Source organism: Prinia subflava, chromosome 8 (genome assembly GCF_021018805.1).
Source record: "Prinia subflava isolate CZ2003 ecotype Zambia chromosome 8, Cam_Psub_1.2, whole genome shotgun sequence".
Lineage (NCBI taxonomy): Eukaryota > Metazoa > Chordata > Aves > Passeriformes > Cisticolidae > Prinia > Prinia subflava.
In genome coordinates this window covers 3336619-3474563 of record NC_086254.1, presented here as the reverse complement: position 1 = coordinate 3474563, position 137945 = coordinate 3336619, and the positions used below count along the sequence as shown (strand labels likewise).

General features: G+C 54.4%; 9 protein-coding genes and 1 non-coding gene across 11 annotated transcripts; 5 read left to right on the top strand and 5 right to left on the bottom strand.

Moving 5' to 3' along the window:
* Nucleotides 1–1441: 1441 nt before the first annotated feature.
* Nucleotides 1442–4640, bottom strand: LOC134554242 (E3 ubiquitin-protein ligase RBBP6-like). Its single transcript, XM_063404725.1, has 3 exons — nucleotides 4475–4640; nucleotides 4193–4257; nucleotides 1442–1534 (listed from the first exon to the last, which is right to left on the bottom strand). Exons 1-3 carry the CDS (start codon nucleotides 4638–4640, stop codon nucleotides 1442–1444), a joined length of 324 nt encoding a protein of 107 aa, XP_063260795.1.
* A 2050-nt stretch (nucleotides 4641–6690) lies between these two features.
* Nucleotides 6691–11061, top strand: SPACA6 (sperm acrosome associated 6). The gene is made up of 8 exons (XM_063404724.1): nucleotides 6691–6859; nucleotides 7396–7470; nucleotides 7815–7883; nucleotides 8027–8050; nucleotides 8137–8214; nucleotides 8679–8782; nucleotides 10114–10267; nucleotides 10907–11061. The coding sequence occupies exons 1-8, from the start codon at nucleotides 6691–6693 to the stop codon at nucleotides 11059–11061; spliced, it is 828 nt and encodes a 275-aa protein (XP_063260794.1).
* Nucleotides 11062–13942: 2881 nt separating this feature from the next.
* Nucleotides 13943–16181, top strand: LOC134554240 (fibrinogen-like protein 1-like protein). Its single transcript, XM_063404723.1, has 3 exons — nucleotides 13943–13946; nucleotides 14937–14993; nucleotides 15100–16181. The coding sequence occupies exons 1-3, from the start codon at nucleotides 13943–13945 to the stop codon at nucleotides 15726–15728; spliced, it is 690 nt and encodes a 229-aa protein (XP_063260793.1). The 3' UTR covers nucleotides 15729–16181.
* Nucleotides 16182–17949: 1768 nt separating this feature from the next.
* On the bottom strand, nucleotides 17950–20609 carry LOC134554234 (fibrinogen-like protein 1-like protein). The gene is made up of 3 exons (XM_063404717.1): nucleotides 20606–20609; nucleotides 19637–19756; nucleotides 17950–18701 (listed from the first exon to the last, which is right to left on the bottom strand). The coding sequence occupies exons 1-3, from the start codon at nucleotides 20607–20609 to the stop codon at nucleotides 18061–18063; spliced, it is 765 nt and encodes a 254-aa protein (XP_063260787.1). The 3' UTR covers nucleotides 17950–18060.
* Nucleotides 20610–27261: 6652 nt separating this feature from the next.
* VPS37D (VPS37D subunit of ESCRT-I) lies at nucleotides 27262–33806 on the top strand. Its single transcript, XM_063402402.1, has 5 exons — nucleotides 27262–27951; nucleotides 32189–32360; nucleotides 32875–32957; nucleotides 33100–33249; nucleotides 33331–33806. Exons 1-5 carry the CDS (start codon nucleotides 27520–27522, stop codon nucleotides 33595–33597), a joined length of 1104 nt encoding a protein of 367 aa, XP_063258472.1. The 5' UTR covers nucleotides 27262–27519; the 3' UTR covers nucleotides 33598–33806.
* Nucleotides 33807–38501: 4695 nt separating this feature from the next.
* Nucleotides 38502–39588, bottom strand: DNAJC30 (DnaJ heat shock protein family (Hsp40) member C30). The gene has a single exon (XM_063402401.1). It carries the CDS (start codon nucleotides 39579–39581, stop codon nucleotides 38955–38957), a length of 627 nt encoding a protein of 208 aa, XP_063258471.1. The 5' UTR covers nucleotides 39582–39588; the 3' UTR covers nucleotides 38502–38954.
* Nucleotides 39589–39649: 61 nt separating this feature from the next.
* On the top strand, nucleotides 39650–45380 carry BUD23 (BUD23 rRNA methyltransferase and ribosome maturation factor). Its single transcript, XM_063402399.1, has 12 exons — nucleotides 39650–39791; nucleotides 39883–39920; nucleotides 40218–40313; nucleotides 40522–40604; nucleotides 40685–40781; nucleotides 41842–41938; nucleotides 42333–42383; nucleotides 42959–43044; nucleotides 43260–43305; nucleotides 43853–43911; nucleotides 44789–44878; nucleotides 45015–45380. Exons 1-12 carry the CDS (start codon nucleotides 39744–39746, stop codon nucleotides 45067–45069), a joined length of 846 nt encoding a protein of 281 aa, XP_063258469.1. The 5' UTR covers nucleotides 39650–39743; the 3' UTR covers nucleotides 45070–45380.
* On the top strand, nucleotides 44358–44490 carry LOC134554465 (small Cajal body-specific RNA 20). The gene has a single exon (XR_010081259.1). It is a non-coding gene; the product is annotated as a small Cajal body-specific RNA 20 (non-coding RNA).
* A 139-nt stretch (nucleotides 45381–45519) lies between the features above and the next one.
* On the bottom strand, nucleotides 45520–115464 carry STX1A (syntaxin 1A). 2 transcript variants are annotated; one of them, XR_010081029.1, is made up of 10 exons: nucleotides 115390–115464; nucleotides 100644–100721; nucleotides 99378–99477; nucleotides 64132–64206; nucleotides 61455–61528; nucleotides 57190–57298; nucleotides 51600–51673; nucleotides 51176–51313; nucleotides 49411–49622; nucleotides 45520–48826 (listed from the first exon to the last, which is right to left on the bottom strand). XR_010081029.1 is itself a non-coding variant. In XM_063402400.1 (10 exons), the coding sequence occupies exons 1-10, from the start codon at nucleotides 115417–115419 to the stop codon at nucleotides 48749–48751; spliced, it is 867 nt and encodes a 288-aa protein (XP_063258470.1). In that variant the 5' UTR covers nucleotides 115420–115464; the 3' UTR covers nucleotides 45520–48748. The 2 variants fall into 2 exon arrangements, 1 of the variants encoding a protein (XP_063258470.1); XM_063402400.1 differs by having other exon boundaries at nucleotides 49411–49521.
* An 8619-nt stretch (nucleotides 115465–124083) lies between these two features.
* On the bottom strand, nucleotides 124084–136073 carry MKS1 (MKS transition zone complex subunit 1). The gene is made up of 17 exons (XM_063402398.1): nucleotides 135923–136073; nucleotides 135664–135850; nucleotides 134756–134911; nucleotides 134265–134362; nucleotides 133943–134071; nucleotides 133519–133623; nucleotides 132702–132810; nucleotides 131786–131842; nucleotides 130827–130869; nucleotides 130271–130333; nucleotides 129187–129257; nucleotides 128351–128414; nucleotides 126755–126862; nucleotides 126114–126247; nucleotides 125360–125442; nucleotides 125172–125269; nucleotides 124084–124703 (listed from the first exon to the last, which is right to left on the bottom strand). Exons 1-17 carry the CDS (start codon nucleotides 136018–136020, stop codon nucleotides 124597–124599), a joined length of 1710 nt encoding a protein of 569 aa, XP_063258468.1. The 5' UTR covers nucleotides 136021–136073; the 3' UTR covers nucleotides 124084–124596.
* Nucleotides 136074–137945: the final 1872 nt, after the last annotated feature.

The window sequence follows — 137945 nt, the reverse complement described above, 5'->3', positions numbered from 1 at the left end:
CCTGACCTTGTCAGCCACCTTCTGCTGTTTCTTTGCCAGAAGTGTGAATATGGGAGACTCCTGCAACTCCTCTGGGGCACATCTTCTTAGCTTTAGTGTCTTTAATCACTATTGCCTCTCTTTGGTTTTTTCTCCTTTCAAGACTTTTTCTTATCCCTAATTTCCTGAGATTTTTGTTGCATACAGCGTGAGAAGGAAAACCAGTGCCAAAGTCAGCTGTCTGCAGTGGTGACCAATCAAGTTAATTTCCAGTGACATGACAAGGCTTGTAATATGCAGCACACGTAGGGAAAAGTAAAGCAAAATAAGCTCCTTTAAATGCTGTATTGTTTATTGTCCAAATATCTATTGTCTTGCAAGAGATTGTAGAAGATGAGATAAGAAGAATGAAGAAGAACTAAAACAATGAGTGAACAATTAATTACGAACATGAAATAAGAAGAATGAATAAAGAACAATGAGATAAGAATAGGAAGGTAGAACAAGAAAGAAGAACAGATAATTAGGAACATTAATAAAGAACATGAATGAAGAATGAAGAACGTGAATTAAACTGGCTTCTCTGCTTTCTTCACTTTTTTCATTGGAGGCTCCATTCCAGCTGGAGACCTTGGCTGTGCATGTTGTCTTCTGTATGGGGTGAAAGAAGGACATGATGAAGTTAATTCAAAACAGTTCCTCTCCCCACTTATTTTCCTCCAAAATTTGGTTTGGGTGTTTTCTTTCTTCTCCATCTGCTCATGCCAAAGCCTCTCTCAGCTGCTGCTGTAACGCTGCTGCCCCGGAAGAACTGGGTACCCTGGAAAAGTTCCTGCTGCCAAGACAGAAGAGCAGCTACAGTGTGAGTGCAAAAGCATCCAGGAGGGTCCATCTGTCTCCACTCTCCTGTGCCCAGTGGACTTCCAGAGCTATGGATGGATTTTGGAGTGCCTGCATTGCTGCCTCAGGACAATGGAATGTCCTTTCTTGTCCTGCATTTGTTATTTCCTTGCTGGAATTTTTAGATGACCTCTGGGATGGATCAGCTAGAGTAGCAACACTCCCTGCCCCACAGGGACAGGTGGTGGCCAGTGTGGTGGCTTTGCCACTCAGGTGTTTTCTCATGGCTTTTCTTGGTCACTTTTGGTTAGTGCAATTAATTCCATACTTACAAATTAATAATTGGGATGGCATATTTCCCACTGGGTGTAAGCATTGCTCCCTTTGTGTTGGGGTCCTTCACCTCCACCATAAAACTCATGGGAATTCCTGAACTCCTTTTAAGCCTGGGAACAGGGCTGGTAGGTGATGATGGAACAGGAGCCAAGGGTGGCTTCAGGTCACTGCAAGTTTTGGGGGGTAAAAAAAGAGGAAAGTAGGAATTGTGTGTCCCTTGTTAAAACAAGGGATTAACATGTGATTTTCCATGTTCTTCCAAGACCAGATTTGACCTTTCCAACACTTACTTGAGGGGCTCATAGTAACAGCAGGACTGGATCATCATGGCTTTGATCTTGTCCTCTTCTGCAGCATTGGCCTCAGCCAGATTGGGGGTCTGTGTGACAGGGGAGGGTTGGACAGACACATGAGGAACACGTTTGAGCCTCCCCAGCAAAGACAAAGCTGGCCAAAGACAACAGCCCAGGAGGGGTCAACCTCTTGAGGTTTTGCTTTCACAGATATCCCTTCACAAAAGCAACCGATTTGGAGATTTAATAAATGGGTGTTTCATTGACAGAGTGTTTTTCTGTACAGGAACATGATCCAGATCCACCGCTCTGGAATCATTCCCATCAACATTTACAGAGAAATTTACAGACACTTGACCAATGTGTTTAAACCCAAATGGTTTACAAAACACAACCAAGCCCCAACAAAACATGTCTAGGAATAGACCCAAATTCAAATATGGCACTTTTTACAAGGTAGTAATAATAACAAAAACATTTACACTGTCTGCAGTCAAACAAAGGAGATTGTGTTGTCCACTGTCCCTGGACCCCAATTTGTGAACAAGTGCAGCAACCAAGGAATGGATGTATAGTTGTCATGGCCAGAAATTCAAACTTTGAGCCTCCTAAGTGTTGTTGCAGAAATGTTTGTTTTGGCTGCTGCAAACCTCCCTGAAATGTCCAAAACTTACAGCCAGTTCAGTTCTTCTGTACACATTTGAACAACACAAACTGTTAGTTTCCAGTGCAAAACTGGTGATACAAAATAGGAAACAGGTACTGAAGTGATGCTGCTTGGGGTCTTGAAGAGGAGTAGTGCAGACACATTACCTTGGGGCTGATGAGGTGCTCCCCTTCCCTCTTCCCAACCTGGGAACTTCTCTTTCCGGGATGGCATCACAACTTACACACAGTTTAAACTTACAATAAACACCTTAAATTACTAAAAATACACTTTAGATCACATTACCACAACTACCCAGCTGTAGATCACAGTATAAGTTTTAAATAGACTAAGCAAAGGATTTTTTTAAAAGTATTTGATAAAGAACATCTCTATACCTTAATGAGCTGGGCCAGAGAAAGAGGGGCAGAGGAGTCAGCAATCTGTTCACAAAAGAAATAAACCATATTCAAGTTCAATGTCCAAAAAATTAATACAAGGCTGCACTGTACAGAATGAAGTGCAATGTGTAGAAAGAAGTGTGAGGCTGGGGTTTTACGTACTGCCTTGGGTGTTCCCCTCACTGGCTCATTTTGGTTCCTGGCAGAAGAAATAGAGGCTTATAGAGCTAATTCTCTAATTCTCTAACCTCTAACAGAAATTTTAAATTGAACTTAAAATGAAGCATCGAGCTATGAAAACTGACAGGAACACCTGAGCATCAAACCATTATGTTCTGATAGTTGAGTGAATGTGGAAATTTGTCTTCATAAACTCTTCTCTCTTGGTACCTTCAATGCAACTAAAACAAGGCCCCAGAATCTCATTTCTACTGTGTCACCAGTTACACAGGGGTGTAGATTCTTAGCCAGAACAGTGGCAGTGTCGACGCTCAGAAGTGCAGGTTTCTTTCAGTGAAAAATAATCCCTCCTCTGCCGAAGCAGTACCAGAAGTGTCAGCAGCTCCATCTCCACAATGGTGTTTCTCTGTGGTAGGGCCAAAGTGCCCAGTGTGCTACAGATGCTAGAGTGACTACAAATAGTGGTAGTAAGGTCACCTGCAAGCCTTTCCTAGGGGCTGGTGGAACTTAGGAACTCTGTGGGGAAGAAAAAAAGAGTCTTAATTGGCAGAATTTCTTTTTAGGTGATCTTGAGAATGCAACAACATTTTGGGAGCTATTTATTACATTTGCAAACTTGCTGAGATTCCCCATACTCAGTGATCTGTGTCTGATTCAGGTCCTCAAGAATCAGACACACAACGCCCATGACAGCAGATCCTCATCCCTCCCACACATCAGCCACTCTGCCAGGCATTTCTGTGTTTCCAGCTGGAGGGACAGAAAGCTGCAGCTGCAGAGCCATTGTCTCGTGATCCTCACTCACAGGAACTGATGGGATCTGGGACCTGCCATTGCAGGGCAGCACCACAACACCAGGTGAGGTATATCCAGCCCAAAAGGGAGGAATGCTGTGACAGGACAGCGTGAAGCACCCATATTTCCATTAACCCCAAACCAAAGCCATGTTTAGAAGCACAGCACTGAGGCATCCAGAATTCTTGGTCTCTCTTCTACAGACAGTGTGTCAAAGCCTCAAATTTGGGGTGCAAGATATCTGCCAGATACCCCACAGTCCCCAAACCCACCTTCCCCAGTACAAGAACTAGTCCAATACTGACAGCCAGACCCTTTTCAGATGGGAACACATTAAAAGTTTATTTCTAATAATATGCAATTGTTACAGTATGTACATGTCATTACTATAAAGCAAATAAAAGCAAACACATGTGATCTGGAATCTCCTCATGTGGAGGAAACAGGATCTGTGACTTGGCTCTCAGCCCAATCATCCCAAGAACAAAACCAAGAGAATCACCTTAGGATTTACAGTGTTGGAGTTTGTGTCCCCACAAACCTAACAACGTGAGTCTGCTTTGGAGCAGCTACATTAAAATCTACCCCATGAAAAAAGAAATTAACAGCACCTTTGACCAGATACAAGTCCAATTGCCTCTGTAAACCCATATCCATAAAAGAAGTTCACACCCTGACATCCCTCACAAGGAGTCCAAGTGCCCCATGGATACTCACGTCACTCGAGCTGGGACTCTCTTCACGATCACTGAGACATTCTTTGGGATCTGTGCATCATCGGGGTATTCTGAAAGCAACACAAAAGCAAAAAAACACCAGACAGTTGGGAAGAACGGACATTGACATGGAATTATGTGGCACATCATGTAAAAGCCAGTTTTAGATGCACCACTGTGATTTCTTGCCCCGGCTTTTGTCCCCAGGGCAGAGCATGGCTCCCACAGCTCGTGGCACTGCACGGCTGCCCCTGGGTGGCCCCGGGGCCGGGCCTGAACCCCGCTCACCTTCACTGGTCTCAGCTTTGAGGATCTGCAGGTCGCAGTTGGCCACCTTCAGCCTCTCGCGGGCCATGATCTTGCGCTTGAGCTCACGCAGGGAGATGTTGTGGCCGTGAAATGTGATCACATCGTAGCTCAGCCTGGAGGAGAACTTGTAGTGGACACTCGACATGGCCCCACAGTCACAGCTCAGCCTCTGCTCCCTGGGCACACGCTGGCTCCCAGGCCTGACTGGCTGGGGGGACTCTGGCAGCTCTGCCTCGGTGTGCTGTCCAGGGGGACAAGGACAAACCCGCCCCAGCCACCGCGAGGGCTGACAGAGCGCTGGGCACACACCCACTGCACTGTGACCTCATGCCGTGATGCCATGGAGCCACGGAACTCCTGGAGCTCCTCTCAAAAGCACCATCTGAAAACTCCACACCCACCTGGCAAGAGAGGCTGCACGGGGACTATGTGATGGAGAAGGAGCTCGAACAGTGCTCCAGGCAAACACCTGGGGGATAGAGCCAACCACAGCTCTGGAAGTCCAAAGCAGCTGTTTCTACCCACTCTGTGAATAGGAAGCATGGTACAGAGCATTCTTTCTGCTCCAGATGACAAATAACTGGATTAAGACCAGTTCAGAGACCCATTTGGGGGAGTTTGGTGTTTTCCTTTGAGTTTTTGTTGGTTTGGTTGGGTTTTTCCCCTGCTAAACAGACTAGCTCATTGTCCAAGAGTCAGAGTGTTACAGGGAAATAAACACTCAAGAAAGTGAGTTCTTCCACAATGTTGTGAGAACATCTGTTATAAAAGTTAGGTCAAGAAATTAATATCAAATAAAAGCATGCAAGTTTCAATTCTGAATTACTGGATTTTTGAAGAGAATTCTTCCTGTGCAGAAGGTGCCTCTCTAGTAAGTACAGAAGAGGACACACTTTTCCCCTTTCTAGAATAGGTCCCAACCATCCAGTTTGCCTTCCCAGCATCATTAAAAAATACCATGACATCATTTTCTTTCTCTGATAGTTCAAATCAGAGCCTGGAGTGCTGTGGGGCAGTGCAGCCCGTGCTGCCTGCTCTGCCTCAGCACTCAGGGCTCTGTTTCTGCCTGCAGCTCAACAGCCTCACTCCTCCTTTGGACTCTGGTGCCCCTCGCTCAGGGCCATCGAGCAGGGCTGGTTTTCCACCTGCTGGTTTGCTCAGCAGTGCTGCACTGCTGCCTGCTGGGGCAGCTGGGAAGGGCAGAGGCTTTAGGAAATCCCTTCCCAAGCGCAGCTGAAGCTCGTGAAGTTCTCTGCTAGTGGAGGTGTTGTGGCATCTACAGCACCTGGCAAGGTCTCCAACATTTCCTGCTTAGTTTCTGCTGTGCAGGAGGGAGTTGGCAAGCGTTGGGTTTGAACAGCCTGGGCTGTTGGGCCATCTTGTCATTTTTGTCACCGTGTGCTTTGTCAGACACCTGCACAGTGACCGTGGCTGGTGGTGGTGTCACTATCTCAGCGCTCATTAAAAGGAGAGGGATGAGGGTGAACATTTGCAAGCTGGATGGAAATAGCAACTAGCATTTATTAAATGTTTTGGCATGTGCAGCTCTTACAGCATCTTCAGTCTTCAGTGAAACTGGGGTTTTGCATGAATCTTCAGTCTCATGCTTGTTTTTCACCTGCAAACACTTTCACCTGTTGCTTCCTGCATCAGGAGCTGTTGCCCCTGTAAATCCAGCAGCTGCTTTCTGAGTCTTTTGCTTTGTAGCTAATGATAACATTTTGTAGTTTCTTTCTCTCCCTCTCTGGTTTGGAGAGCTGAATGATCTAATACCTGTGCATTGCTCTCCTCAAGAATACAATAATGCCAAAAGAGAGGCAGAGGGATCTCCTCAGGACACACATACAAACACCGTGTCCCACACAGTCCGAGCCACGTTTGGCAGCCGTGCTGCTGGAGCCTTGGGCTGGCTCACTCTTCCTGCTCAAACACGAGCCTTACACATTCCCTGCTGGGCTCTGCCCTCACCTTTGGCTGGTGTGAGGTTGGTGTGGCTGGCTAGAGTGTGGCCTCCCACCTTGTCTGGTTCCCTGGCAACCCAGGTGCCCAGGTTCTGCCTCAGAACCCTGCCTTTGTCTGGGGAGCTCAGGCACTTGGGTGCTAGGTTTGGGGTCATGGGGTGGTGGTTTGTGGCCCTGTTGTTGGTGTTAGTCCCCTGGCACCCTAGGAGCCCTGGCTTGTGGCTGTGGGTGCTGATGTCCTGCCTCCCTGAGGTGCACCCCTGCCTGCTCTGCTTTGGGCCCCCCCTTCAGCGGGCACGGCTTTGCCGTGACATTACTGGGGTCTCTGTCAATCACCCCAGTCATAGACAATGCCATGAGGCCCTTGTTGGGGCTGCTAAACAACTTGCCTCTGTCACTGTAGGTACGTCCTGAGTCCCTAGGGACACCAAACCCAACAGGGATCCTGCCCGAGGAGCTCTGTCCTGACTGGTCCCTCCTTTCTACCAGGGACATCCATCCCAAAGGGGATCCCCACCCTGAACAGCATCCCAGAGCCTCTGGGGTTTCCCATTTCAACCAAGGCCCTCCCACTGACACTGAGCAGGATCCCAGGAAGTTGGGGACCCTAGGGACCCACCCCACACAAGCATCCTTGGGACTCACAACAATGCCAAGGTCTTCTCAGTCCTGATTTGGCCCCCAGGGACCTTTGGGAATCCCAAACCTGCCTGGAACCCTAAGAATCACCCAACTGTGACCAAGGACACACTGGGGACCCCTTGGCCCTACCTAGGACCTTAAGAATCTACAGGGACACCTGACCTTTCCCAGTATCCCTTAAATCTCGCTCAGGACTCCAGGAAACCCCAGAAAGCCCCAGACATTATTGGACCTTCCCATTCCTGAAACTCCAACCCTAGCCCTGTACTGATTCCTGTGTCCCTGTGCTGGTTCCAGGGCCAGGACAGGTTGAGGAGCTTCGGGAAATCGTCATGGATGCCATGGATTATATAGAGGACCACAAGAGAATGAGTGAGCAGAAGGAGGGATGTGAGACACAGGACATGGGACATGAGACATGGGCCAGGGGGGTGGGATGTGGAAGCCTTGAAAGGGGATGGGGGGGAGGTGAAATATTTGGTATATGAAGGTCTGGGAGCTGTAAAGGGATATTTGGGGAATCCCGAGGGTATGTGGGTTTCAAGGTATACAGCTGCTTGGGGAGTTTGAAGGGGATATTTGGGAATATATCTGACTCCAGGAGGGATTTATGGAGTCAAAGTGAGTTGTGTAAAGGATCTGTGGAGTCTGGGAAAGGTTTATGGGGACCAGGGGGAGGGACACATTGTCTTACCTGTGCATTTGGGACATGCCAGAGCCCCTGAACGAGTCTCTGCGAAAAGCTGTCAACACAATCTGGGCAAAGCTGAACCAGCTGGAGAAAGGTATGGGGTCACTCTGGGAACCCCTATCCTAGAGAAACTCCCAGGGACCCCATCCGGGCTGGACAAGGCCGAGTCCTGACAGCTCATTACAAGGATGTGGGTCCCCAGTGATGCCCAGGCTAACACTGCTTCCTCCCCACCAGCTCCAGCCTGCATCCCCCCGTGTGGTGAGTGCCTGTCCCTCTGTCTTGCCCTCCCCTGACTCCTAGTACATCTCCCACTTCCCTGGGACCACCAAGCCTCTCTTTCCCAGGGTTCCAGCCAGCTGCCCGCGTTTTCCGCTGTGCTAGCTGCAGCCTCGGGGACTGCCAGTTCAGCCTGGACTGCCCAGGTAGGGGGCCATGGAGACTGTTGTGTTAAGGGTAAGGAAATCTTCCTCCACTTCTCCCCATCCTTAGGCTGTTTTTTTGCTATTTTTTTATGTTTGGTGGCACTTGAGTGACTCCAGTCACGCTTCTGGTGCTGATTGAGGTCAAATGGTCTAACTTTGCTTTTAAAGGTCTAGGCTAGAAAAATGCAGAATGTGTGCTCAGCAAGGGTGCTCGTACATTGGGGGCAGGTAGCTTTGGGGATGGAGGTGTGTTCAGTATTATAATGAGATTACAGTGAGCAAGGTTGATCCAAAAGACAGGATGCCACCACAAAAACCTCTGGGGACTCCCCACATTTCTCACCCATGGTCTCACGCTGAGCACTCCTGCCCAAGTGCAGCTCTGCCCACCCCTGCAGCCAGCACGGGAGCACCGTCCCCTGTGCCAGTGCAGGTGTGAGCTCCTGAGCCTGCCAATGCTCCAGTGCAGGACCTGTGGACCTACACAGACGAGACCATCGTGCTGCGCTGCAGTGTGCCCTTCCCCATCCCCGCCGGCCTGCCCGTCACCTGGATGTTTGTCCCAAATGTGAGTTGCACCAGGGTGTGGGAGGATTCTGAGGGGACTGCTGCAGGTTTGGTGAGTGCTGCCACAGCAGCTTCCTGTGCTAGAAGCAGCAGCTGTACAAGCACGCACAGGGCGCTTGCTCATGGGAAGGGTGCAGTGGCAGGCAGATGCGTGCTCGCAGATCCGTGTGTGCACAGCAGAATCATAAAATCATGGGGTGGTTTGGGTTGAAAAGGACCTTAAAGCTCATCTCATTCCAATCCCCTGAAGGTGTGCAGGGACACCTTCCACTAAACCAGGCTGCTCCAAGCCCCAACCAACCTGGCTTGGACACTTCCAGGGATGGGGCAGCCACATCTTACCTGTGCAGCCTGTGCCAGGGTGCTGTGGGGAGAGTGAAGTTTCAGACAAATTTTATTAAAGAAGCCCTGCTGCTGATTCAGAGGGTCAGAAAGGAGTCCTTTGTGTATTTGAACTCTTTCAGAGAGATGGCTTCAGATGAAGGTAAATCCTTCCTTAGCCTCAGAATTTGGCAGCAGCTTAAATCTTAGGAATTATTTTGGCCAACAAGTCCTAATGATGGCAAATCAGATATATTTATAAAGATGAGTTATTTAGTAAAGAATTGAACAGGAAAAACAGATTAAAGATCTTAATCAGAATTACTTACTACATAGTATAAAATTAAAAGAACTACTAGCAGATTACGGCATAACATAGAACAGTGCACTATATCAAGGTATCTATATTAAAGCTAGCAAAAGAAATATTATTGAATAGGAGCCAAATGTAACTTACCATCAAAATGACAATAATGTACACAGATTGCTTCACTCAACCCCTGGGGGATTAACTGGGGAAATAGGTGTCCCTATTCATGGGAGATACTCCACACATTTCCAGGAAAATATATGGAGGCTTTCTGCTTTGCAGAAGTTTGCTGTGGCTTTCCCAGTTGCTGTCAGTCAGAAATCGAGCTGTCTTCCAGGTCTCACTTTGACAGTGAGAGGTTTATTGACACCTGGGAGATGCCAGACTGGTGCTGCACCCAGTGGTGCAAAAATAACTCATTCCAAGACAGATTGTCCTGTTTGAGTTCTCTGACTGCCTAACAAACAACAGATGAGCTCCTGTGGGGGATGAGATGCTCTGACCACAGGCCCTCACCACGCTCACAGGGCAAACACTGCATGTGCAGCAAGTGACTTTTGGGTGCACTCTGGTCGTGCATCCCTGGGTAGGTGCCTGTGGGATGGGAGGGGTGTACAGGAAGCACCAAGGGGACATGTCCAGCGTGTGCAGGACAGTGCAAGGTGCTCTGGGCGGTGCTGATGCGTCCCCCCGTGCCCCAGCTGCGCACACAGGACATGACACTGTTCAAGAAGCTCAAGGGGGATCCAGAGAAGCCCTTCAGTCTGACCATTGAGGAACCCGCTCCTGGAACCGTTGCCTGTCGCCTGGGGGAACCTTCCAAGCCCATCATCCGCAAGTTCTTCTACCTCAACGGTGAGCCCAGCCCCCTGAGTGCCCTGGGGGCAGGGAGCAGCCTGGAGCAGAGCCGGTCTTTCCTTCACTTCCCCCCATTCTTAGGCTATTTTTGTGCTATTTTTTATGTTTGGTGGCACTTGAGTGACTACAGCCACACTTCTGGTGCTGATTGAGGTCAAATGGTCTAACTTTGCTTTTAAAGGTCTAGGCCAGAAAAATGCAGAATGTGTGCTCAGCAAGGGTGCTCATACATTGGGAGCAGGTAGCTTTGGGGATGGAGGTGTGTTCAGTATTATAATGAGATTACAGTGAGCAAGGTTGATCCAAAAGACAGGATTCCACCACAAAAACCTCTGGGGACTCCCCACATTTCTCACCCATGGTCCCACGCTGAGCACTCCTGTCCAAGTGCACCCCAGAGCAGGACCTGGCACTCCTGGGTCCATGGGAAGGGGGTGAGCAGGGTGCCTGGCTCCATGGTGGACAGGTGGGTTAGAGCACGTGTTCCTGGTGCCTGACTGCTCTGGGAGCACGTGGGGTGGAGCAGAGACCCCCAGAGGGTCACTGGGGACAGCGAGGGCTGTGGCTGGGGAAATGCAGGGACAGCTGGTCCCTGGGTGCAGGGCCCCATGTCCTGAGGGGCCTGGGTCCCCACAGTGTCAGAGGGAAGCGTGGAGGAAGAGAAAGGACTCCAGGCTATGTTCAGCACTGTGCTGCACTGGGTCGATGACAAGACCGCCCTGCCCCACGTGCCCACCATGGGGCTGGCTCTGGGTGTGGGCTCCATGACATTCATTCTGCTGCTGGTGTGAGTACTCCTGACCTGTGAGCTGCACTCTGAAACCCCCCATGGTTCTGGAGCGCTTCACAGACCAGCATGGGGCTCCTTATCCCCTCTGGATTCTCAGTCCCTTGAGATTCCCTGCAAGTACAAGGGGATGCAGGTATCCAAGGGTGGGCCAAAGACTGCCAGGACTCCTAATTTCACAGGACCCTCCATGTCTCCTGGGACTCCCTTTTCCCCCTGGCCCATTCCAGGATCTCCCCCTTGCACCCAGTAGCACTCCAGCCTGCCTTTACTTCCCCCAGATTCCCTAATTGCCCCTGAAACCCTGCAACTTTTCCCTGTTTTCCCAGAACCCTCACTGTCCCTTTGGGGGCACAGTTACAGTCAGTGACCCCAGCTGCCCCCAGGATACCATAGCTTCACCCTTAGGCCCAGCAGTTGCTGCAAGGACCCCCCAGCTGCCCCTTGAGCCCCCCAAATGCCCCATGTGTCCCTGTCCTCCCCACCCTAATGGGAACAGGGTGTCCTCCCAGCTCCCCATTCCTCCTTCTGTCTCCCAGGGCCATCTGGCAATGCCTCTGTGTCCGTCAGACACGCCACAGAGATGGACAGCAGGATCCTCAAGAGGCTTCCACATCCCTGGATTCACTTTAGCACATGGATCCACCACAGAGGACCAAAATTTCTGCAACTGCATTTCTTGTGCTGGGTGTTTGAATGGGAACAGCCTTAAAACAGAAATACAGAGTTCTGAAAACCTGGATTATGCTTGTGACAGAGATATTGGGTTCTTGGGCTTGCAGACATTAAAACCAGGTGCTGGGCAGCCTTTCCTTTCCCTGGGTGGACATTCCAGCTGCAGCTGGAGCTGCAGAGCTGCCAGTGATGGTGGTGGTACAGGGTGGGGGAGAAGGGGAGGAACCTGTCAGACTTGCTTTAGAGCTGCCTTAAGTTGGTCAAGAATCAACGGGACTGGCTGGGAAATACAAGGGATGGGCCCCTCAGCTGCCCCTGACACCAGCAAGGGCCAACAATGGAACAATGTCCGGAGCAAAGCTCGCCAAAATCATGGTATCAAAGTGGGAACTCAAGGTAAAAAGAGGAGGGTAAAGCACTTCTGCTTGCTTGAGATCAGCAGATGGACAGTGGCTCTCCTTCTCCCCTGAAGGGATGCCTCTGGTTGAGCCTCACACCTCCAACTGCACTGTAGCAGATCTGGGAATAGTTATGTATATATAAGTGGGTCAATATATACTTCTAGCTAATAGGTCCCTGTTACTGTCCCTTCTGTCATAACACATATTAACACTCCATAGTTAGTGCATTTATCACCAACAGTCCTGAATCTGCTTGCCTGTTCCTTCCCTAAACCACTCTGTTTGTGAACCTGGACTGTGTAAGTTCTTGTTCAGCTGGGCCAGACCATGGTGGTAAATTGCACTACAGGGAATCTGTGATCTCACAGCCAGATTTATTGTGGCCAGGGATTGTATCAGATTGACTTCTGTGCACTGCCTGTCTTTCTGAGTGCCTTACATCCAAACTATTCTACCTTTGCATGTTTCCAGATTCCCTCTGTTCCCTCTGAGTGCATCTCTGGATCCCCTCTGATTCATTCTCTTCACTTCCAACCACTCTCCATTCCTATCCAGCTGATTTGATATCCTCTTCATTCCCCTTGTTGTGCACTCTTAGAACCCCTCTGTTCTCCTTGCACACACAGATCATCACAATCCCCTTGTACACTCTTGTGCCCTCCATTTCCCTCTGATGGTCCTTTGCTGAAAGAACCAAAGGACCATCTCCTTTGGTCCTTTCAGCATCTCTTTAGTGCTGACTTTTCTCCCCTGGGCAAGCCCACATCCCTCTGTTTCACAGCAGTGCCCTCAGATTCCCTCTGCTGACCTACATCGATGCTCAGACCCCACTGTCCCTTCTGTGGGTGCTCAGTTCCTGTGGGTTCCACTATGATATCTTTCACTGCTCCTCTGCAGGCTCAGTCCCCTCTGTTTTTCCTCCATGCATGCTTAGATCCCCTCTCTACATGCTCAGATCCCCGTTGCTGCCCTCCATCCACTGTTTTCACCCCACTCCTGGGCAGACACGTGCTTTCCTCTCATCCTGCATGGCCACTCTCCCAAACCCAGTGCCCAGAGGCCACAGCTGTCTCACCTGCCTTGCACAAACCTTTCATCAGGCCCTTCAGCTGCTTTCTTTCAGGTTAGAACTGTGTCCCACTGGGGAGTCAAGACCTCTCCTGCTCCCCCAGGTGCAGACCCCTCCAGCACGACCCTCTGCATGTGTCACATACCCCAGAACACAGCAGCTGCTTCTAACACTGCCCCACAGCAGCTGCTTCAAACACTGCCCCACGGCAGCTGCTTCAAACACTGCCCCACAGCAGCTGCTTCGAACACTGCCCCACAGCAGCTCACCTCCCTGGGGATCCTGGGGCTGCTCTGCTGCCCCATCCAACGCCAGGCTGGGCTGGAGCAGATTAAACAAGAGCCCCTTGACCTGGCAGCACCAGCTGCAGCAGTGGGAGGCAGGGACAGACCTGTGTTTGCTCTCCACCTGGCCATGGCATTCAAGAGTTTACTGAGCAGCACTCTTCAGAGCTCTCAGATGTGCTGTTCCCAGGGGAAATTCCATCCAAGTCACCAAGCACTCGCAGAAGAGACCATTCCAAGGATTCCTGCTGGCAGGGGAATTATTTTCCTTGCAATCCACAACCACAGGCACCTCCACCTCTGCTGGTGTTTTCTGCAGGCACAAAGGAAACCAACCTGATCACTTCCAGCAGCCAAGGGGGTAGGACCCACCCAGCCCGCCCAGTGCAGAGGGCACTACAAATCTAGTGTGCCACTGCAGAGCTCTGCGCTCCAGAGGGCATCTCCACAGCAGCAATGGGTGAGTACAGGGCTGGGCAGGGGGCACCCCTTGCCAGCAGTGGGGAGGGCAGAGGTAGGGCAGCTCAGCAAGAGGGAGAGGCTTTGGTTCTTGCACACTGATGGGGAGCAGTGGCACCGATGCTCTTTAGGGGCACTTGCCACCTCTCTGAGCACCAGCTGCTCATGCCCTGTCTTCTGGCTCACCCCAGCCAGGCCCCTGCTCCAGGGACCAGGGGTGAAAGCGTTGGGTACTTTGCTCTGCCCAAAACTACCCCATGTTTGATCTGTCCACAGCAGATCAAGGAAAGAGCAGGTTGTCTGCCCTTTTGGCAAGCTTTGCAGCTTGCAGGGAGCCTGATGCTGCCCTACATGCTCAGTGCCCTCCTGCACCTCACAGGCTTCTGTTAACTGCAGTGCTGGTGCTGTGGGAGAGACAGTCACATTTCTTCTTTTCTTCTTGTCCCTTTCCACCAGCTCAGTGTCTTCTGCTTCTTGCTTCCCTGCTCATCTTGGCTGTGCCAGGCCATTCTGTGCAAACCCTCAACACCTTCAAGAAATCTCCCTCCAACACATCATCGAGTGTTCTGAAGAGAACCAGTAGGTAGCATCCTGTGGGTATCTGGTGTTGTGTGCACATATTCTGCCAGCTCTGGGTAGGGCAGGACCGTGCACTGCCCCAGCCCTGCTCTGCTCCAGGATGGGGGATGTTGGAGGTGTGCCCAGCAGTGCTCTGTGTGTGTGTGTGTGTGTGTGTGCACTGTGCAGGCTGGGAAGGGTGGCTCTGTGCTTGAAGGGATCATTCTCCCCCATTCCCGTAGTCACAGGCAGGGGCTAGGTCCTCTTCACCTTCCTCCCAGCAGTACTCTGCTGTAGGGGCACAACCCCTTTTTCAGGAGACCCAAAGGAGCCCACTGGTGTGCCCATATTCAGTCTCTTGGACTGGTATCAGCACACCTCAGCCAGTCTGGGGCCTTTCAATGGGGCTGATTCCTTTTGGTCCTCCACACAGAAAAGGAACAGAGGGTTGAGGCCAACCCCCTCTCACCTCCAGACCTCTGTGGGCTGGGTGAGCTGGTGATCCCCCTGTGCTCTGGCCAGATGAATCTCCCTCCTGCCCAAGGTCCTGTCCTGATGCCCAGGCTTTTCTTCTGTCCCCCTCTGCCCTGGCACAGCTTGGCCCAGGGACTGTAGCGAGGTTCCAGCTGGCAGCCCCAGTGGTGTGTACATCATCCAGCCCGTGGGGCTGCACCCCATCACGGTGCCCTGCGAGATGAGCGGGGCGGGCGGGGGCTGGACCGTCCTCCAGAGGAACCGGCACGACACTGACATCTCCTGGGCCGAGTCCTGGAGCACCTACAAGCACGGCTTTGGCAACGTGCACACCGAGTTCTGGCTGGGCACCGAGTACATCCACCAGATCGCCAGGCAGAAGCTCTACCAGGTCAGGTTTGTCATCTGGGACGCTGCAAACAACATGAGGTTCGCAGACTACAACCTGTTCAGCCTGGACGACGAGTCCCAGGGCTACCGGCTGCGGCTGGGGGCACACTCGGGGACAGCAGAGGATGCCATGGATTCAGACAACCCCAGGAAAGTGCACAACAACATGAAGTTCTCCACGAAGGATCGGGATCAGGACACCTACAGAGGGAACTGTGCCTCGCGCTCGGGGGGCGGGTGGTGGTACTCGGCGTGTTACTCCGTGCAGCTCAACGTCAGGGGGGCCCTGACGTGGGGCAGCCTGTGCAAGGGGAACTGCAGAGCCTCGGCCATCCTCATCAAACCAGCTCCACATCACTAGAGCTCCTTCCCCCTGCTGTCCACACGTGGCATATGGCCAGGCCAGTGCCCCGCTGGGCTCTGTTTGATGATGAGGCCTTGGGGGTGAATAGGCTTGTTCCTCTGTATCAAGAACTGCTTTGTTTTCCTCCTGTCCTGAAAAGTAGCAAAGCTCCTGGCTCTGTCTCTGGTCATTCACCTGTGGTAGGTTTGGGAGGGGAATATTATTAGAATGCATCTTTATAAATGCTGCAGTATCCAAGCATGTTCCTTCTGGAGAGAACTCTGTGCTCAGAAACCTAAACCCCTCCTGATCAGCATGGTCTTATGTTCTTTTTGCTTTGTGGGTACAGATGCTTCCAGCAGAAAAATATCCATCATCACCAGCTAACCTAACCTAAGCTATACTGAGCCCAGGGCATGTCCACAACACATCCCTGCTGCAGCCTGTGTTCATCCTGCAGAATAAAATCACTTTCAGACCTGCACAGTGTCCTTCATTTATTTGGGAACTCCTTGCAACTGCTGCCCGCTTCCTGCCAGAAACACACCTGAGGCTTCTGGTGCAGGAAGAAAAAGGTTTCAAAGGAAAATTTTTCATAGAACTTAAGTGAGGAATTAGAGACAAAACTTCCACTTAAAGAAGAGGGCTGCATTCCAAGGTGGGGACCTTCCAAAAAGGGAATGTAGCATCACACAGCCAACAGCAAGCAGAGGATTAGAGGGAAGCATCAGGTCAGTCCAACCCTGCCAGCCATGACCTGGAAAGCCAGGCCAGTGTCATCCTGCCTCATTAACCTCGTGGATGCTGGGAGGGAACTGGGAGAGTGGAAAGGAACAGCAGTGCAAAAGTACAACAGTACTGCAGGGCCACACAGCATCATGTGCTTGGTCTGTCTGGGCTGGTGTGAGAGCTGAGAGAGCCTGACATGGCAGCAATCCCAGAATTGTAAGGTTCTGGATCAACTTGGGTCCATATGGAAGTGCTCCAGGGTGGTGATAACTCTGTGTGAGTATTCACACAGTATTCTGAGTTGGAAGGGGCCCACAAGGACCATCGAGTGCAACAATTCTCTTTCCAACAGAGGCCCAGGAATGCAGCTCAGCATCACTCAAGGCTGAGTGCTGGGTGGAATGCAGTTTACCAGGAGCTCCAAGCCTTTGTCCAGCCTCTCCCCTTCTGCCAGGTTGTGCATCCAGGCTGGTGCACCAATGCCTTTGTAAACCAGCAGACATATCTCTTAGTCCAGAAGTGCTACTCTCAAGTCAGCTCCAGCTGGGAAGCCTTTCTCAGCCAGCAGCACCCTCATATCTCCATTTTCCCATGAAGCAGTCCTGCCCACCTGCAGGTGCCTCCAAGGCTCCAAAGAATGCTCCTTGAGAGCTCAGTAGCTGCTCAGGAACAATGCACTGCCACAGCTCTGCAGGGTGCCCTGGGACCTTGGTCACAGACCCTGGCTCCAGAGCCCCGGGTTGTTCAGCATTCCCAGCCACAAACCTTCCTTGAGCTCAGCTTTCCTTCCACAGAGTGAGGAGAGGAGCTGTGGGCTCCTTCAAGCCCCAAGTTCAAACTTCCCTGCATCTCAAGGGACTTCACAGGCACATTCACAGGCACATTCCCTGTCTGCAGCAGGGAGGGGTGGGACTGACCTACCCACATCACTCACACCCTCAGGGAGCCCACTGCCCTCTCCACACTCCAGGATGTTGTTTCTTCTCTTTCCCAGCACAGAGCAACCACCCAGCCATGAACAAGGGCAAACTGTGAGTGGGGGTTTTGCAGGATCAGGGCTTTGCTGGCTCTCTTGGCTCATTGCAGCCTTACAGCCACAGTGGAGTGGCTGGAACGAGCCATTGAAGGGAATATTGCCTAACACACTTTCCCCCAAGTCTGCCACCCTGAAGACTGGACAGAGTGATCCCCCCACACGTGTGTGCAGCTAGACATGAGGCAGCACAGTCTGGCTCCAGGGTTTATTGCAGCTGATTCCTCCCACCGTGGGTAGCAGAGCTGTGGGGTGTGCGGGGCCCAGGGAGGGAGCGGGGCCTGGGCAAAGCAGGGTTCACCAATGGCAGGGGAAGGGACCCGGCACCGTGTCCCCCTCCCCAGGACGGGAGCGGGTGCACCCACCCCAAACCAGTGCCCCAGTGCCAGCCAGCATCATGGCACTGGACAAAGCTGCCCGTGTGCCCAGCGCTCCGGGCCATGGCTCCTGAGCCCCAGAGCTGCTGTGTTTCGGCTGGTGAGGGAACAGGAGCAGTGGGCAGAGCAGGATGTGCACTGGGACCAGCATGGGAACGGGGCACTGAGCTGGGGACAGTGGCACCCTCCACTCCCGGGGGGCTGGGCACGGTCAACACACGTCTGTGGGCTTGACCAGGATGAGGGAGGATGCGCAGTCACCGCTATCACAGAATCCAGGCCAGACAATGTAGTTTTTGGCGTTGAGCAGGACGTTCTGGCACCTGTTGTACCACCACCCCCCGTAGCTCTTGGCGCAGTTCCCGCTGTACTGGTCCTGGTCCTTGTCCACCGTGCTGAACTTCATGTTGTCGTGAATGCCGCCCTTCTTGGGGTGGTAGAGGGTCAGGTAGTCATCCCCGTCGCCGGAGTGCCGGCCCAGGCGCAGCGGGTACCCGCTGGCCTCGTCCTCCACCCTGAAGATGTCGTACTCGGCGAAGTGGGTGACGTTGCCCTTGTCCCTCACCACGAAGCGCACCTTGTAGGTGCCCTGCTGCGTCAGCAGGTGCAGGTACTCGGTGCCCATCCAGTAATCGCTGTGCACGTTCCCAAAGCCGTACTTGTAGGTGGTCCAGGACTGCTTCCAGTTGAGCTCGGTGTCGTGGGAGTTCCTCTGCACCACGGTCCAGCCCTTGCCCTCGGTGTCCATGTCGCACCAGACCACGCGCGGCGGCGACCGCGCCGGCTGGATGACGTACACGCCGCTGGCGCTGCCCTTGCGGAGGCGGCTGCAGTCGGGGGGGAACCCCGAGGCTGCAGCAGCAAGCACGGGGTGTGGGGGGAGAGAGAAGGTCCGTGAGTCTATCAGGACTGCAAGGAACTTCTGAAGATTAGTGAGGGCTCAGGACAAAAAGCTCTGCCTGTGGGTTTTCCACTGGCTCATCCTCAGGGAACCTGAAGGTGTCTGAGCCAGTGGCCTCTCTAAGAGCTTTGGAACCTATTTCTCGTGATTTACTGTTTCATTTAAAGCCTTCTAATGCATCTTGCCAAGGAAAGAAGGGTGAAAAAATCTCCAGGATTGCCAGTGATGTCCTCAAAGTATGTCTGGCCCATGTACCTTTGATATATTGAGCTCCAGCTCTTACAGGGACCAGAAGTATCCAAAATGCTCCATTGGATGAGGATATATAACAAAAATGTATGTTTTTCCTGGCTTAGTTCTGCCTTGGTCTTTCAGGGGTTTCTTCTCCCAGCTTGTTATCATTTACCTGATCTCTCATGATCTTAGCCAAACTAATTTGCCATCTAATTTGTTTTTCTTGGTCTGTGTCTGATGGGAGACAATTTGCTGTGGGTTATTCCAATTCAACCCATGGAACTCTGGGGTCTTGCAGGTGCTGTAATCCTCCCTTAAAGGGAGGACGGGGATGTTCCTCATCCAACAAGAGCTAAACAAAAAGCCAGATAGCTGGGAGGGTCTCTCCTAGAACTGAGCCTCACGAACATGGCACAGCAATCCTTCCAAGCTGGGGTGTTTTGCCAAAAATCTGTCAGTTCCAGCATGGACCCCCCAAGGGGTTGAAGGTGACCTGGCCAGGGTCAGGCTGTAAAAGCCGTGTGCATGCTGTGCATGAAGATTTCCTGTGCTGTGCATCCCTTTGGGGGTTTGCTCTCCTTCCCTAGCCCAGAGCAGGCCTGAGATCCCTGCTCTGCCCAGCCTGTGCCCCCTCAACCCCTCCAGCACTCACCGCTCCTGGAGCTGGCGGTGGGCGCGGCCGGGCCCGCGCTGGCGCCGAGGAGGAGCATCACCACCACGGCGGGCACCAGGACCAGGGCCTGCTGCAGCCAGGGTGTCCCAGCCTGGAGCCCTGCGGAGGAAGGTGCCCATCACCACGGGTCCTGCTGCACTGCTGCCAAGCAGACAGGAGGAAATTTCCTGGCCCACACAGGGATACAAGCCCAAACCCTGTGTGCTGACCAACAGCACCTCCCTCCCCCCTGTGCTCACTCAGCTCCTGGGGGAGATGCCACCATGCCTGGGGCAGGATTCCTGAGCACCCACACATGCCACGTGCTTTGGTCAAGTAGGGAAAGGACCAGGGTGAAGCTTAGGTCTCCTCATTAACCTCCCTTGACAGGACTTTGGAAGTCCTTGTCTGGTCAAGTCTTGAGCACCTCTAAGGAAAGAAATCCCACAGCCTCTCTCTGGGCACCTGTCCCACGGTTTAAGCTCATGTTAAAGCAAAGCTTTATTTCTAAATTGAATTTCCATGTTCCACCTTAAATCCATTGCTTCTCATCTCACCATCAAGGACCTCCCTGAAAAATCCATGTTCTCTGTGTCCTGCCATAGGATGGCTGCTGTCAGCAATGGGACCCCTTCTGTGCCTGCCCTTCTCTAGGTGGAGCAAGCCCAGTTCTCTCCTGTGGGAAGTGGATTTGTAGAGAATCCCCAAAGCTGACAGAAGGCTCACATAGTCCTGTGCATCTGTATGCCAGCTCTGAGATAAAGCGTGGCACAGGCAGCCTGGGGCAGGCACAGGCTGGCACCGAGCACGTGTGTTTGGTGCCGGTGCTTTGCTCTGGCACCCCTCCTGCTCCCAGGGGAATTCACAGCTGCTGTCCTGCTCATCATCCTCGGTGCCTTTGCATACTCACCCCGTGAGGTCTGAGCCCAGCACCACCCCGGGGTGGGGTGCACTGAGCAGGAAACTCACCCATGCCGAGAGCAGAGCGCGGGATCCCAGCGGTGCACGCTCCACACCGCGCTGTCCCTCTGGCTTTATAGGCACTGCACACACCCACGTGTGGTCACACTCAGCATCTGTAGAGCCACGAGGAGGCACTTGCAGATCGTGACTCGAGCAGTTTCCACATCCCATGACAGCACAGCTGAGGGGAGGGACACATGTCCTTCCAGGCAGAGAGGTACAGAATAACGCCCTCCATCTGAGGAGTTTCAGTCACTGACCGCCCCTACATAAACACTACATGTGAATTGCACACTTGGAGCACAGGCTGGAGAGCTGGGATCAAAGCAAAGTGGAGAGACCCGGCTTTTTAAGGATACACAGAAACTGGCAGAGGAGGAGAGCTCTGTGTGACCAGTCCCAAGCACTACTGTGGGAAGCTGAGGACAGGCCCTCAAGAGAAGTGCTGCTCACTCACTCTCCACTGGCAGGTCTTGGGATCTCTCACTGGGCTGGAGCCAGTGTCCCACAGCCACAGTGTCCCCTGGCACCCCAGTCTGCATGCTCTGGGCAAGGGCTCCAGGTAACAAACAGGACTCTAGGGGTCCCTTTGCCACTCTCCTTCCTGATCCCTGTCATGGGCCTGGTGAGTCCCTGCAGATCCACCTTCAGTCCCAGAAATGTTGACCAGGAGTTTGTCTATCTTTTGAATCAAAACACTCTCCAGACAAATGCTTTGGGAGGGGTGTTTTCCTGCCAGGGGGTCTGGGAAGCTCCATAATATTTTCAAGTCAAATTTAAGGAGATAACTATGTGGCCCTTTTACCTTCTTCTTCTGTGTTGGTTTCTCATCAGACATTTTATTTGTGACACAGTTTCACACCTGTTGTTCACAGCAATCCAGGGTCAAGCTGAGCTTCCCACCAAGCTTTCCATCATTTGGAAATCAAGCAGTGCCACATGCAGGCCCTGAACAGTGGCACCCAGACCTCTCCAAGGTAATGGCTCCCTGGCAAGGGATTCCTGGATTGACAGGACGAGAGAAAATAGCCTCGAGTTGCACCAGGGAAGTTTTAGATTAGACGTTAAAAAAATTTCTTCGTGGAAGAGGTTGTCAAGCTCTGAACAGCCTGGCTAGGGCAGCAGTAGAGTCACCATCCCTGGAAACGTTCAAAAAACATGTGGGTGTGACACTTGAGGACATGGTTTGTTGGTGAACACAGCGATGCTGGGTTGACAGTTGGATTAAAAGATCATAGAGGTATTTTCCAACATTAATAATTCCATGATTCTATGATCAAGTTCCATCAGAACCCTTCAGTGTCACCTCTGATAGACTGGTGAGAGGTTGGGAGCCAAGGGGGAGCTGAGGAGGAGATGTCTGTCCTGCCAGGTGGAGAGATGTCTGTCCTGCCAGGTCCAAGCAGGGTGGAAAGGGCTGAGTGTGGGCTCTGTGTGAGGCAGTCAGCTGCATCCAGGATCCCTGATGAAGGGACACAGGGCAGAGGGCAGGGCTGGAAACATGCCAAGGCAGGGATGGGAGCAGTCCATCCAAGAAATAAACTATCCACAGAGTAAGTCTGAAATCCTTCCAGAAAAAGTGGACTGAGAGGGGACTGGAGTCCCCCACTGTACTCCCAGGGTGGCTCAGGTGAGGACTGGAGGTCTGGGGCTGAGGTTGTGATCTCACAGGCCCAGGGGAAGGTCCTGGGTGGGACAGGCCACCAGGCACGAGGGCCATGAGAGCTGTTAACCCTGAAAGGGCAAATCCCCCCAGCTGGGCTGGCTATGTGGGGCCAGTACTGGATTTTTATGAACTACACTGAACAGGAGCTGGGGCCCAGGATAGAGCTGGGGTTTGGAGAAATCCTTTCTGTGACCTTTCCCCTGCCTGCTTTGCTCATCCCAACCTTCACATGGGCCACAGCCTCCTGTCAAAGCTGTCTGGAAGCTGCTGGAGAAGCCCTGCTGAGGGTCACTGCCTGTCCTTGCACAGGCACAGCAGTGTCCATGACCAGGTGACAAAACTGCAAGGACACAGTGTGTGACAAAAATCGCTGCCTGCCCAGCCCAGGGTGGCTGCTGGGCTCCAGGAGCCCTCAGAACACTGCAGGCATCCATCCCTGGGCACAGGGAGGTCTGGATTTGCTGCAGAAATCCATGGTGCAAGCACTCCTGGAGCAAGAGGGGCTTGAAGTGAGACCATTTTACATCAGAGGCACTTCATGGTGCCCAGAACTCCCTTGTGATTGCTGCAAGGGCCACCACGGTGCCTGTTGCACAAGGGGCATCATGGCAGGGGCAGGGCAGGGGTGTCAGGAGGCACTGGAGTGGGACTTTCTGAAGTTCAGGGCACAGTTTCCCAGGAACACTGGAGTACCTCTTCCCTGAAGGGTCTCTGGGGTTCCCAGGGGCTCTTTTGCTCAATGCCAGCTCTGAAGAGAGTGATTTACGCCTGATGTTTGATTTCCATCCAGGAGGTGAAACTCATCTGGGTGTTTACTTACCAGTTGAGCTCTGTGGAGATGCCCCACGAACGTCATTCCCTGGGGAAACACTGCACAGGGAATTATGGTTATTTTAAGGCATTTGCTTTTTGGCACCAAATTATTTGCTTTGCCTCTGAAGAAAGCTCTTCACCTGTGTGACACATGGGCTTGTCCAAGGACTGATCACTTGATGGTGAAGAGCAAATAAGCCCTAAGCCACTGGTCCTGCTGCCAACCAGATGACAAGTGCCCAGGTTTGGGTCTCATGCCTCCACCCCCTCACCTGCCCAACCCTATAACTTTCAGGCTGGACACCCCTCCAGCCTGGCCAAAACCACCCAGCCTTGTGCTCCACAGGGTGCCCAGAGAGACAGCATGGGTGAGTGCAGGGCTGGCTGGAGGGGAGGGGATGGGATGGGATGGGATGGGATGGCACCTCTGTGAGTGGCTGCAGGTCACAGGGTACCCCAGCACTTTGTCTGCTGTGGGGTCTGTCCTCCCCACCCCCTGGATATCCTGGTGCTGAGCCCATTGCCTTCTCTGTGCCTGCTCTGCCCTGGGCTGGGGGCTGGGGCAGGAGCTTGCAGGCTCTGCTGTTTCCAGGTTGCACCAGTTTAGCCCTGGAGTGCCACATAGACCATTTTACAACTTTTGTATTTACCACTCTTTGCAATTTTCAGTTCTCCAAGGAAAGTGTAAAATACTCTAGACTAGAAAAGGGATTTTTTAGATTTTCCTGCTGAATGTGTGATACTGAACAGGTAGCCAGATTTGGAGGTCAGATGCTTAAAAGCACATTGCTGTCCCCAGCAGAACACCCACAAGAGGCTGATGCTCCTCCTGCATCTCCTTCCTGTGCAGACTTCTCATGCCCAGCCCCAGGGGAAGGGCTGGCAGTGGGGGGAGCATTTCTTCCCTGGGGGCCTCAAGGAAAAATGTCTTTAAATGTGTCCCTAAACACAAGTATATCAGCACACCAAATGTTATGTAGGAACTGAGAAGTGCATCAATTGGACTGGAGGGTGTTTAAAAGTGTGTTTGCTGTAAAACTGTAACCAGTATGAATGGTTGGGACATCTCTGAGCATTCCCAGGAAGGGGTGCTTGTCTCTAGGATGGCTGCAATTCCACACAGTGCTTCCAGGCTGGCATCCACGATCATTTTCCTTCTCAGGCATCCCAGAGAAGGGTGCCAAACCCAGGTACCCCTGGGAGATGCAATGGGTGTTGGCTCTGCGTGGTTTTGAACAGTGACGGGTTCACATTGGTACCCTGCCAGGTGAGCTGGATGTGTCTCATCAGGAACAGAATTCCCCATGGGCAGGCATCTCCACAATGTCCCACTCTTTAGAAATCATGACAAACTTTCTGCTATTTTACTTAGGCTGAATACTGCAAAAAACATGCTGGTTTTTCCTAGTGCTCTGAGCCAGAGCAGATCAGACCAGCTGTCCACACGTGGAAATCTTGTAGCCACAAAACCACAGAAAGGGCACCATTTACCCCAGAGCCACTCTGACTCCTGAGGATGTGTGCTGCCTGTCCTTGTCGTGCTCCTTGCACACACAGGGCCCTGCCTGGGGCTTGTTCCCACCCAGGGTCTCACTGCCCACAGCCCCAGGGCACTCCCAGTTCAACCCACAGGAATGTGCCATGGGAGCAGGGTGGCAGCGGGGCAGGAGGGGATTCCTCCCTCTGTGTCCACCCTGATTGTTACGTCTACTCTTGAGTTTTATAGGGATTTCTGATTATGGATACTTTGGGTTTGGACAAGGTTTTGGTACTTCTTTGTTCTCAAATACCACTACAGCAGGTGCCACCACTAATGACTCCTGCTAATGTGTGTATGGCAGCTCATCTGAATGAACTCGTGGGGCTCATGGCTCGGAGGGAACTCTACACGGTTTTATTTTCCTGTTTTACTCTGAATGGGATGAGTGGCTTTCCAACAGAAGAGTTATGATCTCTTTCTTCCAATCTCTTCCCATTTCAGCTACTCAGTGCCTTTGTCTCCTGCTTTTGAGCTGCCTGCTGGCCCTGGCAGCATCTTTTCCTGATGTTGACATAAGAAACTTGTACCTCCTCAATGGCACGATGGATGACATCATGAATGCTCCCCCAGAGCCCTCCCAGCTGGGTGAGTATGGCCCTGCAACAGGGACAGGCAGACAAGGTCCTGATCAGTTAAAACCTACAAATCCTCAGCAGCCTGCCCACTCCTCTGGCACACCAAGGAAGGGCTAAATAATAATCTGAGGGTGTCTTACTGGAACAAGAGTACCCTTAGGATCCCTCTCTGCTTGTTGCCTGTCTCATGTCCCGCATGGCATGAAGTTCCTCTGTCCATAAGGGACAGAATAGCCCAAAGCTCAGAGCTCACAGGATCCCAGCAGAAAGGACAATTTGGCCTCACTGGCAGCAAGACCAAGCCCAGAGTCTTGTGGGCCATGTGCTCTTCCTTGGAGAAGAAGGGTTAAAGATGCACACAGTGTGTTTTGAGGACATGGAGAGCAGTTCCCTTCTCTGGAAAACACAAGGTCAGGGGAGAACTGAATTCAAGGGAGCCCTCAGCTCACTGCTGTGTCCTGTGTTAATTCAGGTGATGGTGAGGGACACGTGCGGCAGGCCAGAGACATCGCGCACCACGCGCCCGCCAGCCACGGTGAGTCTGCACTGCCCGGGGCTTTCACCTTCACTGGGGGAACCAAGAGCCCTCAGACAGCTCCCCTGTGTCCTACACCTGCACTGGCTCCTCCAGGAGTGTGTGGGTTTTCTGAGGGGCTGCAGAGGGGTCACAGCTCACAACCTCAGGGGGCTCTGCCGCCAGCTGTGTCCTGGGCTCAGGACTCGATGAGGAGCTTTTGCATGGGGAGTTTTCCTGATAAAGGTCCAAACTGGAAGGGGTTCATTACTGGGAAGGGCTGATTAGTCACTGTTCTGTTTTCACTACACAGTTGATGGGAAGACTGGGTCTGTCAGGGTTACTGAACTGGCTGGGTCATCATTAGCCCATAAGGCCAAAGACTGGTCCTACCTGGGTGGGGACAGCTGGTGACAGAGGTACTGGGGGTGGAGCATCCCTTCCCAGCAGTGTGCAGGTACATTCAGCTGTTTGTTGAATGAGGAGCAGACACTCTGGAGCATGGAAAGGCCATAACCAAATCCAACAAGTCAGGAAGTCTCTAAAGAGCTGCTTGGGTAAGCCTAGAGAACAACAATGGCTTTGCCCTGTTGGGATCCCAAGGGCTGATTTAATTATTAGAGGTATGGATGTCATGATCACTCTCTCTCTGGGGCAAGGAGCTAAACCTCTGTGCTGTACCAGCGAGTGACTTTGTCCCCCAGATTTGCATTTGTCTGTGGTGATAAATCACCTGCATGACACAGACAAAACACTGAGACTGAACCCACCCTGCATGAGGGTCCTTGGGTTGTGGGCCTGATATTTTTGGGCCTGAGAGATTTTAGCCTGCTGGTAGCTGCTAACTCCTTTCCCAAGAGAAAAGTTTCTTAGGAAAGCTTCTTCCCAAAACAATCTTGGCAAAACAACTCTCCTTTCCCAAAACAATCTTTCTGCAGGGGGTGTTTTGCCTTTCTTATTCTCAGAGAAAAACATTTTGGCTGTTTCTCTAGTTTAACCAATGGGATGGGGAGGTGTCAGTCCTGTTCAGCAATCTTGTTAAGTCTGTATTGGGGCACCTCATAAAATTAGACAATTAAAGGCTTTTTTATGCCTTTTGCCTTCTGAAATATTTGGAGTCTTTCCTCTTTTGTTTGTGTCTATAGCAACATTGGGTGACTGCCTTGGTCTCACCAGACATTTTCAATGTGTCCCCATCAGTTTGGATCCAGTCTTAGGAAGATGTGAAGCTCAACTCTTACACTGAATGTCAAGATTTTGATTTACTCCCTTGAGGGCATGGCAGGAATACAGCCTAGGAATGTGTGAGAGAAAGGATGTAGACACAAAAGAAATACCCCACTGTGGCAATTAGACATGAAATAAGAGTGCTTGACTCCAGCAGGTAGAAAACATCAGAAGGCTTAAAACTTTATTGCAATTCCTTTCCATCTTTTTATAGCCTGCTGTGCTAAAAATACATGCATTGGTCCACAGGCTGGACACCTCTCTCCATTGGTTAAGTAACACAACACCTGGGAGAGAGGTTGTTATGGGAAAGGAATATTGTTTACCCACAAATGTTACAGGAAGAAAGAGTGTTTACACAAAGCAGCCTGAGAAAGGAGAAACTGCTGAAAACTTGGGAAAACCAGTAATTCTCAGGTCTCAGAAAATCGGGCCCACACCCCACTTTTAGGGAGATTTAACAACCAGCTCCCCTTTCCAGCCCCGGGCTGGCCCAAGGACTGCAGCGAGATCCCCCGCGGGAGCCACAGCGGCGTGTACATCATCCAGCCCAAGGGGCTGCACCACCTCGTGGTGTACTGCGAGATGAACGTCACCCACGGCGGCTGGACCGTCATCCAGAGGAACCAGAGGGACACCCCGGTCACCTGGGCAGAGTCCTGGAGCACCTACAAGTTCGGCTTCGGCAACGTGCGCACCGAGTACTGGCTGGGCACCGAGTACATCCACCAGATCGCCAAGCAGAAGGTGTACCAGGTGAGGTTTGTCATCCAGGACTCGGCAGACGGCCTCAGCTTCGCAGACTACAACCTGTTCAGCGTGGAGGACGAGTCCCAGGGCTACCGCCTGCGGCTGGGCTCCTACAACGGCACGGCCGGGGATGCCATGACCTCGGACAACCCCAACAGCATGCACGACAACATGAAATTCTCCACCAAGGACCGGGACCAGGACACCTACAGTAAGAACTGTGCCTACAGCTACGAGGGCGGGTGGTGGTACTCGTCGTGTTACTCGGTGAGGCTCAATTACAAGGGAGGCATGACATGGGGCAACCTGTGCAAGGGGAACTGCAAATCCTCTCTCATCCTCATTAGACCGGCTTCGTATTGTTAGTGCTGCTTCCTCCTGCTGTCCACAGCGGACGCTCTGTGTGGCCGAAGGGTGTGAGCCTCTCTGGGGCAGAGTGAGGAGCACAAGGGTAGCAGGGCTTTAATGGAATGCCATTTTACAATCCCCCACTCCAATTGCAGGATCCCCTCTGCTCAGCTCCATTCCCCTGTGCTTGCCAATGATTCCTTGTTATTGTGTTCATAATCAAGAATTAAAAAAAAAAAACTTTGAAATCTGTGGATTCCACATGTACCTTCTCAGTAGGAGGAAGACACACGGCCCTGGAGTTGTATCAGAGAGAACTCACAGAAAGCAAAAAAGCTGCATGCCCCAAATTTCCATGTACTCTGAGCCTCTCTGCAGTGTTTGATAAAGCATCCAATAAACATGCTTGCTTGAGCTCACTCTTCAGTAATGACATCTGTTCTGTACCTCTGATCTTCCCCCCTGAGACCCAAGAAATCCCATGCCAGGGGCCAGGACTGGAGTCTTGAGGCTTATCACAGAATCAGAGCCTGGTTTGGGTTGGAAGAGACCTTAAAACCCATCTCATTCCAGACCCCTGTCATGGGTAGGGACACCTTCCACTAAAGCTGGTTACTCAGCCTGGAGAGAGAGAGAGACTGGAGTGTTTCTTTTGGATGTAAGAAAATTAAACCCAGTTACACTGATGAATGAAGGCCCTGTGATCTGCACAGGGGTGTTCAGAAGGGACCTGGCACGGGGGAGAACTGACCCTGCATCATCACCACGCTCAGTCAGGGGCTGAGGCAGTGTCCTGGTGCCAAGGTCCCACTCCTGCTAGGAGGCTGAACCTGTCAGGATGTGTTCTGTGCTGCCTGGCTGTCTGTACTGCCAGGCTTTGCTCCTGCAGAAACAGGATCTCAAAGCCATCAGTGGATCTGTCCACTGTGATCATGGAGCAATGAACTTAAATGGAAGCAAAGGAGAAGCAGGCTAGGTGTTAGAAATGAAGATTTCTCCACTTGAATTAGGAGATACTAATGAGGACAGACCTAACTTCAGGAATGGGACCACCATATCCAAGTTTCTGATGGATTAGATTATGAGCCTTCTCCAGGAAAAGATCAGACAGAGCTAATGCTGTGAAGGTGCAGGACAGGGTCCCCAGCTCTGTTGCCCCATGATTGTTCCAGTGCTGCTTGGACAGAGTGTCAGAGAAGCACTTTGGTATTCACAAACCCTGCAGCAGCACTGTAACAGCCACGAGTTTCACTTCCAGGACCAGTGACTCAGGGAAAACCTATCCCTGGCCCCCCAGCAAGAGGCACTGGGAGCCATCCAGAGAGGTTTGAGAAATTAGAAAATGTTGAGAGAAATGAGCAGTGGGGATAGTCCAGACAGAAAGGGCCTGACTCTGCTCCAGGAATGACTCTGCTCAGCACTGCAGAGTGGGGGCACCTGCACCTGGGGATATCTGAGGAAAAAGGGAGCTCAGGGCTGCTCCTGCTGGAAGCGTCTCTCAGGGCTGAACTTGGCCCACTGAGAGCCTCCAGCATCAGGCACTGAGCCCCCAGAGCAGAGCATGAAGGACTGGAGGGGCCTCCAGCCTGTGCCTGCCTTGGAATGAGCACCACAGCACGGGGAGGGGATCCACGGAGCAGCTCCAGGAGGGATTTGTGTTGGCTGGAAGAGCAGCTCTGCTGTGCCAGGCTCAGAAGCTGGTAGAGCAAGGAGACGTGGCTGTTAGAGGGGTCCTGGAATTTTTCTTTTCGGTTTCTGAATCCCTGCAAACATTTGGTGACCCTGTGGCAGCAGTTCCTGGTCCCAGTGGGGCAGCCTTCCTCAGGGGATGATGGGGACAACACAGACCTGCCATGAGAGGGTGTCCCAATGCCAGGGTGTCCCAGTGACAGGGTGCCCAGTGACGGGGTGTCCCACTGACAGGGTGTCCCAGTGACAGGGTGACCCAGTGACAGGGTGACCCAGTGACAGGGTGTCCCAGTGACAGGTTGTCCCAGTGACATACTTGCATACTGGGATACCAGAGATTAGCTCTGGCTTTAAGATGAGGAGGGCTATTGGGATTATGTGTAGGGCTATAAGAAGATGTTCTCGTGTGGAGGAGTTTTGTCTCGTGTGGAGGAGAGTTTGTCCCAGTGACAGGTTGTCCCAGAGACAGGATGTCCCAGTGACAGGGTGCCCCAGTGACAGGATGTCCCAATGACAGGGTGTCCCAGTGACAGGGTGTCCCAGTGACAGGATGTCCCAGTGACAGGGTGTCACAGTGACAGGGTGTCCCAGAGACAGGGTGTCCCAGTGACAGGGTGCCCCAGTGACAGGATGTCCCAATGACAGGGTGTCCCAGAGACAGGGTGTCCCAGTGACAGGGTGCCCAGTGACGGGGTGCCCCACGGCTCCCAGCTCCCCTGAGCCAGCGGGTGACAGGGCACCGGGCTGTTACAGGGCGGCTCCGGCAGTGACAGTGAGACCGCGGTGGCGGCGGGAGGGGCTCGCACGGCGGCGAGCGGGACGCGCACAGAGGGCTGCGGGTGCACTGCGGGGCGCACAGGGTGCGCACTGAGGGTGCAGGGTGCACAGAGAGGGGTGCAGGGTGCACAGAGAGGGGTGCAGGGTAGGGCAGAGAGGGGTGCAGGGTAGGGCAGAGAGGGGTGCAGGGTGCCCATAGCGGGGAGCAAGGCGTGCACTGAGGGTGCAGGGTGCGCGGAGCGGGTGCAGGGTGCGCACAGAGGGTTTGGGCTGTGCACACAGCGGGGAGCAGGATGGGCACAGCGGGGTGCAGGGTGCGCACAGAGGGTGCAGAGTGGTCACAGAAGGGTTCGGGTTGTGCACAGCGGGTGCAGGATGCGCACAGAGGGTTCGAGTTGTGCGCGCAGCAGGTGCAGGATGGGCACAGCGGGTGCAGGGGGGCCACAGCGGGTGCAGAGTGCGCACAGAGGGTTCGGGTTGTGCGCACAGCGGGTTCGGGTTGTGCGCACAGCGGGCGCAGGGTGCGCAGGGTGCTCGGAGCTGGAGCAGGAGCAGGAGCAGGAGCAGGAGCAGGAGCAGGAGCAGGAGCAGGAGCAGGAGCAGGAGCAGCGTGTGTCCCCTGCCAGGGCGGCGCGGGGCGGACACGGAGCGCTCCGTGCTCCGCTGCGGCTCCTTTAAGACCGGCGGGGGCGGCGGGCGCGGGGCGGCGCGCGCGGCTCCCGGCGGCGGGGGCGGGGGTCCCGGTCCCGGTCCCGATCCCAGCCCCGGACCCGGCCCATGTCCCGGCCCGCGGCGCCGCCCGGCTCCCCGGGCCGGCTCGGGGCGCTCAGCACGGCGCAGCTCCGGGCTCTGCTGCAGGACGAGTCGCGGCTGCAGCGCGCCGCCCGCCTCAGCAGGAAGGTACGGCCGGGGGAGCGGGGGGCCGGGGCCGCTGTCCCGCTGCCGGCACGGTCGAGCCGGGCAGCGCTCGCTGCTCCGGGGCCGTCCCGGTGCGCAAGGTGGAGCCGCCCGCGGGCCAGGAACCCGCACTGCCGGGCCGGGTATCTCCGGCTCCGTCTCCCGCTGCCCTTATCTCGATGCCCGGAATCCCGAGGGCTCCGGAGGAGCCGCAGAATCCCCCGGCGGGGCGGGGGAGCCTCCGCTCGGGGTCCCGACCGTGGCTGCGCGAGGCTCTCGGTGCTGAAGCCTCGGGCCACCAAACCCACGGTCACCAAAGCCTTTCGCTGGTCCCGCATCCCCGGGATGCGGTGAGGCCCCGGCCCTCCGGCCGCCTCCAGCCTGCGCTCGCTCTCCGCAGCCGCGATGAGCCCCGCGCCCCCGGCTCCGCTGCGGAAACGGGCGCGGGTATTGCGGAATCGCTCCCGGCCCGATTTCAGCACCTTCCCCTGGTGGCCCCGAGTGTGTGCGCAGCGAGGGGAGGGTGCGTGTCCCTTCCGTGGCACCCGTGTCCTCTGCCGAGCCCTTTCCCCGCGCGGGGCTGGGCAGCCGGCGCTGAGCTGTGCTCCAGCCGCTGCATTCCCCCGGGATGCATTCCCCCTTTCCTGGCAAAACAGAGGGATGGAGACAGTGCAGAAAAAGAGGGTTCACCCCCGGATCGACAGGGACCCCGCCCAGCAAGGTGCTGGATATGGCTGGTTCTGCCCATTTCTCTCACTGCTGACACACACGGCTCCCAATCCTCTTCCCACAGTTCCAGAGTCTGCAGCTGGAGCGGGAAACGTGTTTGGCTTCAAACTGCACCCAGGCCAGGGTGAATCTGTCCCTGCGCCCTCGGCTGGAGGATGGGAAGGCTTCCCTGGCCATCAAGTACCAGGAGCTGCAGGAGCTCCGAGAGGCGTGTTGGGACAAGCAGCAGCGGCTGGGTGAGTGGGGTGCAGCCTGCGGGCTGAGGCACAGCCACAGCAACCCCTGTGGGTATGAGGGTCCAGGTGGGCTCAGCATCCTTGAACCTACCCCAGGGAAATGGTTCAGCCAGCATCAGGAGTGGTGGGGGATGATGCTCCCTGTGACACAGCAAATCCTTAGCTGGGAGCAGTCATAGAATCACAGAATCATTTGGGTTGAAAGGCACCTTAAAGATCATCACATTCCACCCTGTGCTATGGGCAGGGACACCTTCCACTCGACCAGGTTGCTCCAAGCCCAGTCCAGCCTGGCCCTGAACAATTACAAGGATGGGGCATCCACAGGTTCTCTGGGCAACCTGTGCCAGGGTGGGATGGAAGCCGTGGTGTGCGTGTGGCTCCAGAGATGTGTTTGGGGGCGTTTCAGTGCCAGGAGGGGGGAAGCTGATGCCTGGGGATGTGAAAGACAGGAACCCCAGCAGTGGGGGTATGCAGGGGAAGGTAGGCAGCCCCATCCCCTTCTGACACACAGAGGCTTACCTGGAGAAGTGGGGCCCACAGAGCGCCCTGAGCCAGCTCCAAGCCAAGCTTGATGCCTCTGAAGCAGAGTCAGAGGTGAGTTAGCTGAGAGCCCTGTGCTGTTGTCCCTTCCTTACCAAGGCCACGGAATGCTCTGCATGCCCTGCCATACACCAGGGCCTGCAGAAGACTCCAGGGTCTAGGGGTGCCCCTTCTAGTCCCCCTGCCCATCCCACAGGCACAGATAAAGCAGTTCCTGGCCCAGGACCTGCCCCTCGAGTCCTTTCTGGAGTCCTTTTGCCAGAGCCGCACTCGCTCCCACGTCTGCCGGACGCAGCTGGAGAAGCTGCAGGAGCTGCTGCAGAAGGACCGGCTGCAGAAGGACCAGGTGGGCAAGGACCCTGCGGGCCCTGCGGGGTGCCCAGGTGCCCCAGCCAGCATGGCACCAGCCCGCCTTGCCCCGTTGCAGAGCGGAGGAGCCCCCAAAGCCTTCGATCTCTCCTACGGCTTCGTGCCTGCCCTCCTCATCCCCTCGGAGGCCGTTGTGCCCTTTCCCGTGCCGACTGCACCTCCCAAGCACCATCTGCCAGCCCTGGGACAGCAGCCAGCATCTCCCTGCTCCGAAACCCCCAGCCTGGGCTCTCCCCTGCGCCTCGTTGGACACATCCCTGTGCTCAGTCCCCAGCCCGGCCGCGGGCAGCAGCAGCCGCAGAGCCAGGAGCCCCCGCACCGGTAGCGGGGCAGGGCTGGGGCCCGTCCCCGCTCCTGTGCCTGCAGGGGGCTGTGCAGACACACCGTGGGAGCGTCAGGGGTGGGGGGCGGTGCAGGCACAGCTCCAAAGGGCTGCGGGGCCTGTGGGGCAGGAGCACGGGTGGGTGCTCACAGAGGGGTGGAGGCACTTGGGTGGGGCAGGTGCCATGGCCGGGGAGGGGGTCCTGCATTTGGGGAGCTGCCGGGGGGAGGTCTCTGCATCCACAGCAAGAGGAATGTGACAGGAGGTGGGGGTGGGTGGCTTGTAGGGGTGTCAGTGGGCTTAGCTGGGAGGGATAGCAGGGAAAGGGCACAGGAGCACGGGGTGTGCCACATGCTTCCTGAATAAAGCCTCTTTCCATGCTCTGTGTGTGCTCTTTCCATGCTCTGCCCTTCGGCTCTGGCTGTGAACAGCAGGATGGGACAGGCAGGGAGGAGAGGGTTACCAGGAGCACTTGGCAGGCTTGGAAGTGACTGGCAGCCACGGAGGACCCTCCACCCTGAGGAGCTCTCAGACCTTCCATTTGCACTTGGCTCAGGACATCACTTCTGGGATGCTGAGAGCTCCTGCAAGGGCTGCAGAGCCTGCCGTGAGTGTGTTTACCTCAAGAGGTGCCAGGGGCCAGTTTGGCTCTGCACATGGGGAAGGCTTTAGGTGCCGAGATGCCTCGTGCCAGCAGCAAAGCCCTCACCCCATGGAGGGTTATACCCCGTGGAAGGTTATACCCCGTGGCCAGCTGGGTTTGCTCACAGCTTGGCAGCCACTGGTCACATCAGCCTGTGCTTGGGCCCACCTTTCTCACCCCCTCAGGGGCCACTGTGCCCTTTGTCATTCCTTATCCTCCTCCCCCTTTCCACCAGCCCTCACTGGAAAAAGTGTCAGGAGGCCTGAGCTCTCACCCTGTTCCATCCCAGGCTCTTCTGTTCCTTTCCTTAGTGTCACCCAATGGATGGTGAGTCCAGGGTGTTCCCCATGCCCCAGGGGACAGCCTGATTCCTCCAGCTGCAGCCTCCTGGGCATCCTGGGGTGCTTGTTCCCTGCTGTGGCACGTCCATTGTGCTGTTTATAGCTCTTGGGTTGGTTTCAGACTTTTCTTGTGCTCTCAGACCCTGTCTGGCTGTATAATTCTTTTCCTCTTTCCCAACTGCCTGCCCAACCTGCATCTTGCCACTGGTATGTAGACTGTTTGGAAATCATCCCAAGCAGCAGAATGCCCTGGATCAGGCTACAAAACACCCCAAAATACAGGTTATTATCTTGCAGTGCCTGATCATCCTCTGCCCCTCCTGCCTGCACAATGGCTCTCCCTGCCTGTCCCTGCCCTGAAGAATGAAGTCAAGGAGGGTAAAGGTGATTCTGCTCACCCTGGGGAGAAGGAGGAGAGGTTGCCATTGGGTGTGCACCTGCATTTATTTCTGCTGGGCCAGGCAGCAGCCCGGCCCCTCTGCCAGCTGGTGTGCAGCCAAATGTGGGCAGGGAGCTGGGGGTGCCCCATCCCTGGCTCTGTGAAAGCCAGGCTGGATAAGGAGCAGCCCCCAGCCCAGGAGAGCCAGGACAGCTGGGAGAAGAGGGGTGCTCCCCTCTCCCCCGGGAAATGCCCCGAGCCACAACCCCCAGGCAGTGGGGTGCAAAAGGGGTCCAAGGCTGGACTAGGACCAGCCAGGAAGGGGGTACCAGTGTCCCCCAGCTGGGGCCCCCGGAGCAGGAACCGGGGCTGCTGAGGGAGGTTGATTAACAATTAACTCTATTAACCAAGGAGTGGCCGCAGGGGATGCTGCTGATGGGAGGGGGAGCTGCCCGCCCTCCTTGGGTGCTGCCAACCATAACAGCCCTTCCCTGGGAGGGCAGAGCCACCAGGAGCAGGACTGGGGTGGAGAGCTCTGCCCACACAGGTGAGGGTTGGGGCTGGGGCTGTCCCCTCACCCCCATCCCTGCCAGACCAGCCCCTTTTGGGGGGCACAGGCTGATGGCCACCCCTTACTGCTGCTCAGGACTCTGCTCCCCTGTTCCTGCCCCTCATGCCCCCAGCCCAGCCAGCACAAAGGTCTGCCAGCAGCCAGGTTTGACCCCTTCCTTTCCAAAGAGTAGGCCAGCTTCTCCAGGAGGAGGCCCTGCTGAGGCACTGAGACCCCACACTCGCAGGCTGCAGCACCCACCAGCCGAGGGGAGCAGCCCAGCACCCCAAACCTGCAGTTATGGGGACATCAGCACACAAAAAGGGGCTGGCATAGGAGTGGGGTCTGCACTGAGCTTGGGAGGCCTCAGCAGTGGCGCCTTCAGGCTTCATCCAGCCCAAACTTCCCTGGAGCCTTAATTTCATCAGCTTGTGACAGCATCAAATTACCAAGCGGCTGTTAACTACTCAGATCATGGTGCTTCCCTTTGATGCCTGCTGTGATTTAAGGGTGGGAATGAGCAACACCAGAACCCAGAATAACCCTGGGGTGAAGGGGCAGGGCAGAGCAGTGCAGGCCTGGATGGGTCAGCATGGGATGAGGCTGAGGCCCTTGGACAGTTCCCTTTGGTGACACAGCTGGCACAACCTGGTGCCAGGGGTAAGAGGGGCAAGCATCCAGCATGGACACATCACATCACTTGCAGGCAAGTGAAATGTGGAGCCACAGAGCGACGAAGTGAGGGGCAGGATGTGCTAGAGGATGTGTAAAAATGGCCCCAGTGGGCTGAAGATTGAGGAGGAAGAAATCCCTAAACATCACACTCCTCCTTGCCTCAGGATGCTCATGGTGACATCCCCAGCTGAAATTGTCACTCCTCCCTCCGGAGGGCACAGGACTGCTGCTACCACAGTCTGTTACTGGGCTGTTACTGTGTTGTAGGGACTGGATACCTCCTCAAAGGAGGAAAAGGACCTGGGAGTCGGAGCTGTTCCCTGCTGTGACCCCAGCTGCAGGAAGGTGGGCTCCTGTTCTCACAGGAACAACCCTCTGTGTGTCAGTACCCCCAGGGATGCACCCTGCTTCCTGAGACATAACACACTGAAGGCCACAGGGAATCACTGAGCTTTACCCTCTGCTGATCTTCACAGCCCCTGCCACCACCAGCCCCTGCCATCCACACAGGCTGTGCTCACCTGGCTAAAGGAAAGCATCGTGAAACCCGGCTGCTCCTGGCACCTCTCCATCAGGGAAACAACTGGGGAACAGCAAGAATGCAACAACACTGTTGACACAAGGAGAAAAAGGGGCACAGCAGGGGTATGCTGGGAGCTGGCAAGCAGTCTGTGCATTTGGACCAGCTCCAGTCACCTTCTGCCCAAGCTCCTGAAATCCTTCCCAGAGCAGAGGAGCAGTCAGGCCTGACGAGGGTAAAGGTGACACTGGGGAGTTCCAGGGCACTCCTTTGTCCAGGCAGCAGAGCACAGGGGATGTCACCAGTGCACAGCCACCCCCAGGCGTCAGGCAGCACAGAACAGGACCTCCAGCAGCAGCTGGGAAGGCCATGGTGGTCCAGAGAGGCCACCCTGCCCTGCTGACTGCGTGCCCACCCTTCCCAGCAAGAGAAACAGAACCCCCCTCTCTGCCCTCTTCTTCACTGGCTGAAGTCAGGATGTGAAACACCTGCCTGTCCCTCACCCCTGTTTTCTAGCAAGTCCAAGGAATATTTGCCACCCAGGCCCACCAAAAGAAAGATGTGTCATTTTGTCACTGATTTATGGCTGGATGGCTTTAATCTTCAAGATACATCATGGAGAACTGAGGAGGAAGAGGAAGAACCAGAGGAGGAACTGCCCAAACCACCTGTTTGGGTAGGAACTGGACAAGTGCTCCCTGGTGCCCACTGCTTCCCATGGACATCACCAGCTTTTCCAGCCTGGGAAGTAATGTTTCCTGCCAAAAAAAAGCTACCTCTGATCTTCTGAGAGATCTGGTTTACAGAATGAAGATGAGCACGAAAATGCATCAGAAGTGCCAGAGCCACAACTCAAGAGACTCTCCCTCTGCAGCCAGTGAACACTTGTGTCTCCCACGATGACATTTCAGCACTCTAATCCCAGGTAAAGGGAGAGACTGGCAGCCAGAGAGGATCCTGGAAAGCTCACTCTGCCCCTGGGCTGAGTTTACTCCAAGCATGCAGCTGGAAGTGACAAAAGGCTTTTGAGAGCAATCCTGCACAAGCAGCAGCCATGGCACAGCCGATCTGCTGTGCACAGCCTCAGGCTCTGAACAGGATCACAGGAATCCACTTTTAACATTCTTGTGTGGGACAAAACACAACCCAGGGGCTGGGTTATGTCTGGGTTATGAGGTAACAAGGGCTGGGCATCTGCTCACCCCACTGACAGCAAACCCAGTGATGCACACAGTCCTTGGCACACTCAGGTCTCTGCCACGAAGCTTCTCTCCCTCCAGGCAACAGCAGCAGCACAGGTGAATCATCACCCAAGGAGAGAGAAGCTTCTGAGAAACACAATCTTTAGTTCTTAGGACACCTCAGTATTTAAATAGGCAAATAAACATGTGCAAATGATGCTCAGATACTTGTAAAACACAGAGAAAAGTACTCGGTGCTCACAGGTGCACCAAGGGCAAAGCCTCAGAGGGAGGGGCTTGTGCAAAGCTCCTGGCAGGGCCTGGACAGGGCAGAGGGCTTCAGACACCGAAGTGCTTTGCCTGCCCCTCCAGGCAATGTCACTCACTGACCAGGGCGTGAGCCACCATGGGCTCGAGTTTCATTTTTCAAGTCTGACTCTAAGACTTCTGTGCCCACCATTCTGGGCAGGGTGATGCAGTTTGGACATCAGAAGCTCCCCAGAGATGCAGCACCAGTAGGGGTGACAGCACAGAGGTGGCAGGAGTGGCATCAGCAGAAAGCAGAGCCACACCTGAGCACGAGTGAGTGCAGCCCTGAACACACACAGCACACACCACCTCTGACAGCCTTTAATCTCTGCTGCGGCTCACAACGGGCACCTGGGGCACACCGAGGTCATAGAGCTGTGCCAAAGGAGGGGACACATCCCAGCCCAGAGCCCAGGAAGTGCGTGTACTTGTCAGGCACTGTGTCTGCAGCTGGCACTGGCTGAGGGGGCAGAGCTCCTGCACCACCTCCGCAAGGTCACAGGCACAGCACAGCCCTGTCTGTGGAGCTGAGCACACAGAGGGCACCCAGAGGTCACACCCCGTGCCAGCCAGGGGCACTGTGTGTCTGAAGGTCACCCTGGCAGAGGGGCAAGGTCACAGCCCGTGCAGCCTGCTGGTCACGCACCGTCCCTGAAGGTCACACTGGCAGGTGAAATGTCACAGGGTGACAGACACAGGGACAGCCCCGGCCCGCTGCCGAGCCCCGGTGACGCTGTGGAGCCGGGTGGGCGCCGGGGGCCGTCACTTGAGGCCGTAGAGGATGGCAACACCCAGGAAGAAGACGAGCCCGATCGAGAGGTCCGAGAGCACCCTAAGGCGTCCCTGTGTCGCCGCCTCCTCCCGCCGGAGGCGCAGCTGCTCCCGCCGCGCCCGCAGCAGCTGCTCCCGCTGCAGCTGCTCCCCGTAGTGCGCTCGGTAGAAGGCGTCGAAGTCGAAGGGCGGCGGGCCGGGCCCCGCGCGGGCGGCGGGGGCGCGGGGCGGCGGCGGCGCGGCGGCGGGGGCGCGGCCCGAGGGCCGGGGTGCGTGGCGCAGCTCCTCGGCGCTCAGCAGCCCGCGGTCGTACTTGCGGCGCAGCGCGGCGCTGCCCAGCACCCGGTAGGCCTCGCTGACGGCAGCGAAGCGCGCGGCCGCGGCCGCGCTGCCGGCGTTGCGGTCGGGGTGGTACCGGAACGACTGCTCGTAGTACGCCGTCTTGATCTGCGCCGCCGTCGCCGTGGACGGGACGCCCAGCACCTCGTAGAGGTCGGAGCGCGGCCGCGGGGCCCCGGCGCCGCCCGTCTGCGCGGCGCGGGAGGGCGGCGGGGCGCAGCCGGGCAGCGGGGCCGCGGGGAGGAGCCGCCGCAGCCGCCCGAGCACTAGAGGCTCCATCGCGGCCTCAGCGCCCGGGCGCCGCCATGCTGTACGGAAGTGACGCCGCCATGCTGTACGGAAGTGACGCCACGCAGCGGGAGGAGCTGAGGCGCGGAAAGTGACGTCACATACACGTGCCGGCGGCGCGGTCGGCGTGCAGTGACGTCACGCAGGCGCGGCATGGCGGGCAGCGGCCGCCGGCCCGAGCACCGCGGGCCGCCCGAGCTGGTGAGCGCGGCACGGAGCGGGACCGGCTCCTCCGGGGCGGGCCCTGCCGCGGGCCCCGCGCCTCACCGGCCCCGCCGCTCTCTCGTTACAGTTCTACGATGAGGCCGAGGCGCGGAAGTACACCCAGAAGTACGCCGGGAGCAGCGCTGCGGGACTGCGGGGCGGGCACGGTCTGCCGCGGGGCGGGGAGCGGTCTCGTCATGGGGCGGACATCGGGGGGACCCAGCGGGGATGGGGGGTGGTCCTGGGTCCTGCCGGGAGGGGTTGAGGGGTCCGGCGTGTGGCAGCGGCGGGTGTGTGGGGAGGGGAGCGGTCAGATCCCGGCGTGAGGGGAAGGGGCGCCCCGGTGTCGCCGTGAGGCGGGGTGGGTCACACCTAGCGGTGTGGGGGGTGTCGCCCTTTGCCCACGCTGTGCCTTTGCCTCAGCTCCCGGGTGGTGGAGATCCAGTCGCAGATGTCGGAGCGCGCTGTGGAGCTGCTGGGGCTGCCCGAGGACCGTCCGTGCCTCCTCCTGGACGTGGGGTGAGCGGGGCTCTGCCCGGTTCCGTGGCACGGGGAGCGCCCGGGGCTGGAGGGGTGCACGGGGCAAGGGGGCAGACAGGTCCCACAGCACCCGTGTCTTTTGTGGGCTGAAGAAGAGGGCCAGGCTGCTGGAACGTTGGTTGTGTCTGGCCAGCAGCAGCCTCAGGCCAGCCCCTGATCCCAGCACTTTCCCCCTTCCTCCCTCTAGCTGCGGCTCAGGGCTGAGTGGGGATTACATCTCTGAGGAGGGTCACTACTGGATTGGCATGGACATCAGCCCTGCCATGCTGGGTGAGCACAACCTCCCCTGAGACCCTCCGAGGCCCCAAAGATGGGAGCTGTTTGCCTGAGCTGTGCTGTATTCTGTGCAGATGTGGCCGTGGAGAGGGAGGTGGAAGGAGACCTTCTCCTGGCAGATGTGGGTCATGGCATTCCCTTCAGGCCTGGCATGTTTGATGGCTGTATCAGGTGGGTCTGTGCACGGAGCTGAGCTCTCCTGAGCCCCACAGAACTGCACAGTACAGGGTGCACATCTGGTAAATCACAGGGGACAGGGGCTGGCCTTATCAGCCACTCTCTGCTCTGTGCAACTTGGCTCCATCACTCCAAGACAAACCTCTGAAATTGTGCATGGCAGAAACAGCTTGTGACAGCTGTTTCCTGAGTGATGCTTGTCCTTTTGTGCTGGTGAGCTGGGAATTTTGTTGAAGAAAGTAAAATAAAACTGGGGGTATTGTCAGGGTGGCTGAGACCTGCACCGAGGAGGAGGACAAAGCATGTGGCATTGCTTAGAAAAGTCAGTCCCTGGATCGAGGATTTGATGGTTGGTTTGGGGGTGAAGGGGACAGAAGGACTTATCTGCTTAGATAACAGCTGGGAAGAAGCAGGGACTGTGCATTGCTGAGCCAAATGCTCTGGTTTAGATTGCTCATTGGGAAAATCTGCTTGGCCAGGCCAGGGACAAGAGCTGAGTTCTGGAATGCCCATCAGGAACTGGGATGATTGGACTAGGAGTAACTGGTTCAAGCTGAAAGGGGGGAAATTTAGGGGAGATACACAGAAGAAATTCTTCCCTGTGAGGGTGGGGAGGCCCTGGCACAGGGTCCTCAGAGCAGCTGTGGCTGCCCCATCCCTGGAAGTGTCCAAGACCAGGCTGGTCAGGGCTTGGAGCAACCTGGGATAGTGGGAGGTGTCCCTGCCCTTGGCAGGGGCTGGAACAGGCTGAGCTTTAAGGTCCCTTCCAACCCAAACCCTTCTGTCATTCTTTGATTTGAGCACTCACACTAAAGGGGATGCTTGGTGATGCTTTTGTCCTTTAACTTATGCACCTTGTTAAGTTTTGGCACAATGATCCTCCAGAGGGGTTTGTGTAACTGCAAAACAAAAGGCAAAGCAACACTGAGGAAATGAAATCATTTCCCTGAGGCCCAGCACATGCCTGGTGCAGGAATTCAGCTCAAAGGGAGGTGGCAAGCTCTGTGAAGGAGCCAGTGACTCAGTGTCCTGAGGGTCTTATTTCCCTTCCCAGTATTTCCGCAGTGCAGTGGCTCTGTAACGCTGACAAGAAATCACACAGCCCCCCCAAACGCCTCTACAGGTTCTTCTCCACTCTTTACACTGCCCTGGTAAGTGCCACCCTCTACCAGCCAGATCTCTGCTGCTCTTAGAGCTTTGCTGGGGCTTTTTAGCAAGATATTTCAAGTCAGGTTGCTTTAAGTAAATGCTGCTCTGTAGCAGGACTGGCAGGAGCACCCACTGCTTGCCTTCTTGCCTGGTGCTGCTTCTCATCAGGGTTGGACTTGATGGTCTTGGTGGTGTTTTCCACTCTTAACAGTTCATGATTCTGTGGTACCTGATGTTCCCCCTGTGCCTCACTGGCTCTGTGGGCTGAGCAGCTCTCCTGGGAGCCTTGTCCTGGGGGTTTGGGGAGGAGGGAGCTCCTGTCTGGGGCTGGGATGGGCTGACCCAGAGGGGTTACCTGCACTGAGGCAGGTGTGTGATCAGCTTTATCTCCTGCAGGCCCGAGGATCCCGAGCTGTGCTGCAGCTGTACCCTGAGAACTCAGAGCAGGTACAGCCCCTCCGTCAGTCAGGAACGGGTACAGGCAGAGAAATCTTACACTCTTGGGGGTTATGAGTGCACTTGTGTTCTTCCACATCAACTCTGTGTCTCTGTCCTGCCTGCCACTTTTAAAGCTCTTCAGGAGCCCAAAAATAACCTGTAAGGAGGGTACCTTGTGCAATTTCTGTTGTTTCATAGATTGTCTTGGGCCGAGCCTTAAAATTAAAGTGGTGGGACACTGTGATGTGAATGTGGGTTTGAAGACTGGCTGTAGTCACCAGCACTGCACTTTAACTCAGGTCTGGAAAATCCAGCCCAGTATCCCTCTCCTGGAGACCTGCTGTGCCAGCTAACCCAGGCTGGACTGAGGAGCAGGGAGAACCAACAGAAGCAGGGGATGGGTGTGTGGATGGTGCTGCAGAAGCAGGGGATGGGTGTGTGGATGGTGCTGCAGAAGCAGGGGATGGGTGCACAGCTCAGCAGGAGGAGCAGTCTGTCCTGGGAATGCCCAGCCAGGTGTGCTCCTCCCAGGGCTCTCGGGCTTTCCTGGGGGATGGCTCTCACTGACTGTGCTGCTCTTCCAGCTGGAGCTGATCACAGCCCAGGCCATGAGAGCTGGATTCACAGGGGGAATGGTGGTGGATTACCCCAACAGCGCCAAAGCCAAGAAGTGAGTCCTGGATCTCTGGGTGACTTTGGGGTGAGGCCTGGGTTTACCAGGGATTTTTTTTTTTATCCCCTAAACTGTTCTATCTCCCATTATACAGTCCTGGACAGAGGTTAAAGCTTAGATCTGACTCTGTTATAAACCATCTCAGTCTTGCCTGGGGACTGAGGTTCACATGCTGAATCCCACGTTCATGCTCCTTATTCTTGTTCTTTCAGGTTCTTCCTCTGTCTCTTTGTTGGGACATCTGGCACATTACCAAAGGTGAGGCCCTCAGTGAGGCAGCAGAGCTGCTATCCTGGCTGCTGGGTGATGTGGAAGAGCTGTGGGCTGTGCAGGAGCCAGGCAGCTCTGTGAGTGCAGACGTGACTGCATTTATACGTTTTCTGCCAGTCACCAAGCCCTGCTCTCATGTAATCAGGCTGGTTTGGGTTGAAGGGACCTTAAAGCTGATCTTGTTCCATTCCCCTGCCAAGGGCAGGGACAAATTCCACTGTCCCAGGTTGCTCCAAGCCCCATCCAACCTGGCCTTGGACACTTCCAGGGGTGGTGTATCCACAGCTGCTCTGGGCACCCTGTGCCAGGGCCTCCCCACCCTCCCAGGGGAGAATTTCTTCCAGTATCCAATCTAACCCTTCCCTCTTTAAAGCTGTTCTTCTGACACCTGCTTCTCTTTGCCATGGTTCCTGGAGGACCAGTTTGTTCCTGCTCTGGTCCTCCCCTTGCAGATGCCTGCATTCCCCTTAGTTTGGCTGACTGACAGCTGTGCCTGCTCCAGAGGAGAACACAGCTTCCCGAATTTGCTTTCCAGGGCCTTGGTACTGAGAGTGCCAGTGAAGAGCTGCACCAGGCAAAGTTCACCAATGAGAGGTACCGTGTGGGGCTGAGGCTGCAGGCTCTCCCCAGCAAGGAGTGGGGCCTTTGAGGGCTGAGTTTTACTGGGACCACACTGCTGCTGTGTGGGAAGAATGGGAGGGGAAGGACAGGGAGGACTCACAGCAGCCCAGGAGAGAACTGCTTTATCTTCCAAAAGACCTGGACACAGGGAACAAGACTGGTTAGTTCCAGGGCTGTTCCATGGGGCTGTGGGTGCTTACCCTAGAGCTGTAGCTGAGCAATCAGGTGTGCTTTCTGTCCACCACTGGGCTCCAGCTGAGGCCAGTGGTGTGGGAGAGGCAATGTTTACAGGGCTCACGATGGAGCCATGGAGGCAGGCTGCTGTGCCTGATGGCCTCCTGGCATTCCCTTTTTCCTCCTGTCCAGGCCTTTGCTCAGCTCTGCTTAGCTGTGGCCTGGGGGTTTCTGCTGCTGGCCAAGTCTCTTCCCACAGCAGCGGTGCAGGGAGGAGTCTCTTTTGCAGCCAGTGGGAGAGACAAAACAAAAGCCAGAGGAAAGTCGTCGTGGCTGCCAGGAGCTTGTGGCTGCCATGTTTTCCTGCCTCTTACATCGCTGTCCTCTGCTCACTCATCTAAGGGGTATCTGGTCTTGGAAGGGCAGTAGCAGAGCTGGGAGGTTTGTAGGAAGCCTGACTTTGTCTGCCTTGTTTGGAGTAGAGCAGACAAGGGGAAGGTGGTTGTGCATGAGCCCGCCATCCCCTGAGGTCCCAGAGTGCAGCTTGCTGCTGGTGTGACACGGGGAGGGAACCTCACTACTTTTGTGACCCAGCTGTGGGTGACAATCCCATGGGGCAGAGAAATGTGCCCCCACTCCTCAGTTCCCCTGCAGCTGCTGTCCACTCTCCCCGCAGGACACGGTTCAGAAATGTCAAGGGCAAGTCTGTGAAGAAAAGCCGGGACTGGATCCTGGAGAAGAAGGAGCGAAGACGCCGCCAGGGCAAGTGAGTTCAGCTGAGTCCTGCCTCAGGGGCTGGAGTGGCCTGGTGTCACCTGTCCAAACTCCTGCCACAAGGCTGCTCCCTTCCCCTCCTGGAGTGACCTGCAGGTGGTGCTGAGCTGTTCCTGCTCTCCCCACAGGGAGGTGCGGCCAGACACGAAGTACACGGGTCGGAAGCGCCGTCCTCACTTCTGAACTGCTCTGGACACTGCTGGCACCGATGGTGGCATGTGGGTGCCTCCAGCGAGCCTCCTGTGGATGGCACAGATGGCACCCCGTGCCTGGGGACTTGCTGGGACTGGTCATTGTGGCTCTTAAAGGTACAGCTGGCTCAGGGGCTGCCAAACAGCAAAGCTTCCAGCTCTGTTTCCCTGGTGGAGGTGCAGACAGTGCGCTGGCACTGGGTGTCTGCAGTGCCATCACTCCCAAGTGCAGTGAGCCAGCTGAGCTGCAGGTAAGCCAGGACATGATACTCGGTTCCTCACTAAAGAGTCTGAGAGTTGGAAGTGTTTGCTGGTCTCCTGTGTCCTGACCTTGGTGCTGGGAGTATTGAGGTGGGAATATGGAACCTCATTCCCTGCCAGCTTCCCTTCTGCCTGCAGAGGATCCACACTGCCAAGGAGTAGATCCATGAGGACAAAGTTGCTCCTGGCACAAGTGTTATTCTAGGAGCCATTCACTCCTGTGGGTGCTTGGCACCAAGCCCCACCCTGCTTTAGTGCTTCCAAGGTGCTGGGCCTGACTGGACCCTGCCATCACCCCTTCCCTAAAAACAAGGAGAGGTGCCACCCAGAGCTTTACAGTTACAAATGTTTATTCTACATAAAAATTCCACAAAATGGGAAGCTGTTTTGCACCCAAAGCCTTGGGAGAAGAAAGGAATGCTAGCAGGAAGGGAAAGAGGGGAGAGGAGAAGAGAGGCAACATACAGTGTCATCCAGCCCAGTGAGACAGAGCAAGCCAGGGTCAAGATCCACATAGAAAACAAGGACACTTAGCTCACAGTACAGCAACAGTAGAACTCCACGGGGGGCTCGGAAAGCCTTCAAGTACATTAATTACAAAAAAAAAAAAAAAAACCCAATCCCCAGTTCGAGTGCAAGCTGTGCGTGCCCCACACTGCTCATGGAATACTGCATCAACACGCTCCCGGCATGGGGAGGGCAGGTGGCACTTGGAACAGAGGTGGTGGAACCCAGAGGACAAGCGGGTGCAGGTTGGGGGCTGGAAAGAAAAGGTGAAACATCTTCCCAAAGCACAACCACACTTGGTGATTTGGTCTGTACATGCAACGACAGGTAGGTGAAAAGGAACTCAATGGGGCTTCCCATAGTGCAGGGGTAATTATTGCACCAAAACACCCTCCCCTCACAGCGAGGACAGTGTGAGCCTGCCTGGGGGGCAGCAGTGGCAGCCTGCTCCTCATCTCCTTTGCTTCGGAGCCCAGCACTGCTGCTGCCCACAGGATCCCAGCAAAGTGCCAGCGGCCCTGACTGGCCCCATCCGAGCCCTGCTGCCCTGGGGGCTGCTGGCAGTGGTGGTGCCAACAAGGAGCAAGGGCCAAGAATCCCCCCCCGGAGCAGTTCCTGGCCTTGTGCCTTGCCAGGGGTGCCACAGCCCTGGTGTCAGGTGAGCTTGTGCCACTAAAGCCACTGCCTGGAAGAAAAAAAAGTCACCTTGTGCTAGCAGTGGGCATGGCTGCAGGGCACGAGCATGGCTGCAGGGCAGGAGCCTGGGAGGAGGGTTTTCCTGCCTGTCCAGTGTTATTGCTTCCTGGAGGGGCCCTGGGGCTCTTGCTGGCCTGGCAGAGTAAGCAGGGACGGCAGTGGCAGGGAGCTGCTGAGGGACAGAAGCATGGCCACTCTCTTTTCCTGCAGCCAGACGTGTCCTGGAGCAGAGGCCCTGCCCTTGCCTGCCTCCTGCCCCTGCCTGCATGGTCCTGGTGCCCCAAGCCCTTCAGTGCACGCAGGCTGCAGTGCTGGAGCTCACACGGGTTGGTGCGGGACTGTGAAAGAAGGGGGCTCTGGTCTGGGATGTTCCCATGGCTGCACCCTGAGGGGCTTGGACTGGGCAGTGTGGGGAACCAGGCTGGACCCACCCCCGAGGGCAGCTGCATGCAACAAGGGGCTCTGTGGGGGACCTCGGGTAACAGTGGCAGAGAAGTGCCAGGGCTGCTGCTGGGCAGGGCTGGCCCTGGGGGAGCAGCACTCTGTGGCTCAGCCACTGCCTTTCCCCTGTATCCAGGGGCACCACACAGCCAGTGCCTGAGCCACAGCACCCTGCCAGCTGTGGAGCCACTGCCAGTGGGGCAGCCTTGCCCTGGTGCTGGTGGGAGCTGGGAGGTGACGCTGCCCGAGGCTGGAATAGTGGCTGCCATCAAGAGTCCCTTCTCTGCTACCAGCACCTGGCAGCCAGCCCCTATCCTGGTGTGGCAGTGAGCCCAGCCTAGCTCGGGACTCCTCTGTGGTGCTTTGGCGTGTGCACAGCCAGAGCCCTGGGCTCTCCAGAGGAAGGTGAGGGCACAGCCCTGTCTCTCGCCTTAGGGAAACAGGCAACGGCAGTACTGGACCCCTCTGAGCTGCCTGCCAGTGGGCTTGGACCCCACAGCAGCTGCATCTGTGTCGTGGGCACAGCACAGGGCACCCGGGCTGTCCCACAGCACCCCACTGAGAGCAGGTGCCTCACTGGTGGCTGGGCAGGAGGGCAGGGTGCCAGGAGGTGGCAAACAGGCAGTCAGGCACTGGCCTGTTCAGAACCAGACTGGATATAGGAGGACAAGGCTGCTACTCCTCACTGGCAGGGGCTGGATACAGCAAGGGCTGCTCCTGGGACCACAACAGGAGACAGCCCAAGTGCTTCTAACCCCCATCCATGGGAGTGAAAAAGCAAGGCTGGAGCAGCCCTGCTTGCAGGTGAGTGCTGCCAGGGGCTGTGGACATCAGCAACAGCCCCAAACCCTGCCAGGAGGAGTCCAGGCCTGTGGGCAAGAGGAGCCAGGACCACCGTGCACCAGGGCTGAGAGCACTGTGGTGCAGGATGAGCAGCCAGTGAAGTTCACTGGCCTTGGAATATCTGTGCCATCCTGCCCTGTCAGGCCAGCATCCAGGAGCAGCACTGGCCCCCACACACCCTGTTCCTGTCCCCAGGCAACTGGGATGGCCCCAAGCAGCAACTCCTTATTCCACACTGCTCCATCAGGCACCCACCACCTGCAGTGGCACATCCAGCCTTTGGCACCCTGCTGGGGTGAGGGCTCACGAGGTGAGGGAGGGGACAGCCCTGCCACCGCACGAGTGGCAGGGATGGAGCCCCAGAGCCAGACACAGTCACTGGCCAGGCAGGGCTGGGCAGAGCACACCCCTGGGGAAGGGCCCTGAAGAGAAGCAGCCCAAGGGAAGGTGTTTGCAAGCACAGATGCGGCTGACAGATGTGAGAGTTGGAGGTGATGGGCAAGCTGGGAGGTTGGCTGGGCACCGTACTCCCAAGGACCCCTAACACCCATCACCCGTCCCCCCTCAGCTGTCACTAACACAGACTGCCCATGACAGGCTAAACAGCAGTGCCCAAGGGCACTTCTGTCCCCACCCTGGTCCCAGCCAGCCACCCAGCCTGGAGCAGTGATGAGAGCTCGGGTTCCCCCCCGGGGTCCCCCTTGCGCCCATCACCATCGCCCGCCCCCCGCCTGCGCCCCGGGGCTGGAGCTCCCTCCACACAGACGCACCGCACCGCACACACAGCGTCACAAACAACCATGCATTAGAAACTGAAATGCTGCTGGGAGGCTCCGGGGCTGCGTGGGTTGCTCCGGCGTGGCTGCAGCCCCATGGCACGCGCGGCTCCATCCATCGCACACAAACAGTCCTGTGGGGTGAGTCTAGCCGAAAATGCCGCCGAAGGTGGAGGCGATGACGATGCCCAGGATCACGCAGCAGATTATGATCATGATCTTCTTCTGCTCGGGGGTCCCAGCGGCGGCAGGGAGAGAGGAGAGGGGATGGTGAGTGTAGGGGCAGGATGGGCCCGGCAGTCCGTCCTGTTCCACTCTGCCCCTGGTGGGCTCTGAGCAGCACCTTGGGAGCCAGAAGGGCTCTGGCAGTCCTGGGCAGGGAGGGACACCCCTGCTTCTGCCCTGGGTTGGCAGAGCTCAGCTGGTGACCCATGGTGATACAGGATGAGGTGCTGGGAGCAGGACAGACAGCTGGCACTGCTCAGGGTCTGAGCTGAGCCATGACCTTTCCCTATTTGTTTTTTGCAAGGGATGTGGCTCTCACAGAATGCCTAGTCCAGGGGTCCACCTTGTCCCTTTTCCTCCCCCCAGGCAGCACCCCTGCCCTATGGCTCATAGTCAGCTTTCACACAGTCTGTGCTGGGAGCTCTGCCTCAGCTGTGCAACCCTCAGGACCTGGGCTGCTCCCAGTGGCCCTGGGGCACCTGCAAAGCTGTGCCAGGCTGCCTGTGGCAGCCAAGGTGCCAGGCAGGCCCTGTGCCCGGGACAGAGGTGTCAGCAGTGCAGGCAGGGGCAGGGTCGTGACTCACCCGCCTGGCTTTGCTCTGGTACTTCACCGCCTTCTTGGTGTCGGACACTGCCCGCTCCACGTAGTCCACCGAGTGCTCCACGTTGTACTCGATGCGGTCGATCATCTCTCCCTGCAGGAGGACACAGCCCCCGCGCCCACGGGCGTGCACACCTGAGCCTTCCTGCCCTGCTGCTCCCTGCCTGCGGGTGGATGCTGCCCTGCCCAGCAGCCCTGCAGGGAGAGAAGCACTGTCAGCTGCCTGCGGGCACTGGGTGTTTCCTGGGGTGCAATGGACTGCGTGTCCCATCCCAGAGGATCTCTGTGCACATCCCCGCAGGGAGACAGGCAAGGGGGAGGGACAAGGGAGTTCCCAGCCCAGCCCTGGTCCTGATGTGTCCAATATCTCAGGTGACATCAAAATCACGACAGGGGCTACACCAGCACCACACCACATGCTGCTGAAACAGGAGGCATGGCAGGGAGCAAGGAGAGCACCAGCAGCACCGTGAGGGATGCTCAGGACACCATGCACGTGCAGGGACCAGGGAGCATGGCTCCGATCCTCACAAGCACTGCACCGAGGGCAGGAGGGCCCAGAGCAAGGCCAGCCAGGATGGCAGAGCCCTGCAGGGACCCCTGCCCCACTCTGCCCCGGCTGCAGGGCTAGGCTGGGAGTGGGGGCTCCTGTGGGTGTGGGGACACAGGTTGGGGTGAGCTCCTCCAGCCTTGTTCACCTCCTTTGGCCCCATCCTGACTGGGCAAGCCAAGTCCAGCAGCAACCCTGCTGGACAGGGTTGGCAGGAGTGCGAGGTTTAAAGTCCCGTGTCCTCCTGCATGGCATGGAGGGAACTGAGGCCACAGAGCCATGGGCTCACAGCCAGCAACTCTGCAATGCCCATTTCTCACCCTAATGCTGGAGAGCACAGGGAGGACAAACCTCTGGGCCCAGGGATGCTGAGCCCTGAGCCCCACTAGCTGCTCCCTGTCTTGCATAAAACTGCTGCTGTTTCTTCCCACCTGTGCCATGCCTGGGGCAGAGCAGAGGTGCCAGCCCTGCTGCCTGCCTGGCACCTCTCTGTTCCCAGTGCCAGCAGCTCCGAGCTTCTCACCACAGGACAGGGCTGCTGGCACTGTCCAGCCCTTAGAACGGCGCATGGAATCGTGAATTCCCCACGTGTGACCCCGCCACTGCAGACAAGACAGGCCACCAACCCCTCCGTGCCCTGGTGACCCTTGCTGTCCTGCCACCGGCCATCCCAGCGCCACGCAAGCAGCAGCCATGCAGGAGCAGCCATGCAGAGCAGAGCATGCAGCACCACGGGCTGGGCCTGTGGGCCTTTACCTGCCACCGACGTCTCCTCAGGCCATGGCAGCATGGCGGGCAAGAAGGGGGGTGAGCAAAGACACAGGAGCACGTCCCTGGCTGAAGGGACTGGTGCCACGGGCCAGCAGCTCAGCCCAGGGGCACCCTGAGCTCACCCACCTGGGCCTGGTGCTCCAGGGAAGAGGAAGAAATCTCCCCCTGCATGGCAGCCACCCACTGCCCTCCTCCTGAGCCCTTCACTGAACCCCCCACCCCACACACACAGCAGCCCAGCTCTGGGGTGCCAGGCGGGTGGTCCTGCCCTGGGGAGCCCAGCCTAGGCTGGTCCTACATGTGGTTTTTCCTCTCAGCACCCACCCAGGCAGGGGAGCTCTGCTCTCCAGCCTCCCCACCCTCCACAGGGAGCCCCAACGCCCTCCAACCCCTTCAGGTGAGCCCCTGGGCTGCACCGTTGCCCCACCTGGCTCTCCACCAGCATGGCCATGTCCATGAACATGTCGTGCAGCTCTCGGATGCTGTTCTCCAGTTTGATGATCTCACTGTGCCGTGTCTCAATCTCATTCAGCGCCTGCTTGGTGATGTTTGAATCCATGATGATCTGCAGAGAAAATAAAGCCACTGAGCACCATGTCAGAGCCAGCTCTGATCTGGGACTGGGGGCACCAAGAGAGGGACGAGCAGGAGCTGCAGAGCCCCTCCACCCACCCCGAGCCAGGCAGTTTGCAGCAGGGTGCTGGATTCAGACTCTGCTCCAACAGCCTCCCCAGGCCATGCTGAGCCCCCAGGCCCTGCTCCTTCCTGGGCCACGCTCTGAGGCCACCGTGGCAGCACATCCCCAGCCCATGCTGAGGGGCTGGCTCAGCTGCAGCCCGTGCTCTGCTTACCCCAGAGGAGAAGATGGCCGGGTTGCCGCTCTCCAGCATGTCCTCCAGCTCCTCGCTGGTGGTGGTCCTGCCAGCTGCAACCACATAGCACAGGTCAGCCCAGAGCCCCCTGTCCCCAGCACAGCCCCACAGCCCCAGCACAGGGTCCTGCTGGCTCCATGGCATTTTTCCCACGAGTGGAGCAGAGCAAAGCTTTCAGCCCCAAGAGCATCCAGGGCAGTTTGGGGGGCTGCCCTCTCACAGCCTGCCTCTGACAGCCCTTGTTTTAAGGGCACTGAGCTGCCAGCTTGGCTCAGATCACACAGGAACGCCCACCCATCCCTCCTGGACACACCAACCACTCCCATGGGGCAGGGAGCAGTGCTAAGGGACCAGCAGCCACCAGCACCCATGGTGTCTGTGGAGGAGGGATGGGGAGGAAGCCACAAGCACTACGTTCTTGACAAACCCTGTCCCAGCCAGTTCAACCCAGCCATGAGGACGCTGGGCTCAGCTGGACTGCCCAAGTTTTGGCCCAGCTGCTGTGGGGCAGGAGCCAGGCTCTGTCCTTCCCCTGTGGCAAACCCCTCCATGTCTCTGGGGACCTCCAGCCCCATGGCTCCTCTAAAAAGGAGGAATTTTTATTATTAATTCACCCACACCAGGTGGTTCCTTTCCCTCCCTCCCTCACCCCGTACAGCAGAGGGAGATGCTGATCCCTCCAAGGGTGGCACTGACCCCTGCACTCATTACCTGCAGTGCATTTCTTGGGCTAGCAGCCATGTGGGACACAGGGAATCCCAGCCAAACAGATGGAGATGCTGGGCAGGGCACTGGGGCTGCCCAGTGGGGTGGGGAGGGTGAACAGGTCACCTGAGAGAGGGCAGGGGACACCCCATGGTGCCAACAGGGCAGGAACAGCTGCTGGAGTGACTCCACCAAGCTTGATGGAACCCAAACCTGCCCAGCAGGGCTGGGGGCTGTAGATGTCCCCTGTGACATCCTTCTGCACGCAGTGGTACTGAAAAGGACAGCAGCATCCTCCAGGATGAGTCCAGGGCACCTCAGAGTGGGGGAAATGGGGCAGAGTGGAGCCCAGCTCTCAGTGTGGGCAGAGGCTGGAGCTCTGTGTGAGGCTGGTCTAGACAACTCCGACCTGGGAGTGACCCCAGAGCCCTGAGAAGCTGCTGGTTTGAGCCACAAAAACAACCTGAGGGGGTTCACAGCTGCATGTGAGGCCTAAGCTTTGCCACCTGTGTACTCACGGATGTCAGGATCAGTCAAGGTCTCCACCTTGCCCAGTTCTGAGAAGGGCCCACAGCCCATTTCCAGACATGTTTTGGAGTGACAGCATCACTCTCACCAAGGGTGACCCATGACACCCCTTGCCAGCTTTTCTTGCCTGTTGGCTCCTCGCTCTGGGCTGACACTGCTCTGCTCCCAGAACAAGGGTCCAAGCAGCACAAATTTACAAACCCTCCTGTCGATGTGCCCAGCTCTGGGCAGTCACTGGCCCAGCGACAAGGAGCAGCATGCCAGGTGCTGTCCATGGAGAGCTCCTTGCTCTGCCAAATGCTGGCCCTCAAGGCAGCCCTGAAGGACAAGCAGTGGGATCAGCTCCAGGAGATGCCACATCTCTCATGGGCAGAGGTGGGATGGGATGTGGGATCTGTGCTCTCGTCCTGTCCTTGCTGCCTCCTTCCCCTGATGCAGAGCACAGAGGTGGTAAAAGCTGCATCAAGGATGGGAGCAGAGGCATGGCATGGGTTAACAGCAGGCACAGCTGGCCTGGCCAAGGGCACAGCTGCCCAGGAGGAATTTGCTTTAATGCTGAGCCAAAGCTTGGGGCATGGAGGCTGCATCCCACCCACGCTGCCCAGTGCAGCACCTGCCAAACAACACAACCAACCTGCAGGGCCTCGAGGACTTCCCAGGAAGGCCACAAGGTTTGGCTTCCCAGTCTGTCACTGGCTCCTCCACAGCAGTAAAATAGCCCCAGCTGTCCTGGGCACCTGCCTGATCTGCTGCCCACATTCCCACGGGGCCGTGGCACAGCCAAAAATGGGGGTGAAGGATGGAGCCACTGCAAGGTGGCACCAAGAGAGGAGAGGCTGAGGGAACACTCCTGCCCCAAAATTCAGTGAAACACTGGAAAATCCTGAGAACTGGACCTGTGCCCCCCCAGAGAGCTCCAGAGTACATCTGCCTCTTACTTGGCATCTCTAGCAATAGAGTTTCTTGGGAAGAAGCAGCTCTGCCAATGGAACAAGAAGCCCAGAGCATGAAGGAAGCTGGAGAAGCAACCTCAGCCCTAAGCTGGCAGGGAGAGAACAGCGAGAGACAGTGCCCAGGTCCCGCTGCTGCAGAGCCCTTGGGAACTCTGGGACACACAAACAAGAACCCACTGAGGAGACTTCCCACCTCAAGGCACAGTCCTTGGCCCTGCAATGCCCAGCTGGACAGAGTGACCATCCCCAGGGACCAGCTCCCGGGGCTGGGGCAGCAGCAGCCCTGTTAGGGTGTGGGGGAAGCCCCTGGTGCCACAGCTCAGTCCCACAGCCCAGCTGACCCTGGATGCCAGCTTGTCCAGTTCTGCATGCAGATGGTCTGTAAATAGGGAAGGCAGCTCAGGGCTGAAGGAGTCCAGCAAGCCATGGCCAAACAAGGGCTCAGCTGGGCTCTTCAGGCTGGCAGCATCCCCCGGGCTGCACCAGCACCTGCAGAGCACAGCTGGGGCTCACACTGAGGACAAGGCACTCTTCCAAGGCTGGGATCCTCTGCCTGGAATGGCTCTTAAGCTCTTTTTAGACACAAATCCATACAGCTCTGGAGAGGTGGATAACGCTGTCCTGTCCACCTGTGTGCCAGGTAACAGGTACCAGTGACTGTCACTTGGCTGTCACCCAGCTCAGGCAGGTCTGGCATTGCCCATGTGGTACCAGGATGAGAAGGATTGACCTGCAAAACCCTGCCCAGCACATCACAAAGTGCCACCCACCTCCTTGTCCCTCAGCATCTGCACTCAAGACAAATCCCATGGTCATTCCTGAGATGAAAGTGTCAGGGAATCCTGAATAAGCTCTGGGGTGGCCCAGATGAGCTGCCAGGGCCAGAGCAGCCCCAGACTCTCTTGGCTCAGGGTGGGATGCACACACAGCTCACTGTTCTGCACACCAGTTCACCTGTCTGGCACAGCAGGGCCTGATGAAATCTCTAGTGCCCTCAAACACAGAAGATACTTTATTTTCGTCTCCTTGGTTTTGCACATAACAAAATAACTGTCCCTAAAAACAAGCAGCATCTGTGCAGCACCTCCACAGCTCCAGCTGCACACCCACCACGGTGAGCAGCTCCTCCAAGCTCTGAACCCAATTTCTCTGGGAGCAAAACCTAAATACATTTCATCCCCTCAGAGATGCTCCTGGGTGTGCAGCGTGGTGCTGATGGTTACTGAGGCACAGCCTCTGGCACACACAGACACAGCAGTGCCTGCACAGGGAGCAGGGAACAGACCCTGAGAGGGCTCTGGGGACCCCCACGGGGTGGCTACAGCCCGGGGCAGTGACTCTACATCACAACTCTGCCACTGTCCTGCTTGCAGAGCCAGATGTGGTGAGGATGGAGAGACTTGCTGGGTGCTGGGGAGCCTGCCCAGAGCAGCTGAGGAGTTCCTGCTCTCATACTCTGAAAACCTCAGTGATTCACTGGCTTTGCTGTCAGAGCTCCCAGCACTTTCTATCTTTGGACTCCTCAGCAGGAAGGGAGAGCTGAGGATGCTGTGGAGATCTGTGCAGTCACCACATCCCAGCTGAGCTCTGCTCCTGTGCAGGAGCCCCTGCAGCAGCTGGGGCTGAAGGTGCTGCCTGGGACCCTCCAGGCCAAGCAGAGCCCCTGTCCAGCAGCACTCCTGGAAAAACACCCTTGAGCTGTTCCTTTTGATGAGTCCTTCAGCCTGGAAATATTTTCCACTGTCCTGGTGGGGGAATCCAGCTTTGGCAAAGGGCTGTGCAGAGGGCTGTGTCCCTCCCCAGCACAGCCCCATCCCTCCTCTGCACCTCTTCCATAGCAATGAGAAATGCACTGGTCTCCCCCAGTCCTCCACACCTCCATCCTGAGGGGAACAGGATGTCAGGAACTGGGACACCTCCCCTACAGCACACACTGCTCCATGGGGACTCCTGAGCAGCCCCTTCCCTGCACCCTGACAGCCTGGCAGGATGGACAGAGCAGACACAAGAATAACAGCAGACCCTCGGAATTTAGGCAGAGCCCTCCCAAAATCCAGTAGGAAGACAAGAGGAAGGTTTCTTTCAGGTCTGCATCCAGTCAAGGACATGGCTGAGTCCTTCCAAACCTCCTGTCTCAGAGGGAGGCACAGGGATACCTTAAATTCCTGCTCACATGACAAGGCACTCCTCAGCTGTCAGCTGCAGTGTGGTGCTGGCTGAGGGATGAGTCAGGCAGCTGGAGCAGTGACACATCCTGCTTTACAGCAAACTGGCAAGCTCTTGTTGAGCCTCGTGTCACTCAGCCTTCCCATCCAGCCCTGCCAGCATTAGACATCACAAAGACTAATCTGAACAAAGATTAAGGCCTGTGTCTCCTTCCAGCCCTCCACAGAAATTCCCAAACCCCACAGCAATGAGATTGCCAGACCAACAAAGCACATTCCCACCTTGGTAGTAGGTGACTACCAAGGACACCAGAGTGATTCACAGAGCTCCTGTCATTATTCACAGTCAGTTGTTGCAGGAAAGAAAAACTTCAATTTGGTTGTTAGGAAAAGAAAAGGACTAAGTTCAAAGCCTTCCATTCTGAGCACAAACCCCACAACATGTCTGACAGTGAGATTATTTGCAAAAATCTCCTTTAATCTCTGCATGCCCTGACTTCCCCCTTGATTACTCCCCTAATTACCTGGTTCTTCTTTGCTGGGAGATAACCCCACTGCTCTAAACTATTCAAGTTTCACTGACTGCCCAGAAGAACAATAAGGAGAGTGTTTTTACAGACAGGCAGGACTGGACTGCTAAGTGATGGGCCCTGGATGACTCAGAGATCTCAGTGGCACAGCAGTGTCACTTGAGGTGTCACCTGGTGAGGGGTCACCAGCCTCAGGGGGGTCACCTGAGCTCCACCCTTGGCCACAACCTAATGGGTGCTGAGAGAGGTGCTAGGCAGCACTGGCTCCTGCTCCCCCTGTGCACGGGAGAACATCAGGAGCAGGGACTGCTCCCATCTCAAGAATTCCCTTCTCTGTTTCTGTGTTCAGCTTAGCTCATCTGTGAAGAAGAGCACCCTGAGGAATTACAAGTACATGCAGGAATCAGGAATTCCCGTGAGCTCCTCTGAATTAAAAATCAGCTGCAAACACAGAAGAAATTCCTCTCCTTGTGATCCCTGTGCTCTCTCTTCAGCATTTTGGGATCACTTTGCTGGATGCACTCTGAAATTCAAGGCACTACCCCACGTCCACCTCCCACAGAAGTTCCAGTCTCTCCCATTGCCTCCTGTGCATCCCGGGAAGCTCTGCCCAGCTTTGGGAGCAGCTCTGATGCACTGGGAGCCAGTGCAGGATGTGCACAGCCATGTTCCCCTCAGGTTCACTCACTGATCTCCAGCTGCCTCTGGATCCTGCCCTTGCAGCGCTCCCGGTAGTCGGTCTGCGTGGCGTTGTACTCCGACATCACCTCCACGAACTTGCGCGACAGCGTGGAGTGCTGGGGGGAGAGAGTCAAGAATGACTGAAGGACAGAACCACAGAATGACTGAAGGACAGAACCACAGAATCACAGAATGACTGAAGGACAGAATCACAGAATCACAGAATGGCAGAATCACAGAATCACAGAATCACAAGGTTGGAACAGACCTTCAGGACCATCAAGTCCAACCCATGCCCCAACACCTCAACTACACCATGGCACCAAGTGCTATATCCAGTCTTTTTTTAAATACATCCAGGGATGGTGACTCCACTTGGGCAGACAATTCCAGTGCTTTATCACTCTCTCTGTGAAAAACCTTTCCCTAATATCCAACCTAGATTTCCCTTGGTGCAGCTTGAGGCTGTGTCCTCTCGTTCTGTCAGTGCTGCCTGGAGAAAGAGACCAACCCCACCTGACACAGCCACCTTTCAGGAGGTTGTACAGAGTGATGAGGTCACCCCTGAGTCTCCTTTTCTCCAGGCTGAACACCCCCAGCTCCCTCAGCCCTTCCTCATAGGGTTTGTGCTCCCAGCCCCTCTCCAGCCTCGTTGCCTCCTCTGGATGTGCTCTAGAGTCTGAAAGTCCTTCCTGAACTGAGGGGACACAGCTGGACACAGCACTCAATGTCCTTCCTAAACTGAGGGGACACAGCTGGACACAGCACTCGAGGTGTGGCCTCACCAGTGCCCAGCACAAGGGCAGAATGACCTCCCTGCTCCTGCTGCCCACACCATTCCTGATCCAGGCCAGGATTTGCCTTCTTGGCCACCAGGGCACACTGCTGGCTCATGTTCAGCTGCTGTCACCAGTACCCCCAAAAGAAGAGAGGAGCTGAGGGTTCCATGAGAGGGAGAGCCCTGCTACCCCTGCAGTGGGGAAGGCTCAGCCCTGAGCACCTCCTGCACCTCCAAGCACCCCAAAAGCATTTCCAGCCCAAATGCTGCTCTAGAGAGTGTGACAGAGCACGAGGAGGGGCAGGTGGCAGCAGGTGACACATCCCCAGGGGAGTGGACCAGAGGCACCCCTCATCCAGCCCTACCTAAGTGTTGCAATTGGACGTGAAATAAAGATGCTTGACTCCAGTCAGCAGGCAGAAGAAAATCAGAAGGTTTTATTACAAATTCTTTCTGCTTTTTTATAACATGCTGTGCTAAAAAGGCACATTGTTGGTCCACAGGTTGGACACCTCTCTCCATTGGTTAAGTAACACAAACAATACCTGGGAGAGAGGTTGTTATGGGAAAGGAATATTGTTTACCCACAAATGTTATGGGAAGAAAAGTTATTTACACAAAGCTGCTTGGGAAGGAGAAACTGCTGAAAAGTTTCCCTTGGGAAGGCCAGCACCCTCAGCTTTCAGAACATCAGGCCCACACCTAAGCACAGCCCCCAGCCCTGAGAACACACCCTGGGAGGCTGGCAGCACCCTCCTTGCACTGCTTAGAAAGCCTGGAGGCAGGCACAGCAGTGCCCTGGGCTGAGCCCTGCCTGCCACTGCCGTGCTGCCAGGACCTGCCAGGCCCTGCACAGGCACAGGATGGAGCCATGGGAGTCACTCTGCAATGCTGGGGCCAACAGCATCCAGCCCTGCTCAAAGCACAATCACAGAATCACTGAAGTTGGAAAAGACCCCCAAGATTATCATGTCACAGCTGTGACCAACCCCCACCTTGTCACCCAGGCCAGAGTGCCACATCCAGTCATTCCTTGGACACCTCCAGGGATGGCAGCTCCACCACTGCCCTGGGCAGCTCCTTCCAATGCCTGACCACCCTTTCCATAGAGAAATTCCTCCTCATGTCCAACCTGAACCCGCCCTGGTGCAACTTGAGGCTGTTTCCTCTTGTCCTGTCCCTTGTCTGGGAGCAGAGCCTGACCCCCACCTGGCTGCCCCCTCCTGTCAGGGAGTTGTAGGGAGTGAGAAGATCCCCCTGTGCCTCCTCTTCTCCAGGTGAGCTCCCCCAGCTGCTCCTCATCAGATCTGTGCTCCAGACCCCTCCCAGCTCTGTTCCCACCCCTGGGCAGCCTCTGCAGTGAGGGAAGGGCACCACCAGCACTCAGACCTGCTGGGGCAGGTGTTTGTACCCCTGGAGCAGCCCTGCCAGCACAGCCAGACCTCAGGAGACAACACTGGAGACATCTCCAGGAGATGACACTGCAGACACCTCCAGGAGATGACACTGGAGACACCTCCAGGAGATGACACTGCAGACACCCCCAGGGCACGCCTGCACTGGCCCTGTGGCTATTCTGAGCCAGCAACAGCAGAGTATTTATGGAGAGCCTCAGCTCATCTGCTCCCTCCTCCACCACAAACCTCCCTTCAAGCCCTGGCAGCTCCAGCTCCATCCTCTGCTCGGGAGGAGCTGGCCCAGAGCAAGGTCAGACAGCTCTGGAGCATCTCAGCTCAAAATCCAGCAGCAGCGGTGTGATGTGCCATCCCCATGCCTCCTCTGCTGTCCCAAAACTGATCTTCCTAAAATCCACTGCACTCTCATTCAGCTGAAAACTGTCAACATAGATCTGGAGCCAAATATAGCCTGGGTGCTGAGTGACACCCTCCCTGCTCACTGGCACACCATGCTACGCCTCTTTTGCTTAACAAGTTCTTTAACTCAGTGTTTATTTTCTCAGATTGTTATTTGATGTTCCCATGGGCATCCCACACGTCTACAATATGCATTTGGTTTTTGAAAAATACAGAGTTTTCTGCAAAACTGGCTGGAAAAAAGCATCTGAAATGGCTTTCAGACATTAAATAAACCTACCTGAATATCCACAGCAAATAAAATGCATATCGAAATTTACCTTGTGGTTGGACTCATTAAACAGAAAATATTAACTCAAGTTAGGAAAAGGGTTTGTTTCACTCAGGTCTAGCAACTCTTCACTCCCCAAACATGGGCAAAGCAGCCCAAACTGGATTTCCAAAAGCTGGTAAAAGCTTCTGGGTATTCAGAGTGGGCTTTGAAAGCACCTAAAAGCACAGACTGAGACTGGCTCCTTGTCCTTCGTGTGATTAACAGGAAGGTATTTTTGAAGTGTTTATTTCATGGGGTAACACACAAATTTTATATTTATATATAAAATAGATACTTATATATGATATATACATATAGAAACATGGAAAATACTGTCTGGAAGTTGCATCATTGGCCACATTTCTGGACTGGGGATGCCCTTAGGAACTGTGACCCCTGCACCTGGATCTGCTGCAGGCAGGTCCAGATCTGATGAGACTCTTCTGGCTGGAGATGACCACAAAAAGCCACAACAGAAGTCCATAATCTTAATGCTCAGTTACTCCTAGTTTACAACACGTTAACAAGGGGAAACTGGCTCCCCATTCCTTCTTTTACTGAGTGTTTTGCTAATAGCAAGTCCATACAAACAGGAGGAGACACAAATCCTACAGAAACACCAAGCTTCAAGCAGCAGGCGTATCTAAATCAGCCTTCCAGTCTGCCCCATCCCAAATCCCATACAGAATGTGGGAAGGGAGGCAGGGGCAGGCCAGGCTTTGGGAACACACAGCCACATTGCCCAGGAGGGGCTGGAACTGTCAGTGCCACTGCAGGAGGACAAAGCTGGGGTGACCCCAGGTGGGGCACAGGACAGGCTGAAGGAAGCAGGGTCTGGTGAGCTGAAGGTGACAAAGCCTAGAGAGATCCTTTTGTTACAAGAGGGAGCACAGAGAGAAGCTGCAGCAAAACTCATCTTGGAAGTGTACAGGGGCAGGCAAAGAGACGAGGGACAAAGATGGGAGATGGAATTCCCATATTAAGAGGGGAAAGAATTTTCCTAAGAGCAGTCAAACACTACAGGCCCAGAGTGCCCTTGCTCTGTGGTGTCTCCATCCCTCTGGATGGATGGATCTGTAAACTTTAGCAGTACCCTATTGGCTGAAAAGTTTTTAGGATGCTCTGGAACAAAGACATTTTGGCAGGCTGTGTGCTGCTGCCTTTTCTCAGTTGTCTCAACTCCTGTAACGAGACTGATGCTTCATTAAAGACTGAGAACAGCCACTCTGGCAGTCCTGTCCTGTTCCTACACAGGCAGAGAAATCCACTCCACAGCCAAGCACAGCCCTCCTCTCCCAGCACTGCCTGGGACCCCTCAGCTGCCACCTCCCACCCTGCCCTCCCCGGTGCCCCGGGGCAGAGCTCACCTGAGTTTTCCTTATCCGCAGGTCTGCTGATGACCTGTTCAGTCCCTCCTCTTGTTCGATGCTCTGCTCGATGCCTGCCAGGGGAGGAGCACACGTTATTTTGGGCTGTCTGGAGAACAACCACGGGATCATTAAGGTTGGAAAAGACCTCCAGGGTCATCAAATCCAACCCTCAACCGATTAAACCACATTAATCCCATTAAACCACAGTGCCAAATGCCACATGTACTCGTTTTCTGAACACTTCCAGGGATGGTGACTCCACCACTTTGGAGAGCGCCTGTTCCAGTGCTTAACCAAAGGAAAGGGAATGTTTGGCAAAGGGACTGTGAGAGACTGGATCAAGGAGCAGCTGGTACTGCTAATCCAGTTCCCAAATCCTGACTCCACCACTCAGCCTGGCAGCAGAGCCCTGTTTGGTGACTGCAAAGCTCCTGGTGCCTGGCCACTGGCTGTGATCTGGGGCTGAAAGGGCAGCACTGTCACCCCAGGCTGGTGAGCCGGGATTTCCACACAAAATCAGTGTGGTGCTTAGGTCTGATTGCCAGTACTCAAACAAACTGGAGAGCTGTTTCCTCCACAGAGGCAGGAGGAGGAAACCCAGAGCTGAAGTGTCTCTGCAAAACACCAAACCTCGAGACTCCTCCAGGGAATCCAAAAATAGCAGCTCCTCCAGCTGCCTGGGCTGGCACAGGGAGCACCCACCACATCCACCAGGCACGAGTGCCCTACTCCGTGCTGGGCACCCACACAGCAGTGCAGGGATCTGCCCTTTAATGATGAAGATAATTAAGATGAAGGCCTCGCTGCCCAAAGCCTGTGAGTCACGGGGGAGCACTGCCCTGTCCCACTGTGCCTCGGGCAGGGAGAGGTCCCAGAGGTGCAGGGCAGGGGGGCTGGCACACAGCAGGACAGTGCAATCCTGCCCCACCCCTGCAAGTGTCCAAGGCCAGGTTAGACAAGGCTTGCAGCAACCTGGTGCAGTGGAAGGTGTCCCTGCCCGTGGCAGGGAGTGAAATGAGATTGCCCTTGAGGCCTCTTCCAACTCAAACGATTCCATCATTCCAGGATGCTATGAATTCTGCTCCTCAAGGCCAGCTAAGGACACACCAGTTCAAAGACTTCACTGCAGGGACTTGTAAAACCTGGGAGAAATCTCCCCTCAGCAGGCTGGCCAGTGTGCACAGACACAACTCCACGTAAACCACCCGGTGGGAGCTGCTGGCATCCCCAGAGCCTGGCTGGACACCCCCTCCCAGCTGATGTCCCACAGGGCCTGGCTGTCCCAGCACCTTCCCAGGTCCCTGGAGCCCAGCACAGGGCGGGTTCCTCCTGCAGCAGGGGCTCCCCATCCCCAGGGCTGCCCCCTCACCCTCCAGCTCAGCTCAGAGTGTTTCATCAGTAACTGGGCTCGTCACAAACCACTCCCCATTCCCAAGGAATGGTATTGGCAAACACTGGGCATTTCTGATAATTAGCAGAATCACATTTTTCCAAGAAGCTAGTAATTAGAATTAGGCCCTGCATGAGTAATGTCTGGCCTGAAGAAGTCAGTTTGTTGTCAGCAGATGTTGTTTTTGATCAGCCCTGACTGTTTTCTGTCATTGGTCCTGCTGGCCATGAGGCAGTTTGGGACAAAGCACAAGGACTAGTCATCTGCAGCTCCAGGTAAATATGAAACCAGAGAGGCTTTTCTGGAAGCAGAAACCAGGAGCCTGTCCTGCAATCCTGCAGGCTTCCAAAGCTCCTTACAAAACACATATGGAAAAGGATTTCTGTTTTCTTACGGCCAAACCCTACCACCAGGGATCCCAGTGTGTCCAGGGTCACAGGAATGGATCCCTTGGACAGTGGAATAGGTGATAGATGGCCCTTGGCTCTCCTTCCTGGCTCCAGTTCAGATCATGTGCTAGGAAGACAAAGGGAACAACAGAGGCACAGCTGTCCTGGCCTCACACGGGACACGGCTACACCAGTGCTGACCTGCCCAACAAAGGGCTCCAGACACGCCTGAGCCCTCCTGCAACACTTCCACAAAACCCTGGGATCACTGAGGCCACTGCTGCCCTGGGGGAAGCACCAGCTCCTCTCTGCCCTTCACACACAGCCAGGTCTTCTGCACCAATGTCAACCAAACCCCAGACTGATGTCCAAGATCACCACAAGCAAATCTGAGGTGCCAGGGGTGACCTGCCTCCCGTGTCAAGATGCTGCCATTCTCTGACTCCCTCAGTCCCCTGGGCTCCAGTCTTGGGATTCTGGGCTTGTGTGAGCACAGCCCTGGCCATCAGTGGGTTGACAGTCACCTTGTTCTCACACCTCAGAGACTGACTGACTCTTCCAATAGTGCAAAATGAAGGTCACACCCCACAGCAGCACCCCTTCACCCACCCAGACCTGGACAGACCCTTTGGCCACGCTGGGGGTTTGCCCAGGGTCCAGGCCCTGCCAGCAGCGTGGCACAGGACTCACTCACAGCCCCCCAGCTCCTCGTGGCCCCATTCCCTCAACTCCATTCTGGAACGGGGCACAGGGGGCCAAATTCACAAAGGGCAAATGAAAGCATCTGGAGGGTGCAGCAGGGAGGGAGGGTGATGCTCATCCCTGGGAGCATTTCCAGCCTGGCACAGGAGTGCCCCAGCAGAGCCCCACAGCTCCACCCCAGGCCCACACTCACTCTTTAGTTTGGAGCGCACTTTGTTCGCCGTCTTCTTTATGTCCGACATCAGCTCTTCCAGCTCCTCTTTCGTTTCTGGGGAGAGAGGAGAGAGCAAACATGGATGTGCTGCACACACCACTGAAATCTGCTGCCCTGCAGAGCACAGAGACCAGAGCTGTGAGCACTTCAAACCCCTAACTGGAACAATTTCCAACCCCTGACTGAAAACACTTCCACCCCAGGCTGGGAACACTTCCACACCAGACTGGGAGCACTTCCACAGTCCAGACTGGAGCTCTCCCACAATCCAGACTGGGAGCGCTCCCACAATTCAGACTGGGAGCTCTCCCACAATCCAGACTGGGAGCACTGCCACAATCCAGACTGGGAGCACTGCCACAATCCAGACTGGGAGCTCTCCCACATCCAGACTGGAGCTCTCCCACAGTCCAGAGTGGAGCTCTCCCACATCCAGACTGGAGCTCTCCCACAGTCCAGACTGGAGCTCTCCCACAATCCAGACTGGGAGCTCTCCCACAGTCCAGAGTGGAGCTCTCCCACAATCCAGACTGGAGCTCTCCCACAATCCAGACTGGAGCTCTCTCACAGTCCAGACTGGAGCTCTCCCACAATCCAGACTGGAGCTCTCCCACAATCCAGACTGGAGCTCTCCCACAGTCCAGACTGGAGCTCTCCCACAGTCCAGACTGGAGCTCTCCCACCTCATGCTCCATGCTGGACTCTCCTCATGTTCCTGAGACCTCCAGCTGCTTCCAGCTCTGGGGCCCAACACAAGAGTTAAACTGAAAAGAATGAGGTCAGGTTAGACATGGAGAAGAAATTTCAGCCCATGAGGGTGGAGAGGCCCTGGCACAGAGTGCCCAGAGCAGCTGTGGCTGCCCCATCCCTGGAAGTGTCCAAGGCCAGGCTTGGAGAAACCCGGGATAGTGAGAGGTGCCCCTGCCCATGGCAGGGGGTGGAACTTCTCAATTTCCCTTCAAACCCAAAGTGTCCTGTGAATCTGTGCTCACATACAGGCTCCTCTCCCAGAAACCAGCGTGTCCTGAAAGAAGCCAATGTTGTTATGGATTTCAGATGGCAGGAAATAGCATCATGACTCTTTATATGATGGTAAGATGAGACCAAACTTTAGTCTTTTAAATTCTACTTTTACAGAGTAGTTCAGTACCAAGAACATGATTGGTCTTTAGAGTCTACACCCTTTTGTACACATTTCTCACTTCCCAAGGATTGTTTTTGGTTTCCTCTTTAATATTTCCCAGGCCACTTTCTCAGGCCTGTGTGAAGGCAGTATGTGATGATTTCACACACAGTGGCTGCCCAATGCCCAATTTCAGACCAGTGTCAGCACTACAAAGCCAGGATTGCAGACGTGCCCCTCACCAGCCTGTGCTCCAGGAACTGCCAGACCCCTGCACACAGCCCCAGGGCTCTGCCAGTGCAGCTCTCCCTGCTGCCACCCCAACGCTCCCTCGTGACTTTGAAGAGATCAAGACTTAATTTAATAAAAGTTTTGTTTAATAGAGCTGAGGCATATTGACTGACTCATGTCAATGGCTCTGATGCCAGCTGCCAGTCACAGCCATAATTAGAAAATCCTGATGCTGGGAATGTTTTGGGGGAAGGTCCTGTTGTTCTGGTGGCTGAACACATTTCCATCCCCCAGCTACGAGCTTCAGCACTATTGGGAAAAGGAGAGAAGGAACACATCAGTGAAATCCTTCACCCCAGGATATTTGCTGGAGAATTGGCACAAATGCAGTGACAGGAATAGGACATTTTCAGTTTAAGTTTTCATTTAAGTGACTAATTATTTCTTTCCTCATTCTTAATGAACTTGTAATAATAAGAAATAAAGAAATAATAAGAAAGTGTAATATGAAGAAATTTCTTGAAAGAATTGGCAATAACAGGAAAGCAATAAACAGTAACACACTTATAATAAGAAATTAATAACTGTAATAATAAGGAACTAATAATTATTTCTTAATAAAGCAATAAACCAGCCTGGGCTGAGTAAATCCCTGCAGACAAGGGTAAGCAGACAAGGACCAGGAGTGCTGGAGACAACAGGCTGCCATGGACACGGGGATGGGCTGGGAGCTGGGATTGTCCACCTGGAAGGAGGAAAGCCAAGGGGGTTCCCACTGCTGAGACCCCCCTGCAGGAGGGTGGGGAGAGGCTGGGGCCAGGTGTCCTGCTGGTCCCTGGAGGTGACATTCAGCCTCCTGTTGAAGCCTGGAGGTGCACAGGAAGAGGACGAGTAGTGCTGGACCAAGCTGGGACAAGCAAAATGCAAATTGGATATTGAGAAGAAAACCAGCCACGATGGCAGTCAAATACCATGTGCAGAGAGGCTGTGGGATGTGTCCTCATGGATCTGCAGCACAAGGCTGGGGAAAGGCTGAGCACTGGACCTGCTGCAGGGGGCTGGCAGGGGCCTCCACATCCCTTCCCACCCAGATCCACCCTCAATTCCATTGAGCATTTCACATTTCACTGCCTTTTCACTTCTCCCTGTCAGCTCGGGCTGAGGGATCGCCCCTCCATTCTGTGAGACCTCCCCTGCAGAGCTGCCTCCAGCTCTGGAGCCCCCAGCCCAGCAGGGATGTGGAGCCACTGGAGCAAGAGCAGAGGAGGCCACAGAGATGCACTGAGGGCTGGAGCCCCTCTGCTCTGGAGCCAGGCTGGGAGAGCTGGGGGCGCTCACCTGGAGAAGAGAAGGCTCTGGGGAGACCTCAGAGCCCTTTTCAGTGCCTAGAAGGGCTCCAGGAGAGCTGGAAAGGGATTCTGGACAAGGGATGGAGGGACAGAACAAGGGAGAATGGCTTCCCACTCCAGGAGGGCAGGCTTAGATGGGATATTGAGAAGAGATTTCTCCCTGTGAGGATGGGCAGGCCTGGCACAGGGTGCTCAGAGCAGCTGTGGCTGCCCCTGGATCCCTGGAAGTGTCCAAGGCCAGGCTGGACAGGGCTTGGAGCAACCTGGGATGGTTAGAAAGGTGTCCCTGCCATGGCATGGGGGTGGGATGGGATGAGATATGAGATATGAGATGATATGAGATATGAGATGGTCTTTAAGGCCCACTATGATTCTGTGACACACTGCTGGACACACAGGACCAGTGGTGAGCACGGCCCCGTGCTGGCCACTCAGGGAGCAGTGGCCACCCTGATGCAAGGAGGGGACAGGGAAGAGGGCTGGATGCCTTCCCTCAGAACATTTCCAACTGAGCAGCATGAAGAACTCTCCTTCTGGCTGGCTTTGAGTCACAGGCCGTGTGAGGATTGCTTGGCGGCCTGGCAGGCACAGGCTGCCCAGACAATTATTGTCACATCCACGGTGTCTGTTTAAGTGACTCACTCAGATCAGTTTAACCATTCACAGCCAGGGACACACAGCCAGGGAAGCTGCAGTACCACAGCAATGCCGTGCCATGGCCAGCATCACTTCATGTCAGAGTGGCACTGAGAGGGCAGGGGGATGTTTCAGAGGATGACTCAAGCTCCCCACAGCCCACCCAGGGTGTCTGCTCCATTCTCACTGAGCACTGTGAGAGCAGAGACGTCTGTCCCCACGGCCACGTGTCCCCAGTCTCTGCTGGGAGGGAGAAGGAGTCTTTGGTCCAAGGTCGAGTCTTCCACTCCTGAGAATCCCCAGGGCCTGCTGTGAGTGCTGGAGGGAGCCCAGGCAGTGCAGGGAGCAGGCAGGGACACAAACTCTTCCTCCTCCCTCTGTCAACAGCTAACGAGGCCCTTGTGTGACAGAGAGCAGACACAGCCCAGGCTGGTAACACTGCAGGCAGGCAGGAGCAGGCAGGCAAAAGCAGATGCAGGAGCAGGCAGGAGCAGGCAGGCAAAAGCAGATAGAGCAGGCAGGGATAGGCAGGGATAGGCAGGAATAGGCAGGAATAGGCAGGAACAGGCAGGGATATGCAGGAATAGGCAGGAACAGGCAGGGATATGCAGGAATAGGCGGGAATAGGCAGGGATAGGCAGGAGCAGGCAGGAGCAGGCAGGGATAGGCAGGGATATGCAGGAATAGGTAGACAGGAGCAGGCAGGATCTTGCAGGCAGGAACAGGTAGGTAAAAGCAGATAGAGCAGGCAGGAGCAGGCAGGAGCAGGCAGGAATAGGCAGGAATAGGCAGGGATAGGCAGGAATAGGCAGGGATAGGCAGGAATAAGCAGGGATAGGCAGGAGCAGGCAGGAGCAGGCAGAGAGGCAGGAGGAGGATGGAGCAGGCTGGAGAGCAGGCACAGAGCTGCCCCCTTCACAGGCAGGTGAGTGCAGGCACTGTCACTGTAGCTCCCTGGACATCGTGGTGACAGTGACTTTGCTTACAAGCTGCTCAGCCTTTGAGCTGCCTCACTCTTTGCTGGCACTAAGAAACTTCACCTCAGCAACCTGCAGGTCTTCACTGACAATAACCAACCAACATCATTGAGAAAAGTGCAATTCTAAGCTAACTCCCAGCTGAGTTACCTGGCAAAGCTGGAAGGAATCTTTTTGGCAAAGACTTAGCTCTTTCAATAAAAAATGAAAGAAGATCCTGAGAATAGTTCCTTGAAGGAAAATTTAAAAAAATAAACCTCTCTTGTTTACCTTGGCACTTTCATTAAAGGAATGCTGGGTATTTTTTAAAAGTGAATGCAAAGAGGAAGCACAGGTCTGGAAGCCCCACAAGGATCTGGTCTCTGGGAGCAAATAATAAGGAATCCTTCCTAGGAACTCTATGGAGATTGCAGAAACATCTTCCATAGTGTTTCATGGCCTTAAAGCAATACAAATAAAATCTGTTTTAAAAGCCACTAGTGATGGAATTGGCTAGAAAGCAACCCCCAGTACCAGCACAGACTGGAGGATGAACAGAGATGGAGGGATGTAGGGCAGCTCTGTGAAGGACTTTCCAGCTGAAGTCCCATTTGCCAGAAGAGATTTGGGACATCAGTGACCTCTGTGCAGTCCTTCAGTTCCCAAAGGCTGACATTTATTCTTGGAAACAGAGCTCAAGAGTTTCACATTGCAAACTTATTGATTCAAGCTGTGGGAAAACAAGAACAAAAACATCACATGCTGACTCAACCCTTTCCTAATTTTCTGGAATTTTTTCAGCTCTGACCAACACAACCATTTGCAGCAGGTATGACAGAATGGGGAGCAGGCAGAGGGGGACAGGGGAGAACTGCTCAACCTCTGCTCCAAGCAGAGCCAGGCCTGTCCCAGGCATGCAGGAGCAACACAAGGAGCTTCAGCTGCCTGCCAGGCTGTGGAAACAGGACATGACAAGGTCACCACCTGCCTTTGCCAGGAGCAGGGCACAGGAGACATCCAGGACTGTCAGGAGGGAGCAGCAGCCCTGGGATTTTTAACTTCCTGCATGCCAGGAAGAAATTCTGTTCAAGGTGCAGCAAGGAGAGATGCTGCCAGGATTCAAGGTCAGTGCAAAGGGCTTTTACACAGCAGAAAAGATATGATGCACAGAAGGGTCTGAAAGGCTTGTGGGATCTCCTGGGATGGAAGGTACACCCTGAAATACCCTCATTCATCCACCTGGCTGTGTTTTGGAGTGATCCAGAATAGATTAAATTGTAGCTTTTGACTTTTTACATCATGAAAAAGGAAGAAGGTGACATCACAGAATCCTAGAGTCACAGAGGGGTTTGGGTTGGAAGGCACCTTGAAGATCATTCCCACTCCTTCAACTAGATCAGGTTGCTCCAAACCCTGTCCATCCTGGTTTTGGACACTTCCAGAGATGGGACATTTAAGTGAGCTCCTGTAACATATTCACAGGTAATTAAAAGCTGGTACCATCAGTGGAATTGCATTTGTATAATACCATTTGATAGCAGTGGGGATGGATCTTGTTTCCCAGACTCAGGACTCCCAGCACGATCCCCACGGGCTGCCAGGCCAGCCCAGTCACTGAGAAGGGCACAGTCCTGGGGCTTTCCCACCAGGAATTGGGCTTGTAACACCACAGTGGCCATGGGCACCCTGTGCAGCAAGCCCAGCTCAGCCCCTCCACAGCTGGGACACCTTCAGGATGTTCTCATTCTGTGGTCATCTTCCAACTGCTCCTGCTGCTCCAAACCAGCCTCAGGGCTGGAAAATCCCCACGGGAGGCCAATCTCAGGGTGGAAGGAGAGCTGTGCTGTGTGTTAGCCACAGAGCCAATGAATCCTCAGGGGTGGGAAGGACATTCAAGACCATCAAGTCCAATGTTTGACCAAATACCACCATGCCCACTAAACCACAGCACTACACACCCAGGGATGGAGACTCCACCACAGTCTTGTGACAAGACTTAACCACTCTTTCAGTAAGGAATTTTTTTCTAATATCCAACCTAACCCTCCCCTGGCACAACTTCAGGCTGTTTCCTCTTGTCTTGTCTGGTCCCTGGGAGCAGAGCCTGACCCTCACCTGGCTGTCCCCTCCTGTCAGGAGTTGTGCAGAGCCACAAGGTCCCTCCCTGAGCCTCCTTTTCTCCAGCCAGAGCTCTCCCAGCTGCTCCTGGTTTTCCAGACCCTTCCAGGTAACAGATCTGATGGGAGCCCTGATGGCAGCACAGGATCCAGCCAGAGCTGTGGGGCTGAGGGCAGGTGGCTGCATCCCCTGGGACTCATCCCAGCCTCACGAGGGGCACCCAGTTAAGACAACAAAATCTATGCAAGCAAACTGCTCTGGATGGCTGCTCCCACCTGCTGCAAACGTGCCAATCTGTCAGAGCTCCTCAGCCCTGCAGCATCACTCCCAAAGTTGTTCTCCTGGAGCAATGAAACCCCCCTTCCCTTTCCATGGACGTCTTCTGTCCTCCCTATGGCTCTCCTCCAAGCCCTTCCATTCATCCTGTTAGCTCCAGGGCAGCACTAGAGACACCAGCCCCTCCCCTGCCTGCTCCCATTCTGCTGGAGCCACACACAAACCCTTGGCAGCCCCAGGATGGACACAGGGCACTGGGATGCAGTGCTGGAGCTCACAGGGACCAAAGCTGCCCCAGCCCTCCACAGACACTGAGGGCACAGGAACCAACCAAAGCTCCTCAGCTCTATTTTTACAACACTGCCTGCACTAATTGTCTTACCTCCTTTAGTTCTCCCTATCAAATTTCACTTCGAATACTCCATTATTTTACTCAGAAGCAAGGTCAGTTTAATCAGTCAATAATTACCCAGCTCATTCCCTCTCTCTTTAGAATCGATGCTCTTCTACCTCCCAAGCTCCCAGTGCCCACTAGGTGTGCCAGAAATTATTGGAAATCAACACTAATGGCAACGGCACCATCTTACTCAGCTCCTGGAAAACTTCCCAATCAATACCTTCAGGCAGCCTGAATCCAGCAGTGCCTATTTTTGGTATCAGCTGTTTAGCAACAAACTGATTTACTGCTGGAATGCTGGAATTTAATCAGCATAAGATACACCATGTATTTCCAATAAAAAGAGAAGTGTTTCCCATATATATTTGTGTCCTTTCTGCATATTCTCCCATTTTCCTTTACTAATGCACCAGAATGGTTGAGAGGCTCTGCTCCTCTTTAAGCACCTCAAGGAAACTTCAGCTTGTCCTTCAGGACACTGCTGGGTGGATTTCTGGCTCCCTGTGACTCCCAGCTCCAGTTTCTGTGGCACTGGGAGAGGGTGGGAAATATTCTCCTCTCTCACCATGGGAGAACAGAGACAAATCTAAATCCATGGCAAGTGAAACTCCAAGAGCAGGAGGCACAGAGAAGTGGTAAGAAACACTCAGGCATGCAGGGAGGACAAAGTGTTTTAAATTTATTCTGTGAGCACTTGATATCAAGGAGCAAGACAAGGCCAGATGACCGAGTGTCCCTGGTACTGAGACCTGCCCTTGAAGGGTCCTTCTGCCAGGCTGTGACAAACATATTTCATACTTCATCCAAACAAATCTTTCTCCCAGGTGCAAGGAACACAAACTAGGCTGAATTTGGGTTCACAGACATGCAACTGCAATTCTGTAGGGTTTTAACTGGTCTTGCAAAGAGAGATGCCTGAAGAAATTAAATAACCTTTTTGTCCCAAGCTTTAATCACAGGATCATGGACTCACAGGGTGGTTTGGGTTGGAAGAGACCTTCAAAGATCATCCAGTACAACCCCCTGCCATGGGCAGGGACACCTTCCACTAGACCAGGTTGCTCCAAGCCCTGTCCAACCTGGGCTTAAACACTTCCAGGCTGGATGTGGCATCCACAGCTGCTCTGGGCACCCTGTGCCAGCCCCTCATGGACTGACATTTCTTCCCCATGTCCAGCCTGACTCCACCCTCTGTTCCAACACCACTGTCCTGTGCTGGGACCCCAGAGCTGCAGGCAGCTCCAGGAAGTCTCGGGAGAGCGGAGTAGAGGGGGAACATCCCCTCCCTCCCCTGCTGCCCTCACTGCTGAGGATGAGCCCAGGAGACACCTGGATTTCTGTGCTGCCAGTGCCCATGGCTAGGTCAAGTCCCATTTGTCACTCCCCGGAATCCTCCAGTTCTTCTCTGCATCCATCCATCCCTCCACCCATCCATCCCTCCCTCCCTCCATCCATCCATCCATCATCCATCCCTCCATCCATCCATCCGTCCCTCCATCCCTCCATCCATCCCTCCATCCATCCATCCATCCCTCCATCCATCCCTCCATCCATCCATCATCCATCCATCCATCCATCCATCCATCCATCCATCCATCCATCCATCCATCCCTCCATCCATCCATCCATCCATCCATCCATCCATCCATCCATCATCCATCCATCCATCCATCCATCCATCCATCCATCATCCATCCATCCATCCATCCATCCCTCCATCCATCCCTCCCTCCATCCCCCAGTCTGTGCAGCCACTGGCAATTGCCCAGCCCACATTCAGCCCTTGCTTTTGGCCTAGCTCAACTCCATGAGCCTCTCAAGCTTTTGGTAACTTTATTCCTGTCCTTCACTATCCTAAGGGACTTTACCCACCCCTCCCCGGGTCCTGGGACACACCACAGCTCTTCCCAAGTTCAGACAGGCCCCAAATGCTGCATCCAAACTGTTCTGGATGAGGGAGTGAGTCTGTGAGGGGCCCTGTGACTCAGCATCCCAAAGGACGGGGAGAAGGAGGCCCTGATGGAGGGGCTGGTGCAGCAGGAGGGAGCAAAGTCCTTCACCCCTGCACAAGGTGACACACAGGGAGCCCATTTGGACAGAGACACGGGGCTCTGTGCAGAAAGGAAGCCAGCTGGGAATTGTGGAAAGGTTATTTTTAGAGTTGCACATTTCCATGATAAAGAGCAAGTATTACCTCTGGCTGAAAACTTTTTATAGCACTGGCAGAAAAAAAAAAACCTGACCAGAAGTAGTCCTACATCCCAGAGCTTCAGCTTGAGATGCTGCAGTTGGTACCCAAAGCAGCAAATGTGAAATAAAGACTCAAAATGCACCCACAAAGAATTCAAGACACCTGAACATGCCAAATCCAGATTTTTTCCTAAAAAAAAAAAAAAAGAAAGAAAAAAACACCAAAAAAAGGTGTGATTTATATTTTTTAAACACTGACTGAAGTGCAGGGAATTGTGTAATTTCATTCAGATTGTCAGGTCCCAGTGAGGACAACACACAGGCTAGGTCACAGTAGCAAGAGGAAGGGCTTTAAGGACATCTTGCAGCCACTGTCACCTGCAGCCACTGTCACCTGCAGCCACCAGCCCTGCATTGTGGTTGTCTGGCAGCTTCTTCAGACTCCACTAACTCAAGGAAATGGGACAGCCCAAAATTCCAAGTTGGAAGGAAGGTATAACGCACAGGTTGCCCTGTAAATATGAGAGATCCAAATGGCTGGTTCTCAGGGAAAGGTCAAAAAGGGGAAAAAATCCCCTCACCGTGCTGGGTACTAGTTCAAGGATCTTTTCATACAGCCATGGACCTGCAGGGGGGTTTGGGCTGGAAAATCCCATCTCATTCCACCCCCTGCCATGGCCAGGGACACCTTCCACTGGACCAGATTGCTCCAAGCCCTGTCCAACCTGGCCTCGAGCATTTGCAAGGATGAGGCAGCCACAGCTGCTCTGCACAGCCTGTGCCAGGGCCTCAGCACCCTCATGGTACAACATTTCTTCCTTTTCTTGCAGGTGACAGCAGCAGCAAGGCAGGGTTTGGTCCATCCATCCCCCCTGCACACAGGGCTCCAAACACAGCAGTGAGCCAGCCCTGTGCCTGCAAGTGAGTTCCATGTGCTCTTCCATGATCCCCATCTCAAGGCTGACTCACTGCCTCCATCTCTGGCTTGTTCATTTACCAAAATCAGAAACAACTTCCTCCTGGTGCAGCTCGGGAGCAGGGGAACACACCTGCCACTGGCTGGGGACCTCCCTCCCCCAAGCAAGGGGAACAATTGGCAGCTCTGCCCAGCACCTCCCATCCACTGACCCTGCGCTCTCCAGGAGCTGCTTGGGACCTGTGTGCCACGGGAGCCACTGCCACGTGTGCTGTGGGAGCTGCAGGAGCTGTGTGGGACAGGAGCCGTGTGCTGCACGTTTAGGGAGCTGTGTGGGAGCTTTGTGCCACGGGAGCCGTGTGCCATGGGAGCTGTGTGCTGTGGAGCTGTGTGCTGTGGGAGCTGTGTGCTGTGGAGCTGTGTGCTGTGGGAGCTGTGTGCTGTGGAGCTGTGTGCTGTGGAGCTGTGTGCTGTGGGAGCCAAACGTTTTGGGAGCTGTGGGAGCTGTGTGGGAGCTGTGTGCTGTGGCAGTAATGTGCTGTGGGAGGTTTGTGCCAGGGGATTGTGTGCCATGGGACCCACGTGTCATGGCAGCTGTGTGCCAGGGGAGCTGTGTGACGTGGAGCTGTGTGCCATACAGCTGTGTGCCATGGAATCTGTGTGCCATACAGCTGTGTGCCATGGAATCTGTGTGCCATACAGCTGTGTGCCATGGAATCTGTGTGCCATACAGCTGTGTGCCATCAGATTGTGTGCCACGGGACCCACGTGTTACGGCAGCTGTGTGCCATGGGGCCTGTGCCATGCAGCCCCGTGCCATGCAGCCCCACGCTGCAGTGACACACATGCAGCACAGCCATGCAGTGACACACACGCGGCACAGCCATGCAGTGACACACACGCGGCACAGCCATGCAGTGAGCACACACGCAGCACAGCCATGCAGTGAGCACACGTGCAGCACAGCCATGCAGTGACACACACACAGCACAGCCATGCAGTGACACACATGCAGCACAGCCATGCAGTGAGCACACACGCAGCACAGCCATGCAGTGACACACACGCAGCCATGCAGTGAGCACACACGCAGCACAGCCATGCAGTGAGCACACACGCAGCACAGCCATGCAGTGACACACACGCAGCACAGCCATGCAGTGACACACACGTGGCACAGCCATGCAGTGACACACACGCAGCACAGCCATGCAGTGAGCACACACGCAGCACAGCCATGCAGTGACACACACGCAGCACAGCCATGCAGTGAGCACACATGCAGCACAGCCATGCAGTGACACACACGCAGCCATGCCGTGACAAACACGCAGCACAGCCATGCAGTGACACACATGCAGCACAGCCATGCAGTGACACACACGCAGCACAGCCATGCAGTGAGCACACATGCAGCACAGCCATGCAGTGACACACACGCAGCCATGCCGTGACAAACACGCAGCACAGCCATGCAGTGACACACATGCAGCACAGCCATGCAGTGAGCACACACGCAGCACAGCCATGCAGTGACACACACGCAGCACAGCCATGCAGTGAGCACACACGCAGCACAGCCATGCAGTGAGCACACACGCAGCACAGCCATGCAGTGACACACACGCAGCACAGCCATGCAGTGACACACATGCAGCACAGCCATGCAGTGACACACACGCAGCACAGCCATGCAGTGAGCACACACGCAGCACAGCCATGCAGTGACACACACGCAGCACAGCCATGCAGTGAGCACACACGCAGCACAGCCATGCAGTGACACACACGCAGCCATGCAGTGACACACATGCAGCACAGCCATGCAGTGACACACACGCAGCACAGCCGCCGTGCCCGCGGTGCCGACGTGCTCCTGGGCACGCTCGCTCGGCTGCCGCTCCTCCCTGGCCCCGCGTCACCGCCGTGTCATCGCCGCCTGCTGCACCGCGCTCGGGAACTCAGCGCAGGGGAAACCTCCCGTCCAAGGGGGAGGGAGCAGGGAATCCCAAAAGCAAGCGGGGCGCAGCCCCTGCTCTCCTCCCGCTTCCCAGCCCCGGTTTTCCTGCAGTGTTCTTGCCCCGCGCTCCCTGGCAGGGCAGGGGACCTCGGACACAGGGAGGGAGGGAGGGAGGCGTGTGGGAGAAACCCCGAACACGCCTTTAACAAGAGAGATGAAATCACGCAGCTGGAATGAACAGAGAATAACAGAGATGGTACACATTCCTGCAGAACAATGCAGTGATGCAATGGATCACTGGGGGGAATGAGGATGGATGCAGCTCTGGCACTGCACAGGACAGCTGCAAAGGGCTCACCCGCCCTGCCCAGCCCTTGCAGTAATTTTGTGTGCTGTCTGCTGGTGATCCCCATGCTTCTCCCTTGGCAGCTCCTTTCCCACTCTCTGCTGGCCCCACATCCCTGCAGTCTCCTCCCAAGCCCTCCTTCACCCTCTTCTGTTGGATCCTCTTGCTGTCTGTCTCCTTTAATTACGGCTCCATCTTCACACTCTGGAATTCACTCTCCTCTGCCAATTCATTCTCCAGATTCCTTCCTTGGCCAGGATTTGCCTTCTCCATTCCCTCCAATCCTGGGTTCAGTTTTAGTTGTGTCAGGGGAAATTTAGGTTGGATAGTGGGGGAAATTTGTTCATGAAAGGCCTGTCCAGCCCTGGCACAGGTGCCCAGGACAGTGATGGAGGCACTGTCCCCGGATGGGTTTAACACACGTGTGGATGTGGCACTTGGGGACATGGGTTAGTGGTGGGCCTTGACAGTGCTGGGGAAATAGCAGGACTGAATGATCTTGGAAGTCTTTCCCAACCTTAATGAATCCATGATTCTATTCCCTACCCATTAGCAACCCCAACACAACCACAGCAGCTTCTCCTCCTCCTCCTCCCCTGTTTGCACTCTGTATCTGCACGCCCTTCACTCTGCAAGGTAATATTTCTTTTAGAGAACAGGATTTATATTCTTTAGGGGAATCCTTGGGGAAATCTTGCACTGGGGTATCTTCCAACCACGTTTGGCTGTATCCAGGGTATTCTGAGCACCACACCCACAGTGTATCCTGGTCCTCCCGAGAGAGAGAGGCTTTCCCCAACAAAGCCTTTTTGCAAGTTATCCTTTCCCACATTTGCAGCCCCTCAGAGCAAGATGTGCAGGGAAGGAAAAGCACAAAGAAGAGTGTCTCTGGTTTTATGGCAGGATGCAGCAGCCAGGCACACGTGGGTGTATCTCACTCATGCTACCAAGCTGGACACAGGGACCACATGATTCAAGATTTGGGGTGGGATAGGAACAAAATGATGCCTGAGCCCCATTGCAGGGGTCAGTCCTGGGGCAGGTTCCATTCAGTGTTTGCATTAAGAGCTCACAGACTGCAGGAAAACCCATCCACCAGCCTGCAGGGTGGCACAGGAGAGCTGTGCTGGCCTCACACATCTGCTCGAAAGTTAATCTTGATTAATTACAAATCCAGGCTAAAGTCAATTACAGACACACTGCAGAAGGACCAGTCTCAGCTGGTTCCCAGGGCTAACAATAATCTACCAGTCAAATACAATTCCAGAATCTTGTACCTGCTCATATGCCGGGAGGAGCTGTTCCAAGGAGCCTTCCAAGGAAGGCTGCAGTCAACAGCAGGATGGTATGTGTGGGGATCAAAGGCAACCTTTTTCCTTGCAAAAGAGCAAATCTGAGCAGGAGTTGGGCAGACTGAGTTTCCCAAGCTCAGATGAGGTCTGTAACCCCAGCCCCTAACACAACACTGGCCCTGAGTCCCCACAGTGCTTCCACACTGAGCAGCCAAGGGTGTCCTGGGAGAAAATCAGGTGCAACAGCGGCTGGAAAGGAGGATTTAACCCAAGGGAGGTCTAGAGATCCTGCCTGATTGCTGCAGTGGGTGCTGCCCACAGACACAGCAGCCTCAACACCACCTAATGTCAGCAAGATCTGGTTAATCCAGTTTTTGAGAAGTTGGTGATCACTAATGCTTGGCTTGCCAACTTCTGGCAGTCTGTGGTTATTGAATCTCCTCCTCCTGGGCTGAGGGAAGCTCAGGACTCCCATTCCAGGCTCAGGGATGCCACAGGACTGCCAGCCCAGAACTGGGACAGGAACTGTTCCAGGTGCCACACCAGTGTGCAATGGTCAGGAGGGACAGGCTCTGGTTTCCACCTCAGGAGCTAACAATGGTCTCTGAACATCTGAGAACCACACACCAACCGTCCATGGACATGGGCCCCTTGATAGAGAAGGTCTGTGTTCTCAAGCAGCCACCCCTGACCCGAAGTTCACATTCTCTGGACCAAAGCAGGCACCAAATCTGCACTTGGGTTGTCAGGGATCTCCACTGACTGAGGCCTCATCCCTTTCATGGAGGACACATTCCCTGGGCCCTTTGGAATGGCAGGATTTCAGTCTTTCCTGGTCTCGACCTCCCACAGCCTCCAGGGGTGGAGCAGAGGCGTGTGCCAACACCAACCAACCTGTGGTTGTGTGAGGAAAGGGGTTTTATACAATGCTGACTGACCACAGGTCACACAGAGACGCTGTGCAGTCTCCACACTTGGGATATCCCCAAACCATCAGGACACAGCCCTGGGAAACCTGCTCCAGGTGACCCAGCTTAACCCAGGTGACCAGGTGATGTCCAAAGGTCACTCCCCACTTCAACCAATCTGCTTCTGTAAAAAGAGGGAGCTGCAGTGCCCTGTGATGCATCAGAGCAGAAAAAGGATGCTGCCATGCTGTGGTTTGGGGTGTCACAGGAGGCCACGTGGCTGCAGAACATCACCTGCCCCATATGGGACATGCAGCACTCCCAACCAGGGCTGGAGTAAGAGGCTGAGGGACACACCAAAGGGAAATTCCTCATCTGGACACTGCCTGAAGCAGCTGGGAGGAGAGCCAGGAAAGCAAGGAGATGGCATTAGGAGTTGTCCAAGAACAAGAGAAAATGCTTTACAGAGATCCCACAGACGTGGTTGTTCCAATCTGCTCTCACCTCACTGGGAGGAAATGCTGGAAGCTGAAGAGCTGGTCAGCGTCCAGCATGTCCCTTCATCAAAACCTTGAACTCCTGGACCCCTCCTTTGTCAAACTCAGTGTACCAAGTCAGTGGCAGGGAGAGCCAGGACACAGCCAGCTGAAGGCACAGCAGTGCCAGGCAGCACTGTGGTCCTGCACCACCAGCAGTCCAGCCATCCCCACCCATGTCTGATGACATCAACCAACAGAGGAGGAGGCAACAGGAGGAGACAAGTGGACAGGCACTGATGGAAGACACCACAGGGCTGTCACGGATCAGAGGGGAGGCACTAATGATACTGCTTCAGACAATGAATTGGATTTATCCATCTCCAGCAGACCCAAACTGGGAAAGAGGCTCACCTTCCCCTGAGCTGGAACACCCCCTGCCTCTACCTGAGTTAAGGCACCCTCCAAGAAAGACTCAGCATCTATCCCTAACAAACTGGGCAGCAGTCAGACACCAAGCAATCAAAGACAAGCACTTTAATCTGGCTGAAGAGCTGCTTATGGCTCTGCCAGTTAGATTTGGTGCAGGGCTGCCTCTTTGTCCAACTCAGTGTACCAAGTCCCGTGGCAGGGAGAGCCAGGACACACAGCCAGCTGAAGGCACAGCAGTGCCAGGTGGCACTGTGGTCCTGCACCACCAGCACTGTCTGGCTGGAGAGTCCAGCCATCCCCACCCATGTCTGATGACACCAAGCTGTCTTTCTCTCTGAATTTCCTGCTTGTCCATGTCCTGCAACACAGGATGCTCTTAATCTCCTCCCCCAGACACATTACAAAGAGCAAGGAACAACCAGGAATAACCAGCAGCAAGGAGTCCAAATCTAACACTGGAGCAGTGCTGCTGCTGTGGCCAGATGGCTCTGAGAAGGTGAATCTCCACCAAGTTTTTGTGAAGAAAACCCCAGCCTTTCACATCATATCAAGAAACAACAGCTCAGGCTGGTGCTGCCTTTCAGCAGGATTGCACACACACACACACTGGCCACAAAGCTCTCTCCCTCTGGCACAACCAGCATCCCACTAGGAGCAAGTCCATTTCCTCTTACCATTAATTATTATATTTTAGCAACCTACAAGGATTGAATAGCTCATTCCAAAGCTCTTCCTAGTTGTTTCAGCACCCCCCTCCTGCCAAGGTAAGGTGGGAATTTCTGCCCTCACGCTGTGAAAGATGCCATGTGACAGATGAAGCCCCCAAACACCCTAAAACCACTGAGATAAAGGCTAAAACCCTTCTCCAGCACCAGTGCTTTCCCCAGACTGACCCAAGGGAGAGGCTGCTCAGCAGGAGATGGTTGGCAAGCAAGGGTGACAGCTCTGCAGCAGATTTTATCCACTGCTTCCCCAGGGCTAGCTCTGCTGAGACTGAACAAGGGGCCACAGCTCAGGGCACTGCTCCCTCAGTTTGTCAGCACTGTGGCCCAGCTCTGCCCGCTCTGTCCTGACATTTCAGGAGCTCTGTGGGAGCTATTCTGGTCTCTGCCAAGGGCAGAGCTCTGACACAGGCAGCCAGGGGAAGGGGGAGGCAAGGGGGATGCAGGAGGAGAAGCCTCCCAGACAATGCACAGATCAGCATCACACCCAAGTCGTGGAGCCCCACACAGGCTGCTCAAGTGAAGGGGGATTTGCTTCCAGCCTGCCCCGGGCTGGGGAATTGGGAAACTCCACAGAGCTGTCCTGAAGGAGGACATGGCACCACCTCACACAGGGAAGCCTGACCTGCCAGCCCCCTTCCACCACCTCCAAGTGCAGCCAAACCTGCACATCCCAACTTGGACAGGCACAGGAGCAGGAGCAGCTCAGCAGAGCACCAGGAGCCTGTACAGCACCTCAGAGAATCACAGAATCATGGACTGGTTTGGGTTGGAAGGGACCTTCAAAGGTGACCCAGTCCAACCCAGTGCCAAGGGCAGGGACACCTTCCACCATCCCAGGCTGCTCCAAGCTGCATCCATCCTGGGCTTGGACACTGCCAGGGATGGGGCAGCCACAGCTGCTCTGGGCAACCTGTGCCAGGGCCTCACCTCCATCACAGGTAAGAATTTCTTCTTAATATCTAATCTAATCTAATCTAATCTAATCTAATCTAATCTAATCTAATCTCCCCTCTTTTAGATTAAAACTTGTTCTGTCACTATTTGCATGTAGAAAGTCACTCTCTCTCTTTTTATAAGCCCCCTTCAGGCTGGAAGGGGCTCCAGGCTCTCCCCAGAGCCTTCTCATCTCTCAGCTGAGCACCCCCAGCTCTCTCAGCCTGCCTCCAGGGCAGAGGGGCTCCAGCCCTTGATTCTTCCACATTTCCCTGTGGAGGGCCAGGTCAGAGAGCACATCTCACCACCAGGAGCTGAGCCTGGAAGAACAGATCAAGGCAGAGGGCACAGCAGGGCTGGCATGCTTCAGCCCTGCTGGGTACAATTTTCCCTGCAAAAGGCAAGCAGGAAGGTATTTTCAATTTACATTCCTCCTGCAATGTTAATTAGGAGCCCCAGGCACACATAAGGAAGGAGAGTTTTCCAAGTCCCAGGTCCACCAAGCCACAACTGCTGTGTAAAACTCCAGGTCCTGCTTGAGACAAACCTGGGCAGTTCAGAACCTGGTGCCTTCAGGTAACTCAAGTTGGTGTCCTACTGTATTCAAAACTGGAAATAGGAATACCAGCCTTGGGGGATCACAGGATTATGGTCCTCCTGCTAGAGATGGAGCAAGGCAGCAGCAGCATTCCCCACAGCTGAGGTGCCAGAGCAGCTGACTGCAAGAAGATCACACCAGGGGCTCAGAAAAGCCTGTTTACATCACAAGAATTTGGATTTTTCACATGAAAAATTACTTCAATCATAAAAATACATGGGGTTTTTTTTTCATTTTTCTGCTGCTCACAGCTGATGGGACGTCATTCCCAGCTGCTCCATCCATCTCAATGACCACCCTCCCACCAGTGGTGGGTTCAGAGGCTGGTCCCAAGGGGAAGCCCTTCATCAGCAAAGTTAATGACTAATTTCTTCACTTCAGGCTGCTGGAAAAAGCAGCTCAGAGCTTTTCTAGCAAGACAGCAGGAGTTCCCCAGGGCCTTGGTGCTGTGTCCAACACCCTGCTCAGACCTGGTACACCCTGGAAATGGAGCTACAATGGCAAACACTGACAAGTCCTTTTATCAGCACTTTTTTCATGTAAAACTGAACAACAGGGCAAACAAAAAAGAACAAGATCGAGAGTCTAAATGTCACTTCATTATCTTTTCAATTAGGAGCAAATTTTATACATCTTTCCCCAGCTAAATCTTGTGAGCAGCTCCATTTGATGTGGCTCAACCACTGCAGAATTGGTACAGCAGGAACTAAGCAGGATCTTCTTAAAATTCAGAAGAAAATAAGGTGGGTGATGTTCTGCCTACATTCTCCAACTTGCTTTCCCACCAGGCTGCCTTCCTGTAGCACCAGAAGCTATTAAAAGACCTTGCAGTAGTCTCAAGAGCACAGAATTATCTTCCAGATTGGGAGCTCCAGATTCTTTTTGGTCTTGGTGAGATACATAATCCACACATGGTGCCATTACCCACTCTAAGCACTGTCTCTGCAAGAACCCAGATGGATGCCAAGAATAAGGCACTTCTTATAGCTGAGGCATTTTTAAGAGATGTTAACATGCCTTGCATAAACGTGTCCTACTTTCTGACTTGGGCTGAACACACATGAGTCACTCAGCTGCATCCTCCTAAATGCCCACACCTGTACAGAAAAATCCCACCTCCTCTCTCACACACCCAACCTGATCAGGAAGTGGTGACAAAGACAGGAACTTGCTGGTTTTATCATCATGATTCAAAACTTTTAAGCCCTCAATGGAAAAAAAAAAAAAGTTACTCCAAATCATTGCCCGGCACGCTGCGGAGTCACCTTCCACCATCCCCACAGGAGGATGCTTCACAGGGGACTCTGAGCTCAGGACAAGTCCTAAAAACAAGGTATCAGCATGAGGTTGGAATTGCCTTTCATCACAGAACAGTAGGTGAGGTGACAAGAAGTGACACAGAGACTTCATGCTCCTTCCAAGTACAGCAGGGACAATGCTCTGCACCACACAAGGACGAGGCTCTGCTGCCTTCTGAGAGCAGATGTAGCACCTGACTGCTCTGCTGCCCCTCCCGGGGAAAGAGGAGCCTTTCAAGCCTCGACATTGCCACCTCTCCTCCCAACCTTCTCCCTGTGCTAAAAGGAACGAGAAAGGAAAGGACTGGCAGAGGTCACAGCAGCCGTGGTTCTCACCGGTGGCTTTGGCCGACAGAGAACTTTGGAACATCAGCCTTGTTCCCTCAACAAAACCTTCAAAGAGAGCTCCTGCCAGTCTGAGAACAGCAGCTCCCTGCAGCTGGGGAGAGCAGGCAGCATCACAGCTTGTACAACCAGCCAAAGGCAAAGGGAGCACAGAAAAACCCTTCCAGCCACTCTGCCCCTGCTCTGATTTCAGCCCAGAAACTTTTTAGGAGAAACCTGTGGGTTTCTAAGCACTGACTAATTAAAGCAACCACAGACACAAACTGCTCTGTCTTCTCATCTCTGCTGTTTTGCTCTAGATAAATGCTAATGCACCTACACTGCCTCAACTGCCCTCAGAGCTCCAGAGACTCCTCAGGGTCAGCTCCTCTTGAACCCAGGGGCTCTTTACCTGAAGTTAAGGTCCTCCTTCTCCTAAGCCTTTGTATGATCAATCTTTTAAGTCAATCCTTATTTAAGAGAATAAAGACCAATAATCATTTGTACTGGAAACAGTGAACTGGAAACTCTTTGACAGAACCTGTCCAGCTGTAATATCCAACTGATAGTTGCAAGTTTTGAAATATAGATGCAACTCAACACCTTTTCACATTGCAATAAAGTCAAGCAGTATTCAAACCCTTGCCCACAGGCACAGAATGAGGGATGGTTTCATGTCATGGCACCAGAGAAAGGCTGGAGCTGACACAGACTCACTCTGGTATGTGGGCATGTCAGGATTTGGTTATTTTCCATCATAACTTTCCCCAGAAGCTGTTCCCTTCATGGCTGTGGTTTGAAGGGCAGAGGAAAAAGTTTCCAACCTGGCACCAGGTCAGACTGGGCTTGGAGCAACCTGGGATAGCAGAAGATGTTCCTGCCCATGGCAGGGGGTGGAACAAGAGGAGCTTTTAAGGTGCCTTGCAACCCAAACCACTCTGTGATATCATGATCTGATGATACCCATCGCTTTTGACCAGACCCAGGAGGAAAAGGCTTCCACCAGGTTCAGACTGGGACTGTGGAGGTGACAGCTCCAGGAAACCAGGAAAGAAGCCTCTGGGTTTGGGAAATGTCACAAATGTCCTTGTGCACACACACACACACACTCAGCGGCTGGCTTGGAGATGGTGCCCATCAAAACTGACCAAAACAGCATCACATTTCACTGATCAATGGAATCATGGACCTAGAGTGGTCTGGATTGGAAACAACCATAAAAACTCATCTTGTTCCACCCCCTGCAATGGCCAGAAACACCTTTCACTAGCCCAGGTTGCTCCAACCCTCATCCAGCCTGGCCTTGGGCACTTCCAGGGATCCAGGGGCAGCCACAGCTGCTCTGGGCACCTGTGCCAGGGCCTGCCCACCCTCACAGAGAAGAATTTCTCTCCAATATCCAAAGTGCTGCTACCTCCAGCCCTGACCACCCCTGGCAGTTACAGAACAATGATGGATCACTCCCCTTACTAAAGGTGCACAGGGAAGTGGTTCACAGGTAATAAAGAATTATCTGCACACGATGGTCTTCAGCTGCACACACAGATTATTTACAGATCAGAAGCCAAGTCCTGACCTGCTGGATTCTATACCACTTGATTAATTATTTACCTCAAAGCTAATTAATCATCCATTAACTCTTGGTGAGCTCTTCTACCAGTAGGGCATACATTTAGTGATTCAATAAATGCTTCCACCATTTAGAGCTTCATATGATTAAGAAAAATCTTCCATGAGAGAGTCCCAGACATTGGAGAGGCCTTGTCCCAGGTGCATTTCATCTTTACCAGACAATTCCTGGGCTTTTCCCCAATCCTGTTATCCATGCCATGATGCTCAGTGCTTCTCCAGACAGCACTTCTTTTTAGTTGCATCCAAAGCAATTCCTTTATTTGCATTTTTGCTCATAAACTGATAACTTGATTAGGAAAATACAGTTCAGCTCCACCTCTGTGGGGCCTGGAAACTCATTAACAGTGCTGGGAGATAAGATGCTTAAACCTATTAAGCAGGCTCCGCTGGCATTAAAAGCAAGTTCAAGATTTGTTGCCTGCTCTCAAAACACATTTCTCTCCAACAGAGCCCAGGGGCTGAGGCAGGATCAGCAGAAAGGGCTCCAGGGACACAGGAGGAGACATGCCACCACAAGGGAAGTGACAGGGCCATCAACAAGCCACACTCTCCTTTGTGTTTGGCCTTAGTGTTGCCCAGCCAGAGCCTTTGTAGCCATCATGCCCAAAACATCAATAATTGATCCCATTTCCCCAACCACAGAATCACAGGACCAATTAGGCTGGCAAAGCCCTCTAAGATGATGAAGTCCAGCCATTCCTCCAGCACTGGCAAGGCCACTACTACTAAGCTACATCCACACATCTGTTAAATCCATCCAGGAATGGGGACTCCACCACTGCCCTGCAAGCCTGTGCCAAGGCTGGACAACAAATTTTTCTCAGCAGCCAATCTAAATATCCCCCAGTGCAACTCGAGGCTGTTTCCTCTTGTCCTGTCCCTGTTCCCTGGGAGCAGAGCCCAAGCCCCACCTGGCTCCACCTTCCTGTCAGGGAGGAGGTCCCTCCTAAGCCATGGCCCCTCACGGTCACTAACACAGAGCAGGCATTGCTCCTCAAGTGACAGACTGATTCCTTTGTCCCTATCAGCCAGATCTGTAAACATCTCCTGCTCAGGCTGGAATGTCAGCCCAAACTCCATCTCTGTGTCTCAGTCACCAGCCAGGATTTACAGCAGCACCTTCCCAGCCCATGTCCTCGTGTCACCGTCTCCAGAGGGGACTGCTCCCAACACAGCCCATCATCACCAGCTGGAGAGGAACTGGAGCGTGCTAACAGCATGACACATCCCTGCAAGGGCAGCCCAGCACTCCACCAATGCAGGAATTGCACCCATGAGCCAGCTACGTTGGGTAGAAGGTCTCAGGTGTGAGAAAAATCCTTCAGCATCACCACATCCCATGAATCCACCCCCATCCCCAGGCCAGGATATCCCTTTGGGGCAGCCTCAGCAGGCTGAGTGCCCTGACTAAGCAATGGGGCACCCAGGGGTGGGCAGCCCTGGGGTGCAGGGTGCTCCATCCCACCCTGTGCACACAGAGCTGTGGAGCTCTGCAGTGTGCACTGCTGAGCACCCACAGATCACAGGCAGGGGGTCCCAGCACTGATAATTCGGCAGCAGATTGCCAGGGAAGAAGCCAAGTGACACATCAGGGGGTGTTTTTCTCCTACTGAACCATCTCCAGCTCATAAGCAGCAATGTCCCATTGGAATGGCAGCACCTTTCCATGGTATTTCACTTTCCAGCTGCTCCCCATATCTGACCTCTGTGCAGTCCTTCAGTTCCCAAAGGCTGACATTTATTCTTGGAAACAGAGCTCAGAGTTTCACATTGCAACTTATTGATTCAAGCTGTGGGAAAACAAGAACAAAAACATCACATGCTGACTCAACCCTTTCCTAATTTTCTAGAATGTTTCTCAACTCTGACCAACACAACCATTTGCAGCAGGCATGACAGAACAGGTGAAGATGCAGAAGGAATGGATGGAGGAATGGATGGAGGAATGGAGGGTATCCTGCTGGTCTCTAGAAGAGGAGAAATTTAGATTACATATTAGGAAGAAATTCTTCCCTGTGAGGGTGGGGAGGCCCTGACACAGGCTATTCAGAGAAGCTGTGGCTGCCCCATCCCTGGAAGTGTCCCAGATCAGGTTGGACAGGGCTTGGAGCAGCCTGGGACAGTGGAACGTGTCCCTGCCATGGCACGGGGAGGAACAAGATTAGCCTTTAAGTCCCTTCCAACCCAAACCATTCTGCAAATCCATCATTTCACAAACTTCCAAACCTATGGGAGCTGCTGGCACTTGCAGAGGGGGAGCTCCAGAGGTGTTCTCTGTGAGAAGCCCCTCCCCAGGAGCTGCCCCTTTGCAGGGCACAGCCAGTGTCAAATGGCTGCAAAACAAACACTGCTGGCCAAAGCTGAGCCCATCAGTGCCAGTGCCTCAGATAAAGGCCACAAAACAACGTCCAACAGCAGCTGCGAGGAAGACATGAGAACATGTGAGAGAAACTGCCCTGCACACCCTGAGGCCAGTGCAGAAGGAGGGGCTGGAGGTGCTGCAGGCAGCAGAGCAGAGCTTTTCCCTGCAGCCCGTGATGAAAACCATGGTGAGGTGGGATGGTGAGGCAGGATGTCCCCCTGCAGGCATGGAGGGGCCACGCCAGAGGATGTGAATGTGTCCAGAAGGAGGCTGTGGCTTCACAGAGAGCCTAGGCTGGAACAGGCTCTCTCCTGGCTGTAGATTGAAGCTCTAACTGTGGCCCTAACCCCCAGAACCATTGCCCACCCACACCCTTCCCAGCCCTTGTCATTCAAGACCTTCAAAGCACCCACACAAGCTGCTATTCACCCCAAACTCTCTGAGCAAACAACATCAGCCTCACCAGGACCTGAGACAAGCTAGAGAGAGTTCACATTCATGGTGGGGGAAGAAGCCAGGAGGCAGACACTGCTCTGGGCTGTGGAATATGCATGAAGCCAAGCCCTAAGTCCTCCCACTCCCTCAGTGTCTTTGCCAACAGCTCAAGCTGGGCACAGGGGATGGGGACAACCCAGGAGACAGCAAAGAGCCTGACAAGGAGAAACAAAAATAAATCCCATGGTTTATTGATTGAGCTTTTGGGCAGCTCATGGCACCAAACCCTGCCCAGCTCAGGAAACAGGAGCTCCAAGTGGTACCCAAGAACGTCCCACAGATGTCCAGGCCATGTGCTCGTGTGTGGGCGGCCGGGCTGGTGAACAGCAGTGTGCCAGCCCTGCCAGTGGGAGCCCAAGCCCTTGGAAGGCAGGCAGGCAGCTCTGGGCAGGGAGAAAGGATCAGCCTGCAGGGGCTGGGCTGGCAGCTGCCAGAGCAGCCACAGCTCCGAGTCAGCAGCTCCCAGGCTCTCTGCAGGGCTTCCAGGAACAGCAAACGGGCAGCAGTGCCCCCACGGTGATTCATCCTCTTCCTGGGATGCAGGGAATGGTTATTCCCCACCCCTCCATGCAGCACCCACACGCCAGGGCAGCCCTGCAGCTGGCAGCACCCTTGGATCAGCTCGGGCAGTGGGCACAGACCCTGGAGAGAGGGGGCTGGCACGGGTGTCAGGAGAGGGGGCTGGAGCCTCACGCAGAAGGTGGGTGGTGCTGTGAGGCTATGAAATACAGGGATTTTGGGGGAGTTCAAGGGGAAATGGGAGATATTTGCTGTCTGAATGCTTTCCCCTAAAACAAGCGCTGAAAAGATTTAGAAGGAGTCAAACACTTGATTACTGCAGTGATTTTGTCAGACATAAGGCAGCACTGTGTGAACTGTCTCTAAAAAGGAACAGGATTATCATGGAATCGTTTAGGCTGGAGCAGCCCTCCAAGATCTTTGAGTTAAACTCAGCACTGCCACCACTAACCACATCTCCAAGAGCCACATCCACACATCTCTTAAATCTCTCCAGGGATGGTGACTCCACCATTGCCCTTCACAGCCTGTTCCACTGCCTGACCACACTTTCTGTGAATTAATTTTCTCAAGTCTTGCTACATCCTTTCAGAGAGTTGTAAAGAGCAAGAAGGTCCCTCCCGAGCCTCTTTTTCTCCCGGCTGAGCACTGTTTTCAGCACTAGGTAGAACACTGGATGCAGAACCATGCACAGCACCACAGCCATGGGCCAGCACCACTGGGCTGAACATCCTATTGCAGGTGTCTTTGTTTTGTCACTGTTCAGAAGGAAAAAGGTCGCATGTACCTCAGGAACACTCCAGAAGCACTCAGAGCAGCTGCAGCCCCATTCCTGAAGGACACAGCCAGCATTGCAGAGTGGTGGGGAGGGCAGAGGTGCACAGGGCCAGGTTTGCCCTGCACTGAGGCAGAACAGCTCATTTCACAGCTCCTGCCAGTTCCCAGCCTGAGCCCCTCAGACACTGGTCACTCGTCCCTGGGGTGGTTTTGTGAGGATTCTGCTCTGCACTGATCAGTCAGGGATGGGACAGGCACCCATTCCCACCCTGGTGTCAGACCCACTCTCCAGCTGGGCTCACCTGGTTGCTGCCCAGGACTCTCAGGAGTGTCTTGGAGCTGGACCCATCACCATCCAACCTGTTCTCCCAGGAGGCTGTCCAGTCTCCCACTGGGCATCCTGGCTCTCCACCCCTCAATTCCTCTTCCAATTTCTCCTCAATGTCTTATCAGTTGGTGTTGGCAAACCCAGCACAGCACCTGCAGCTTTCCCAGCAGAACACCCCACCAGCAGTGCAGAGCACCCTCATTTCTGACAGACACAGCCCAGACACGACACACCTCCAGGGGTAAGAGGAGCCACTTCTGGCAGGCTCCAGCCCTGTCCAACGTGAGGTCTCCTTTTGCCAAGATGTTTTGGGAAGAAGCTTTCCTAAGAAACTTTTCCCTTGGGAAAGGAGTTAGCAGCTACCAACAGGCTAAAATCTCTAAGGCCCAAAGATATCAGGCCCACAGTCTCCCATGCTGCAGCCATGGTCTCCCTTCCTTGGCACGAGGCCACCCACCTCACCAGCCCAGTCAAAGGTGCCCATGCACCCCCCAGCAATGTCCCACTCCTCCAGCAGACCCAACCCACCCGTGCTCCTCTGCGCCCCTGTAAACCACTGTGAGAGCTCCCAGGGTCCTTCAGCACTCATTTCCTGCTCTGGCTACCACTTCTCAGACTGCTTGCCTGAACTCTCCGTTTTTAATTGACCTCTTCTCCCTCTCCTCCCACCTGAAGCACAGCCACACACCTCCCCTGCAACACGCAAGTACAGACACAGACACCCAGAGACACACACAGCCACTGCCTTCCCAGAGTGAATTTACCCAAGTGGATTTTCACCAATAATTCCTCCTCAAGCTATTCCCAGCAGTTTTCCACTCACTATCCCTGACTTTTTCCCCTCTCAATAATTTAGCTGTAGCTTTGTAGAGTCAGTTCTTGGAATGTGCCCATAGCAGGAGCTCCTGGTGCACCCACAGTGGGATCTCCATGGGTGATGCTGAGGTCCCAGAGATCCCAGGACTTCTGGCCACCCTCCTCCTGCTGCCTGTGCTGCTGCCCAGCTCTACTGACCAGAACCTGCTGCTCCTGCTCTCAGCATGCCTAGAGAGCACCCAGTCTCCCGTCAGAATAATCTCAGGAAAGAGTAAAAGGATTTAGGGTTTGCTCAGCTCAGCCCTCCTAAACCCATTTCTGCAGATAAGGGATTATCCCCAGTGTCAGCACAAGACAATGGAGATTCAGCAGGAGAAGGCAGAGCTCCAGCTGCAGAAGAAATGCTGCTGGGGTGGAGGGAGCCTGCTGCAGAGCCCCCTCCGCACCCTGGGGTCCCTGCCCCTCCCTGCCCGCACAGGCAGCACCCCAGGAGGCCACACTGTGGGTGACAGGGCCCGTCCAGTGGAGATGTGGCTCTAGGGGTGCCCTCCTCACCCCACTGATGCCAGGCTGTCACTTCTGATCCTGCCCCTTCATTCTCCCAGCACTTTCCAGAGCAGCCCCAGATTTCTGCTCTTCACACCCCCCTTAACCAGCTCCCCTCACCCTGACAATGCCACACCTGAGAGCCAAATGCACGAGGAATCCCAGCCATGGAATGAGGAGGGATGGGGAGGGGATGGGGGGATCCTGGCTGCTGGAGGAAGATGAGAGAAACTCAACCACAGAGCAGTGTCTGTGACACCCAAGAGCTGTGCCTCTGATGCCACCAGTGCCACCCAGCACCCCACCTGCAGGGGACAATGCCACAGCCCAGCTCACTGCCCACCAGAGCAGGGTTCCTGGACGCTACAGAGGGGTCTCTGGCTCTTCTTCTCCCCTTGGTATACAGGGCCCAGCTGGGAACCACCAAATCCAGTAGAAGAGGCAAGGAGAGCCTGAGGACACCACAGGCACAGGCAGCCCCAGCCCAGTGCATCCAGAGATGGCTGGGAGAGCCCTGGACTGGGGCTGAGCTCTGCCAGTGCAGACAGCAAGGGGCACAGCTGCCATATCCCCTCACGTTTTGGCTCCTTGCTCTCCTTCCTCCCTTTTTGTGACCTCCCTGGATGACAGGACCTCAGGAGAGGCCAGAGTCACTGTGCAGCCAGCCCAGCTCAGCCATCCACCCATGTGGATCCCAGCCAGGGCTCAGGGACCAGCCAAGGCTGGAAACCACAGCAGGAGTGGGACCAAATTCACACAACACACACAGAGGATGAACCAGCAGAGAGAGATGAGGGTGCCATGGGCACCACAGCTCAGGACAGTGATGGTCCTGTGTCCCCTCACCTCCAGGGCTCCTTGCCTCCCTCTCTGTCCCAAGCACACAGAACAGCAGGGACTGAGGCACTGTCCTGGGGGACACTGCTGCCAGCCACACAAAGCCAGGGAGCCACAGGTCCCTCCTGCACTGGGATGGGAGCAGCAGCAGCACCTCTGGCAGTAAGGATGGGCTCCTGCTCCACAGTCTCCTCCTCATTGCCCATCACACCACAGGCTCTGGGGTGCAACAGCCCAAAGGAGATAAAGTTTTCCAGGAGCAATAACACAGGTTCCAGGAGTGCCACAACCCTTTGGGCTAAATAAAGCCCAAAATAATTGCAGGCCAGCAGATCTTGATTCTTTTTTTTTTTTTTTTTTTAATGTTGCCATGAATCAGACTCCAGTTGATTGATATTAACTCTGCACTCAGAGTGCTGGATCACCCTGCTCAGGGTGAGGGAGCAGACAATGGTGATCACGGAGCTGGGGTATGCAGGAGAACTGCACGGGAAAAGGGACTCTCACCTGGGATAACACATCAAGGGGAAACAAAAGAAAAAACAGGAGCACAGGAAGAGAGGACAGAGATGTCCCAGGACCCTCACTGCAGTGCTGGGATGATGCACAGAAAGCCCCTGTGTCCTGTTCCTGTGGGCAGCACCCAAGGGCTGGCAGTGCCACCGTGCTGGGCACGATGCAGCTGCCAGAGCGTCACACAGGTGGTGGCAAAGGGAAGGTGAGGAACAGCACGAGTGTTCCTGCTTCCATGACCTGAGCATCCCCACACCCACGGCATGAGCACCCCTAAACTCACTGCCAGGCACCCATGGCCTGAGCATCCCCACACCCACGGCATGAGCACCCCCAAACTCACTGCTGGGCACCCATAGCCTGAGCACACCCACGGCATGAGCACCCCTAAACTCACTGCCAGGCACCCATGGCCTGAGCATCCCCACACCCATGGCATGAGCACCCCCAAACTCACTGCCAGGCACCCATGGCCTGAGCACACCCACGGCCTGAGCACCCCTAAACTCACTGCTGGGCACCCATGACCTGAGCACACCCATGACCACGCTCACCCCTGTTCTGCCATGGCACCCACTGGACAGTGCCAGGAGGAACTGGGCTGGTTTAGAGCTGGGGGATGGCATCTTGGCAGCTCATTCTGGGGAGGCTGGAGTGCTCACTGCCTGGACAGCTGTGTCCACGAGCTGCCATTCAGCTGAGGCCCCTGCTCACACACAGAGGAGTCGCCCTGACCTGCCAGCCCTTGCTCTGCCCAGTCCTCCCAACACCCATTGCCTGTGGCCACCCAAGCACAGCACCCACCACCCAAACACAGCAAACCCCAGCCCATCCCACACAGACAGATCCCAGCAGAGAAGCTGAAGGGCAACCCAGTCTGAAAAGCTCAAGAAATGCTGACCAGCAGCTAGGTCCAAAGTCCTGGAGCCCTCACACCCTGGGGTACTCCACCTCTTTAAAACCAGAGCTGGGGCAGCTGCTGGGGCCTGGGAAGGCTGGGATGGTGCAAAGCCTGCACAAAACACCTGAGCTGCTGCAGTGACCTGGCAGGATGAAGCCAGAAGGACAAACAGCTCTTTAAGCAAAATACATTTGTTCCTGGGCTGACGTAGGTATGTAAATCGATCGTAAACAGACTCAGGCTGGAAATGAGACCACTGGAGGGTGTGTCCCAGAGTGGCCCTTCAACAAGGATTATTGGCAGGAGAAACAAAACTCCTCCAAGATGGAGCTGGAGCAGCCTGTGCAAGGGTGACAAAAGTATCTGTGTGACACAGGGACAGGATGAGGCAACCCAAGCACAGTGTGACATTGCCATAAGGGCCATGGGTAGTGTTAGCACCATGCTGCTAGGGAAGGCCAGGCCAAGAGGTATTGGAAGCAGTTCAGGGGATCCTGGACCCCACAGTGGGCAGAGGAACCCCCATCCCTGCACCAAACACTCCTCCAGTCTCTACATCACACACCAGGCTTGGTAAAAGGGGCAGCCACAGCTGCACAGACCACGGGTGTGAAGACAGGCTGAGAACACGTGCCCTTAGGGACCTGCCTGGAGGAGGAGAAGCAGGAAGCAAAGAGGCAGGATGCTGAGGGCCACAGGGGCAGATGGCACCTGTCCCTGCTGTCCCCATGAGTGCCTGCTCTGCTGTGGCTCTGCTGCCACACCATGGCCTTCCCACCCCACTGAAGCTGCTGGTGAGGACTGTGACACCCACCAGCTGCACTGGTGTGTTCTCCAGCCTCAGCCCCACTCCCGGAGCTGCAGGGAGCAACCAGAATCATCCAGCCTCCCTAGGCCACTCACAATTTTATGTCCATTAAAGCCACTCCACATCCTGACATCCAATTAGGTCAAGGGTAAAGTCCTGCACCCGGACCAGGGCAATCCCCAGTGCCTGCACAGACTGGGGAAGGCTGGGGAGATGAAGGGATGGATGGAGAACACACTGCAGAGAAGAACTGGAGGGTTATTGTGGGTGATAAATGGGATTTGACCTAGCCATGGGCACTGGCAGCACAGAAAACCAAGAATCTCCTGGGCTTATCCTCAGCAGTGAGGGCAGCAGGGAGGGAGGGGATGTTCCCCCTCTGCTCCGCTCTCCCGAGACTCCCTGGAGCTGCCTCCAGCTCTGGGGTCCTAGCACAGGACAGTGGTGTTGAACTGAGGATGGAGTCAGGTTGGACATGGGGAAGAAATGTCAGACCATGAGGAGCTGGCACAGGGTGCCCAGAGCAGCTGTGGATGCCCCATCCAAGCTGGAAGGGTCCCAGGCCAGACTGGACTGGGCTTGGAGCAACCTGGGACAGTGGAAGGTGTCCCTGCCCACGGTAGGGGGTTGGAATGAGAAGAGCTTTAAGGCCCCTTCCAGTCCAAGCCACTCTGTGAATGTATCCCTGCTTCAGGCCAGACTGCCTGGGCAGGGGCAGCTCCCAGCTCCATTAAGGCTCCAGATGAAGGGTGAGAGCAGAAGATGAGTAGGGAGGACACAGAAAGCAAAAGCAACATATCCAGGACATGCCCAGACACCTTTTCCCAGACCCTTTGCTCTGCTGGGGCTACACTTGCTTCATCTTCAAAGACTGATGAAGCCTGGGCTGTCCCCGATTCCCCATCCAAGGGAGGCTGGGAGAGGGTGAAGGAGCAAAGAGAAGGCAGCAGAACAAAGTCACCCTCACCTGTCCTCTCCACTGCTCCTCCCAAAGAAGCATCAGAGTCCTGAGTTCAACACAGCACTGCTGCAACTCCTGGTCCTCAGGAAAACCTCCTCCCTGCCCTGGTGGGACCAGGCACCAGGGGAAAGCAGCCCCAGGAAATCACTGCACGGTGGTAAGTGGAGTTGAGAGGGCACAGACAGCCATGTCTGAGGGGGGCAGCTGCAGCAGGGACCAGCCCCAGCCTTGTTCCTCCAGCAGCACCAGAGCAGCAGCTCCTTGCAGCTTCCCACTGGGACACACTCCCAAAGAACCTGCTGAGAGATGAGGCTGTGCTGACAGGACAGCATAGAGCCAGCTCAGAGGGGTCCAGGCACCACCTCAGCACCCAGAGAGCTCCAAATTGTTTTTTTTTTACACAGGCCAGTGCTTCCTCAACAGCATCAGACAGAAGTGAGCAGCTACAGCTTGTCTCCTTGCCAACTTGACACATCTGTCCACCAGAAAATGGTCTGCTAGGAATAACAGGGGCCATTCTCCAAGGAACTCCCAGCAGCCAGAAAGACTGAACAAAGTCACCTGTGCCCTGCTGTCGATCACCACCACCCTGAGCTTGCACAGCTAAACTTACAAAGCTGGAAGCCAAGCATTCATGGAAGTGAACCTCCCCTTCTGTCCTGGTGCAGCTGGAATGGACCTGCTCCCAGGGCTGAAATATTTATTGGGTCTCCCGGAGCCTGCGGAGATGGGCTGAGCTGACAGGCTGAGAGACACAGCTTGGGATGTGAAGGTTTGTGTTCCCAGAGGCAAGCCATGGAGCAAACAGCCCGGGTTACATAACGCACAGAGCCACAGAGCACGGCCGCCAGAGCGACACAACCTCAGAGAAAAGGGCAGAGAAACCCTTCCTGACCACCCAGGGAAACAACAAACGGGATTTCATCCCTTGCTGGCTGGAATGCCAACCAAAGCCACCTCCTGTGGGATGTGGCCTGGACCAAGGACCAAGCAAGAGCAGCTGATCCCAGCGCCAGGAGCAACAACGCTCGCAGCACTCACCGGGAAGGATTTTAGGAGCGGGTTTACCAGGAGCTGTGACTCAAATCTGGAGTATCACAGCGAGGGCCCCGACCCAAGGAGGAACACAGCCCCTCAGCTTTTGCAGTCCCACCCCAGTGCCACCACGACCCTGCCCAGCTGGGTGGGGAGACCCTCCCGGTGCCCCCGCAGCCGATCCCACCCTGCCGAGGCTGTCACCTCGCTGGCACAGTGGCACAGCCAGCCACTGCCCACCCACTGGGCTCCAAAATAAGCCCAGGCAGCAGTGGCAAGCCAGATCCAAAAACAGCCTGTGCAGCCAGAAGAGGGATCAGCAGGAAGGGAGGGATGAGCCCTCCCGTGAGACACGGATCCTGCACCTCCACACACCAGGCAGGTGGGTACACCCAGGGCTCACACAGACACTGGACCTCTCTTTCTCCTGGGAACAAAGAGCACCAAGGGCTTGCATCTGCTTAAGCACAGCCACTTAAAAAGCAGATTCCAGTGGGACTGTGCCCATGGAGTCCCTCTCTTCTCTTACTGACCCAGAGAAAGCAGCTATTCACCACCAGCCACCTCACTGGGTCTCTCCATCCATCCCTCCACTCCGTGTTCCAACAGCAATGCCCATCACTGCCCACACATTCCCAGACTACAGCCCAGCTCTGTCCCAGGCTAAAGCCCCACTCCAAAGCCCTCCAGCTCCAGGAGGGACTTGCTGGTGGTGTTTGAGGAGTTTGTATCTCTGAGGGAGAAGCTACACCCACACCACAGCAAGCTGCACAGCACATGTGCCTCCAGACAAGGACGACAAGTCCGTGACATTCTCTGGCTTCCTGGAGGAACATCCCCCTGTTTCCTGGAGGAACATTCCCCATCATCTTGCAGTGAAGGTTCCACATGACGCTTAAGTACTTGGAGATCACTAAGAAATAAGCAAGGTGCTGCTCCAGAGGGGACAAGCAGCATTCCAAATCCCTGCAGAGGACAACATCTTGCCCTGATGGCCAAGCCAGGGGCCACTCCTTGCCATGTGAAACAGAAAACCCCAATGAGCACATCCCAAAATTAGCCTCTCACAGCCTACATTTTAGTGTCCTTTGGCTCCATCCCCCTCCCATGCCTCACGGGAACCTGTTTCTGAATTTCCAAATTAATCTCCATAAATTCACAGCCCCGGGTCACAAATAGCCTTTGCATTAATGAGCAGGTTCTCTGTGGGTTCAGGAGCACACGAGGGTGGGGTGAGGCTGCCAGCACAGACAATGACCTGGCACAGCAGGTCCAGAGGAGGCCACCAAAATGGTCCAAGGGGTGGGACAAGGGGAGGTGGGGTCAGACTGGACACAGGGAAGAAATGTCAGACTACAAGGGTGGTGAGAGGCTGACAAAGGTTGCCCAGAGAAGTTGTGGCTGCCTCATCCCTGAAGTGTTCAAGGGCACATTGGGCAGGGCTTGGAGCAAATGGTCCCCTGGTCTAGACTTAGAGTGTCCCTGCCCATGGCAGGGATGTGGAACTGGATGATCTTTGAAGGTCCCTTCCAACCCAAAGCACTCTGTGATTCTGAGTCTGTCCATTGCTGAGCCTTACCACACCTCCTGAACACACCCCAGTGCTACAAATCACCGATTTCAGACTCATGTGTGGGCTCCTTTCTTCTTGTCCAAACAATTCTTGGTATGACAAACTGAATTCTCCACAATACCAAGGCAAAGTAACGCTGTAAAACAAACCCAGAAGCACTTCCAATGTCCTGGATGCCTCTGGAGTCATGGGAATGTCACCACATCTTGTTCACTGCAGATCTTAGACTTTTAAATAGATCATTGTGCTTTTAGGCCATGAGTGCCCTTTGCAGCCCCAAGTGGACCCGATGCCACTGCAGCAGGCAGGAGCACAGCAGCCCTTCTCTGAACACCCCCAAACAGGAACACTGCAGCATCTCACACTGAGAGCACAAGAGCCTGGAGGAGGACTGAGCAATAGCCTGAGACATGAACTCCCTTGAGAAAATCCCTCATTTCCAGGCTTGGCCAAGGAAATTTCAGCTGAGGAGCAGCTGCCAGGAGAGGAGAGCCTGTGACAATTTAGGAAGGGCCAGTCCTTTCAAGTAATTACAGTATCTACTGATCTGACACAGGGCTGGATCCAGGGCAGTGTGTGTGTGGGCACCCTCCTGGGACCTCTAGGCACAATTCCACAAACAGACATGGAACTGCAAAATGAGAAGTGGATGGGAAGAAGGTAGGTGACCAGAGACAGACCTGGTCTCAGCTTTCCAGCCTCTAAGCACTGGGAGCACGAGCAGTGCTCAGCCCATGGAAGCAACACCTTTGCCAAAATGAGGGCTGCCAGTGGCCCAGGGCCATCCTGGAGCATCCAACCCCCCTGTGACACCAGCACCACGATGGAGTTGGACAAAGAAGAGCCACCTGGGCTCAGTGCTACACTGCAGGTGGAGCCTGGGGCAGCAGAGCTGTTCCAGTGCTCCCCTCAGCCCCAGCCTGCAGGGCTCAGACCTGGGATCCACCCATTCCACAGGGAGGGCTCTGCAGACACCGAAGCTGGGCAGCCTCTGCTGGCCTCAGCAGCCCCCAGCCAGCTCCTCTGGCTGCCCTGGGAGGGCCCTGCTCCCCCCTGGGAACAGGGGACCACAGCACTCACAGCTCTAACTCTGCCAGAGCCCCCAGACACACAAATGTTGTCACCTCTTGGGTGCTCGAATCCCTGACTCCAGCTCCTGGCAGCAAACCTCTTCCCTGGAGGACAAGGCTGGGGAAGAAGGAGGTCTGGAAGGGATAGACTCCTTAACCAGCCAGCAACAAATTGTCCCCAGGACAGAGATGCAAGGTCCCAACAGCCTGCCTCTGGCTCAAAGAGGAGCTGTTACATTTCTGAGCCCTAGTAGGTGACACCTGGCCTGTTCTGCCTCATCCATGGACTTTCCCAGGCAGCCCAGGGCAAGACAAGAGCCAACCCCCACACAAACAGCCACTTGCTCTTCCCAGCCCCCACACTGCCCCAGCCTTTCAGAAATCCCCCTCTGGCAGCCTCACTGGACTCTCACCACCTCTGCAGGTCTTAAAGCCACCAGGTGAGTCCAAGCCCTCCCTCAGCACCCAGCCAGGGCCACCTGCAGACACAGGGGACTGTGCCTGGCTCCAGCCACCCCATCCATGGAGCCACGTGCCACAGGACACACGGAGCTCACAGCTCACTCACTCTCATCAGGGTTGGGTGAGGCAAGAATGGCGCTGTGCTTCCTTTTCACTTCTTCCACATTCTCTGATATTTTATCAATGAAGCCTCGAATTTCTTCCACCTGTGAAGTGAGACAACAAGACAAGTGGTCTGTGACAGATCTGGACTTTTGGAAAGTGAAGGGATTATTATACCCTATTCCAAAGCAACAATGGCATGTCTGAACCACAGCAAACATCCTCCTGGATAAATATTTCCCAACCTTAAAAATATAGCACCACTGTGGAATCAGATCTTCTCCATCCCACCAGCCAGCTCTGAGTCACAGCAGGGTAATACAGACTGTGTGTCCTGTATTCTTTGTGATACACTGAGAAACTTTGGGAATTTATATAGATCAGGATCAGATTGATTCCCAGACTCTGGGCCTCTGGCAGAACACTGCTGAGACTGCACAAGCCAGGCTGGTAGCAGCTCAGTCCCCCATGGCTCCTTGCTCCATAAAAAGCTCCAGAAACTCCCAATTTGATCCTCACCCCCACCCCAGGGAGGCCACATTTTCCAAAAGATTCATTCTGGCATTTCCCCTGCACTTCTGTGCTACAGGAAAACACAGGCATCACCCAGGAGGGGAAACCTCTCCTGTGCTCTCTGCCTGCCAGGCTGCTTACCCTCTAACTCAGCCTTCTCCTTCGGCTCACACCACTCCTTTGCTCATCTTCCTCCACCTGCACATCAGATTTATCCCAGTTCCCACTCCATTGCCTGCACAGATCCATTTTAACACCCCCCACACACATGCCATGCTAAGGGTGCGCTAAAAATCCGCAAGCAGATCTTACAGCCACCCACATGCCAGAAGACAACCTCTTGTTTGGGAACAGGAGGCACAAAATTAAATCAGCCCCATGCAGGGACTGCTGCTCTGCAGAGGTGCTCTGGGGAAAGGCCTGGGAGCTCCGTGTGAGGCTTCCCTGCTCCCATTGCCTAGGTAACAGCCCCATGGATGTCCTCCTGCTCCCCCTGCTCCTCCAGAACTTGTGGGGTTCTGGAGGAGCAGGAAAACATCCACAGGGCAGCACAGCCTCAGGCCTGCAGGGAAGCCAGGTTCCTGATGTTCAGCATTCAACATAACCCTGAGCATCAGCTGAGCAGCACCAGCCAGGGCAGGACCTTCATCCCCATCCCCAGTGGCTGCAGGAAGCTTGGTCTGTCCCCAACTCGCCCTGGTGCCAGCAGGAAGGTGTGAACCAGCCCAAAGCTGCACTGGAGGAACAAACTTCTCACCTGCTCAAAGAACTCGTCCATGAAACGATCCCGGTCCACGCTGACGGTGACTTCATCATCATCATCACTGTCCTTTGCCTGCAACAACACAGAGAGACAGAGGCATCAACGAGTGCTCTCTGCAGAGCTCATGGCTCTGTTTCAGGAGCTCCTGTGAGGCAGCTTCCCCTTCTCCTGAGCTCACGTGCTCCAAGGAGCTGGGGCAAACACTACCGAGAGCATGGAACACCCCAGGCACTGCTGCTCCAAGCCCCAGGACCCTGAGAGAGCAGAGAACAAACACATCCAGCAGTGAGGGACGGCCAGAACACCAGGGCAGGCAGGGCCCCATGGCACAGCCTCAGCAGTGAGCACGGGACACAGCCAGGGACAGCCCAACCATGGAGTGGGAGCCTCAGGGGCACCCTCAGCCCTGTGTGGGCACACCAGCTCTGCAGGGAGCAGGAACGGGAAACACCACGGGTTCCACCACGGGAAACACCGGGATCCTGCAATGGGAAAGCACAAGGGATGTCACGGTGGGAAACAACGGATGCTGCCATGGGAAAGCACGAGGGATCCTGCAATGGGAAAGCACGAGGGATGTCACGGTGGGAAACAAGGGATCCTGCCATGGGAAAGCACAAGGGATCCTGCAATGGGAAAGCACGAGGAATCCTGCAACTGGGAAAGCACGAGGGATCCTGCAACTGGGAAAGCACGAGGGATCCTGCAACTGGGAAAGCACCAGGGATCCTGCAACTGGGAAAGCACCAGGGATCCTGCAACTGGGAAAGCACGAGGGATCCTGCAACTGGGAAAGCACGAGGGATCCTGCAACTGGGAAAGCACCAGGGATCCTGCAACTGGGAAAGCACCAGGGATCCTGCAACTGGGAAAGCACAAGGGATCCTGCAACTGGGAAAGCACGAGGGATCCTGCAACTGGGAAAGCACGAGGGATCCTGCAACTGGGAAAGCACCAGGGATCCTGCAACTGGGAAAGCACGAGGGATGCTGTGATGGGCAAACATGAGGGATGCTGCCATGGGAAACACAAGGAATGCTGCCACAGGAGAAAGCATGGGCGATGCAGCAATTCGAAAACACGAGGGATGCTGCCACAGGAAACACAAGGAATGCTGCCACGGGAAAGCAGGAGGGAAGCTGCAATGGGAAACAAGATATGCTGCAATGGGAAAACACGAGGAATACCACGTCAGGAAAACGTTAAGGGATGCCATGATGGTAAAAACAAGGGATGCTGCCATGGGAAAACACAAGAGATGCTGCAATGGGAAACATGAGGGATGCTGCCACAGGAAACACAAGGAATGATGCCATGGGAAAGCAGGAGGGAAACAAGAGATGCTGCAATGGGAAAACATGAGGAATACCATGTCAGGAAAACATTAAGGGATGCCATGATGCTAAAAACAAAGGATGCTGCCATGGGAAAGCACGAGGGATGCTGCCATGGGAAAATAAAAGGAGTGCTGCAGAGTGTAGGAAAGGTGGGAGCAAACAGATAATACAGCAGAACTGGTAAAGTCACAGCAGGCAAATGAGGGGTTGTCCTTGTCTGCAGAAGCATGTGTGTCATTGTCACCAGAGATGAAAACACCTCGTGTCCCAGCAAGGCGGGGGATGCAAGCTCTCAAGGGAAGGAAAAATTACAGTCCTGCACATAAGGAGACATTTAAAAGATTATTATCCAAAGCAGCTACATGACGGAGGGAAATGGAAAATTAACAGGTTGGAAAAGTTTCTTCTTACTCCATATTTACAAGAGAGAAGAAGCCAGTGGAATGGAGATTTAAGACAGGACTGCCTCTGCTCATCTCATGATGACTGCAGCCTTTGCAGACAGTTACACATCACCCCATGGCCCCTTTGGACTCTGCAGAGAGGTAACCACCACAGTCTGCAGAGAGAGCCCTCTTTCATGGAAATAAGCCAGATGAAATATCTATTCTAAAATTGTCTTTCCACCCTACAGTGACTGATTTGGGTGGTATCATCCAGAGACCTCAGCTTTCAGCCTTGTGGCACTTTCTGCCTGGGTAACTCACACACAGTAATCCCATTCATGGTTATCCAGAGCCTCTGTGATCAGAGAGCTCCCATAAATCTGGGTAAAATCTCACCCTGACAAGGAAAAACAGGCACGGTGCTGCTCTTACCCTGTGGGCACGGAAAACTGTGCCCTAAAGTCTGAAATTGTGCCCATGTGCAGCACAGCCACTCAGGCCAGGAGCTGCTGGCACAGTGAGGCTGGGGCACGGCCAAAGCTGCCACCCTGGGGTGGGTTGGTCCATTTAAATCCCTCCAGTGATGGTGACTCCACCACTGCCCTGCACAGCCCATTCCTGGGTTGGACAACCCCTCCTATGAAGACATTTTGCCCAACATCAAATCTAAACCTTCCCTAGAGCAACTTGAGGCCATTTCCTCTTGTCCTGTCACTTGATAACCTGGGAAAAGAGAGTGACCCTCACCTGGCTCCACCCTCCTGTCAGGGAGTTGTAGAGAGTTAAGAAGGTTCCCCCTGAGCCTCATTTTCTCCAGGCTGAGCTGTCCCAGCTCCCTCAGCTGCTCCTGGTCCTCCAGACCCTTCCCCAGCTCTGTTCCCTTCTCTGGACATGCTGCAGCCCCTCAATGTTTTCCTTTTTGAGGGGCCCAAAGCTGACCCCATGATCTGAGATGCCTCAGCAGTGCCCAGCCCAGGGGACAGTCACTGTCCTGGTCCCACTGGCTGGTCTGTGCTGGTACAAGCTGGGGCTGTGCAGTCCCTGCAGCAGGCACTGCCTTTGCATCAGGCAGGGCCAGCTCTTCCCCTGAAGCTTTTTGCTTCCAAAATTCTGCAGTTTGCTCACACCAGGTCCTCACCACTTCTCCCATTCCCCTCGGCAGTCACAGTCTGGCACTGAGAGCCAGAGCACAGCTCAGGCTTCGGGCAGAGCCGGATCCATGACCACATCCAACACCTCCCACACCTCCCTGGAGCCAAGGGCAGGATTTGGCCACAGGCTCTTTTAAACCCTTCCTGCACACCAGCCAGCCCATTCCCTCCCCTGTCCCCTGTCATCACTGCTCCAGCCTTGCTCAAAACCATCTGAGCACAGTGACAGCTGTCACCCTCTAATCCCAACCCCAATGCCAACTGTGCCACTCCTTCAGCCAGCAGCAAGCCTGGCTGTAAGCTCAGGTCCACTTGGGGTCAACAACTGGTTCCAGAGCAATGCCCACATACACTCCATTGCTCCCAGAGCATCCCAAGCACTCCCCCAGCACCCACAGCACACGGGAGGAGGGCTCACCATCGAGGAGGTCACAAAGAACCATGTCCTGAAGCTGGGAATGCATGGATAGATCTTTGCTACAGAGATCCAACCATGTTCACATTCCACTTTACATATCACACATGCCTGCTAGGTTTGTGCTGTGCTTGATTTTAAGCATCAACAGCTTTTAAGCATCACACACTTTGGTGAGGATGGATCAGGAGATTCTGGTGGGTGACAAATGGGACTTGACCTGACCATGGGCACTGGCAGCACAGAAAGCCAAATGTCTCCTGAGCTCATTCTCAGCAGTGAAGGCAGCAGGGGAGGGAGGGGATGTTCCCCCTCTGCTCCACTCTCCTGAGACTCCCTGGAGCTGCCTCCAGCTCTGGAGTCCCAGCACAGGACAGTGGTGTTGGGTGGAGGGTGGAGTCAGGTTGGACATGGGGAAGAAATGTCAGTCCATGAGGGTGGGTTGCCCAGAGCAGCTGTGGCTGCCCCATCCCTGGAAGTGTCTGAGGCCAGGCTGGACAGGGCTTGGAGCAACCTGGGATAGTGAAAGGTGTCTGGGCCCATGGCAGGAGCTGGAACAGGATGGGAAGCACCAGTCAGCCCCTGCAGCACTGTACAGAAAAACATACCTTCAACACAACTTCCCCACAAGCCTATCCAGCCTTTTTGGAATCGTTCTGGTGGGATCTCAATTTGCCAGAACTCTGAGCCCCTTTCTGAAGCCTATGAGTGGAGTATTCCCACTGTTAATTTTAAATGCAGGCTTGTACAGGAACCAGCAAGGCCAGGGACTGGCAGAGAGGAAGAGCAGCAGGAGAGCAGGGTACCTGCCAAAGATGCTCTTCTCCTTGTCACCTCTTGCTTGTCCTTTCCACACCCAAAACAGACCTGGCTCATTGCCCAAAGGATGCCACATCCCTGCGTAGTCCTATCCATGCTGCCCACCAGACCCTGCCATACCCAGAGATCCCAAAGGAAGGGCACCCACCACCCACAGAGGGGGTTTCTGCTAAAGCCACACACAGCCTTGTCAGAGGCACTCATGGTTGGGGTAGACCACTCCTGGGAGCTGATGGGCAGGCAGAGTGATGTTATTTAGGGCAGGCACTGGACAGGGGGAGCGGCACAGAGCCCAGCCAGAAGCCCCATGAAGAGGAAATTACACAGATGGAGCCTGCTGGTCAGGAGGACACATGTCACTTGTCACTCCGGGCTGGAGAAGGGCACCATCTGTCCAACCCACGTCACTGGAAACACCCTCAGTGCTGTACCAGCCCTGACCCCCAGTGTCAGGCTGATCATCCCACCCCAGCACCCCGAGCCAGTGAGCAGCAGCCGTGGCTGGTAATGGGTGACCTGGACTGGCACCAGAGGAGATCCCACTGGGAGAACAGCTCACAGGATGCAGGGCACTGATGGATCAGCTGCTCCCAGCATCTCCCTCCACTCTGGCCCTCACTGCTCTACCCAAGCTTGAGATGTCTCCCCCTGATTAATTCTAGTACAAAAGTAGGAACGAGACCGAAACTTTCCAAAGGAAATGGAAAGCATCACACAGCAGTGTTTTGGCTTCACACATCCCAGCTGTGAGCTGGGTTTCCAAAGCCACATTGAAAGCTCCTGTCTCAGTCAAAACTACCTGCAGGTGCTGCTCAAGCAGCACAAGCAGCAAACAATTCCCCAGCCTGGGAATTCACAGTGTCAGGCACAGCATCCTCCCAGGGCCCCTTCACCTCTGCCTCAGACACTGCCAGGCAGCACCAAGGACCCAGGGCTTCCAGGCTTTCCCCCCACATAGGGCAGGTGAGGATAACCCCTCTTTTGGAAGGTTTTTATTTCTCCAGTCCAGCAGAGGCCAAGCAGTGGCACCACATGGGCACGGTCCTGGCTGCTGGGGTGGCTCTGGGAGCCGCTGCCTCTTCAGTGCCAGTGAGAGCAGGAGCCAGGTGGGGAGGGCAGGTCAGTCAGAGCTCCTTCAGCGCTTCTGGAGCCTCACAGGGTTCAAAGTGCCCTCCACAAGGGCCAAAATCCCAAGTGGAGGCAGAGGCAAACCATGATATCACCCTTGACAAAAAGGAGTAGTGGATGGGAAGACATCCAGAGCCCCAGAGCACCCTGGCTCTGTAGGTTTTGCAACCAGCACATGCTAATAGATTCATTATTGTACAAATTACATGGTTCCAACCCACCCCAGTCCCTCTCCAAGCACTTTCTGAAAGAGAAAGGAGCACAGAACACCTGAGAAGACTTGATGCTTGCTCTCCTCCAAACAGCAAAGCTGGCAGGGTGGGCTGTGCAGGTTTCTGTCACCTCAGCAGTGGGCACACACAGCCCCAGGCTCCTGTCCTCTCCTGTCAGTGCTGCAGATGGATTGACCATGTCCAGATGCACCCAGGGAGCTGCTGCAGGCAGCAAAGGCAGAGGAACAACGGGCTCAGCCACTGCTGGGCACATCTGAACCCAGACACATCCCCAGACCAAGCCCTGCTGGCACATTTTCCTAGGAAACATCTGTGTCCAAGCAGGCAGTGACCCTTGCCTGCCTCCAGCACCCCACAGGGCTGTGGGCCAGGCCTTGCTGCCTCCCACCCTACCAGAGAAAAGGCAAGCCTCACAAAAGCACGAGGGAAAGAAAGAGCCACACCAGCTGCCATCCCCCTTCCAGGGACCACTCAGTTAAGTATGGAGAGGCCTCATCCCTGAGATGCAGGAGGCTGCTCAATGGCTTCAGTCCCAGGCTGCATCTGTTTGTTTATATTTACAAACACCTCCGTGCTGCTCTGCCCAGCTGAAGAGATTCCAGCCATCTGGGCTTGCCTTGCTTGATGAAATGCTGCCCTTTCTGTAGCCAGAACACAGCGGGACGCACAGGCTGCTCCTGGGGATGCCTCTGTGGGTCACGCCTGGGATCGTGTCCCCACACAGAGTGGCACACGGGGCTCCAACACCCAGCAGCAGTCACCTTGACCCCACATCCAAACCCCCAAGCCCAGGCACTGCTGCTGACACCGAGAGCTCCCAGGGCAGCTCATTCCAGCACACAGCTGTGCAAGGAAGGGCAAGGTCTGAAGAACTCGGCAGCGAGCAGCACTGACATCTCAGCCATCTCACAGAGCCTAAAGGACACGTAGGAGAGCATGCAGATCTCTGGAAACATCCCAGCCTGGCTCTGGGATGCTTGGCAGCACAAGGGCAGCTCAGCACAGCCCCACTGGACAGAGCAGCCATGGATCTCCCACTCACTGAACGAGTCCCTCACCCTAGGGCTGCCCTGACCTCCCCACCCTTCAGGGTTTGCTTTAGGCATCTGCAGCAGCCAAAAACTGTCCTTCAAGCAGGGCTGAAGTGCTGCTCCTGAAGGTTTCCAGGGAGGTGGTGTCAAGGCAGAGCACAAGGACAGCCGGAGGGTTTGCTCCCAGTCCTGGAGCACTGAACCACCCAAGGCCATGGTTTAAACCACCTGTGGTCAGCCTCAGCCCTTTCTGCAGACATACAGGACAGCTGTGCACCACGAGAGATTGGGAATTCCATGGCACACAGCCCCCAAACTCACTGTGTCCTATTCCAGGACTAAATCCAGCTGGCAGCCTGTCACCAGTGGTGCTGTCCAGGGATCAGTGCTGGGGCCACTCCTGTCTAACAGCTTCAGCAATGATGTGGGCAAGGGGATCGAGGGCACTCTCAGCAGAAGACACCAAGCTGGGTGAGCTGCTGACCTGCTGGAGGGCAGGAGGGATCTGCAGAGGGATGTGGATGGGATGAATCAATGGGCCAAGGCCAATTCTATGACATTCAACGAGGGCAAGTGCCAGGTCCTGCACTAGGGTAAAACAACCCCATGGAATGCTCCAGGCTGGGGGCAGAGGCACTGAAAAGCTGAGAAAGGCCGTGGGGTGCTGGCTGGCATAGCTGAACATAAGCCCAGGTGGGCAAGAGGCCAGTGGCACCTGTCTTGTATCAGAAATAATGTGTGCAGCAGGACCAGGGCAGTGCCTGTCCCCCTGTGCTGGACACTGCTGGGGCACCACAAACCCTGGGCTCAGTTCTGGGCCCTTCACAACAAGAAGGTGATTGAGGGGCTGGAGTGTGCCCAGGGAAAGGAAAGGAGCTGGGGAAGGATCTGGAGCACCAGGAGCAGCTGAGGGACCTGGGGGCTCAGCCTGGAGAAAAGGAGGCTCAGAGGGGACCTCACTCTCTACAATGCCCTGACAGGAGGGTGGAACCAGGTGAGGGTCAGGGTCTGCTCCCAGAGAACCAGGGACAGGACAAGAGGAAATGGCCTCAAGTTGTGCCAGGGCAAGTTTAGATGGAAACTGGGGGAAATTTCTTCAGGGAAAGGGCTGTCCAGCCCAGTTTCCAAGGCACAGGCTGTGCAGGGCAGTGGTCGAGTCACCATCCCTGAATGGATTTAACAGATGTGTAGCTGTGGCACTTGGGGTTAGTGCTGGCCTTGGTAGTGCTGGGGAAATAGTTGGATTTTAGAGGGGTTTTCTAACCTAAGCAATTCTGGAACTCTAATATTCACCACAACCAGCCCAAACCTTCCCATTAACAACTTTTTTTATGAATAAAAGTCCAAGGTACAGATGACTTCAGCATCCAGCAACATCTGCATGAGTCTGCTGGTATTTCCAATTTCCAACACTAGCAGTGCAAGGGAGAACACGATTTCCAAGAGTTTTGTCCTTAGGTGCTGGCTTGCATTGCTGTAAAATAATTCCTAGCTTTGGCACAAAGTTCAAGCCTTTTATCAGAACCATGATCACTCTTAAGCTCAGTTTTAAAAGCAAACAGGTAAAATTCTTCTTAACTCTGAGGAATAAGTGTCAGAGGTGACAGAGTTGCCACCAGTCCTGGAGAGGGCAATGAGCTGAACTCACTGACCTCCTTCTGTAGCTCTGAAACATGGACAGCACTATCACCTCCTGGAAAAGCACCCGTACTTTACAGCCAGTACTTTATAAATTTACAGTCATGGCTGGAGAACAATTTGGTTAAAAGCAGACTTAAACAATCTGAAATTAATTTCTTAATGTCCTGTAAGTGCCACCATCATTGTTACAGTTCCTATGCAGACCAGAGCTTCCCATGGGCAGCAGAAGGACCTGCAGCCACAGCACTCATCTCTTATCTCCACCCCATTCACTCAGAGAGGGCTCTGCTGGGATCATCACCGTGCTCTGGTGTCTGCCAATGTCACCAAGCCCTGGCCATGCCCACTAGTGACACTGCAGTCTGTCCTAGGAAACTCTCAGAGAAAAAAGAAGGAAAGTCTCAGGCAGAGAAGGTGACACAGGCAGCACCCAGTTCCCATGGCTGTGGGATCAACACAGTCCACAAATCCCATTTATTCCTCAAACCCCATTACCCCTGGCAAACACGCACTCATGGAATATACTGATTTGGAATGGACCTTCAAGGATGCTCCAGTCCAACCCCTTGCCAACCTTCCACCAAACCAGGTTGCTCATGTGGTCATGAAAGCTCAATGATGTTTCTTTGGTGCTCTTGTCTAGACCCTGTCAAAGAACCTCAGAACCATCCAGGTGAGACACTGATCCTCCCAAAAGGCAAAGATCCTCTGGAAAACCAAAGCAAACAATTATTTCATACACAAACCAAAGTGTGAAGAACCTGATGGAAGACCAGCAATGGCAGACAAAAAGGCAGAGCTCATACTGGAAAACCTGCAGCACACATCTGCAGAAGTACAGCAGAATGGAAGTGGCCACAGTGGCAGCACTCTCCTGAAAACTCACAGGACAGCGAGCAGAAAACTTCATTTTTAGTTATTTACCATGAAAAGAAATCTGGGTCTGCAAGTATTCACTAGAATCTGGGAAATTGTACTGTTAACAGAAAGTTCAGTCCCAGCCTGCAGCAGGTTTTGATGCTGCACCCTGCAGGTCTGTCCCCTGCACTGGGGTGTGTCCTGAGGGGCCTGTGGATGCCTGAGGAGGAGGAGGCAGCAGGGAGGAGGAACCTTCTCCTGTAGAAGGAATATGCTGGCCTAGGAGCAAATGAACACAACTTGGGTAAGAGATTTGGAATTCTACAACCAGTCAGGAGCTGGTCTAATGGAAGGTATCCCAACCCATGGCAATAGGGTTGGATGACATGGTTCTTTGAAGGTTCCTCAGCAGCTGAGGGGAAACTTTTCTTGAGCCTGAGCTCTCCAGGGCTGCTGGAGCAGAAGGAATTCCTGTTCTCTGGATGTCTCCAAGAAGAGCTTTTGGCCAGCAGATGTCCTGGGCTCCACTCACTACTTCCATCACTCCTGCAAAAGGTGATGGAGGAAGAGACCCTCCTGCCAGGGGAGAGCAGCTGCACCACTACGGAAAATACTCAGAGTATCACTGAAAAAGGCTGAAAGGTGTTTCAGAACATCTCTCATGTGGGACCTGAGCACCCAGAGGTCAGTCTGCTGTGTCAGCCCCATGCCTGGAAGTGTTCAAGGCCAGTCTGGAGAAGATTCAGAGCAATCTGGTCTAGTCAAAAGTGTTCCTGCCCATGGCAGGGGTGTTGGAACCAGATCATCTTTGAAGGTCCTTTTCAACCCACACCACTCTGTGAGCCCATGACACACTACATGCACAGCCTGCCCCTGTTCACAGCCTAAGTCTGCTTCCTGATTTGGGGAGCAAAAGCAGTGCCCACATTTCCAACACCAGCCCTGGTTCTGGCCACTGCAGGCAGGGGCACAGGCAGAGGTGCCAGCAGCCTGTGACACATCACCCCTGCCCTCTCCCCTTCTCTCAGTTCAGCAAAACTTTCGACTCCTTGTGCTTCCACAGTTGCCTCGTTTCATATTTTTCCTGAGCAAAGGCAGCCTCTTTGGCTCTGTGCCTGGTCTGGGCCTGACACAGCACTGCTCCATCTCCATTTCCCATGCTGTCCTCTGCTTGCCCTCCCCTCCCCACGCATCCCCTCCAGGCTCATCCTGCAGACACCGTGGTGCAAGGACACTCCCCTGAGGCAGGTGTGCTCAGGTCACCTGGAGCCAGGACACCACCACACACTCTGTCTTCCTGGTCCTCCATCCGGGCTCGCTCTCCTCCTTTTTGCTAATATACATAATTTTCTGGAAGAAGCAATTTATCACAGTACTTAGCTTAATGAGCCTTACTGTACATGTTCTGCCTGTAGTGATAATTTTGCATATTTCCTGAGAAATCTTGTTAACGGGAAGATACATGGCAAAACAAACATTTGTACAGCTTCCGAGCAGCTCACACACAAAGCCACTTCCATTAAAACAACAGAGACGAGGCTGAACCCTTTTGGCTCCAGCCTCTCAGACACCCAGCTGAGGTATCTGGCTGCGCTTATTCTCACCCTCACCACTCTCTGGTGCCCACACTGACACCAGGTCTCAGTGGGTCAAGTGTATCCTCATATTCCAGCTGACTTCACCGGGACCACCAAACCTCCATGCACCAGAGCTGAAGCTCCCCAACACACACCAAGGGACCCTGGGGCTCAGTGTCCCCTCTGAGGTCTGTCTGTCCCTCAAACTCATCACCCCATCAGGCCCCTCCAAGGTTGGGGACACAACATGGGGCCTTGATTTCATGTCTGAGATGTTTTGGTTTGTGAAATTTCTTTCCCAGGCTATTTGCTGCAAACAAAAAGAGATGTTTTGTTAACTATAGCTGTGTTATTCATTCTTTTTAGAGGAGGGACTTCTTGATGGCCCTCTGACTTAACTAATGTGGTTGAAGAAGTGCTAACTTTGCCCATCTAATCATATTAGTCTCTGTAAACAGTATATAAAGAAATCACATTTTAAGTAAAGTGCTCTCTCTTGCCTTCACAGGATTCACAGTCAGTGCGGTTCATTCCGTGTCCTATAGGGACAATGACACACCACCCAGAGCTCACCTAGAGTCCGGGCTTTACCTGCATCCATGTTTAAAGCACAGAAAAGGGTTTTTCCCCGTTTTTGGCTTGCACACCACGGTGTGCACTCACGGCTGTGAACAGCATCCCTGTGGCACAGGGACACCCAGGACCCCTCCGCTGCCGGGGAGCACAGGAACAGCTCACACAGGAGCACGAGGGGCTCCCCTGCATCACTCCTGTCACCACCTTCCTTACCCTGCCCACCCCGGCAGCCCCCGGCAGGGAGGATTCACCCACCCCTGCCTCTCCAGGACCCCAGGGGAGCGGGCAGAGCCCCTTCCCTGCCCCGTGCTCGTGGGAGCAGGGATGCTCTAAGGGCAGCCATGATGTCTGACCTGCCACGGCAGCTCTGCTCCTCCCCACCCTGAAAAAAGCAGCGTTCCAGCGATGCTAAAACGCGCCGGGCTCAGGCGGAGCGGGCGGCTGCGCCACCGGCTGTCACCCGCCATGTGACAGCTCCCGAGCGGGAGGGACGCGGCACCGCTGAATTATTAACGTGACCCTTCTGCCCGAGCTGAACAGCTCCAGAGCACTTCTGGCAACGAAGAGGTTAAAAAGGGCAAAGGAAGACGGCGTCTAAGCAAGTGAATATATTCATCTCCAAGGTCTGCAGGGACTTCTGCAGCCGGGGGGTTCTGGAAAGATGGAGACACACACGAGACCCGACCTCTGCGAACAGCAGCTGTGGTCGACTTCACATTTCTGCCCCCAGGAGCGAAAGCCTCAGCAGGAACAGCACGGAATTAAGAGGAAGGGATGGAGTGAGGACAGGCTGGGAGTCCTGGGGCACTGCTGCAGATTTCACTGCCACAGGAGGGGACAGGGTGGATCCACAGAGCCGGACCTGCAGCCAACCTTGCTTCTGCTCTCCCTTTATATTTATTTTTTATTATTTTATTTTTATTTTTAACTGGCAGGAGGCAGCACTGGGAGCAGGGACTTACTTGGCTGTCAGGAGTGGGGATTCAGCCAGCTGGGGAGGGCAGTGGCATGGCACAAACACGCAAACATCACTGCAGAAACGCACACAAAACCAGCTGCTGGAGGTGAACAACGGGCACAGGAGGAAAGAGCACCCCAAAAAATGGGCCCTGACAACGGCTGGGGGTTTGGAATTGGATGGTTCCTTCCTAAACCACTCTGTGATCCTGTAACACTGGCACATCTCCCTCACTTCCTTCCACTCTCAAAACACCATTCAGAATTATTCTACCATTTGGATCTGTGTCCCATCCTGGAAATCCCAATGTCTCACTCAAACTGGGCACCTTTATGGCAGGATGGAGCACCACAGGACTCTCACAATCCTGCATGTACACACCATCTCACCAGGGTTGCTTTTGGGGGTGTTGGGGAATGGGACCAGCTCCAGACCCACTCCAGATGGGCAGGAAAGACCACTCATAGCCACAGCTGTGACACCTGCACAGGAGCAGCTGTAAACAAAGCTCTGCTCGGCCTCACCAAGGCATCCTGCATGGCCCATCCTCAGCTGTTCTACACAACAAGAGAACAGGTTTCATCGCTAAGTTAAATTTCCTGTCCCTAGTTCAGTGCAGATCTGGGATCACTACTCCCACAAGGACACTGAAAAAGCTCCAGCAAGTCTGATCCGAACCAGAACCGAGGTTCAGAAAAGAGCTGGGATTAGCATTTTGAATTTCAAGTACCATTTTAAAAATCCCATTAAGACATGGAGCTTCCGTTCTGTAGAGCAGTGACCGCCCTGCATCCCTTCCTCTGCTCCAACAATGCCAGCTCTTTTTTTATTAATCCTTCTTTTTTATCATCCCTGGCAGAATTTAGACACAGTATTAACCAGCCCAGGCTATTAATGAGGCAGCAGAGAGGAAACAAGTTCAAACGCTCCTGACTCTGTGTCCACTGCAGCATCTCGCTCCTCCCTGGTGTCTGCCACCACCAAGGGTGTAAATCCACACTGCCTCACTCACTGCAGTCCTGCCACGGGGCACCCACTCATACTCAGGGCAACTGCATGCTCAAAAGCATTCCTCCATCCCCAGGAGTCCCCGGGAAGAATGCTGCACCCTCAGCATGAGGCTGATGAATAAGGAGCAGCAGCGGGAGTGAGGCAAAAACACATTCTATTTTTCTTAAGGCGTATTTAAAGGAACAGAGAAATTTTAAAATACTCCATGGCATCACTTCTCAGCCAGCGCCGGCTGCCAAAAGGACATTCATGAGGCTTCTTTTTACTATTATTATTAAAAAGCCTGTTTTCCAATCCCATTTCACAGCCTGTGCTGGTGGTGGAGACAGAGCCCATGTTTGGGTGCTTTCCAGGCAGAGTGGGGAGGCAGCTCCTGGGGGAGCCTCTTCCTTTCCCAGAATCCACAGCCACCCTTGGGCATCCACAGCCAGCCCTGGACATCTACAGCCACCCCTGGGCATTCAGAGCTGCACAATCACCCCGACAGCCACCCCTCATCCCCGACAGCCACCCCCTCATCCCCGACAGCCACCCTTCAGCCCCTCGCTGGCATCACCCCAGCTCCATCCTCCTGGCGTTTTCCAGACCAAACCAAACTCCAGTCTGGAGCCCGACCAGACTGGACACCCACAGCGGTCCCCACTGCCCCTCGCTCTATGGCAGAGTCTCCCCACGGGACAGACCCCGCTTGCAACCCCAGGCGGCTCCGCAGCGCCAACCGTGAAGTAATTTTAAAAAAATAAAATCTACAAAAAAAACAACCTGACAAGAAAACGCACTAGAGGGAGGACCAGGGGGTGGTACGGGGTGGGGGCTGGAGCAGCACTCCGGGATTTCGGGCTCTGCCCCTCCGGCCACTGCCGGAGCTCGGCCCCGTGCGTGGGCAGCAGCACCACCGCGGCCCCCAGGGTGCCGCAGGGGGCACGGGCAGGGGGGCACCGGAGGCTCCTCGCACCGATGCTCCGTGCGCACAGCCGCCGCCGCCGCCGCCTCCCACCGCGGGCTCTCGGGGCCTCCGCGGGACACAGCACCGGCGAGGGCCGCACACGAAGCCCGATGCCTCCCGGACAACCTCGGTCACCGCACTGGGGTCACCGCGGTGCAGCGGCCGCAGGCGCTCCTCGGCCCCGCCGCAGCGGCTGCGCCGGAGGATGAGCACGCAAAACGGGAGCGGAGCGCGGCGGGCGCGGCGCGGTCCCGGGCGAGCACGGCACGACCCCGCGGCCCGCGGGCAGCCCCCGCCCGCACCGCTACAAACGCGCGGCTGTATCCGGTGCTCCCGAGCAGCGGCGATGCCGCTCCGCCGCCGCGGCCCCCCGGTACCGCGCAGATCGCCGCTCGCACCGCCCGGCGCCGGGAGAACCGGAGCGGTCCGCAGCGGCGCGGAGGGTGCAGCCCGGGGGATCCTCCCCTCCACCCCGACATCCCGGCCATGTCCGGGGGGGCTCATCCTCTGCTCACAGCCCCCGCCCAACCCCCTCCCCGCCGCCGCCGCTCAGGCCAGGGCGGCCCCTGCCCAGGGAGAGGGGCCGAGACGGCTTCGGGCGGTCCCCGATGGGGGCAGAGGGCTGCCCGCATCCCCCGCATCCCCCGCGTCCCCGGCGGCGCCCCGCACTCACAGCGCGCAGCTCCCCGGTCCGGTCCTTCATCCTCGCCCCGCTGCCGCCGCCGCTGGGAACGGGCAGAGCGCGGGGAGGGGCGGGCGCGGAGCATGCGTGCGGCGCTGCGGAGAGGGCGGGGGACAGCGCGGGGACCTGCCATGATGGGGGCACTGCCGGGGGACACCAACCTCGGGTCAGGCTGCGGGGAGGCGGCACCTGGGCTCTCACATGGCGGGGAGGGAGCGCGCACAGCCGGGAAGGTCACAGCTACAAGGGGATGTCACCTCGGGGGGGTCGCGCCGGGGGGGAAATGAGGTGTCACAGCTGCGGGTCACACCCAGGGGACCTCACACGTGGGGGCATCACATTGAAGGGGAGTCACGCTTAGGGAGGCCGCAGGAGGAAGTCACATCGGGGAATAACATCGGGACGGATCACACCTGGGGAGGTCATACCTGCGGGACATCACATCACGAAGCTCTTAAGGGTCTGCAGGGATGCACAGCAGGGCAGCCCCAAGAGCAGGGTCACCCCTGGGTGTCGCTGGGACGGTGGCAGTGGTGATGGGGGTCCAGCTGACAGCGAGGTTTGGGGGCACCAACAAGACGGGCAGGTTCTGACCCCCAGCCCGGGGACAAGCAGGGCATGTTGCAGGATCGACCCTTGAGGAGCCCAAAACCAGGCTCGCAGGGAGTAGAGAAGTGCCAGCAGGGCTCAGACAGATGCTGCCGGTTTGCCGCTTTTGGGGAAACTGGCACCGTCGGGGAGACACCCCTCTCCCTCCCCGCTGCCAGGGATAAAAAGGAGCGGGATCTCCCACAGCCGGGGCCTGCAGGTTCCTGCAGGTCGTGGGGCCATTGGATCCAGCCGCAGTTCCCGCAGTCTGACGCGTGTCCAGCATCCCTGGGGTGCCCGGTGCTGGAGTACGCCTGCTGCAAAGGCTGGGGATCTCCCCCCGGGTGTTACGGCCAAACCCAACGCAGCTCGCCCTGTCTACGGCCCCACTCACCCCGCACTGTCCCGCACAGCCCCGCTCGCCCCACAGAACCCTGCTAACCTCGCACGGCCCCGCTCACCCTGCTCCCACCGGGCTGGCCCGCTCATCCCGCACAGCCCCGTTTGTCCCCTTTACCCCACAAGCCCCGTTTCCCCACAAGCCCCGTTCCCCCCGTTTAACCCCTTTACCCCCCAAGCCCCGTTCCCCCCGTTCCCCCGCGCTGCCCCTCCCTCCCCAAAGCTGAACCCGCCCGGGGCTCCGAGCGCGGCTCTGGGGCGCGGCGCCCCCTGGCGGCTCCGGCCAGAGCCTGCGGAGCCGGTCTCCGGTACCCCCGGCATCCCCGGTACCCCCGGTACCTCTGGTACACTCGGTACCGCGGTATCCCCGGCACACCCAGGATCTCCGGTATCCCCGGTACCCCTGGTACACACGGTACCGCGGTATCCCCGGCACACCCAGTATCTCCGGTATCCCCGGTACACCCAGTATCTCCGGTATCTCCCGTACCCCCGGTATCCCCGGTAGCCCTGGGGCAGGGTTGAGGCTCCCTGCTCGCTTCTCTGGAAGATCTCATTCCCCTGGGACAACACCGGCCAGATTACACCAGAGGCACCCCAACACTCCCATATTATCCCATGTGTGTTCTTCCCCAAATTACCCTTTTTACTCAGCACCCTGTCGAGGGAAGAGGCTGTTCCCAAGATGGTTGCACGTGTCCTATGCTCTCCATGCCCTGGCTCCTTGTGTCACATGTGCTCCATGCTCAGCCTGCTGCCAGGCAGGTGAGAAGGCAGCTCTCTGTCCTTGTCACTCCACAGAGCCAGGACACCATGCTCTGGCTGCCTCAGCTGAGACTGGGGATGAGCCCAGCCGTGCTTTTGGTTATTGCCAAACTGGAGCACCTCCCCGTACTGGAGCTGAGGCTGCCAGCTCATCCTGCCTGTCCCCTTGTGCCACTGCTGTGGCCCCACTCTGGGCTCTCTCCATACTGCCACAGCTCAGCACACTGGGCAGATCTCCAGTACTAACACCAGGCTACCAGAGCAGGACTGGTCCACAGTCTCCTCCACACCAGACCTTGAGGATGACCACCCCACCTCCATGTGAAGGACCTTTTTAGCCAGATCTCATTAAGAGGCTCATGAATAAACATTTTTCTCCTCTTCAGAGCTCTGTGGAATGCTATGGAAGCCAACATTCTCACTTTGAAAGCTTCTCTGCCTGCTACACAACAGCATTTTCCAATTCCAGACCCCACAGCTTCCCACTTCCAGGAAGGCCTACAGGTCCCCTCTGTGCTGGCTGCCACTTCAGGGCTCTGTTGTGTGGCAGGAGCTGAGACAAGGGACAGACCAGGTGACCGATCTGCCAAGAGCCCTGGGCATGCAGGGGCTCATGGAGAGGGTCACACAGCTCCTCACTTGTGCTACAAGCAACAGGGGCTTGTAAATCCAGGGAGCCAGAGGCACAGCTCGCTGGAACAGTGCCTGTGCCTGCAGCACTCTGTGTAGGGATGGACTTTCAGGTGTTAGGCAGCCCAAAATGCAGCACAGAAACCCAAGGACACATGAGGAATTACAGAAGTGTTTTGAGCAGAGGCTGCAGAGGATGGCTGGTGCAGCTGCAGCAGATCCAAGATCGATCCTGTCATTCTCAAGGACTTGCCTCCGTCAGGAGAGACAGGACCGCAACTGCCAATGGAAGAGTTCAGACACACACAAGGGGTGCAGAATAAATCCCCAACAGAAACACAGAGAAAAGCGAATGCTGGGCTCGGAGTGAGGCTGACAATGCAAACATGATGGAAATCCAGACTGCAGCCCTGAGCCAGCAGCTTGGCTGCGGATCAGAAACCACCTGAAGCTGCTCATTCATTCATTTTCAGTCACTGCTCTTACTTCAGGGACATTATTCACTTTGGAGGGACAAGGCAGAGATCCTGGAACAGCTGCCAGAAGTTATTTGTTGAGATTAGGCTGGGAAGCTGTTCCCAGAGGAACAGACCAGAGGCACAGAACACATCAGTGCTGAGGGAGCCAGGGAGGTGTTCTCCATGCCAAGAACACAGGCCAGGTCCTGTGCCATAGCAGAGACAGGACCTCAGAGGCAAGGAAGGGATGAGCTGGATGGGCCACTCCATCTCCCTGCAAGGGAGACTCACCCCTCATCCCACTCAATGCCCACAGGGAGATTCCAGGGAGGGCAGGAGCAGCAGAGGGAAGGATCCATGTGACCATAGTCACAAGTGGATCCCGCTGGAGGTTCTCTGTCCCCACTCAAGGGAAGCAGGTATGTCAGTGGCAATTGCTCCAATCGCTTGTCTCCATGCCAACAGCCACTAGAAGCTGTTTTTGGACAGCTAACACAGGCTGCAATTCTGTGTGTCCAGGGATGGGAAGATGCTGCCCCATTCTTTGCAGGGACAGGACTCCTGTCCCCACTCTGCTGGTGGCTCAGACTGCTGGTGGTTTCTCATGGCCACCCAAGCCCAACGCCCCCAGGACGAGCCTCCTCCTCTTCCCAGGCAGCTGCTTCACTGCATCACAAAAACCTGGATCCCTCTGCTGCCCTGGGGCTTTCCTGGAGACCTGGGACCATCAGGGTCAAGGCTTTCTGCAGGGGAAGGGACCAGCTCCCTCCCAGAGATTTGAAGCTCCTGCTCCCAGCACTTATGTGTATTAGCTTGAAAACCAGCTCCTTGCATGCCAACAAGTGGAAAAGTGAGGAAAGTACATACCAGCAAACAGGGAGATGACATTGGGAGGAAGGGGAACTGTGCCATGACTTGGAGAAGCTGAGGCAGGGCACTCAGAAAGGCATTGGATGGGGGTGGAAAACTAGGAAGAGCCATGTACTGTGGCCAAAAAAGTCAAAATGGGACAGGGGAAGGTTAAACAAAGGAAAAAGAGAGGTGACCAAGGAGAAGGAGAGGCAATTCAGTCTTTTGAACACACCTGTGGTAGAAAAAGTCCGACTTACAAGGACTCAGTATTTCCAGCAGCAGTAGGAAAAGTAGACATTCCCTTGTCCACAGCTTGTCCCATCTCTCATTCCCAATCCCATGTCCAGAGCATTAAGAGCATCATGGCACTCACAAGAACATGAGCAGAGGGAACAAGATCTCCCAGGGAGTGGCAGAGTGGGACAGGAACCCCCAGAAAAACAATAACCACCAAAAAGGATTCCTAAAAGGAATCACAGGCTCTCTCCACCTCCTCATGCCTCCAGCAGCAGCCTGACAACACGCTCAGGCGCAAGCTGCCACTGTGCCTTGCACAGGAAAATTTCCTACAGAAAAAAGAAAACACGTGATAGGGATGATCTGTATTCTCTGTCTTTATGTAAGGAGCAAGTTGAAAAACATTTCTCAGGTTTTTCACAGATGAGCATCTGTCATCTGTTACGCTGCCTGAAGAAATTTGTGCATTAGACCTTGATATTCAGCCTGACCTTTCTGGCTCTCTAAGGTCACATTAAGTGATGGGAAACCCACCTTCCCCACCTTCCCAAAAGGTGATCCTCTCATTCTCAGATCTGGAGAGCGTGAAACAACCTGGAATCACACACCTTCAAGACAAGTTCCACTTTCACGCATTGTAGAAATCCTGCCAACTGTTGTGAAAGTCAGATGATTTTAAGTACAAGAACTTGTGAATAAATTATAGAGAAGTCTGATTCCGTCAGTCCTTTCTGATATTCTGTGTTACTCTAGAAAATGATTTTGACAGATGAGAGAGAAAGGGAAGCATCTCCAGCCTACATGGCACTAGGGTTCACTTCAAAACCTGCTCGAACCAAAGCAGTGAGGGATATTCAATCAAATCAAAGCAATCATTTCAGTGCAGGAGCAGGGCACATGGACACTTATTTCTTGACTGATCCAATGAAGTGGGATTATGCTCAGGTCAGCTTTACTCTGCCATGAATTGAAATATTGGCATTAACTGCAGAGAATGTGGGCTGCACCTTGGGAGAACAATGAGCATTAATAAAACAGCAGCAGGGGGTGAGAGGCAAAGCAGCCCAGAACTTCCCTTTGCTGCCTGGAGCCTTCCTCTACTGCTCCAATCCCGTGGCTAAAATTAAAACATATTGATCCAACAATTAACCTCCAGTAGTGATTTAATAGCAACCACTTAAACCCCGTGGTGCAAACAAAATACTCCTCCCCTCCCTACCCACCAGCCAGGGGCAGGACAAGTCTCTGCAGGGCACGGTCCTGCTGCAGCTCCTCCTGCCCAGAACTGGCAGCTCCATACATCCCAAAACCCCCATTTTGGTGCATATCCCAATGTCCTTCCCAAATACCTGTCCTGGTGCACATTCCCACCATCCTTCCCAAACATCCCTCTCGATGCACACCCCAGAGTCCTTCCCAAGCACCCTCCTGGTGCACATTTCAGTGTCCTCCCCAAAATCCCCTCCTGGTGCACACCCCAACATTCTTCCTTGTGCACATCCCAGTGTCCTTCTCAAACACCCTCCTGGTACACATCCCTACATCCCAGCATCCTTCACAAAGGAAGGATGCAGCTCCTGGGGCACATCCCCAGTCCTGGGATGGGGCCAAGTTAAAGCACCATTTGACATTTCCTGGCAAGAGCCCAGTTATCATAGCCCAAATCTTCCTCCATTGAGACCAAAACCCATTCCTGCAGTCTGACTTTGGTGGGAAGCTGTTCCAGTCATGTGAATGAGTCATCTCTAGGGTTTGGGGTTTTTTTCTGTTACATTTACACTGGAATTTCTAATGGATTTATTTGCATCATGCAGGCTTTGTCAACTGCCCACAGCCTTTTTCTCCACCAAGCTATCATTCCTGCCATTCCCTTTTGTTTGCACAGCTCATTCAGTTTGACTCTGGAAGGCCCTGAGGGCCTTTGGGCTGAGTCCTGCCCCACGAACCCCAAACCACCGGTGGGGCTGCTGGATTCGGCCTCGGACAGATGCCCATTCAGCTGGAAGTTCAGCTGGCTCTCAAAACCCCATCAAAGCTCCACTCTGCTAAAAGGAAGAGGCAGACAAAGCCCCACACAAACCAGCTATGCTGCTGCAGCTGGTGTAGCCAGAGCTGGGGGGCACGCACAGACCCCCGAGTCTCACTGGTAGACCCACTCTGGGACCCCCAAGAACCTGCAATTCCTGGCCTGTGCCTGCTGCAGGCTCCTCCTGCCCTCCCTTTTCAGTTCAGGGCTCCCCTGTCTCGTTAACTCGTGCCCACTCATCCCAAGCTCCTGTGCACCCATGATAGTCCCTCCTCTCACCTCTCCTGTTGAGTTTCCCTGTATGGGCACCCCTCCAGTGAGAACTGCAGGGACACTTCCCTGCAGTGACCTCCTCATGGCTCCAGGGAGGACCTTCTCTCCCCTCCTGCCCGTCCCCAGGGCCCATCTCCTGTTCCATCTCCCCACCTGTGCACACCTGGTAAATGCACACCCCACTCCAGCCATAGAATCATAGACTCATGGAACAGTTGGGGTTGGAAAAGATACTAAAGATCACTTCATTTCAATCCCCTGCCATGGGCAGGGACAAATTCCACTAGAGCAGGTTGCACCAAGTCCTGGCCATCCTGTCCTTGAACACTTGCAGGGATGAGGCAGCAACAGCTGCTCTGGGCAACCTGTGCAGGGCCTTTCCACCCTCACAGGGAAGAGTTTCTTCCCAATATCCCACCTAACCCTGCCCTCTGGCAGTGGGAAGCTATTCCCCCTTGTCCTGTCACTCCAGGCCCTTGTAAATGGTTTCTCTCCATCTTCCTTGTCAGCTCCATTCAGGAACTGGAAGGCCACAATTAGGTCACCCCAAAGCCTTCTCTTTTCCAGGCTGAACAATTCCAATCCTCACAGCCTCTCCTCAAAGGAAAGGTGTTCCATCCCTCTAAGCAACTTGGTAATCTCCAGTTCCAGCTGTGCACACCTCCTGTGCAGGCCTGAGTCCTTGGCGGCTCAGAGCACAAATGCCAGTTGGGACTAAAAGATCAGTGACATTTTCATATGTGTACATGTATATGGAAATTTGCTAGTTTGATTTATAAAATTGCAAATTCAAAGAGCATTTGCTGAGGGGTCTATTCAAACCAGCTTTTACCAGCACCACTGGCACTGTCAGGCCAAGGAGGCTGCAAGCACAGCAGTGAAGAATTGCAAACAATCTCTTACTTTGGAAGAATTGCTTGCTTGGTTCCAGTAATTTTTAATTTTAAAATCTTCCTCTTGAGTTTCTCTATTCAGAGTTCTAAGTAGCAAAATAATATAATTATGTAAATCTTAGTGCATCTCACACTCAGGACACTAAATCCTGCCATAATAACTGCACAATGAGTCAGGAACCTGACCTCATCAGAAAATTCCACTCTAACAGGATCTGTCATTGGCATTATCTCAAATAAAAAGGTGTTTTGTTACATTATTGATTAAAAATTATTCTCATAACCTTTTAACTCCATCCTGAGAAGCATTTCAGAGAGATGCAGTTCAGCCCTTGCTGATAAGCACCACAAAAACACCCAGAAGGGCATGATAAACACACAAGGCCACAACATGAATAATGATTAAAATAAAGAGATAACAAGTGCTACATACTCACTGAATGCCTTTCATCCTGGGTCAGTCATTACAGACCACGACAGGACACAGAGATTCAGCACCACATGTGGTACCTCCAGAGTTGTCACACCAGCACCAGCCAGGTCACCCAGCTCCAGGCCAAGGACACTGCTCTGCTGCACAGGCCACACTTCCCACACATCCCAGCAGCCTCCTCCATCAAAATGAGGGGCAACAAGCAAGGAGGGTGAACAAAAGTCCCCTTCTAATTGAAATTGCCAGGTAGATTCAAGCTGCCAGACAGAACCAGTAATTACAGCAAAGGTCAAGGAAGAACAACCTCTGAGAGTTGCTGACTCCTATTTGGAGTTTGTTTTCACATTGAAGACTGGAACAACGTCAAAATGGCAAGAAGGGAGTGAAGAAATGGAGCACCAGGGAATAAGGGGATGTTCTAACAACCACACACTTGGCTGCAACCATGAGTCTCATGTTCCCTGTGAAGGAGGAACATGCAGAGCAAAAGAAGGATGGCAAATTCATATTTCATATCCTGCCTCAGTCCTAAATTCACAGACACATTCAAACCTGCGTGGTCTGAGCTTGAGATTTTTCTTCCCATCCTTTGTTTGGAACAGAAAACACATGGCAATGTGACTCGTGCACAAACCCACACAGCACTGTCAGTCTGCAGGGAGCTATGTTCCTCTAAACTTGAGACAGAAATAAAAACAGGGGAAAAAACTGAGAAAAGAACAGAAGAAACTGGGTAAAGAGTGGGTAAACACAAGCTTTCCCAGGAAGCACCACAGTGCTCTGCAGAGATGCAACAACGAACCACCAACAAACATCAACCTCAAATGAACAGCTTGAGCAGTTCAAAGTTCAGCTGCTGTGCAAATGTTATCAGCTGCTCTCACTGTCTGCAAACCTTCCAGCCCCAGCAAAAGCTCTGTGCTGAACGAAGGGGAAGGTGTGTTTTCAGTTGTATTCCTGAACAAAGAAACTTCCTGCTCGCCACTGCAGAGCCAGACCTTATGGGCACACACAGGGAAATGCAGAATATAACCCTTTAGTCCAGTTCTCCATCTGCCTTCCTTTGCTTTAATTTCATATGTTACATGGGGCAGAGAGCTCTCTCTCTCCAGGAATGAATCAGTCTTAAGGTAGAGGTGGATGGATTAATTTTACTACTGATTGCCCTGTACACAACAATTATCAGCTAACAACAATTATCAGCATTTCTCAAGAAGTTACTACTTATTCCATTAATCTGAAACAGCATCCATTCCTTGACCTTCAACATCATCCTCTTCTCTAAGAAGAAAACTAAATTTACCAAGTCAGGTTGATTTTTCTCATTATTTCCTTTTCAATCCCTGAAAAGGTATTACAGGGTTCACAGGTTCCATGTCAGTATTTCAGAAGAAATGAGAAAAATTTGCTGTATTGCTAGAGCCTGGTAAGAAACAGCCTTGAAAAACAGAGTTCCTTCCACAGATACTTGTGGAAATGCAAATCCTGGGTCTGGAGGTGCTACAAGCTCCCTTCCCCATCCAAGGAAAACAACCAAGGAAGGGCTTCTGAAGGTCCCAGGTGCCAGCACTGGGACTCCTGCTGAGGGGTGGGAGCTTGTGCTGGAGGGAGGACGCCAGGGGCTCCGAGCAGCAGAGGTGACACTCAGGGCTGCAGTGGCTGGGGCACAGCAGAGGCAGAAGTGTTGATGAGGTCCTGGGGAAGACTCTCCCGAGCTTCCTGCATCCGGCGCCGCGCCCGCTGGAAAGCCTCTGCAACACAGAGGGGACAGCAGGCCAGAGGGCATGAGACAGCCTCGGGAAGGGAGGGAGGTGTCTTTTCAGTGAGCATCATTTCTCTTGGTGTATGATCCCTGTGAATAGGTTACACCACCAAAGCACCTGGTGCTGCTCCACCTGCTGCTCTCTGATTTCTGTACACAACGGAATCAGAGACAGAGCCTGTGCCTTAGTGCCACCAGTCCTCCCAGTGCCAGGCAAGACTGGGCAGCCCAGTCCAGGCTGTGCCCCCACACAGTCGTTATCCCTCCTGCCTGCTCAGAGCTGATGCCACCTGAAGTTTCCAGCTCAGTGCAGAACATTAAACCTCTGCCATGGACTCTGAGAGCTCAGAGGGAGGGGAATTACTCCCACAGCAATGGATCATTCTTAAATATCCTGCCTCCTCTGTAAAAAGGGAGTTAAAAGCTCACCAAGACAGAATAACACTGAAGGCCCTACCCAAAACATTGTAGACAGAGCTCTGCTGGCTGAAGCCTCCCAGTCGGTCCAGGACACTTTGCATGCGCTGCCTCAGGGCACTGCTCTCCAGAAAGGCTCTGCACAGAAGCACACCAGCAGGTCAGGGCTGCCAAAACCAGCACAGGAGATGGAGTTTACAGAGCTCACACTCCCTTTGCTGCACTCACTTGGACTGCTGCAAGCAGCAGAGCCGGAACGTGACGCTCCCTGTGGTCTCTGTCCGGAAACCAAAGCGGCTCAAGCGCTTTCCCTGCAGGGATGGAAGAGGTTAGAGTAACCCCACAGTGAAAACAAGCGTGTTCCACCAGAGCCCAAACTCCTGTGGGCACAGGCTTCCCTTCCCTGCAAGGTTGGAAAGAAGGGCACATAGTTCCAGGCTGTGTTGAGGGCAGGACCTGAACACTTGCAAGCTGACAGTGCAGTGCTGGGGCAGGATTTCAACACCTGCACCAGGGCTTGTTTCCAAACAAAGCTAACATCACCCTGCTAATTACACCAGCAGCCACCTCTGCAACTTTCTGAAGAACACGAAGTTTCTACCTGCCTCACACCCATCAGCTTCAGGAGGCTGTTCCAGGCATAATACAGCCCAAACTCCTCACAGAAACCCAAGAGAAGTCTATAGCTGGTACCAAATGCTGACCTGACAAACATTTTATAGGCAAGGGTAAGCCAAGGCTTTGGTCCATGCTCCCCTACTTCTCTAATTGCTCACCCCTCAGAAGGCACAGCTCTGCTTCAGTGTTTGCTCATTCCTCTGTTCAGGTTCACAAGACTCACAGAGGAGACATTTCTTTAGTGAGAGAGACAGGACCAGCAGCTCCTCCTTGTTCAAATCTGGGCCAGGCTGACCATGGACTCCTGAACCAAGAGCAAAATGCACCATGTCCTGGCAGGAGGCTGCTCTGCAGCTGAGCCCACCTTGAAGGTCGATGGGATCCGGATGTAGGTTAAGTCCTCCAGCTCAGGAGATCCCCCAATGAAAAACCTCCTCATTTCAGCAACAGTTCCCAGCTCCACAGGACGCCAGGTGGGGATGGTGAGCGTGTGGACACCTGGGCCAGGACAAGAGGACACCTTAGCTGCTGTGACCTGTGATTTATTCAGTCACAGAGGACAGCAAAGGCAGGTGGACACCTGCTGACCCAATGCAGAGCTGTCTAGAAATGGAAACACTGCACAGTACCAGAAATGTTCTAAAAGCATGTTCCCATTGAGTCAGCTCATTCTAGTCACACAGCCAGTGCTGAAAGTACCCTCTGCCAATAGCAGCATCTCCTCATAACACACAGGGGTCCCTCCCAGGTCCCAGAGGGTTACTGCCATTGCAAAGATGGATGCACAGCATCACCCCAGAGCTTTATCACACCACAGGTTGTGACGGCAGTATCAAAGGATCAAGGACAGCAACTCAAGATGCCCCTCACATCCTTCTTTGCTGCACCCTAGAGATCTGAGTGCTCCCTTCAGTACACCAAACCCCTGGGACTGGCTGAATCACTCCCCAAGAAGGCCACCCAACTCATTTTCCCAGACAACACACTGTCCCAAGGATGCTTTACCTGGATATGCTGGCAGCACCAAGGACCCATATCCTTCCACACGATACCTCTGCCAGAAATCCAGGGACAGGACCTCAAAGTAGAGAACAGGCCACTCAGGGAGACTGTCTGCAAGATGGGGAGCAGGTCACAGCTTTGGGAAAGAGAGTATCACTGAGAAAAACAATGCTAAATGCCCAACTCCACTAGTAGGAAGCCAAAGAATTAGAGAATCATTTAGCTTGGAAAAGACCTCCAAGATCCTCAAGTCCAACCTGTGACTGATCCCCACTCTGTCACCCAGAGCACTGAGTGCACCTCCAGTTGTTCCTTGGACACCTCCAGAGACGAGGACTCCATCACCTCCCTGGGCAGCCCCTTTTAGTGCCTGACACCCATTCTGTGAAGAAATTCCTCCCAGTGTCCACCCTGAACCTCCTCTGGAGCAATCTGAGGTTTCTCCTTTCCTGCCCTTTGTGCTCTGGGAGTAGAGCCCAACCCTCAGCTGGCTCTACCCTCCTGTCAGGGCATTGTAGAGAGTGAGAAGGTCCTCCCTGAGCCTCCTCTTCTCCAGGCTGAGTCTGTTCAGCTCCCTCAGCTATTCCTCGTGCTCCAGATCCTTCCCCAGTTCTGCTCCCTCTCTGGACATGCTCCAGCACCTTTCCACCACCATCCTTTCTGTATTTCTTCTACAATGATTAAGAAAGGTTTATGGTTGATTAGTCTCCCCTGTAAAAGTTGAACCCTCAGATTTGAGGCTGAAAGCAAAATTAGTGATTATAAAAATTAGGAAAAATTATTTAAGAGCAAGTCCAGACTGGGCTGTCAGTTATCTTCAAGCAGACAAGACAATCTTTAGTGAATGATCTGAAGCCAAATAGCAGAACCTGCTTATCTCTGACTTTTCCCACTGCTATTGGGGGAATATTACCTTGGACTGTCCTACATTTCTCCAAGCATTTCTTTTTTCCACAGTGAAACAAACTCATTGTGTTCCTTCTAGTCTGAAAATTCATTAGTGTTGGTTGAATACCCAGATCCAAAGTGTACATTGGATTCAAGTGGCAAGGCATGCCACAGCCCTGTCCCTAGCAATCACATCCACAGAGCAATGGGATTGGTGAGGAAGCAGCAGGAACAGGCAGCAGAGAAGCCCAGCTTAAAATAGAGCTGAAGTTTCAAAGTGACATGAACTATCTAGGGATTATACAGGTCACTGAGCACGTCTACAAATGTAAGGCTCAGCACGGAGTTTTAGTTGTGTATAAAAAAGCTGCCTGGTTCTCCAGCTGCAGCATCCCAGGGCTCTGTGCAGCACAACAGGCACAGCAACACAGCCCTGCACGCCAGGTTTTAAGAGACAAGCCAAGATCCAAGTAGTTTTCCAACCAGATAAAGATGCCTGCAGCCTGGAAACAAGGCAACATTAATGAATCCATAAAAATGCTAATGGATTCCTGGGAAGGCAAACACAGGATGTGTCCAGGGGCTGTGTGGTGACAGGGTGAACTTTTGTTGAACCAGAAACATTTCCCTCTGTTCTTTCCCCTCCAACAGGACAGACAGCATGATGGCTACAGGGGGACCAAAGGATTTCAGAGTAACAAGGTAACACACCTTCATCTTCTTGGGTGTAGAACATCTCCACAGTGAAGGGGTAGCAGAAGTATGCCACATTACCCTGGAAAAAGGACAGGGCAGAGATCAGATTCCTGGACAAGAGAATTCATCACCAGCACTGCAGAGGGCATAGAGAGCTGGGAGAAAGGAACTAATGGTAGAAAGCAGGTGATGCTGCCCAAAAAGATCAATTACATCCCACTAACAAACACATGACTGCAGGATGGACCTGCATACACTCCCTAGTGCCATGTCAATGGAATAGGATGTTGAAAATTATGGAAAAAGGGAGAGACACACCTCAAATGAAAATTCAGTCAATTGCATAACTACTGGGCAGCCTCAAACTTTACAGGAGCCAAGCCAAGAACTGTACCTCAAAGAATGGTATTACTGAAATGTTGTATGATAATTATTTTTGTAATATGAAAATACATAAAATATATTAAAAAAACGAATAAAATTCAAAGTCAGTGTAGAGTCTCTGTACATTCCTGCCCCAGGCAAGCTGGAACCATGCTTGGTTAACTCAGAGCATTGGGGAACACAAAAATCAAAGCTCCAAAGGCAATCAGTCAGCAAGAATGAATAAAAAAGTGAGGTTCCAGAAAATGCTTGGGAGTAGTTTTATTTGGTTTGGTTTTATTTGGAGACAGTGGCCTCTTGAAAAAATGACAAGTATAATTTGAATAAGGAGAATCCCAAATATGCTCTGGTCTTGAAAGGAGCCCTCAGCTCAGGACCTTTGCTGAATATATGTGTACTTTGTCACACATGTTCCACTGCAGAGCCTGCCTGCTCAAATCACTCTGCAGGTCTGAAAGTGTCCTTACCCAGCCCACTGTCTTGGTGGCACAGGTCTGAGTCACTCCTGAGAGCTGCTGGAACGGGGGGCTTGACCACTCTGGGGGGACACGAGAAGATGAAGGCTTGGGGTGAGGCCAAACTCACAAACCACAGCAGCTCAAAGGAGAATGTCAGTGATGACTGGGGTAAAAAATAACATCACCCACCCTGACATTCACAGAATCATTAGGTTGGAAAAGCCCTCCAATATTGTTGAATCCAACCTGTCACCGATCCCCACCTTGTCACCCAGGCCAGAGCACTGAGTGCCACATCCAGTCATTCCTTGGACACCTCCAGGGATGGCAGCTCCACCACTGCCCTGGGCAGCTCCTTCCAATGCCTGACCACCCTTTCCATAGAGAAATTCCCCTCATGTCCAACCTGAACCCCCCCTGGTGCAACTTGAGGCTGTTTCCTCTTGTCCTGTCCCTTGTCTGGGAGCAGAGCCTGACCCTCACCTGGCTGCCCCCTCCTGTCAGGGAGTTGTAGAGAGTGAGAAGGTCCCCCCTGCACCTCCTTTTCTCCAGGCTGAGCCCCCCCAGCTCTCTCAGCTGTTCCTCACATAACTTTTCCCTGTCCTATTCCAGGCACTGCTCTTTAGGACACCCTCAAAAGCACCAACTCATGTCAAGAGAAAAGTAGAGCCTTATCTAAAAGTACTGAGTAGCAGGAAGTGGTATCTTGACAGATACATCCAGAGAGAGGAGCCAGAGCCATAGCTTTAGGAGAACTAAACATGCAGCAGGATATGCATGTAAGTGCATATTGTTTTAATATCTGCACAAAACATGATGGCAAGCACTGAAATCAGAGCAGGTCACTGTGGTGGGGAGCACAGGAAGGCTGTTCTCTGCAAGATAAGGAATGAAGTTTGGACAGACTGGTCACCACCACCTCCACACCCCAGCCTGAGCTGAGCTCTGCCATTTTAGCCCTGGAGGCCTCTGACCAGACCCCAGCCCCACCATTAATTTTTGCTGACTGCCAGCAGAGCTGGTCTGATGGAGCAGCCAAAGCCTGTTTCATCTCTTTAACTGCTGCGATGTGGGTGGGAATGTGAACACTCACGGTTAGGCAGCTCCAGGAAGAAATGCACATAAAGGTTGTCATATTCATAGCCTTGAGCTGAAACTGAGAAGAGAGAATGAAGTTCAGCTGTTTGATTCCACACAAATTCTTCCATCATTCACTGCAGATTTTTGGGAGAGCCTCTATCAATAACCTCAAGGAAAATCAATTACTGCTGGAAGCTGGGAAATGTCTTCAAAGTAACAGGAGATGACCCACAGACAAGATTCCTTTTCCAGACTTCCCTGTCCCTGTATCACTAACCAGATGAGGGAGTTCACACATTTAATTGGTTTCTTTGGGAAGTTAATAGAGATTATAGCAATCTGCTCTCATTTTTTCAGATCTAAGCCTTCTTAGAACAGCTACAGAATTTGTAACCTCCAACCTGTAAATCCCTCTCCAGAGATTAGTCTGCAGGAAATAGAGAGGAGAAGGAGGAAGTAAAACATTCCAGGGCCTCTTGAATCTAGGGGTTCAAGAATCCTTGGATCACACCCTCAGCCATCCCAGCACACCCACATTGCCCCTATTAGTGTTTAGAATAAGGACTCACCTATTTCTCCATTCACGAAAAGTCTCAGAGTACCAGGAAGCGGCTGGAAAAATTAGCAGATAAACAAGATAAAGAGCTCAACAACCTCTGGTGCAATGTCAACAATCCCTTCCCAACAGCATCTCACACAGGTACTTCATAGGTCTTTGAATATGAATGATTTACTGTTCTGGCCAGGGAGGAGGCATGATTTGTCCCATCACTTCCGGAAGTGAACAGTCCCTCTGGAAAGAGGCTATAAAGAGACCAAAGCCTGAAAGCCCAGCCTGCAGGAATTTACTGTTCGGTAAATATGTCTCTTAGAGATGTCAAGATCAATCTAACACACAGTGAGAAGTCACTTGCAGAAATCACAGGCCTGCTTCTGTCATCCTCCTGCATTTGCCTAAGATAAGGGAGTAGGAGGAAGCACTGAGACACTCTATCAAAGTACTGGAAAGCACAACTTTCACTGTTTTGTATTGTATTTCACTGATTTGTATTCCTTGTATTGGCAAACAGTATTTGAGAAAAAAAGATTGCAGTGCAGATAATTCAGAGAGAATGGAAACTGCATGAGTCTGAGTGTGAGAGGGGCTGTTTATTTGCACAAATTGGCACATAGAGGTGTTTGGCACTGAAGAAGTTAACAGCAATCACTGCCCCTGAAGACATAAACCCTCCTTCCTTCTCAGAGTACTACAACCACAGGCCTTGAGGCACTGCACGCAGCCTCACAGAGACTGCAGTGTTCAGCAGGCCCTGAACAGGCAGGACAGAACCCTGCAGACCCCAAATCCACTGCCACTTGTCCCTTCTATCCCAACCTTCTGCTCGAAGCCACAAGTTAAAAGCTGCCAACACCCCTCCAGAGCAAAACCAGTCTTGGAGACGGTGCTGCAGGTGGCTTCTGTGTGAGCCAGGCCACCAGACCCCAGAGACAACAGAGCTGCAGGCCCTGCAGTGCCTCTGGCACTCACCATTTCAAAGTCTGTGCCCACGAGCCCACTGAGGTAATCCTTGTGCCGCCCGTACAGCTGGGAACACACACACAACAACAACAACAACAAAAGTGGCATTTTGGCTGTATCTGCTGTTATGTACTGCCAAACTTAAACTGTACATAATTTAAACTCAAATCATTACTGGGCTTAACACACGTGGGGTTGTTACAGCAAATATGCAAGGGTCTAACAGAATAAAGATGCATAACAGCTAACACTGCACAGAACTTCAGCTGTGGTTCTCCAAGGCCAGTTTTAAGGGAAAAGAAACTCTGAAGAATCAGACCTTAAATGATGTCTAAAAAACACAGGTACAAACTATTCCAAGGAAATGGCCAGGCAGAGATCAGCATAGTGAAATCATGATTTCCTTGGTGACTACAAAACCAGTAAGGAAATGCACAAGTAAAAATCTAAACCAAAAAGTACTTTCATAAACCGTCAAGAGACAAAAAGGCAATTCAGAAAAATTGAGATGTGAAGTGGGATCCCAATATCCTGGAACACTACAGGTAACAAGACATCATTTAATAATACACAGGCAGCAAAAGGAAGATTAAGGAAAGGGTCTGCCCACTGCTTAAAAGGGAAGGAAAAACACTGGCAGGGGACATTTGGAATGCACAGAGTTGGGTGGTTTCTTGCATCAGTTCTCACTCCCTAAAGCACTGCAGCCAGAGGCAGGACAACTACAGGCAAGGACTCTTTAAGAAATAAGGGATGAAGCAGGGAGTATTTGCTGTAGTTCTCAGATCCCTGAGCATCATGAGGCTCAGGGCAGTGACATTTTGTCACTTCAGGTGTGCAGAGCACCAGCAGTTACATCTCCATGCTGATCTGAGCTGCCTCTGTTACTCAGAACTAGTGAATGTGCTCCGTGGCCAGTACTCACATCTCTGAACACACGCTGCTCACGCTCCTCCTCCTCTGGCTGCACCTGTGCAGATGCATTCTCAATAGTGTATTCCCACACCTCTCGCTTCTCTCCATCCAGCTCGATCCTGCAGAGTTCCAAAACACATGGGAAAACTCCCCCATCATGCAGAGAACAGGCACAGGTATCAATGGGTTCTTCCTGACACAGCAGTGTCCCCTCTGCCCAGCCTGTGCAGTGAGACAAGGCTGGGAACACTTCACAGCCATATCCTCACTCCCAAATGCCACCATCCTCAAAATGGAAGACTTGCTTGCATCCACCATATACATAACGTAATTTTACAAGGGATGTAGTGATAGAACAAGGGAGAACGTCTGCAAACTGACAAAGGGCAGGGTCAGATGGATATTAGGAAGAAATTCTTCCTTCTGAGGGTAGTGAGTCCCTGGCACAGGTTGCCAGAGCAGCTGTGGCTGCCCCATCACTGGAAGTGCCAAGGCCAGGTTGGACAGGGCTTGGAGCAACCTGGAACAGTGGAAGGTGTCCCTGCCCATGGCAGAGGGTGGAATGAGATGGGCTTTAAGGTCCCTCCAACCCAAACCATTCCATGATTCCACGATAACCTGCATCCCTAGAGAGTTGCACCAAAGCCCCCCACACAGCACACACACAGTGACACTAAGCTTAAGCACAGTAAGCACAATAATACTTTCTTAGAAATCTCTGAAATAAATGAAATATTTCTCAGTTTAAGTGCTGATCCCCTGCCTGAGGGGTGACCAGGAAACAGCTATTTCAGTCCCAGGAGAGGTCCCAGCCCTGCCCCACTCACCGGTAGGCTCCTTTGGTGCCAGTGAAGTCAGGCTTCACTGTGATCACCCCATTGCCATCCACCTTGATTGTGCAAAGCACATTCTCATACTCCCTGCGACCAAGCCTGAAGGAGGACACCAGGAAAACACAGTCTAAACTGAGAACACAGACAGTCTCGTGCTCAGGAACAGCAGAGCCAGTAGAGGAACTTGGGGGTACAGAAGGGAACACATACACACTTTATGACACTGGTTTAAAGACTTTTGGAGGTATATAGTCAGCTACCTCCCAGCTGAAGAAAGAGGCAGAAAGAAATTGTAGCCCATGTTACTGAGCTCTTGGAATTCTCCTCTCTTAAGTAATGAAAGAAACAGCAGTTTTGAGAAAGGAGGGAAGATGGATTTTCACTTGGTAAATTACAATCACTTCAGGATTTTACTTACTTCCCATAAGGTCCCAAGTCCCCCATGATGTACATGGTCTGGACAGGTGTGTTAATTACATGATTGTTCTTTATAAATTCTTCTGAAGGCTCCCAGGTGATGATTTTTGACTTCAGGGTACTTGCTTCTCTGTCAACAACAGAACAGCACCAGTCACAGCTCACCTCAGCAGCACCAAACCCACCACGATGAGGAGTCACACTGCTGGATTACATGTGTGACACAGCAGAAGCCACCAGCTCCCACGGACCAGGCTGATCCACAGCAGCACCAGCACCACGAAACCTGCATGAACAAGCTCCAAGCCCAAGTTTGAACTCACACAGGCCTACGGTCCTGTCTTCTCCTCCTCACATTGGCCATCCTCTCGACCAGATAGGATGGCACTTCATGATCCAAGTCAGTCACCTTCTGGCAGAGCTGGAAGAACAGACAGGAACTAGTTCAACTGGGCATCTTTCCCAAACACAGCTCCTCTCTTGGAGGAGGGAACAGGTATGCACACAACCACATGCAAGGACAAATTGCTAAACTACTGCAGAATTCCTTCACTGCTCTGGAGGCAAAATACAGCTCACTCCACCCAGCAAGCTCCCTACAGAGCAGTGCTCCTACAGAGCCAAGTCCCTCTGGCTGTCCTGACCATTGCTCTGAAGCAGGGACATCCCACCCCAGGTCTGGGGCACCAGGGGAAACTGCTTTGCAGCAGTGTGTTCTCCTGTACTCAGGGTATGTGCCTGGCTGAGAACCAAGAACTGTTCCCTCAGCAGGACTGGAAGTTTTGACAGACACTGAGTAACTAAGAGCTGGTACCTCCTCCAGGTTGGTGAATCGGTCGTGGTCAGTGTAGGTGAAGATGCGACAGTTCTTCCGACCTCCAGCCTTCTCCAGTTTCTGGATCTCCTCACGGTACTGCCAGTCCAGGGGAGTCTGGCAGGCTGACTCATTCAGGTATAGATCCACCTCAAACTGACAGCACCACAGGTAAAGCACAGGCAAAGCCACAAATATTTTTCAGCTTTTTTCCAAAGCCACCCCAGAGACACGACCCTTTGGGAACCCCAGCAAATGACCCAAGCTCCAGAGGATCTCCAACACTGCTGAGGCATGTGGCAGCCAGCTGCACCACTGATGCCCACCTGGAAAGCTTGGGCACACCAAGCTCACCCTGAAACAAGGAACCCCACAGTGAGGTGCAGAAAAGGGGGGTGCCAGGAAGCTCCCCCAAGCTTGTCGAGTTTTGGACAGGACAGGAGACACATGGAGCTCCCGGAGCAGGTTCAGCAGAGGGTGACAAAGTTCATCAAGGAGCACTTTTCTTACAATGAAAAGCTGAGGGAGCTGGGACTGTTCAGCCTACAGAAACATTGAGAGGGTACCTCACCCCTGTCTGTCAGTGTCTGCAAGGAGGGATCAGAGCACGGACCAGGCTCTGCTCCATGGGGACCAGCAACGGGACAAGTGGAACGGGCAGGAACTGATGCCCAGAAAGTCCCACCTGAAGAGTGGAAGAACGAGGAAGAACTTCTTCCCTGAGCGGTTACCAAGCACTGAACAGCCTGGCCAGAGAGCGGGGAGTCTCCCTCACTAGAGGTACTTCAAAGCCCGCTGGACACAAGCCTGAGCAGCGTGCTCTGGGGTCCCTGCCTGGGCAGGGGAGTCGGACTGGATGACGCCAGTGATCCCCTCCGATCTCCCCCATCCCGCCCCCGTGCACCCACCTGGCTGAAGAGCTTCTCCTGCCACCCCACCTCGGCCACCTCCTCCTCGTCCTCCGGGGCTCTTTGGTTGCCCGCGGTAACCCGCAGCGGCAGCGCTTCCGCACCGTCGGCCCGGCCCGGGGGCTCGGCGAGCGGCGGCGCCCGCGGCAGGAGAGGCCCGGCCGGCGAAACCCGCTTGATGCGGACCCTGCGGGGAAGGAGCGGAGCGTCAGGGCTGTGCGGGCCGGCGGAGCCGGGCCGGGGCCGGGCCGGCGCTCACCGTAGGCGCAGGTTGCGGATGGGGTCCCGGGAGCGGTACACGGCGGGGTCCCGGGAGCGGCACACGGCGCTGCCCCCGCTCCGCGCCGCGCCCGCCATGGCCGCGCTCCGGGGAAAGCGGCGGGCACGGCCGGGCAGCGCCCCCGCGCCGCCGGAGCCTCCCGCGGCCGGGCCCGCTCCGCGCACGGAGCCCGCCAAGCTCCGCGGGAGAGGCGCCCCCACAGACCCCGTGAGGGAGGGCCCACACACCGCTCCGTGTGAGGGAGGGTCCCACATAATCCTGGGTGTGAGAGAGGTCCCACACACCGCTCCGTGTGAGGGACGGTCCCACACACCGCTCCGTGTGAGGGAGGGTCCCACACGCCGCTCCGTGAGGGAGGGTTCCACACACCGCTCCGTGTGAGGGAGGGTCCCACACACCGCTCCGTGTGAGGGAGGGTCCCACACGCCGCTCCGTGAGGGAGGGTCCCACACGCCGCTCCGTGAGGGAGGGTTCCACACACCGCTCCGTGTGAGGGAGGGCCCACACACCGCTCCGTGTGAGGGAGGGCCCACACACTGCTCCATGTGAGAGGGGACCCCACACATCCCTGGGTGTGAGGGAGGGTCTCACACACGGCTGGCAAGAAGCCCAATCTGATTCCACCAGCTTGTACCCAAAGAATTATATCCTCGCCTCCAGGGACATCCCCACTCTCCTGCAAGCACTTGTAATGGTTGTGCTGTGGTTTAAGTCCTACTTGAGTGACAGTCCTAGCTGTGAGATTTTCAACCTTCTCACTCTCGAACAACATGGGCTAAACGCCAGCAACCTGCACAAAGTCAGGAAGCAATTTGCCCTTGGTCTTCCTGGAACTGGGAAAACAATGGTGGCGTTCAAGATTATTGAAATAATAAAAAACACTTTTTGCTGTTCTGCAACGGAAGAAATACTTTCCATTTGTGAAAATCAACTTTGAGGGATTTTGTGGGGTAAGCAGCCATGTTCCTCTTTTTTCCGTCACTGCACCCTCCACGCCTACAGCACAAGCCCTTCTAATTTTTCCTCTCTTTGCCTAAGTTTTAACTTTGCCTGACACAAACACAACATCTCAAGGAAGGTGTTTATATTCAAATTGGGATTGAGCTGAGCCCTGGCCCAGATCCAGCACACAGTGGCTGCAGTGAGCATCCCCTGTTTGGGGATTGTAGGACGGTGTCAGACCTTCCAAAGCCAATGGCCTCAGTGTAATGGTCTGTCCCAGCTGGTACCGACCCCAAAAGTGCCCAGCTGCTGTTCTCTGCTGCTGCCTCAGCACAGCCTGTGCTGGGCTCGCTGCAGCTGTGCCAGGAACTGCCTTGGACCTGGGCTGTATAAACATGGAGAGCTCAGGATTCCTCTGGGAGAGCATTTGAGGCAGAGAGGTTCCCTTGTTCTTGCTGCGTTCCCACTTGTGGCAGCACGTGGAGGTTAGCAGGCCACCGTGGTGGACAAGGCATGTGGCATCAGGGAATCACAGCCCAGCAGCAGATCCTGGGCCCAGCAGGTAGCAGAAGTGCTCACCCTGGCAGAAAAGGGAACCTGTCCTTCCCACGGGAGCCCAGGGCAGGGCAGAGGCACACCCCGGGGAGCCTGACATGGGGGCTGTCAGGAAAGTGAGCCTGAGTCTCCTCCTGGGTGAGATCCAGAGGTGGAGGGGGCTGTCCAGCAATGCCTATGCACAGCCAATCCCTTGGAATAAGTGTTCCTGTGGGGAAAATGACACCGCATGCTCCAGCTGAGATGGGCAATTTGGTGGCGTTTTGCAGGATGAGGAAGAACCCCTGGAGAGATGGAGGTAGTCAGTAACAGCTGGTCATATTGTTACCAAAAATTAGGTAAAATAAAAAAAAAAAAAAAAAAACACAACAACTCAACACCAATAAGAAGCAGGCATTCTTTATTTGGCAGTATGCAGGGGTCATAGCTCCTCCCAAACCCCACACATACTGGATACAGGAAAGTTTCTATTTATTGCTGGATATATCCCCATTGTCCTGTTTGA

Excerpts from the sequence above, each read along its gene's own strand:
- STX1A (XM_063402400.1), bottom strand. The coding sequence starts at position 115,419 with ATGAAGGACCGGACCGGGGAGCTGCGCGCT. Across the intron at positions 64,207-99,377 it reads CTCACCCAACCCTGATGAGA|AAACGAAAGAGGAGCTGGAA; the intron begins GTGAGTGAGCTG and ends CTCTCTCCCCAG. Across the intron at positions 48,827-49,410 it reads ACCAGAGCAAAGCCAGGCGG|AAGAAGATCATGATCATAAT; the intron begins GTGAGTCACGAC and ends ACCCCCGAGCAG.
- LOC134554242 (XM_063404725.1), bottom strand. The coding sequence starts at position 4,640 with ATGTCGAGTGTCCACTACAAGTTCTCCTCCAGGCTGAGCTACGATGTG. Across the intron at positions 4,258-4,474 it reads CAAAGCTGAGACCAGTGAAG|AATACCCCGATGATGCACAG; the intron begins GTGAGCGGGGTT and ends TGTTGCTTTCAG. Across the intron at positions 1,535-4,192 it reads TGAAGAGAGTCCCAGCTCGA|ACCCCCAATCTGGCTGAGGC; the intron begins GTGACGTGAGTA and ends CCTGTCACACAG.
- BUD23 (XM_063402399.1), top strand. The coding sequence starts at position 39,744 with ATGGCGGGCAGCGGCCGCCGGCCCGAGCACCGCGGGCCGCCCGAGCTG. Across the intron at positions 39,792-39,882 it reads ACCGCGGGCCGCCCGAGCTG|TTCTACGATGAGGCCGAGGC; the intron begins GTGAGCGCGGCA and ends CTCTCGTTACAG. Across the intron at positions 41,939-42,332 it reads CCACTCTTTACACTGCCCTG|GCCCGAGGATCCCGAGCTGT; the intron begins GTAAGTGCCACC and ends TATCTCCTGCAG.
- LOC134554234 (XM_063404717.1), bottom strand. Across the intron at positions 18,702-19,636 it reads CACCGCCAGCTCCAGGAGCG|CCTCGGGGTTCCCCCCCGAC; the intron begins GTGAGTGCTGGA and ends TTGCTGCTGCAG.
- SPACA6 (XM_063404724.1), top strand. The coding sequence starts at position 6,691 with ATGTCCTGCCTCCCTGAGGTGCACCCCTGCCTGCTCTGCTTTGGGCCC. Across the intron at positions 7,884-8,026 it reads GCTGAACCAGCTGGAGAAAG|CTCCAGCCTGCATCCCCCCG; the intron begins GTATGGGGTCAC and ends CCTCCCCACCAG. Across the intron at positions 10,268-10,906 it reads CAAGTTCTTCTACCTCAACG|TGTCAGAGGGAAGCGTGGAG; the intron begins GTGAGCCCAGCC and ends GGGTCCCCACAG.
- VPS37D (XM_063402402.1), top strand. The coding sequence starts at position 27,520 with ATGAACGTCACCCACGGCGGCTGGACCGTCATCCAGAGGAACCAGAGG. Across the intron at positions 32,361-32,874 it reads GGACAAGCAGCAGCGGCTGG|AGGCTTACCTGGAGAAGTGG; the intron begins GTGAGTGGGGTG and ends TCTGACACACAG. Across the intron at positions 32,958-33,099 it reads CCTCTGAAGCAGAGTCAGAG|GCACAGATAAAGCAGTTCCT; the intron begins GTGAGTTAGCTG and ends CCCATCCCACAG.
- LOC134554240 (XM_063404723.1), top strand. Across the intron at positions 14,994-15,099 it reads TCCAGACCTCTGTGGGCTGG|CTTGGCCCAGGGACTGTAGC; the intron begins GTGAGCTGGTGA and ends GCCCTGGCACAG.
- DNAJC30 (XM_063402401.1), bottom strand. The coding sequence starts at position 39,581 with ATGGAGCCTCTAGTGCTCGGGCGGCTGCGGCGGCTCCTCCCCGCGGCC.
- MKS1 (XM_063402398.1), bottom strand. The coding sequence starts at position 136,020 with ATGGCGGGCGCGGCGCGGAGCGGGGGCAGCGCCGTGTGCCGCTCCCGG. Across the intron at positions 130,334-130,826 it reads TTTCGTGAATGGAGAAATAG|TTTCAGCTCAAGGCTATGAA; the intron begins GTGAGTCCTTAT and ends CTCTCTTCTCAG. Across the intron at positions 126,863-128,350 it reads CTACACCCAAGAAGATGAAG|ACAGTCTCCCTGAGTGGCCT; the intron begins GTGTGTTACCTT and ends CCCATCTTGCAG.